This window comes from Schistocerca nitens, chromosome 4, assembly GCF_023898315.1.
Source record: "Schistocerca nitens isolate TAMUIC-IGC-003100 chromosome 4, iqSchNite1.1, whole genome shotgun sequence".
Classification (NCBI taxonomy): Eukaryota; Metazoa; Arthropoda; class Insecta; order Orthoptera; family Acrididae; genus Schistocerca; species Schistocerca nitens.
The window spans coordinates 610,170,588-610,314,766 of NC_064617.1; the positions used below are offsets into that span (position 1 = coordinate 610,170,588).

The window sequence follows — 144,179 nt, forward strand, 5'->3', positions numbered from 1 at the left end:
ACGCTCGGAACCGACGACCACCAGTGTCTCTTCAGGACTATCACCCTTATGTGATGACATGAGAACTGCTCCCACATACAGATATTCCTGCTGGCATGGACATATTAATGATTCGGACCTCACCGTCCATCTCCTGCTGTACGGGTGTCATACTGTTTCAGCATAGTCGGGTCATGGCGATCACCTCCCCTTAGCGTTCCACATTACCAGAGAGGGGAGGAGGGGGCGGCTATGTAGGGACGCCACAACATATTAACCTCACTGACTATCGACTGTGGTCTCACGCGGCTGAAATTGTGGACTGTTGACTGTGCTTTAATTTGTTCTATGACTGTCTCTTGTACGGATGTGTTCTTGTACTGAAGGTTTTCGTGTAATAGAGTGCTTTCTGATATTGGAACATTTTATTTTTAAAACGTGATCCTCTCCCAGGTTGCACTCAACAACTACTAGTAATCAATACTTTGAAACAATAAAAACTATAAAATACGTAGGAGTATCCATCCAGAGGGACCTGAAGTGGATGACAACATTAAACTAATTGTAGTGAAGACATATAGCCGGCCGGAGTGACCGAGCGGCTCTAGGCGCTACAGTCTGGAGCCGCGCGACCGCTACGGTCGCAGGTTCGAATCCTGCTTCGGGCATGGATGTGTGTGATGTCCTTAGGTTAGTTAGGTTTAAGTAGTTCTAAGTTCTACGAGACTGATGACCTCAGAAGTTAAGTCCCATAGTGCTCAGAGCCATTTGAAGACTTATAACAGGCTGATATCCGTTGGAGAAAACCTAAGGATTCTTTCACCCGTGAAAGAAATAATTTGCAAAATCTTCTTTCGACCGCTTCTAGAAAACTGGTCGTCAGTCTTGAAGGGACACAGAGAAACTGCAGTACTTTTAGTCACTGGTTCATTTAGTAACCGTGAGACCGTCAAGGACATGTCCAACCAAATTCAGTGGCGGACCTTACAGAGGAGGCGCTGTGGACCACACAAAGGTTTATTGCTAAAATTCCGTGGCCGAACATTCCAAATAGAATCAGATAATATGTTACTTCCTCTCGCATACACATCACGAAATGGTCATGATAGAAAAAACAAGGAAATTGAAATTCATATTGAGTCTTAGTGACATGTTCTTTCCTCACACCATTCGCGAAGAAACAGGAAAGTAGCAATGCTTGGCTTGCAGAACTTAGTTGCTGTTAAGTCTCTTAGTGTCTGACGTATTTTCTACGACTGTATCTAGTTTAACATGCTTCCCACACATCGTTGAAGAGCGATCTGAGTGGTGATGATGTTGGGGCTGACTTTACTCTTGTGAGAAACGCTTAACCATCTACGTTTAGAGAAATGTAGACGGTCATCCGTAGGGGACTGATTCACTTCGTAGAAGTATTACTCCATTGTCATCCCTGATGAAAATATAACCAAAAAACTGCTCGCCATTCTTCTTCCTTCCAGATGCGGATCCGGGGGTGGAAGCCAAATTTTGTTACTGCAGACCCTCCCCCCCCTCCCCCCTTACTCTCAAATATACTGTCATCCCCATTTACAACTGGTCACAGTTCAATTACAATAAGATATACTAAATGCTTTAAACGCTGTTTAAGTAATGGGATGAGATGAAGTAGGAACACAGATAAGATGGCGCTCTGAAAAATCTGTTGAGTTAACAGTTCAGGCAGCTTTAACACTGATGTTAATTTTCGAGTGTACCACGTGATCTAAATTTGATAATAGTATTACTTATACGACTGTAGTCATAACCTGTGAAAGGCCAGCTTAGAGTACTGTTAGAGTGAAGACTGCAATAGTGTGAAAGGGACCAAGAAGAACCGCCTTAACAAAAGTGAGTGCAGTTTGTGCCTTAACTTATTGTCAACAACTAGTTTATTACTTTTTTTTGTTTCGCTGCAGCATTACTCATATTGCTTCTGGTAAGGGAGAAGTACGAGAGTTCATTTTTTTTTCCTTTTATGCCCACAGTGTTCCTGCACTTCAACATATTCAGAGGGCTTTGTGGAGTAATACATCCATAGTGCCAATCTAACCTTTCGACCGCAATCTGACTGGGCAGCCACAGTGGGCGGACGCACCGCTTTCAGTGAGTGAAGTTGCAGAATTTGGCAACGAGTCCCACTTTTCTCACGCTCACGTGAGGTAGGAGTACGCTTACAAGGACTCATTACTGTCTGTTTGGTGATGATAAGTTACAAATGCGCTCTGCTGGTTTGCTCTGATTTTATGGAAAAAGATTATGATTAGATTATGTCGGTTTGTGTTTGTAATTCTCTTAGTGTGATAGTGCACAGTCTTCGTGAGTTTTGTTTATTCTGAAATTTTACTGGCAATTTTGCGCGTTTTTCACGGAGTTCCCAGAGATGCGCTTTGTTTTGTGAAAATTACTGTTAAATCTGCGGGCTTGTGGCAGTCTTTTTAGTATGAAGATGAGGAAGATCACTTGCAAAGATTTTCCATGTTCTCTTCACCTGTGGGTTGCATCTTACCGATTTATTTTCGTCAAATGCACATGCAACCATGATTGAGCAGGTGCACTGTCGTGATGCAAAAGCCATGAGTTGTTTTTCCACAATTCCGGACATTTTTTGAGTATTGCTTCTCGCAAACGCCGCATAACGTCAAAGTAATACTCCCTTTTGACCGTACGACTTTTTAGGCAAAAATTCATGATGAACTATGCCACCGTAAATGAAAAAAAAAAAAAAAACAGTGAGCCGAACTTTGACATTTGATCGAACATGGGGTGCTTTTTTCGGTCTTGGCTCTCCGGGATATTTCCATTGGGATGATTGGGCTTTGGTTTCGACGTCATAACTGTAAACTCATATTTCGTCACCAGTCATGACCCTTTTGAGCAAATCAGGATCATCACTGACGTCATTCAAGAGCTGCTGAGCGATGCTCATGCGACCGTTCTTCTGATCAGAATTGAGAAGTTTTGGAACAAACTTCGAAACATCCAGAAAAAATTACATGACACGAACCGACTGATATGCCAACATCTTCAGCAACATCTCTTACGGTAATTCGACGATTTTCCAAAACAATTTTCTTCACAGCTTCGACGTTGTCATCTGTTGTTGATGTGCTGGGGTTCGTCATTGGCATCTTCTCGGTCACCTTGGAAGAGCTTGTACCATTTTTTTTTTTTACTTAGAGCAGACTCATCGTATGCCACTGTCAACATTTCAAGTGTTTTAGAGCAGTTGATTCTATTTTTCACACAAAATTTGATGTAAATTCTTTGCTCCATTTTTTATAATGATCGAAAATCGCCGTGCACAGTAAAACACCGCTAATTTTTTATCTGTCAAAAACAAACGAAGTATACTGTACACTTGCCCGCATCTCGTGGTCGTGCGGTAGAGTTCTCGCTTCCCACGCCCGGGTTCCCGGGTTCGATTCCCGGCGGGGTCAGGGATTTTCTCTGCCTCGTGATGGCTAGGTGTTGTGTGATGTCCTTAGGTTAGTTAGGTTTAAGTAGTTCTAAGTTCTAGGGGACTGATGACCATAGATGTTAAGTCCCATAGTGCTCAGAGCCATTCTTTTTATACTGTACACTTGAAACTGTGAACGTATGTTCGGTACATGTGTACCAATGTAACAAAAAAAGAATATCGATAATCGAATGTACGTTGCCCGCGAAATTTGAGAAGTCACCTTACTTTCTGAACAGCTCTCGTATGTTATATAGATTGTTTCAGTTGCCATACGAGGTAGCGAAAATCAGGCGCATAAATGAGACCTAGCTGCGAGAGCAAGGCCTAGCATGTCTGAACAAAACTCGAAACTAAGTGAGATTACCTTATATTGCAATAGATTTCCAAGAAAAAGACTGCTTTCAAGGGTTAAACGACTCTCATATTCCAAAGCACCAAAACGGACTTTGGTCAGAGTATTTATCGCTACTGAAGTTCAATCAAGTGAACTTGAAACTGGTATCGTTTTATTGGACACAAGAACGAATGAAAAATGAGGGTGACTGATACTGTTTAATTTTGTTCACTTTATAGTATAAGCTGTTTCAGGTTAGCTCGTATTTTTGAATCTCTTAGGATGACAGACGCCATCCGAATCTGACATGCGTCATCCTCATTTCCTAAATCATATGTCAAATACTCGGAACATTAATCTATTTATAATGCCTCCAGTGCACAAGAGTCCCCACTAAGGAACAGTTGTTTCACTAACGCCCTTCATGTCGAGGTGTAGCATACTTGTCCCTGACTGCTATGTTTATTGGACTGAGGGCGATCTTCCAGCAAGGACTGAAAAAGAGTACAGGGAGTGATTACTCACCTTTAAGCGCTCTAATGTTGAGCAGTCAGGCAAATAACTGTCAAATTGAGAAGAAAGACTATATTTTTATAGCGGCCTCGACCGAGGTGTGGAGGAGGCTTTGCTGGCAGCTTCTGGATGCTCTGGGTGCAACCGGTCGCAATTGTGCTTCATTTCTGCACCAATGACGCCAGAGGCCGTTGTCTGCTCTTTTCAACAAATGACTATTGTAGATGGCTACCTCCGCTGGAGACTTTTGTATGTGCGACATGCCTCTGAGTGTCTTCCTAGATTACAAAAACTCATCTGCAAGGCCAATAAGCTGTGAGGTGTTGTTCACTACAGAGCGAAGGGCGGGCTACCAGCATTTGTTATAAACAGCAGCACAGCTGCTTATAGCTCAGAAAAGGAAAAGGTAAATCCAGTATTAGTTCCAATAACGTTCTTGTCAAGGACCCAGAGTTACTGTGGATTTTAAAATGAAAGAAACGTTCAAGCACTACTTAAAACAAAAATTGGCCGAAAGCACAAATAAAGAGCAGTGAAATATTGAATTATGATTTGAATATAAGCCGAAAGTTATTCTAGAGACAATCAGTATTCCATGAAGAACACTGTTATATCTAAAGAGCAAAATGCAGAGTCAGGATGTAACAATCCATGTGAAGATAAGCGTCAAAGTTAGGCCAAACATAGAAATTGGTTGTGTCCGTGGAAATATGGTTGCGTTTTTGAACGTAAAGAATGAATATGAATTGAGTACTGGCCTAACCATGTCGATAGTTAAGGAAATGTTTTGAAACGTTGTTTTCGCACCGTGGAGCCAAGGATCACGTTCATACTTGCCCTTATCACATTTTTTTCTGAAGAATGAGGTACCTTTCCGCAGAAAATCTTTCGACACCGGATCACAATTTTTCTAGCGAGATAAACGCCGTCTAGCTAACGTGGGATTACCCGAATCAGTTGCTATGAAATAGGGATGCACCAAGCAGGGTGTTTGAGAGCTATTCCAGAAGTGTCCAACTTTTTAAATATCAGTGCACAAAGGGTATCAGAAAAAGAATTACAGTATAGCAAAGTGACAGTTCAGATGGCCAAATCATAAGCTGCTATTATACTTGTTCTCGTCATGCCAAATAAGCACTGTAACGAAGAGCCCGACCTCCAGCTCTCAGTTTCCCGTTGTAGGGTTTTCAGTTTTTACGAAGTCAGGCGCGGATGCAGGGGCCAGGAGGGGGAGCGGGGGAGGCGGTGGAAAGGAAGAAACGAAGGAAGATTTGAGTTTAACGTCCCGCCGACATCGAGGTCATTAGAGAAGGAGCACAAGCTCGGATTGTGGCAAATATGCGGAAGGAAATCGGCCGTGCCCTTTTAAAGGAACAGTCCCAGCATTTGCCTGGAGTGATTTAGGGAAATTGCGGAAAACCTAAATCCGCATTTCCTCCTGTATCCGAGTCCCGTGTGCCGACCAGTGCGCCACCTCGCTCTATAGGGGAGGCGGGCGGGAGGGTGGAGGACACAGGATCGTGACACAATCACCCCCAAACAACATTTCACTCAAAGAGTTTACTACAAACTGTCCCATTAATGTTGAACACTCCAAATAACTTTTTGTTCAGAAGCAGAATAAGAAATGTATCAAGCAAATTTTGTTTAGCTGCCAGGGGGCGTTAACCAGCGTAATTGACTTTCTTGTAATTTTATTCGTTAAGAAGATATGAACAACAGTATGTCCTTTTCATTGAGTAAACCACTTCCTCTCGTCAAGATCTCCTCCACTAAGTGTCACAGTATATCATTCACAACATGACGCAATTAAAAACGCAAAACAAAAGTGACCTCGTCCCTCCTGTATTAGCATACAGTGCAAGTAATTGGGGTAACGTAACTCGCCCACTTGCTAGAGTTGACAGTAAACAAAAGGAAATAGATGAAAAATGCACCTCGATCATTAGGCAACCGTCTTGAGTTGAAGGTTTGCGCGAGTACCATGTACACCAACGAAGAGAAAGTTTAAATGCTACTCACCTATGGAGAATTTAAGTTCCCAGAACGGTAATTTAAATAAAGTTTTCTTGTTTACAATACGGTTACGTGTAGTACACTAAAGTTAAGCCATATTTGTAACATTTCTACTTTCTCTTCGTTGATGTTCCTTAAAAGCCCTATCGAGAAGCCAAAACAAAATGGCGCAGCCCACTGATTATTTTTTGTCGTCTGAAGCTCGCCAAAGCAATGTTGGCACCTCGCAAAGAAACCACAGAAAGGTATAGGTGCTGCATGCCGCACCGACGAATGAGCAACACTGGAGTAACCACGCCTTCTACAGTTTCGGCACACCGTCGCAATCAATGTACTACTTACGCTTGAGCAGAGGAACAATCGGGCCAGTACGCAGGCAACAGTGAAGACGACAGAATCGTCTTAGGTAGGTCACCTGTGTATCAGATGTCTTAGACAGACATTATGTGCATATTATGTCCGTTATTTTTTAAGTGAAGAGTCGGGTAAATTTGTCTGTTATCAAGTGATACTTTAATATTCAGAGAGTATGGTAAATAGTCTGAACTTTCGTGTCGAATGGATTATGCAAAGTTAAGTAAATCTTCATAATTATGTATACTATAATAAAGTGAACTACTGCACTCTGTCTTCTTCCAGTGCAAACCAAAGAACCCACCGTCGCGCTGGAAACTGTACTTTCGTACGGCGTAACAGATGAAGTGGAGGATCATGAGGTAATTCTTTTTTTGCAAAAAAATGGTTCAAATGGCTCTGAGCACTATGGGACTTAACATCTGTGATCATCAGTCCCCTAGAACTTAGAACTACTTAAACCTAACTAACCTAAGGACGTCACACACATCCATGCCCGAGGCAGGATTCGAACCTGCGACCGTAGCAGTCGCGCGGTTCCGGACTGAGCGCCTAGAACCGCTAGACCACCGCGGCCGGCCCTTTTTCTGCATTTTAGGGGTAACGTCGCTGCAGAAATCCATGCTGAGTTGGTGAAATATTCAGCAACAATGCACCCTAATTATTACACAGTGTTTAGGTGGAGGAGCCGCTTCGCGTGGGATCAAACAAGTCTGGATGACGAATAACGAAGTGGCAGGCCAGGAATCGTAAGAATAATGGAGGGTCTGATGATTGAAGATCGGAGTGTCAAAATTGAGGCAGTAGTGGACAAAGTGTAAATCAGTCATAAAGCAGTATTCAGCATCTTTCTCGACATTTTTAACATGACATGAGTCGCTGGTTGTTTGGTTCCACGGCTGGTCACATAACCGATTCAAATAGCCCGCAAACATGGGCAGCAGCGAATACGTCGCAGCCGTATCGTCCCAACACAGATAACAGCTTTAGCCACCTAATCACTCTAGAAGAGTGCTAGGTGTACCACTGTGACACCGAGACTAAGGAGCAAAGCGAGCAGCGGGCACATGGACATTCACCACCGCAGAAAAAGTCGAACGCCCAACCATCTTCGGGCGAGGTGACACAGTGTGTTGTTTGGGACTGACATAGTGACGTCCTAACAGACTGTATTCGTTAGGGACAAACCATCACAGGAGGCTACTAACAAAATCTTGTGACGAAGTTACAGGATCTGCCAGACAGGTGGGCATTTAGAGTTCGCCTCTGTATGAGGGTCACAGTTTGTTACTTCTCCCCTCCCGCCAAAAATAACTTACCATCACCATCACATTTAACGAGCGACAGATGCCAAAGATTTTGAAACTAATTACAGTGAATTATCATTACACAAAATATTTTATATAATTTGTATTGTAACCAGACGAAACCACTTTCGTCCGGCCATAACTGTGGGTTCTTTGATTGTTCTGGAAGAAGGTTCTTCAAACCAGAACACACGAAATATTAGTTCACTTTCTTAGATAAATAAATAAAGATTCGCTTAACTTTGATACAGTTCTTTGCCACAGGATTACTTGATAATTTATAGCTGTCATTGACTATAAAAAAATCACTTGATAGACTGATTAACAAACTGTTCTCTTGAGGTACAATGTTCGACATTTTGCAACAGAACATGAAAGGAATAAAGTCGATGCTGAACGTAAGTGTTACAACATCTCTCAGTACTATGATTTCTACGAGGGGTGGTCATCTACATCTACATCTACGTGATTACTCTGCTATTCACAATAAAGTGCCTGGTAGAGGGTTCAATGAACCACGTTCAAGCTGTCTCTCTACCGTTCCACTCTCGAATGGCACGCGGGAAAAACGAGCACTTAAATTTTTCTGTGCGAGCCCTGATTTCTCTTATTTTATCGTGATGATCATTTCTCCCTACGTAGGTGGGTGCTAACAGAATGTTTTCGCAATCGGAGGAGAAAAGGCTTTAATTATCACCTCGAAAAATTAAAGTTATATCACTTCTTTGCTTGTTTCCAGATACACGTCTACAGTCCCGGTATACACTGTAATCCGTGAATCCCAGTATCGCAGCACGCCGCTAGAGTAGTCAAAAGCAAAAGGCTTTCTCCATTGATTAAGTGCTGATGAGTTGCGCTATTTTGTTACAAGCGGCGTGCTACAATGGAACCTCTGTTCCGTACCAAACTTGCTTTGATCTCCCAACGAGTACTGGCAAGGTAGGCGTAAAGACTTAAAACTATTCTTTAATATAGTGGTGTCATTACGTGTTTAAATTATGTGATCATGAAAATACAGCCTTACTAAACATCCCTTTAATCATTTTGTATTTTTCCCATAGACGACTACTTTCGATGATTAACCGAGTATTTCAACACAGGTTTCAACAACGTTTGCAAACGACCTGTGGATGTCGTTCATCTGAAGAGCAGACAATGCAGAGGACGTCGGCGGAGGGGCGGTGAGGGTGATGAGCACAGAGTTCCCCTTCTCGCGAAGTATGTAGGTTAGGAGCGCGAGCAGACAGCCGGCGATGATTGCACGACAGAAAGGGAGCGCACCAGAAGACGGGCAGCCCTCTCAAGGCCGCGAGGCTCGGTTTACGAGCCCTGACCCATCGCGGGCTCTCATTCACCAATCGTTCAGCTATCGAGCGCGCCGCCGTCGGAGAGAATGGACCGGGCCCGCCGTCGCTTCCGGTGCATTGTGGCCGCCTGCGGGGGGCGGGACGCCCGCCTTGTTCGCAGGCTTTTCCCTCTCATCGGCCGTTTTTCGCCGCCGGTTGACAATCTGCAGCTCTTCAACCTGACGCCCATTATGGTCGGTGCGGCACGAAATGAAGTAGTGGGCCAGCGGACCTGTAGGTCGATGGAGTAGCGTCACCTCACAAAGACTTTCTTTCCTCTGAACTTCTTCGTCGGATGGTGTTTCATTCAACAATTATTTTAAATACTGTACAGGCTGTCCACTTTATCTTGACTACACAATATACATAAATGACCTTGTGGATAACATCGGAAGTTTACTAAGGCTTTTTGCGGATGATGCTGTAGTATATCGAGAGGTTGTAAAAATAGAAAATTGTACTGAAATGCAGGAGTATCTGCAACGAATTGACACATGGTGCAGGGAATGGCAATTGAATCTCAATGTAGACAACTGCAATGTGCTGCGAATACACAGAAAGATCCTTTATCATTTAGCTACAATATAGCAGGTCAGCAACTGGAAGCAGTTAATTCCATAAATTATCTGGGAGTAGGCATTAGGAGTGATTTAAAATGGAATGACCATATAAAATTAATCGTCGGTAAAGCAGATGACAGACTGAGATTCATTGGAAGAATCCTAAGGAAATGCAATCCGAAAACAAAGGAAGTAGGTTACAGTAGACTTGTTCGCCCGCCCACTGCTTGAATACTGCTCACTGGTGTAGGATCCGTACCAGATAGTGTTGATAGAAGAGATAGAGAAGATCCAACGGAGAGCAGCGCGCTTCGTTACAGGATCATTTAGTAATCGCGAAAGCGTTACGGAGATGATAGATAAACTCCAGTGGAAGACTCTGCAGGAGAGACGCTCAGTAGCTCGATACGGGCTTCTGTTGAAGTTTCGAGAACATACCTTCACCGAGGAGTCAAGCAGTATATTGCTCCCTCCTTCGTATGTCTCGCGAAGAGACCATGAGGATAAAATCAGAGAGATTAGAGCCCACACACCGACAATCTTTCTTTCCACGAACAATACGAGACTCGAATAGAAGGGAGAACCGATAGAGGTACTCAAAGTACCCTCCGTCACACACCGTCAGGTAGCTTGCGGAACATGGACGTAGATGTAGACTACCCCAAATAACTGTTGTCCAAAATTAAAATCAGGAAAAGTATCAAGCAAATGTTCAACTACAAGGAGGAAATCGACCACCATGATTGCCTTGCTTCTAATTCTGTTCGTTATGAAGAGGACGACGTTTTTAAATAGCGCCCTCTACTTTTTATCGGATAATCCACTTCCTCTCTCAAGACCTGTAAAAGGACAAATCACAGTGTACCATTTTCTTTAACGCGACGTTATTAAAAAGTAACATACAACTGGCTTTGACTTTCCTGTAGTAGTACACACTGCAGGAATCAGGGTTAACGTAAAGCTGGGTTTACAAAGGCATGAATTTCTTAACGTGTATTCCCCTCCACCACTCGCATAAGTCAGCTTACATGTGGAAACATCCTACTTGCACACTGCAATGCCAACTTACGCTTAAGTTACGAAAGTTAAAAGCCGTTTAAGTTCCTTACTCGATGTCGCTTCACCTACCTTCGCCTACGAGCTTAAACAGTTGCCACTAGGCACGGTTGCTCTCGTTCGTTGGACTGTACAAGTCTTCATTCGCTTGTTTATGTGCCTGAATAATTAGTGTCTTGACAAAATAATGCACTTAGCCTTTAATTAAATAAATACTTTACAAAATGGCACAATTTTCTTAAGCCGTGCAATAGGAGTGTCAGTTTAGCATTCAGCAATTCATTATAATCGCTTGTTTGCAACAGAGTGACACAGCATCGTTAAAAAGTGTCATTCAAATTCGAAAAATAGTGTCATCGAGAGTGTGGACTTGCTGAGGTTCAGAATAGTCAATATTATAAAGGTATTTTTTATTTCACTATTATAATAATATTTTTGCTTTAGTCACTGAGCGTAAATATTAAGGAAAAATGGAAATTTATCTGTGACTTTAGAGATTTACAACTATCTTGATCCTCAGCAAAAAATGGCTCTAAGCATTATAGGACTTCACATCTGAGGTCATCAGTCCTCTAGACTTAGAACTACTTAAACCTAACTAACCTAAGGACATCAGACACATCCATGCCCGAGGCAGGATTCGAACCTGCGACCGTAGCAGCAGCGCGGTTCCGGACTGAAGCTCCTAGAACCGCTCGGCCAGAGCGGCCGGCTGCAGCCTATCAGAACCTTGTCTAACTCTAAAAATAAAAACAAAGCTTAACTGTTAAGACAAATACCTTACTTTCCACTGTACCTTCAGTGTATTGTAGAGTCGTCCGAGTGGCCGAGCGGTTCTAGGCGCTACAGTCTGGAACCACGAGACCGCTACGGTCGCAGGTTCGAATCCTGCCTCGGGCATGGTTTTGTGTACTGTCCTTAAGTTAGTTAGGTTTAAGTAGTTCTAAGTTCTAGGAGACTGATGACCTCAGTAGTTAAGTCCCATAGTGCTCAGAGCCATTTGAACCATTTTTTTTGTATTGCAGATAACATGAAAATTATAAATACTCCTCTTCGGAATGATACATGTGTATTGCAGTGTCTCAAAAGAATTTGAGACTATGTTTTACTCATTCGAAAACGATTTTCGATCAAAATATCGTCAGCTGATAACTCCCTTATTAGCGTATTGGATGGTTCCAAACGAGTGCTGTGAGATGCCCATTCCCATACGGAACATTTGTGGGTCAGTTTTTCCTTCGTTAACGTCACTATGAGCTATACAGCTACAAGTTGCGCAACTCCTGTACGAATAATTTCACTTGCCGCCATCTTGAAAGTCGCGTATGCTGCGTTTCCAACTTCGTCTTATTAAAATGGTCACTTGCTCTAAGTGCAGTGGTGGGCAGATGCACGTGTAAGAAATTCAAGCCTATGAAAACTCGGTTTAACTTGTCCACTTGCTGCAGTTAACAGTAAACGAATGGAAACAAGGAAAATGCGCAACGGTTATTCAGTCAATCGTCAGTCAAATGCCTACCTTCAACCACAATACAAGCATCAATGATGCGGTTTTTAATGAAGGACTGCTTTTGCAAATACACACGTATTGTTTAATAGCAATACAGTCCTGTACTAGATGTATCCGTATCGTACTTAAGTAAACTTTATTGCGATTACTGTTCTGCTAACTTACGTTCTCTAGAGACGAATACCATTTTCACTTTCTCTTTGTTGGTGTACATTGAACTAAGAAAAACCTTCAAATGAAAACCGTGGACTGATTAGTGTGCGTTTTTCTCCTGTCTCCATTTGTTTACTCTCAGATCTATCAAGTGGGCTAGATGGCTATCTCGAGTACCTGCATTTTGTCCAAATATACGAGAGTCGAAGTCAGTTTTGTGTTGCGTTTTTAATTGCGTCATGTTTACGTGAACGATACTCTGGGATACGTTTTTAAACAGATGTTGAGAAGAGAAAGTGGATTACTAAATAAAATAGTGTAGGGCGCTGTTATAAAAGACGTAGTGATGTTCATGTCTTCGTAGCGATCAAAATCATGAGTAAGGCAATCAGGCTGGTTGATCCCCTCTGAAGTGTTCTGTCTTTGGGCACCTTCACAGTAAGTCAGTTGATTACACTCAAAAATCAATTTATTGCCACAATCAGTTTAGGTTCACAAATATACGTTCCGTTGAAAACAAATAAGAAGTCATTCTTGAAAATAAAGGAATGACTTCTTTGGCAACTTAAAGTTCTAGGAAAACAACACAAGTAAATCTCTGTGTGAGACTATCTTCTGAAAATTTCTCTTGCAAACAAAACAGGCTACCATCTTAAACATCAGGAGCAGGCAGAAAATTAAAGTTCCATCTCACGAGCAATACAAGGAGTTCCAGTATCAGAGTCCACGGCCGAAGCAGCGGGCCGCGATGCACGGTCGTCTCGGGTGGCAAGGGTGACGTCGAGTCCGGACGGCTGCGTGGTGCTGGCTGCCTTCTAATTCTTGCACTCTGCTTAATATAAACATACATTTAATATAGGGTGGAGCCCCTCCACGCCGACACCGGCATGGTGGCCAACACAGAAGATCTACTGCCATCTCTGCATAGTGGTTAGTCTTTACGAAGTGAGGTCTTCGCAGGATGTGGGTACTGCGATGTTCGCGTACGTCTAGTTATGATTAACCATTAATACGCGCTGATCCGGAGACAGACCGTGTCGAAAGTTGAACGAAGGGTAGCGGTTTGAAGGGAAAAGGAAAAAAAAATGCGCCTACGGTAGAGCCAAGGGAAAAAATCCTGTGCGATAGACGTGTCGGGTAAAAGGAGCAATAGCGGACTGCTTCTTATCTGCAACAGATCAGGTAACAGTTAGGTATGTTAGTGGTGAGTATCATGCAGGTGGATACCTCTGACGTTGCGAGGCGTTGTAACTCGGCGGCTTCAACTGGATACCGGCATTCACTTCTCGACAGTATCAGCCTACCTGTAACAGTTGGCAGGATCAGATGTGCGGGGGCTCGCCGGTGTTGTCGCTTGTCAGTGTGTGTTACCTCGCCATTGGTGGTTATGCTCTAGCTAGCAGTGTCTTTAGTCGCTTATGCTTCCACCTATGGTTGTGATGATAGTTCCCCAGAGTAAGGATGAAAGGACTGTTCGAGTGTCTCGAGTTCCTGTATAGTCGTGTGGCGAGTTTTTTGAATACTACCTTGAGGGTTTAAAGGCGATATTCATCGTGAAGATCCGCCGTGCGAGCGTAGTGTGGAGTGTTGCTAATGATACGTAGCACTTTGTTCTGTACGATGTGCACGCGACGCAGGCTTGTAGGAGCTGCATATTCCCAGACAGAAGCTGCGTACGTCATCAAAGGTCTGACCAGTGTCATGTATATGGACCTAGATACCCTTTCCCTGTTGAGCATTGAATAGTGTTGTCTGAGCCCCGTGTGCGTTCTGTTGGCGACATATTCTGTGTGGTCCCCCTGTATAAGTTTCCGGTACAGCCAGACTGCGAGGTATCTGATTTTCTCTCGGAAACGTATTGGGCGTGCATGTACAGCCTACAGTGTTGATGTTTGCGCAGTGGTTTCGGTCTGCATGGGAACAGAACTGCTTCGCACTTGTCGACGTTTGCTTTTATGCGCCATCGCTCCAACCAAGGCTCGGCAGTTCCGAGTGCTGTCTGTAATCGTGATTTTATGGTCGACGGTTTCCACTCTTGTCATCAGCGTAGATAGCCAACGTCGTTTTTGTGTTGCTAGGAGATCATTAATGAAGAGGTTGAACAAGATGAGCCCCAGTACGCTTCCCTGGGGTACTCCAGCTTGACTACCGTTTTGTGTCGATTGTTTCCCCTGCACGCCAGTGTAGAAACATCTGTTGGCGAGATATGAGTGTATGAGGTGTAGGAACCAGCCGGGGAAACCAGCATCGCCTAGTTTGCCTTTGAGGCTGTTGTGCCAGAGACGGTCGAAGGCTTTTTAGTTGTCCAGAACACAGCCCTGTAGCTTTGTTCGTGTTGTAGCAGTGTGTTGTATGTTCATGTACGCGGAGGAGTTGATGTGTTGATGAATGGTGATTCCTAAAGCCGAACTGCTCCGGCCTTAGGATGTTATTGGCGATGCAGCGCCTAGTGATGCGTTTTAGTATTACCTTCTCGACAATCTTGCTGAGTGAGCACAGCAGACTGATGAGTCGGTAATTTTGTGGGAGGGAGTGGTCTTTCCCTAGCTTCCTGAGCATCAGGACATTGGCACCTACCAAAAGTCAGGGAAGTGTTGGTGTTGCAAGATGGCTTTCGATATTTGTGTAAGGTATTGTATGGCTCTATCCGTGGACCCCTGGAGGACACGGTGTTTGATGCCATCTGGGCCAGGGGCTTTCCTAGCATCGGAACGCTTGACAGCCCATGTGATTTCGTTCGTGCTAGTACGTCTGATTTAGTTGCGCGTGGGCTGGACTACAAGCAGTGCAACCTCCTGGTCCGTTTCAAGTGTGAATACATGTCTGAAGGAACAATATTTGGCATGAAGGACGGTACAAGTGTTTTGGCCATCAGCTCTGCCTTCTCCTTCGCGGAGTATGCTGGACCGTTCGGGCCTCGTAGAGAAGGAATGTAGTGTTTCTCCCTGGTGAAGTGTATGGCTAGTTTCCACACGCCAGGACATGTGGCATTTAGTCCAGCGAGTTTCTGCCCCAACTGTTCCTTTCTAAATGTTTGTATTTTCTCCCGTGTTAGGCCATTGAGATCCCGCAAACACGCCACCCCTTGGTACCCGAACAACATTTGCTTGATACGCTTTTTATTTTGCTTCTGGACAAGAAATCATTTGAGGTGGTCAAGATAAAGGCACACCATGTATAGCTTTATTGAAAGGACACAAAACATCATCAAGCAATTATTGATATTTAGACCAAAATTCTGTGAAGCAGTGAACTATAAGGGCTTGGCGCAGAGACGAAGATCAGGCTATGTATTTATTGTCATGATGTGTCTTCTGCATGTTATTTTAATACAGCTGGCTGCCGATTACCCTGTTGTGCATTATCTGGCTTGCAATTACTCTACACACTGTTCGGCAATTTTTGAAAAATAAAAATAAAAAGGATGTCTGATGTGGGATGTTATATTTAGAAACAATATTTCGTTCCGAATACAAATTTATGGTTGTGAAGAAGTATTCATGGAAAACACCCGTGAGTAGTTAAACAGCGGTGGCTATGAACAGTTATTTGAGGAGCTAAGGGAGTTGGCTGTAAGGAAAAAGTGTATTCGGTAGAGGAAGGGAGTGAAAACGAGGCGATCGAGGAAGCCGTTTTCGAGGCACTGGGAACAGTTGATCTGTTATTGGAGTAACCTGGAGAAAATCCAACTGTAGCGACGTTTAGACCTTCCGGAAAAAGAGAACCATCCTCAGGAAATAAGTGAGTGAAAAAAAGAAGCAGGAAAAGATGGAGCATTACATCCCGAAAGATAAATGAAAGGAAATGATAAGAAATATAGAAAGTTGTAAGTGTAATTTCGTAAGTAAGTTCTCAGTTTCCGGCGAGTTAGGCTAAGAAGTGAAGTGGACTTAAATGTGACATATATTGTAAATCCTGTAAATAGAAGGTTGCGGAAAAATTGTGAATAGTGATTACCCGCATTTTTCGGTGAACTGTGAAATCTCGAGACCTCATTAACCCCTATAATCGAGAGCTTCCTATACGGGGTTTCTTCATGGACAATAATACATGCGTGAATGGTATTTGCCAAAGAGGACTGCGCCAGCTTTGAACAGATCTGTGGATCATGAAATCTAGTGCCAACGTGGTATACGAACTATCTCATCAGCATAGTCGTGACGAGCTGTGCGCTTATTTCCAATGGTTGGTCAGCTTCGCCGTACTGCTACAGAAATCGCATTGTCTGCTTTCTGGGGTCAGATGCGCCGTGGTATTGCTAACATTTTGTGTTATTTCTGGTGGTGGTGGTTAGTGATTAACGTCCCGTCGACAACGAGGTCATTAGAGACGGAGCGCAAGCTCGGGTTAGGGAAGGATTGGGAAGGAAATCGGCCGTGCCCTTTCAAAGGAACCATCCCGGCATTTGCCTGAAACGATTTAGGGAAATCACGGAAAACCTAAATCAGGATGGCCGGAGACGGGATTGAACCGTCGTCCTCCCGAATGCGAGTCCAGTGTGCTAACCACTGCGCCACCTCGCTCGGTGTTATTTCTGTACAGTTAATATTTTTTGCCTCCTATCTCTGTCCAGTCCGAGGAGCATGCTACGTTCAAGAGAGCACTGCCTTGTGTCATGACAGATCATCGCCTGGCGTAATGGTAGGGGGCACCGAATTCATTCGAACAGTGTCAGTTGACAGGTGTGTGGAAGTGCACGCCTGTAAGTGGTGCCTGAAATAAGAGTGCTACCAACTAATGCCGGCATCCTTAACTTCATTTGGTTTTCACTAGCATATTTCATCAAAGCAATGACGTAGGAGAGCTGAATCGTCAAAAAGTCGTTGCTGCAACTACAGTAAAACCTCTCGCTTGGGTGAGCATGTTTCAATCGTCATCATTGTTTAATGGATGATTCATTATCTACACAACTTAACGTTCTTCAGTCCATAAAACAGGAAGATAATTCATAGTTTCACTCCTTGTTCTTGTATAGTATACAATAGTTAGTCATTAATTGTAGACTCTGCAAAGTAACGACTTACGCCAGAAGCAGAGTATCACGGTTTCGGAGGCTAATGGAAGGCAAGTGTTTAACTGATAAGGATGCTAAAAGAAAAGAAATAGTAGTAGTATCGTATGCTCCTTGGGAAAGGCCTAAACGCGAAGTATTGTTGAGAGATAATTTATAGTAATGACGACTTAGAAATCTTTGTTGTTCCTTACATTTTCACTTGTTTAGGATCTTACCTTCAGTCCTTTTTTTTCTGTCTTGCGTGCAGAGTCGTCTCTGCGCAGGATAACTTTACACTTAGAGCGGCGGCTGCTGGGAGCGGAGGAACTGATAGATGTCGACCGGTACTGACTTTATTTTCACTCTGAACGGAAGAATACAACCAACGCGTCACCGATACGGCTCATGTTTTGCATGGTTATACTACAGTTTGCTAGTAATAAATGCTGCTCTAGTACGATGCGCTTCTGAAACGTTTTTGAGAAATGGAAGTTTTCAGTTTTACGAGCGTGTTGAGTAATATAAGAGTGCACCAGTGGTCGAGTCGTGGCGTTATCGCAGCCGGCAAAGGCACCAGACTAGAAGTCTGCACGTACTGCGTTCGACTCACATCATTTCCTTTTCCTGCCTAATCTTCCATCAAACACGCGTTTCGCTGTTGAGAATCATGTTGCTTTAGAAAGCAACAAATGATAATGGCAATCACTTCGGTATACTCGTGGTTTAGTCAAGATATAATAAGGAATCGTGATGAAATGGTCAATAATTTATCGTTACCATTCATGCGCATATCGTAGTGAAATCATAACGAGGTGTATCTGCTTTGAACAATCTACACTATATCTGCGATTCGTGCACGATTGGGTCGATAAATAAATGTTTATTATTCCTTATAATACCTCTTCCAAGCCTTGCCATGAATGTACTGTAATGATTTTCATCATTATTACTGTTCTTTTCCGAACAAATGCGATTATTTGTAGCGATACAACTGTTTTATGGGAGCTTAAACAAACACGCATATGATCAAACTGGAATGCATTACGCATAGAGGCTTTAGCCGTTAGCGCTAATGCCGCTGATCGATGGCTGGAGCTGTCGTATGGTAAAGAAAAGGCTCGTAAAACTCAGAACCCCTCTTTTTCTTGAGAAGGGTTGAGAAGCGCATCGTACTAGAGTGAAATTTGTTACATTTAAATACGAGGGTTGGAATTTTCATAGTGGCAGCTTTGCTGTTCGTACAAAATAGATACGTGTTTCAAAGTTTTTACTGACCTTCAAAGTAGTCACCAGCATTGTGTATAGCCCATTGCCAGCGATGTGGAAGTCGTAGGATACTCTTAGCAGTGCCAGTTGTGTTGACAGTTCGAGAGGCGCAGTCTGTTGCCCGACGAATTTGTAGCAGTTCTGAAGCGAATGCTGTGAAGTATTTCCTTCAGTTTAGAAATCACGAGGTCTTACGTCAGGAGAGTGCAGTAGGTGGTATAGCATTTAGCAGCCCCATCAATCAAACAAATCAGTAACAGCTTGCACCGTACGCGCTTGAGTATTGTCCTGCCAAATGATGGACAGGTCCTGCAGAAAGCATCATCGCTTCTGTCTCTAAGCTGGTAGTAGGTTGTGTCCCAAAAATGAACAGCATAGAGACAGAAGTGATGACACTTTCTGCAGGATATGACCATCATTTTGCAGGACAATGCTCAAGCACGTACAGTGAAAGCTGTTACTGATTTGTTTGACTGATGGGGCTGCTAAGTGCTATACCACATACTGCACTCCCCTGACGTAAGCCCTCGTGAGTTCAACTCGATTTCTAGACTGAAGGAAACACTTTACGGCATTCACTACAGAGATGCTACAAATTCGTCGGGCAACAGACCGCGCCGCTCGAACTGTCAACACAACTGGTACTGCTAAGAGTATCCTACGACTTACACATCGCTGGCAACGGGTTATATACAATGCTGGTGACTACTTTGAAGGTCAGGGAAACTTTGAAAAACGTATCTATTTTGTACGAGCTGTAAATAAATAGTTGCCACTAAAGTTCCAACCCTCATGTGTACTAAAATCGTGCGAAAGATAAGCGAAATTAGTGAACATTAACTGTGTTCTTCCGTTGTCAGTGTGATCTTTACTCAGCAAACAAATTATTTGCGGTAGCATTGAGTAGTAATTTTTCGTAATTCGTACCAAAAAGATTTCCATTTTAATTACATGAAGTTAATTTAGCTATCGTTAGCTCTGTGTGTCGTCTACTTTTGCAGCAACATAGGTATACTTAGTGATACGTGGTGCCGTTGGCGCCAGTTGCTTCTCTGTATTAATTTAGGACCTCTGCGATCGACTGTATCGCGTGGCCGCGGTTTTCCTCTTTGGTCGTTTTTCGGCTATTTAAGTGTACGTAGCTGTGAGGAGAGGGCTGGTTTTGGTCGGTTGGTTGGCACTCCGGTGTACAGTCTGGTTGTCAGCGGTCGGTCTTAGTCCATGATGTGCTTCTTGTTGTCCTTGGGCAGTGGGGCTGCGGACGGAGACGTGCGTGCTGTCGGCGTGTGTGCACTGCGTCTAGTGAGAGGGCGGTCTCGTCTGTGCTGCTAAACTACGTGAACATGTGAAAGCAGCTTTGGAAAGTATCAGCCTGCAACCCGATACGCTACAGAATCAAACGATGGGAATTATTCAGGTTCTTAAAGTCCTGCTGTATGTATGTATACTGAATTTCGTGCTCTCCCAATGTTTGGACGCCCATGTTATCTGTTTCGTATTGACCACTGGTGCACGACTTATTGAACAGTGGTTTCCTGTGTGAATGAGGTTTGCCTGCTTTGGACGCAATTGAGATGCTGGCAAGGACTGTATATCTAAGTGCGTGTCTGTGCACTCTGAAATAACCACAGGTCCGATTATCTGGCTGTCTACTGGTATTTAAGAAATGTGTTGAGAGGTAAACAAGCAGGGGCTTAATGATGAAGAATTTATTGTGTGCTAGAGTCTTGACGTATTGTAACTATTGAGAGTGCATTTATGAAATTTCCTGCTCTGGTAGTAATAAGCTTGTCTGCACACATTATTAATAACAAAGTAGTGTATATATTAAAGTGGTTAATCCTTGAGGGTTCCTTGTGGCCGTATTCCTGTTCTGAAATTTTTCTAGTGTTTTAAGGATTGTGTTACAGTGGATACTGCCCAGTTGCTGTGCAATTTTACGTTGTTGTTTCAGTGGTATAATCAACGGTGCGCGTCATCCGTTGTAGCTGGACGTTTAATTGGGGGACGGCGCCTTGCCGGTGGCCAGTTTCAATTGTAAACGATACGCGGTCGCTGTGTTTATCAGCAGACTCCAGTTCTTCTGCGAATTTGAGTATTTTATTATTTGTTCCTGGTGAAGCCAAGGCGTCAGTCTTTCCTTCTTTACCGTTCCTTTCAGCTATCATTCAGGCTCGATCTAAGTTGTGGTTTCCGCACACCTCTGATGTGCCATTAGTTGTCACTGAAATTTTGTAATACCTGAAAGATGCCTTTCATTGTACTGGGTTTTTAATATCTTATTCAGAAAGAGAAATTGTGAGTTGTTTCTGATGTTATATCATAAAAGGTGTCCTTCTTCTGTGGAAGTTTTTCTCAGTAAATCATTTATTGTTTGTATGGTTCTTAAGATTTATGTAAAATGGATTTTAAAATTATTTATTGTTTGGGGTGGTATTTGACGCCTGTAGGCTATTTGTCTGTTTAGTAACATTTGAAATTCTAAGGCAGTTGTGTATATTATTCTGAGGTAACAGCAGTTTGCTATTGTCATGCAATTGTTAAATAAAATCTGTTGGAAATTACAAGCCAGAGTTTGCGTTTGATTGGTAATTATTGCCTTGTCTTTATTGAGTTGAAGTGTCCTTCAGCGTGTGTCCCACGTCTCACTTAAATTGATTTTAAATGCTACCAGCCCTGCGAGAATAGTTTTTGAGCAGGTATCGTTTTCATTCGCAAGAAACAACCCTTACGCGGAAAGCCAATTTACATTGCTCCTTATAGCATTCACAGATACAGGGTGGATAGTGAAAAACCGGCCCCGAGTACTAGAGTGCTCATTGTCGCCTACCAATTGTCATCTATTGTTTCGAAGCTGTTGCGACTACGGTTTTCGTAGTCACTAAGAAAGCCGTTGTGGCGTGTGAAGTAAATTTCTCATCGAGGTGTATCCTCCTCAAGAAACAATCGCAGTACCAGATGTGTACGTGTGTACTAGTTCATTTAAGGAACACGAGCCATTTTTGCGAAGACATTTGCTGACGCTTCCATACCAGTGAAGAGCAGTATACAGGATTTGGTGACAAAATGGCGTACTACAGGGTCAGTTGCAAACGCAAAAGAAAGAATCAAGCCCCGTCCGTTCGTACTGTTGCTGTCATCGCGCATATTCGAGCATGAATTATCACGAGTCCAAATAAGTCGGCACGTAAATTTTTGCACTAAGTAAACGTTTCGTGTAGGTCTTAACAACCTGTTTTACACTAAATAAGAATGAAGCTCTACAAAATGACGTGTATCCAAGAACTGAAGGAGGAACACCTGAATTACTTACCGTACGTGGCCTGTTAGACAGTTGAGAGTGGTACGTTGGAACCGCTATTGTATTTCATGAGTGATGAAGCTTCATTTCATCCGATGTGAAATCCCATAACACCAGATACTGGTCAACAAACAGTTCCTATTCGGTTCATGAGGAACTTCTCCACAGTGAAAAAATCGGAGCGTGGTGTGCCGTGTCAGCAAGTTGGATTGTGGGTCCCATATTTTTTTGAAACAACAGTAAAAACTGCTGTGAATATCTTCGAGGAGTTTAACGCACAGCTGACGACGCCCTCCTCCCATCCACTCACCCCGTGAACATACTTATTCTGTCTTTCAACAGGATGGGACGACCTGTCACACTTCACCCGAGTCAGTTTCACGAAATCATGAAAGATTCACAGAAAAAAGGACAGTTAGGAAAGGATTGTGGCCGCCGCGTTTGCCGGACTTACCCACTTTGACTTTTATCTGTGAAGAGTCTAGAGGGAAAAGTGTGCGCAAATAGTCTGGTAACATTAGAAGACCTGAACGACAATATTCGTAATGAAATTTTGAGAATCGATGCGATAGAGTTGCGCAAAGTGGTGTATTAACATGTTAGGGCGCGCGGAAGTGCATTAAAACACAATGAGGTCATCTTCAGCACCTAATGTAATGTAAAAGACAAGAGCGATTCAGTAAACATAGACCTTTGCATTAGCGTATTTGCTACATGTTTATTTGTTAGAAGGAAGGTTTATTTTTTGTTGCATCTGCTTGTGGCGGGCAACAGTTCGTGTGTAACGGGCGAGCTGTCTGAAGGCAGGACGATTTTTCGTATGCCAACACTTGATATGGTCAACAAACAATTCCCATACGCATACCATAATGCCATTCATTGTTATTTTCGTGGAATGTTGTAAAACTCATTGCAATGGCGGACGGTAGTGCAAATGTGTGTCTAACAATAAAACAGAAAAAATAGTGTCAAATGTGACTGGGTATGATAGACGATCTTCAGCGTTACCGGTTGCGTATTTTGTCATTCAATAGGGATCTCTCTATTAAAGACAGAATTGATAACCCGCCTTTAATCCTTACCTGGAGCGGTGGGGCCGGACCGCTCTGTCAAAATCCGAATTCGTTGCCTGCATTTAATCTATTATTGGGAGCTATAGGGACCGCTTCATCAAAGTCCGAACTGGTACTCTGGCATTAAAGCAGAAATTTTGTGTTAAATGTTAACAGCTTTGTTACTATTTGCTGCTAGAAATCAAATTAATGATCGGATTTCATATTTGGTGGGATTTAAAATCGCAATGTTAATTTTAAACGGCCACTGTAGGTCAACGAAAAGCAAAGAGGCTTTGTCGTTATTTCATCTCTTAGGATACGCTCTTTGTGAATCAGTATTGAAACTGCCAACGTTCCTCCCTCCCTGAACCTCCACCCTCCCCCACCCCATCTCCTTCTCTCCACTATTCCACTATTTACCACGCTACATGCAAAGAGTGTTTGCTTTCCGGATAACCCCCGTATCAAACTTAGTTGGACGCAGAATACAGTGATAAACTCAACATGAATACAATAAGTCGCTCCTCTGGGGAAACTTATGTAATCGCAATGATAGCTTTGTTTTGCACTTGTGCAAATGGCGTAAAATCTTCCTTCTTATGATTAGTGATTTATTTGTTTTTGTAGCATATATTCTTTATGTCTTGGGTACAATACCTGTTAGAGAGTGTACGAGGATGAGTAACACTTGGTAATAAAGTTAGTGCAGGGTACGAGACATCGAATCGTACAAAATTTTCCACTTAACATTAGATTGGACATGCACGGTTTGAAACTACCGTCATGAAACGACAGAAAATAACCGACGATTGCCTGGATGTGTTTGAGAGCGTCTAGCGTCGTGGTTTCGTAGCAGGGCAGGAATTTCCGAGAGGGCACCGCAACGACTCCTCCGACCTTGCAGTATATTTCTGCTATCTTACAGGAGTGCTGTTTCTGAAAAACAGCAAATTAATGGAAATGCGAAAGTTTTAACGGGGTTGGTTCAACAATCAAACTTTATCTAGTAAACATCACAGGATATTCGCATCTAACATCCATCAGCCATAAATAGGACTTTCCAGCTTAAACCATTATCAGCAGCTAGTCTGATAAATAAATACACTCTCTGGCATCACAGCTGTTAGTTGCGGCAAGTTATTTCAAATATACTCTCTTCCGCGCGCTTGACGCCGATTGACAGGGACCCACAAGGCAGTAGGTATGGGTGCCCAGGTTGATGCCGAGTTTCTAGACTTCCTGAAGGCGATCCATACAGTTCCGCATTTTTCCATGACGGAATACAGACCAGGTTGATTGGATTTAAGAGTTTCATGGAAGTAGAACACAGCATGTCATTCGTAACGGAGAGGTCTTCAGACGTGAAAGTAACTTCGAACGTATGAAGCAGCATTATCGTCCACAATATATATAAATGAGCGAGTGGATAGCGTCGGAAACTCCACGATGCTGTTCGTGATGAAGCTATTTTACATAGAAAAGTCGCAACGCTAGGAAATTGTAACGAAATACTGGAAGACCTGCCGTGGATTGACACTTGGCATAGGGAGTAGTAATTGACCTTCAGCATCAGCAAATATAAAGAAGTGTTCACACTTAGACGAAAATATCAGTTATTGTATGATTATACAATTGCCGAACAGTCACTGGAAGCAGTCACATGTATCAAATATCTGAAAGTATGACTACGAAGGGATTTAAAGTGGAACAACCACATAAAAGTAATAGCAAGTAAGGCAGATGCCAGATTGCTCCACTAGAACAATTTTCAGGAAATGTAGTCTCCCACCCCCCACAAAGAAGGGGCTTACAAAACCATAGTCTAACCAACACTTCAGTATTGCTCGTCAGGCTAGGAGCCTTACCAGATGTGATTGACAGAAAAAATGAAGAGTATCCAGAGTAGAGCAGCGCATTTCATCACGGATTCGTTTAGTAAGCGTGAAAGGGCCACCACAATCGAATGGCGGCCGCTACATGAGTTGTGAACGCGATGAAAATCATACCAGTTTCGGTACCTTATTGGCACCGTCTTCAGGCCCGTATACATATAGCTAGATAAGTCACCTAAACGACTGTGCTGTTATAGGGGTCATTAACTTCAAGTGGCCTCTTTAGAATTCTAACACTTCTCTGCAGACGTGGACTTTCCACACCTCTAACGACGACAGAGGTGTCGAGAGTCCACGCCTACAGAGAAGTTTTAGAAGTCTACCGAAGCCAGTTGAAATTAGTGATCCCTAGAACAGCAGAGACGTTTGGATGACTTATCTAGCTATACGTATACGGGCCTGAAGATGGCGCCAATAAGGCACCGAAACTGGTACTCAAATAAAATAATTAATATAATTACGCCTGTCGTATTTATTTTCTTCAAGTTTTTGACCATACTTAAAGTCTTTGACCAGCCTGAGTCCTGTTCCATTTACACAAGATGGAACTACAAAAGCTTCAGAAGATGCGTTGTGCACCACGATATGTTTTATTGTTGAAAGTCTGACAGCATACGATTGTGGAAAAGTTAATCAATACACTGGTCCTTCCTACTTACATTTAGCAAAAAATCCATCAGTCAAGACAGAGAGACTAAAGCTCGCGCGGAGGCTTATCAGCAGTCGTTCTTCTCGCACACCATTCGTAAATGAAACAAGAAAGGAATGAAGTGACATTAGTCAGTTAAGTACCATTCGCCATGCACAACGAGTTGGCTTTCGCATTATGGATGTAAATGACCATAGATCCATAAAGTGCTTCCTGACTTAAGTTTATTTGCTCTGACCTTATCATGAAATTGTTTTTCTCCACTCCGTATAACAATAATGATAGATTGTACGTGTGAGAGTGAGCGCCTTGCAGAAGCGACTGTGCTTCCCACGCCCAGAGAAAGCCCGGCCTCGTGGGGCGGCAGATGCTGCGCCCGGAGCCGGTCTGTCCTGGGGTCTGCTCGCCTTCACAAAGCGCCGCGGGCGGCAGCACCTTGCGCAACGGCCCGCGGCTCAGGTTGCCGGATGTGGGCGGGGCGCGCAGGTGCTGCCCGCTATGCAGATCTGCAACGGCCCGCCACGCCCACTGCGTCAGACGACCGTTCGCTCTGGCACCGCTTCTCAGTAGTCCCCGTGTAACGTTACTCGTCGGCCACAGTCGGACCGAAGCAGTAACGCCACAAAGGAGGATGTGCGCAAGCGTAACGCTGGCCGTAAGTCTGCAATTCGTGTTTGAATAATCCTGAAGCACATTGGCGTCAATACTGACAAAAGTTACCCTCATCCACTTCAGGAAATGTGACTATCTGCTGATCACTAGCTTTACATTTGGAATTATACGGTCTCAATAACAGTCTGCCCGTGTCTCGAAATCTGAAAAAAAATTCAAGTTTGAGTTTGCTAATATCTGTTGTGTTTTGTTTAAAGTCTCATTGGTGATTACACGATATATATCAGATTTTTTCAATGTACATGTTTCGCCATGAATTATGAAAGAATCAGGAAAACAGCAATACCTCTCCTTACTATACAGCATCTCTTGCGAAAGGTGTGAAAATATTATCACAGCGCAGCTGCATGTAACTTTACGGGCTGAATCTCTTAAAAGGTGTACCCATTTTACTTTTTGAAGCGTTCAAGACTCCAACGTATGATATTAGACCAATGCATAAATGCACTTTATTTTGTTCCATAGTAAATCCTCTTAACTCCTGTAGTAACCCAGTTACTGAAGCTAGTATGGCTTCTTTTTAAATAATGGAACGATATCCTTTTTAAAACTGCTGATGATACGAGTAGGCTACTGTAAGTAAAGACGTGTAGATTAGCTGGCTGGGGGACTCTGAATGGCACTTCAGCCGGCTAATTGGAGAGGTTTTTCTGACCTGCCTCTACGAGGGCACATTTGCTCCACGAAGTATAAGAGTTGTGTATTTAACTGTATTTGGTAAATGTAGGTGACTATAATGTATGAGGGGCGTTCAATAAGTAATGGAACACATTTCTGTTTCCGTTGAAAAACAGTGGTATTTGTTGTGGGACGTTGTGGAATATTCCCGCTTCAGGCTTTACAGTTTAATGAACTTCCGGTAGGTGGCGGTGCTATACGTAGCCTTCAAAATGGCGTCTGTAACGGAGTTGCCTTCCAAGCAGAGAGCTGTCATTGGGTTTCTTTTGGTGGAAAACCGCATCGCAGATAGTCATAGGCGCTTGCGGAATGTCTACGGAGACCTAGCAGTCAACAAAAGCACGGTGAGTCGCTGGGCGAGGTGTCTTGTCATCATCGCAACAAACCTGAACGATATCCCAGCCGGCCGCACATAGCCGTGACTCCTAGAATGTTGAAAGGGGCGACACTCTCATTCCAGATGATCGACGGATCACAAACACCTCGCTGCTGAATTAGACGTCTCCGTTGGTAGTGTTGACACACTCGTCCACCAGTTGGGGTACTCAAAAGATGTGCGCCCGCTGAGTTTCTCACCACCTAATAGAAGACCATGAAGAGCAACGAAGAACCATCTATGGTGGATTGCTTGCGCGTTAGGAGACTGATCGTGACAATTTTTTTTCGCACATAGTCACCGGAAACGAAGCATGGGTTCATCACTTTTAACCGGGAACAAAACGGCAATCCACGGAGTGTCGCCACGCCATCTCTCCTCCGAAGGAAAAGTTCAAAGCTGCACCATCAACTAGTAAAGTCATGGCGACGGTCTTCTGGGACTCTGAAGGAGTTATTTTGTTTGATGTCATCCCTCATGGTGCAGGGATCAACTCTGAAGTGTACTGTGCTACCCTTAGGAAACTGAAGAAACAACTTCAGCATGTTCGTCGCCACAAAAATACAAACGAGCTTCTCTTTCTCCATGACAGAGCAAGGCCTCACACAAGTCAGCGCACCCGAAAGGAGCTCACAAAACTTCATTGGACTGTTCTTCCTCATACACCCTACAGCCCGGAAGCTCTACATGGATCACGAGCACGCTACGGATGCGGCAAGATGTTGGTTCGAGTAGTAGAGTGGTACCATGCGGGAATGCAGCCCCACACAGTACGGTGGTGTAAGGCCGTCGCATTGAACGGAGATTATTTTGAAAAACAGGATTTTGTAGTCAAATTAATGGGGAATAATGTGGTGTATTGGAATCCTGAATAACACCAACCTGCTTTAAGAAAAAGCAAATGTGTAGCATTACTTATTGAATCGCCTTCTTTGTATAAGTGTGGCGCCGCATTTGTTCTGTATGATGATCATGATAGATGTGTGAGAGTGAAACCCAGTGCCGGCACGTAGCCTGCTCCTCTCGAATAGCACCAAGTGGGCCACGAGTTTAAAAGTTCCCATCCGACGGATCATCATCGACGGCGTCACATGTCCTCTCTTCATGGAACACTGCGGATAGGTTTGGAATTTATTTCGGGACACTGGCGAAACGTTTGGTGATCACAAGCTCTACGCCGCCACCCCTCCTCCACCTCTTTGCCGCAAAGGAAAAGGGAAAACCACCGACAGCATGTGGCGTATCCAGGCGGTTATCCATCGAAGTACTGGTCACGCCCGACGTTGTTTCACATGACGATCTGACGAGAACTGGTGTATTCAACGAGGCAAGACCGTTGGCGCGAATCCAGCCTTATAACGCTTGTTGTTGACGTTGAAATTTTTCGTAAAAATATAAGAGGCATGTATAACTGTCTTGAAATCCTTTACAGCGCGATGCGTTTCCCTTGGTCACCACAGTAATTGTTTACTGTAAAGTAACTGTTTGTTTCCAATAATGGCCACGTGATGAAATGCGCAGTAATATCGTGGTCGGCTAGTACAAGGTCAACTATGACCTGCACGCTAACGTTAGCATATTAGAAGGGGCTCATGGAAAATATGACAAATGTTTGTACGTGTTCGTGTTAAACTGAACAGCTTTTGCAGAAGCAAGCAGACAGTCGAAAGCGCTTATACAATGACGGAGACTGGCACGTAGCTCCACTTGGCTGGGTTTACACCAAAATAAACGTTCGTGGCCCAAGTACGTAGCCAAAGGAGGGTCCGAGGGCGGGGGATCTAAACCCCCCCCCCCATACCACCTAAATGAAATTACAGACGACCTAGTTCCTGTCTAGTCGAACTGAAACATATTTTGATTTTCAATCATACGACGTAAAAGGGATATGCGCTATCGATACTCAACAAGACCATCGACAGATTTGTACTACTGATATATCGTTAGTACTATCGGTTATCGCCCATTTGTACTTTACCAAGTCCAACTACTGTAAATTGTTGGCCTTACTTGAGCTCAGTTCTTTTTTTATAAATCAGTTCAGTTCTTACTTGCAGGTGAATTTAATGTAAGGGCTGCCGTTTACTGTTTTCTGCCGTGTGGTGTTGTGATATCTTCTAACTGTGGATAAGTTTGTAACAAGAAAGATGACGAGAACCGAGTCTGATTCGTCCATTAGCGTTATGGTAAGTTAAGAACATGTATTCCCTTTTGTAATAGCCTAATTACCTAATCACAGCAGTTTAATATTAGCCAGGAGCACTTATTTGGTGAGCGATAGAATTTCGGGGTTGCAGTATTTGATTATCTGACAAGACATGAAGCGGTAAACATAATTACAAATACCGTTAAATTAAAATCAGTGCATAAAAATACACTTGCATGTGCCTGTATCGCCCAAAAATGGCATTGACCAACAAAAATATCGCCAAAAAGGTGACGGTAGCACTACTTTAAAAAATCTGCTACAAGTTCTATAATTACTAGGCCAAATATCGCCCAATCTGGTCACCTGGGAAGTATTCAACCACGAAAATCAGTTGCGATATGGAACGATGGGGCGCTGTTTGTGGAGAGCGGAAGTGGTATGTGATGACATCATATTCCATGGTTCGTTTGTGAAAGACTTTCTCAGCAGACTGCTTCAATTTGTCCGAGCCGACTGCGTCCTGTATCACCTCCCCCCCCCCCCCCCCTTACTTCCGTCCAAAATCAATTTACGCTCTTCTCATACTACAGTAACTGAAATTCTTGATCACTTAAGGAAATTGAAGAATTTTAGTGAAAGGAAAGATGCTTTAATACATTTTGAGACCGAATTGAGGAACTTGGGATGCTTTGATCTGCTGAAGGGCTTCTCCCTTGGTTTCATATAAGCCGTAAATTTAAATACAAGATTTTAGTAGAGGACAGTTATTATCAAAAGAGATTTGAATCCATTTAACTTTATAAGTAATTCAGCGTAACGTTAAGATTTTTCTGCTCTACCATAGTGAATCTTACATAAGAAGACTGAGCTGTGTTTTGTGAGCAAAGAGTTATTGCTTTATATTAGAATTTTATTTCTTTTGGCAATAGAGCGAAGGTATCATATTGCCAAAAAAAATGTTTAATTTGCATTTGGATATTTTTCATATCCTCATTAACGAATCAAACCCTCCCTTTGACAAAATCCTGGCTACAAGTTCCTGGCCACCTTTCATTTCAATACTAGCTCATTTCTTAGGTTACGTTGCTGTACTCCCTTTTCAGGAGCTTTCGACTGTCGTCAAGTAAGTATATCATACTGTTAAAGAAATACATACTTGTTCAATATCTTGTTTGGTACTGAAGTTAAATGGATTAAAAATACAACTAAATGACCTGCCGAAAACCTCGTTTCGATATTTTGAAATGAAAAACATGAAAATTTTAGGATATCCATCTTGTACGTCCTGATAAAAATCGCTGCAACCTACTTGCGCGTTCTGAACGTAACAGGTAACAACGAGGAAGGCAACTGAGACAACCACCTTCGGCGGACGGTGTAGAATTATAATTTAATCAGACTATTTGTCACAGAGCACCACTGACGAACTGAAGGGGGACTAGTTTCAAAGTGGCTAGTGGTTAAATGTTCATCCTTCTGTTGCTCAGCCGCGTGGGGTAGCTGTGCGGTCTTAGGCGCCTTGCCACAGTTCGCGCGGCTCCCCCCCCCCCCCCCCCTCCCGTCTGACGTTCGAGTCCTCCCTTGGGCATGGGTGTGTGTGTTGCCCGTAGTGTAAGTTAAAGTTAGATTAAGTAGTGTGTAAACCTAGGAACCGATGACGTCAGCAGTTTGGTCCTATAAAACTTACCAAAAATTTCCAATTTTTTTTCTGTTGCTCATCGACAGTGACAATAATTTATAGCTATTTGTTCGGCAGTCAAATGCTACAGCACGGGAATGCCAACGGCTACAACTCACGTCGATGACTTATATTTCATGTTATTCACTCAAAGAAATAGGACAGTTACTCAACTTCGACTGCGGTCTCCTCTTTCTGCAGCCACCGCCATCAGTGAATCCTCATTAAATTTTCAAACTGATCATCAAATGTTGACGAAAGGTTGCCTTCGGATGAGGCAACGTCCCTGTATGGAGTGGTGTATCTTCCGACAGATGCACAGACTGCAAAGGTCGTGTACACTTGCACGTAATATTCCTATGTAATATTATTTATTTTTGTGGTATCTATTCTTTAGTTTTCTTTCACATAACGTTTGTCTCGCTATCTCTGATAGGTACGCGACATCAAGTCAACTAATATACACTCCTGGAAATGGAAAAAAGAACACATTGACACCGGTGTGTCAGACCCACCATACTTGCTCCGGACACTGCGAGAGGGCTGTACAAGCAATGATCACACGCACGGCACAGCGGACACACCAGGAACCGCGGTGTTGGCCGTCGAATGGCGCTAGCTGCGCAGCATTTGTGCACCGCCGCCGTCAGTGTCAGCCAGTTTGCCGTGGCATACGGAGCTCCATCGCAGTCTTTAACAATGGTAGCATGCCGCGACAGCGTGGACGTGAACCGTATGTGCAGTTGACGGACTTTGAGCGAGGGCGTATAGTGGGCATGCGGGAGGCCGGGTGGACGTACCGCCGAATTGCTCAACACGTGGGGCGTGAGGTCCCCACAGTACATCGATGTTGTCGCCAGTGGTCGGCGGAAGGTGCACGTGCCCGTCGACCTGGGACCGGACCGCAGCGACGCACGGATGCACGCCAAGACCGTAGGATCCTACGCAGTGCCGTAGGGGACCGCACCGCCACTTCCCAGCAAATTAGGGACACTGTTGCTCCTGGGGTATCGGCGAGGACCATTCGCAACCGTCTCCATGAAGCTGGGCTACGGTCCCGCACACCGTTAGGCCGTCTTCCGCTCACGCCCCAACATCGTGCAGCCCGCCTCCAGTGGTGTCGCGACAGGCGTGAATGGAGGGACGAATGGAGACGTGTCGTCTTCAGCGATGAGAGTCGCTTCTGCCTTGGTGCCAATGATGGTCGTATGCGTGTTTGGCGCCGTGCAGGTGAGCGCCACAATCAGGACTGCATACGACCGAGGCACACAGGGCCAACACCCGGCATCATGGTGTGGGGAGCGATCTCCTACACTGGCCGTACACCACTGGTGATCGTCGAGGGGACACTGAATAGTGCACGGTACATCCAAACCGTCATCGAACCCATCGTTCTACCATTCGTAGACCGGCAAGGGAACTTGCTGTTCCAACAGGACAATGCACGTCCGCATGTATCCCGTGCCACCCAACGTGCTCTAGAAGGTGTAAGTCAACTACCCTGGCCAGCAAGATCTCCGGATCTGTCCCCCATTGAGCATGTTTGGGACTGGATGAAGCGTCGTCTCACGCGGTCTGCACGTCCAGCACGAACGCTGGTCCAACTGAGGCGCCAGGTGGAAATGGCATGGCAAGCCGTTCCACAGGACTACATCCAGCATCTCTACGATCGTCTCCATGGGAGAATAGCAGCCTGCATTGCTGCGAAAGGTGGATATACACTGTACTAGTGCCGACATTGTGCATGCTCTGTTGCCTGTGTCTATGTGCCTGTGGTTCTGTCAGTGTGATCATGTGATGTATCTGACCCCAGGAATGTGTCAATAAAGTTTCCCCTTCCTGGGACAATGAATTCACGGTGTTCTTATTTCAATTTCCAGGAGTGTACAACTGTTGAAAGAACAATGACAATAAATCGTTGCCGCCCACCATTGGGTCATACAGGAGCATTGCTAAGGCTCTGCTCTTTACTTACCTCATTATGGTAACATGGATACGTGATGATCCGATTCATATCTGAACCTAACGAGAGAGGACCGGATTGCAAAATGAAATCACGGTGGTGCACTAGATGATAAATGAACTAATAAAATAAACTTCGTGACCCTAAATGTTAAGAATTCTTATATTCGAATCTACACTATCCTAATCAACATGCACAGTCATCGACTTATCGTGAGATAATAGGAGGATGAATAGTATGTTACAAAAAGGACGTCGTAAGACTTTCGCGTTTACCGTGGACGTGTGTTGGTGCAGATGTATAGAGGGGACGTCATTTTACCTGTACAACAAGTGACGAGTTCATCTTAAAAAAGCAACCCCCGATCATCCAGGGATCGTTGGTGGACGGAAACATTCCACAGTAATGACCCAACTTACGGAATTTCCCGATTAGTGTTCGATATGAATCCCAAGAAGCATGAGTGAGAGGATTTCAGGAGCGCTGTTCTTGATCTCAGTCCTCTTTCCCGCACGCCACTGAAAGCAACATTCCAAGAGAAATATCATTCACTTTGCACAGAGCACACGTATGCCATAAATGAAAGCATTTACACCATTCAGTATGCTGCACTTATGCTCTTGATAATCATACTGCTTAATGGTATTATTTGCACTACACCAAATTTCATGCAGGTATCCAGGATCAGTGAAAATGTCTTTTAATTCTTTCACTTCCATTTTGTACATTTCGATGATTTATGTTCGGACTGTAGCGTTAATCTTTTTTATGTCTTCTTATTCGCATTAAATTTGCCACACACTTTTGAGTTATCGTTATTTTGGTGACTGTACTGATTCTGTACTTGTGAAAATCGAAGGGCATAAACAGGATGCAGTAGATGAGAAAGTAGACAGGTAGTATCCAACCTTTACATTAAGCAAACAGTAAAGGAAACCAAGGAGAAATGAGGAAAGGAATATTAAGGTTCAGGGATGAGAAATAAAAATTTTGCGCTTTTCAGAATACATTGTAATTCTGTTAGAGAGGGATACGCCTTGGAAAACTAGTTGAACAGAATGGATAGTGTCTTGAAAAGAGGTTATATGATGATTATCAACAACAATAAAACTGGGGTAATGGAGTAGTCGAATTAAATCAGGTAATGTCGTGGGAATTACATTACGAAATGAGGTACTAAAAGCAGTAGAAAATGGCAGAAAAATAATTGACAATCGCCAAAGTAAATGGCAATAGCAAGAAAAGCGTTTCTGAGAAAGAGAATTTTATTAACGTTTAGAATAAATTTTAGTGTGAGGAAATTCTTTATGAAGATCATTTTCTGGACTGTAACCTTGTAAGAACATGAAATGTGGGTGCTAAACAGTTCAGACAACACGATAATAGAATCTTTTGAAATATTCTGTTACAGAAGAATGCACACTAATCGTTCAATAGTTTTCACGTTTGTCTGCACGACTTCTTTGGTGACCTGTTGACAAGGCTTTTCTGGAAATGGTAGCTCATGTGTTTCATGGAATATTTGCACGCCATGTCACTTCAAATAAAGTAGTTGAGCTTTCGATAGCTGTCTCCGCCATCATCATCAGGAGTTAAAATCACTGACGGCCGGAGCTGGCATACTGTTCCGCTTACAGAAGTGCGATAGCAGCGTCCGAAACCTTCCATATAGGGCCGGAGTGAAGCATGTGCGTAAGGCAGGTTGGGCAGCTCATAGCTGACCAACTGATGTCAGGGCCGGCGCAACATCTGAAACTTTTACTCCAGCCTCCCTAGAAGCATCAAGCATTCGTCTTTGCTTTCGCTCGATATCCAAAGCCCGATCCCATTCCCTACGAAGTGTGTAACCTCTGGTCTCTGTTAAGATTGTTGCAATATATTCTAATTTCGACCATCTTTTTTACAACAGACTCCCAACACGAAGTAAAGAGTGCTGTCGGGAGGGGATCTCTCATCGATTTCATATTTATAGATTTCCAGAAGGCTTTTGACACCGTTCCTCACAAGCAGCTTCAAACCAAATTGCGAGCCTGTGGTGTATCATTTCAGTTGGGCGACTTCGCAGTATCTGACGGACAGTCATCGAGTAAAACAGAACTGATATTTGGCGATCGCCAAGCGAGTGTTACAGGCCGTTCGTTGTTCCTGCTCTATATAAACTATTTAGAAGATAGTGTGAGCAGCCCTCTTGGATCGTTAGCAGATGGTTCTGTCTTTTATCGTCTAGTAAAATCATCAGAAAATCAAAACGAATTGTAAAATGATTTAGAAAAGACATCTGTATTTTCAAAAATTGACTGTTGACCATAAACAATGAGTGTAATGCCCTCTACATGAGTAATAAAAATATCCATTAAATTTCTGTTATACGATAAATTACATAATATTAAAGGTTGTTGATAAAACTAAATACCTGTGGATTACAATTTCGAACAAGATAAATTTGAACAATCGCACAGAAAATGTTTGGGAAGGCGAAGTGAAGTCTGCGTTTTACTAGCAGAACACGGAGTAGACGCAACTGATCTGCTGACGGAGAATATAGAAAAAGTTCAGCGAAGGGCAACTCGTTTTATATTGTCAGTAAACAGGGGGAAGAGTGTCACGGGGGTGATACGCAAGTTGGAGCGGCAATCATTAAAACAAAAGTCTTCTACGTTGTGGCGAGATCTTTTCACGAAATTTCGATCACCAACTTTGTCCTCCAAACGCGGATATGTTTTGTTGACGCCAAACTACATATGGAGAAATGATTGCCATTATAAAATTAGAGAAATCAAAACTTTCACGCAAAGTTTTAAACGTTCGTGTTTCCTGTGAGATGTTAAAGAGAGCGGAACGGTAGAGAAATGGTCTGAAGGTGGTTCGATGAACCTTCTGCCAGGCACTTACGGGTGAATTGCAGGGTAGTCATGTAGAGTAGACACCATACATGCCAGAAACTCCCAGACCTACGATGTATTCAACCATGTATAACGTACTTCGTGTCTTGAAAGCAAGCCGGAACACTGGTCGCAGTCCAAGCCAGCTTGGCATCTTCCGATTCACGAGGCGTATTTCGTGTGTGGCACTTGAAAGCTTTTGCACTCCCTCCTTTGCTGTAAACGTTTTCCCTGAACACACGTCTTAACTGCTGAAATAGGCGTCATCAGAAATAATCTTTCCTCTGTATGCTATCATATTTAGAACCGCTCTTTTGTGTCCAGGGTGGTGGAAACTATTGGCGTTCAGGTGTCGGCTATATTTCCTGTACACACGCCGACCTCCTGTCTTACACTCAACTAAAGCATCAATAAGGTAGGTTTGGCATCCCTCCCTATTTCAACAGCAAATTTAATGTTGGGTTGGGCATCGTTTACGAAGTCAATGGACTGATGCAGTGCAGATTCTTCATAACGCCACCTAAATCCAATATTAGCAGGGAGCAACTATGTGGCTTACGCTTATTATGTCAGAACGAGGACTTGATAGTCTTGGCAGCCGATAATGGAAACGCTACTGTGGCCTGAACACTGAAGACTATCACGTGAAAGTGCTTGATGATGATACGTACCGGAAGATTATTCGTGACCCAATACAGACCGTCGTCAGAAAGTAGGAAAGTTGTTAAAGGACTCAGGTACTGTAGGTCGTACCATCGATAACTCGTCACGCGATACAGTAAGCAACTATAAGGTCCGTAATCTTAATAAAAATGAAAGATTTCGAATATTTTGTATGAATATATTATGCTGTAAAAATATGTATAATTTTTTTATGTTTCATGTTGCGATCGTGGTGTTCAGCTTTGGGCACCTTTAGTTGGAAGCTACTGATGCATTTCATTACTTTTTGAGACGTGGCGATATTATCCGCGCGTTCGTGTAAAAGTCATGTGATAATGATTCAAAAAGTGAACAAAAGTGTTTGGAAATATTGTAATCCAACATGAGTCAGTGGCTTAGCTGAAAATTTTTTTTCCAGATCTAGTGAAGCTATGTAAGCTGAAGGGCCATTTGAAATATATCTCGCAAGATCTGATACTGAATAGTAACGTCTATAAATTATTGAGATTACGCTACAGAGCTTGAGGTGACTTTATTTCACAATATTGGAGTGCACTGTCTATTTAAGTTTTGGAAAGAGGAAGGCCAAGTTTAACTGTGAAAAAGAATTTAAGCGACAGTTTCGAAATAGCAATACAGAGATTATCTTTCGGAGTAAAGCGAACATGGGGGTATAATAAGGGGAGGTGACGCTACAGACTTACGCTGTACAATGTTCTAAAGACGGCGCCGGCATGTTACTAGCCAATAAACATTAGCAGACTACCATTACGGTTTCGCTTCTTGTTATTAGTGTGCGTCGTGTCCACGCAACAGTTTTTTAAATACTAAATACTGGGCTGTTGCATAAGTTCCTAGCGTTTTTTTGTTTTGCATATTGGTTTTCCGGTTGCTGTGGGTTTATTTATAGATTGTCATTTTGTATTTGTAGTTCACTATTTGAGTTTACAAATAGTCATTTTGTCAGTTTGCGATAGTGAGTGGAGCGAGGGATGCTAGAATATGGAGTGCCAAGTGGAAAAATCGGAACATTTCCGATGTATTCTTCTGTTTTGAGTCCGATGAGTGACAGCCAGAAACACTTGCGCAGTGTATGGGGATCATGCTATTGGGCAAAGCACGGTAAGAAAATGGTCTCCTCGTTTTAAGGAGAATCGTTTTGATATTAGTGACACTCCACGTTCAGGAAGACCTTCATGGTTTGATGAGTTTTTTAAATTCAGTGATCCACAATGATCGACGTGCATACTCTAGAACTATAAAATGTGATGAACTGTGATCATTCCACTATCGTGCGACATTTGCATGCAATGGGGAAGATCAAAAAACGCGTGTATGGGTACCGGTACCGCATGCCCTAAGCCAAAGTCACAAAAATCAGCAGTGGCCACATGTGCATCTCTGGTTGCTCGTATCAATTGGCTCGTGAACAAGACCGACCATTCCTATCCGTATCGTTACTGCTGACGAGAAATGGTGTCTTTATGCTACCATAGGGAAGGGAAAGGAATGGTTCAGTCCAAAGAAAGCAGCAACTCGCGTCCACAAAAGATAATGTTATGCAATCTGGTGGAACAGCGACGATGTGATGTTCTACGAACTGCTTCCCCGAGGTGTAGATATCGCAGTTGATATTTTTTGCCAACAACTGAGACGTCTTGCACAAGCGGTCGAAGAACAACGGCCAGGAAGACTGCGAGAACTGATGCTACTCCATGATAACGTCCGCACGCATTCTGCTAGCTGACAAAATACACTGTACAGGAGTTGTATTGGGAAGTCATTCCGCACCCACTTCATTCATCTGATGTTGCACCTTCAGATTTTCATCTTTTCAGCTCATCTCAAGGAACTACCTTTTCGGATGAAAATACACTCCGAACTTGGCTCGACGTGAGAACTTGTTTCGTGATTAAGATGCTGGACTTCCATTCGGGAGAAGAAATGTTCAGATATCTGTGCGGTGAACTGATTTTGCTTTTCCACGTTTCTTAAATCAATTACGGCGAATGCAGAATGGACACTTTTAAACAAATATCGCTAACTTCTCTCCCCATCGTTCTGCACTGTGAACTTGTTTTCCGTCTGCAGTGACCTCGTCGTCGACCGGGAGCTCGTCCCAAATATTACTCAATTGTCTCCATTTACTTCTTTTATTTTATTATGTTCTTTGGGACCATGCAAGCCAAGCTACTTGGTCACAGAACGAGTCAGTACGTAGTTTACAGAATGCTTATTAGAAAACTTATGTACACAGAATTAAACAGCTAATAACACATTACAGTCACGTAATTCTCTCGGTGATTCTACACTGGGGCGAAATAATGGGAGCTGTAAATACCACATTAGCACTGGTACCCCAGAAATCTTCATCAGTAATAACACACAATCTTGATCGTAATGTTGCATCTGTGGCCCCCAAATGTAGCTACCCTAAAAACATTTTTTAAAATAACATGAACAACGATTTGTCAAAATTGACCGTTGTGTTCTGTTGGTCATCTGTGCATGACATGTAAGTGTGTCTTATACTTTCCTCCTGTTGACATTCATTTGGCTCATCCGCGGCTTAGTATTTGTTGTTCGTTACGACTGTTCTGTTTATGCAGTTTTCTCCCCATGATCGTAGGGCGTGAAAACGTAAATTTAGGTTGTGTATAACTAGTGGCTATCCTGACAATGGTTCGGAATTGATAAACATATATGGGAATTGGATAAACCTCCTAGCTCTTCCCCCCTCTCTCTTTCCATCGCGTTCTTCCCCCCCTCTCTGACCATTTCCTCCCTCCCCCTTTCTATGTCCATTTCCTCCCTCCTCTCTCTCCACATCCTCTTCCCCGTCTCTCTGATCGTGAGCCTTGTTTGTCGTCACTGCAAACAAAATCTTGATGACAGCTAAAGTCACTTAAAATGTGTGAGTAGCTCGGATTGGGTCATTGATATAGGAGGTATGACAGAGATCCCTCTAGCTGCTGGAACTGTGAGGAAAGTAGCTTCAATGATAGTATTTTGCGTAGTTTAAATCTGCGAGTAGGTAAGATTACAAAGTTTAGGACGATTGAGATTCCTTAATAGTATTCTAATGATAAGCCGTAAATACATCTTACACATTTTCTGTTAAAACCCACTGAAAGAAAAAAAAACGACAACAGTACATGGTTGTTTGTACAGTTTATGTTTAAAACGATATATAATGAGAAAAATATATACGGGAGAACCATTTTGTCTAATGGTTTAAATGTCCTACGATCGTAGGTAAAACTGACTGTGAGAAATAAAAGTAAGCAACACATTTTCACAGCAGAGCACAGCACAGCACAACATTTTCTTTCTTGCAGTCGGTTTTCGAAGGAAATATGTTCATTGTTGCTTAAAAAACATTAAAGCCTATATCCATCTGAATGTTTACTAGGCTATCATGTAAATACTTGAAGTAAACCGGTCAACATCTTTTCGAGACTTTTGCTAAAAACATTCGAATATTATATGTCTCTTCTACGAGTCGTCAGGCGAATTTGCTCTGCTGTTTAGGCAGATACGTGCAATTTCGATTTTGAAATGTATAGCTGGTTGGAGTCAACACAAACGATTACTGCTCGTCACGTCTTTCATGAGGCACTCAGCGTCAACAGAAAGCGTCGGTTTGTTTTCCATTATGAAACAAATTATTTTTAAATCGGAATTTTCCGTTCCCATTCGATACAGTACTCCTAAATAGTCTAAGTCCGATATTTGTTTTATCGACATGTATCAACAGCGACAATAAAACACTAAGAATGAACAGCAGACCAACAGCGACTCAGTAGCGCTGCAGGGCTTGTGGTAGCACTCAGGGCGGGCCAGGGCAGTGCTGTCGCCGCAGGAATACTGGTTAATTTTAGTGTTTACCGTCCCTGTTAATACACATCGATAATTATTATGAATATCAGCCAGCTACACTGGTCTTTAAATGGTTTTTATTTTATACACTACTGGCCATTAAAATTGCTACACCATGAATATGACGTGCTACAGACGCCAAATTTAACCGACAGGAAGAAGATGCTGTGATATGCAAATGATTAGCTTTTCAGAGCATTCACACAAGGATGGCGCCGGAGACGACACCTATAACGTGCTGACATGAGGAAAGTTTCCAACCGATTTCTCATACACAAACAGCAGTTGACCGGCGTTGCCTGGTGAAACGTTGCTGTGATGCTTCGTGAAAAGAGGAGAAATGCATACCATCACGTTTCCGACTTAGATAAAGGTCGGATTGTAGCCTATCGCGATTGCGGTTTATGGTACCGCGACATTGCTGCTCGCGTTGGTCGAGATCCAATGACTGTTAGCAGAATATAGAATCGGTGGGTTCAGGATGGTAATACGGAACGCCGTGCTGCATCCCAACGGCCTCGTATTGAGAGGCACCCACTTGCCTTTCTCATACTGTGGCATCAAGCAGTCAGGCCTGCAAGATGAGTGGTTTGCCAAGCGAGTGGATTCTTCCTTAATTTATCGAGCAACATGAATTCTCGTATCTTACTATTTAGTTACAAATTATCCTCCTGCATGAATAATACGCAACGGAAACACGCATCTGACTATCAGTGATTTATACACTCCTGGAAATTGAAATAAGAACACCGTGAATTCATTGTCCCAGGAAGGGGAAACTTTATTGACACATTCCTGGGGTCAGATACATCACATGATCACACTGACAGAACCACAGGCACATAGACACAGGCAACAGAGCATGCACAATGTCGGCACTAGTACAGTGTATATCCACCTTTCGCAGCAATGCAGGCTGCTATTCTCCCATGGAGACGATCGTAGAGATGCTGGATGTAGTCCTGTGGAACGGCTTGTCATGCCATTTCCACCTGGCGCCTCAGTTGGACCAGCGTTCGTGCTGGACGTGCAGACCGTGTGAGACGACGCTTCATCCAGTCCCAAACATGCTCAATGGGGGACAGATCCGGAGATCTTGCTGGCCAGGGTAGTTGACTTACACCTTCTAGAGCACGTTGGGTGGCACGGGATACATGCGGACGTGCATTGTCCTGTTGGAACAGCAAGTTCCCTTGCCGGTCTAGGAATGGTAGAACGATGGGTTCGATGACGGTTTGGATGTACCGTGCACTATTCAGTGTCCCCTCGACGATCACCAGTGGTGTACGGCCAGTGTAGGAGATCGCTCCCCACACCATGATGCCGGGTATTGGCCCTGTGTGCCTCGGTCGTATACAGTCCTGATTGTGGCGCTCACCTGCACGGCGCCAAACACGCATACGACCATCATTGGCACCAAGGTAGAAGCGACTCTCATCGCTGAAGACGACACGTCTCCATTCGTCCCTCCATTCACGCCTGTCGCGACACCACTGGAGGCGGGCTGCACGATGTTGGGGCGTGAGTGGAAGACGGCCTAACGGTGTGCGGGACCGTAGCCCAGCTTCATGGAGACGGTTGCGAATGGTCCTCGCCGATACCCCAGAAGCAACAGTGTCCCTAATTTGCTGGGAAGTGGCGGTGCGGTCCCCTACGGCACTGCGTAGGATCCTACGGTCTTGGCGTGCATCCGTGCGTCGCTGCGGTCCGGTCCCAGGTCGACGGGCACGTGCACCTTCCGCCGACCACTGGCGACAAAATCGATGTACTGTGGAGACCTCACGTCCCACGTGTTGAGCAATTCGGCGGTACGTCCACCCGTCCTCCCGCATGCCCACTATACGCCCTCGCTCAAAGTCCGTCAACTGCACATACGGTTCACGTCCACGCTGTCGCGGCATGCTACCATTGTTAAAGACTGCGATGGAGCTCCGTATGCCACGGCAAACTGGCTGACACTGACGGCGGCGGTGCACAAATGCTGCGCAGCTAGCGCCATTCGACGGCCAACACCGCGGGTCCTGGTGTGTCCGCTGTGCCGTGCGTGTGATCATTGCTTGTACAGCCCTCTCGCAGTGTCCGGAGCAAGTATGGTGGGTCTGACACACCGGTGTCAATGTGTTCTTTTTTCCATTTCCAGGAGTGTAGAACTCTGACTGCACACTACGCACTGGCAATACCACATTTACTTTTTGTCTTTGATTTAACGGCTTTTATATAAAATTCGGGACATTATGACAACATACAATTTAATGAAAAAGGCCACCAATCTCTTTCTATTCACTATCTGATTTATTCCTAAACACACAAATTCTACAACCTACAACAAAATCACATGAGAAATTCCGCCCAGTGGGCATGGCTTTACGTTAGTGAATCTCTATACTATGGTCTCGTAATCTATTTACCGCAACAGTGCACTCCCTGGATCGGATGGTGGATCTTTTATTATACCTCACACTTCGCCTCTCACAATCATCCTCACGAAACTTTCCTCCAGATCGAGCGATACAGAAGGAACAGGCATACCCACAAATCTTTCGAAACTACCTTGCTACCCCCATGCAAAACACACATACCCAAATTACATGACATATACCACACAACAATATGAAATACAACACAAAGAACTGTTACAACATCATCACTTTCCGCTTTCCCACTTCAATCAATATCTATCCCAGTTTCACACGACACTGCCCCACTTTGTAATTCTACTTTCCTACTGTGAACTCTGGAGATAAACGCACGTCTTCCTGTGCAATGCAAGCCAAGTGGCGTTGCTGGAAAAACGGCCGACTCACCTTGATTCTCTCTCAGAGTTTAAATTTAGCGTCACACGGAATGATATTTCTTAAATACTTCAACTTATGATACACACGCTATTTCTTAAATATTTCAGCTTATTGTACACACGCTATTAATTCTTAAATATTTCAGCTTATTGTACACACGCTAGTATCTCAACTTATAACTACACGTGGGCTCATTGTGACCGTTGGTTTACTACAATCCCCTTAAAATTACCTGCCTCACTTTGTAATTTTCCCCACAAAAGTTCCTGGGAAAGAGAAATGATTAGTTCTAACTACTCTTAAATATTCCACATCCATACCATGCCTCCACACTTTCATTACGGAGCACAACAAAAAAAACAGGTCTTTACAGCAGAAGGTTCAGCGCCAGAGTGCCGAAACATGGCCGTATTCCGGTTCTCTCGCACCTCTGTCGAAGTGGGAGAAGCACCTTGCTACCTTATTGGTCAGCCACCTTTCAGACGCTCCAAAGCTCTGGTAACTTCCATCTCTTTGATCTCACCAAAGGTAGCCAAAGGATCGACTCAAAGATGATCATATATTCCCATTCACTATCTGTGGTTAGCAGACGACCATACATTCATTCATTTCCCAGATCTCACCAAACTGGATGTAGGGATTTATTTTGAGGGAGTGCACATGTGATCAATTAAATAAATAAATTGTCATTCTTTCCCACACTGGTATCCGGCTTCGCTGTATTAATTGAAATTGAGTTACTTTTACACAAAAAATGTGTTGTTCTGACAAGAATTTCGTACCTATTTTCAATGTTGGGCGGTACTGTACCCTTTCACCACCGGCTACCCATGCAGAAAAAAATGGCACGGTACTATCCTTGCAATGCGAGGGTAGTTCCGAACATTTTTTTTTTAAGAAAACTGTATTAAAACAAACGTAGCAATTCATCAAAATAACCAGGAGGAGACCTTAGCCCCTGGTGACCTCAAATAGACGACCAAATTATTGACAGTTGTTGCATTATTGTACTCTCCACAATCCGGAGTAACGTACACATACAAATATATAACAATCCACATGACAAATAAAACATCACATCATAGAAATGAAAAAATAATATTGAGATAAAAATTTGCTTTAGTTACTGGGATCTTCGTTATTTTTATGAGTAATCCAAATTTCAATAATTCTAAAACAAATAAAAAAAATACTAATTGTACTCATGAAATTTTAAATAGCTCACCGTCCAAACACAGAGCAAGTAATCTGACATTCATAAATTGCGCTGTAAAAACCCTTACACAGCAAAGTCTAAATACAAAACAAAATCAACAAAAGAAAAAAAATTCGTACACTAGTTACACGTAGAATGTCAGGCTCCATACCATTACTCTAAAATATACCTCAAACCTACAGAGAAATAAAAACTGAGAAGAAAAACAATGAAATATACCACAAGTTACATACTGGTTACGTAATATAGTTCGTCTAAGACATCATGTCATACCTCATTAACTATCATCACCTAAACAATTGCCACAGCTACTCGACAGTGAGTTTAACCTTATCCTATATCCATCAGTACAAATACCTGCTGCTGAGCTAGTCAGTCCATCAACTTTGATCAATACTCGCAATAAATAGTTAGCAATAAGTGCTTGAATCTACCAGTAGCTCTCTTATCTTACTCTACTGTTCATTTCTCTGTTGTCACACATATAGACGACAAGAACTTGCATTTCGACTAGCCTTCGTTACACTTTAATGTGAAATATCACCACTGTGATAATAAAAATAAGTGGCTTCAGTCAAAACACCAACAAGATTATTACTATGCACGACATCAAAATACATCAGTTAATTCCGATATTTGTTGTGCAATGCAAACTCTTGTCCCCTGTGACAATCTTACTGATCAATGCTACATGAACCGCTACGTTAGTATTACGCCACTGGCTTATAATTAAAGCATCATTGTACCAAATATTCTAATAAACATGCTACGTGAACTTGATAACCCAGAACAAACAAAAAAAACACTAACTATTCTAAACACAAATATTAATAAAATACAATTACGCTTGCTGTCCCTTCAGGAATGAAACATATAAAAAAAAAAACATTTACACAATTACAAATACATTATTCCCTATCTTGCGAGTCACACGGAAACATTTCATTCTGTGATTTTCTTGGGGTCAAAAGGTTGCTGATAGTTTTCCTAGAACCACTGTCTCGGTGTCAAAGCTCTCCCATGGTTACCCGGACGAAAGTCTTTGAGTCACTCAATTCGGCATTTTGAACACGCACTGAACAGTAAACTGTATCTCTCATTAAACACAAATGTCATAGTCACTCTCAGAGTACCATCCACACGAATCTGTTCGTCCAAAAAATGGCCCTACAACTACTATTACCCACGGTTCTGTCCTTTCAGTTCATGGTGTAATTAAAAGTCGTAAGTTTCAACAAACAGAACTTATTCCCGCGCCAATTCCAGAAATGTCTCCTACTACAGACGCAAATGTCAATGTCCCACTCTAGTTTCTTGCCTTCATACAATAATTGTTCACCAAACGACAACTGTCCTCTAAGTATACCAAGTGTCCCACATGCAATTCACAAAGCACACTTAACAAGTCACTGCCAAAAGTTTATGGATCCCACCGTTCAGTGGTCAAGACAAAACAAAACAATCGTCCTGTCTGCTAAAGGCAAAATCTTTTCCACCACTCACAACGTGGAATCACCAGTCCTTCACTTTCCACATTATAGAAAGTCGCAGTCATTTTGTTTCACTGCTCCACAGTCCAGTACAAGTTAATAGCTGCTGGTAAAAAATGCTCGCCGGGCTCTGCCGCGCCTCGTCCATTCTGCAGTAGCGCCGCTGCGCGCGCCGTTGAGCAGAAGAAACCACCCGCTGTTGCCTCCGCGGGATACCTTCCCCAGTCGTAAGGGTGGTGGAACTCATGAATGGCCAGTGATACGTGCGTGTCGCCCCAGGCCGTTGACCTGCTGTAGCGGGCGCGTGGAGTGTACCTCGTCCGACAGTGGAGTGGGGAGTGCCGCGGCTGTGTCGCCTGTCGCCATGGCGACGTCAGCTCGGCCCGTTAGCGGTATGGGCGTTACGACACCCAATTAGCCAGATCTTCCGTGCATCTCGCAACATTACAGACAAAAGGAAATTCTTACATTAAAATTATACACCCTAGTTTTCTACACATACAACATCAACATTTATCTCTTTTCTATAGACAGCCCACACTCGTGCTATTCATTGTACCTGTCGTCCCTCATACAAAACATGAAAGTGTAAAATAAAAAACAAAAGGAATAAGAAACAATCTATACTGCTCATAATTACAATACTCTAACATCCTATCACAGTGAAAATATTAGAAACTGTATTCTAATACTACAATATACAATGAACTTTTGTGCTTGTGACAGACTGAAATTAATACCCCTTGAAAGTTCTCTAACAAAAAATAAGAATAATCCACAAGGCTCACAATTACCTACCACATGTTATTAAATAGTAAACTACTTTAACATCCTAACACAACAAACATTTTAGAAACTGATGACTCTAAATCTACAACATACAATGCACCTTTGTGCTTGTGACTGACTGAAATTAGTATCTTTCTATATATTTTACCTTTTTTTTTATTTTATTATATATAACAACATTTCTAGGACATGTATGAACCATCCACATGATGTCAGATCCTGACCTGCCATCGAAGTTCGTCCCAATCAAACAATACATAATAATGTTTTAGTTACAGATCGGTAGCATCCCCTTTACAGGAGTGTGCGCATTGATCACACTACTCTACGACTCTCACTCACCAGACATCACATTTTCCCTCTCATTCAATCCATTAATACACTAACAGAATAGGTCTAGAAGTCAGCTAACCTTAACACCACCACACTCACTACAACATACCATACCTTTGCTCCCTTATACTCAACCACATAACACATGAAGCTGCTTCGGAGATAGCTTTCCAGTCTCCGAATTCGTCCTTTCACTCTGGCACCTCTCTCCATCGGCTTACCTCTGCATTCACTTTATGCTAAATATCAACTTAGAATCGCGACATTTCATCTAAGAACAAAAATACACAAATTAATCAACTTGCAAAAATAACTGTACACATTCTTGGTACCGTTTTAATTAGTTATACTGGTACCCGGCTTCAACAACAACAAAAAATATTATTTTTGCAAAATAGCATATTTTATGATAAGAATTAGATCTACACTTATATTACATCTTACGTCAGTGTTCCACAACGTTCACCATCTGGGTCTCATACTCCCTTTACGTCCTTTCACATTGTGCAGTTGTCCTCATCTCTTCATTCGTATTTCGGCTCTCCGTCCGTCCATTACTCCATCATTTCCTGGTCTTCCTTCGCCATTGGCATCAATCTCTATTGCAGCATACACAGGCCTCTCTGTAACATACATCTAAGACATCTCCACATTATTAATTCTACTCACCTTTATTTACCACTGTATCATCACGTCGAATCTCTCTTTATTAATCACCTTGCTTCACGTCGCTTCTCCTCATATACCACCTTTATCCACTACTATTTATCACGTCGCTTCTCTATCTACCATCTTTATTCACTCATTAATCATCACGTCGTTTCTGCTTGATCCTTATTCATACGACAAAAATACGTACATACACCACTCTGTCGATTCCTGTTCATGACTCATTTGACCAGTCTATTCCGTCACACTTCCTGACATCCCGCCTGAAAATTCTTATGTTCGATCTGACCCTGCACAACGTTACACACCACAAATAAATACACTGACTATCTACCATAAATCGCCTACTTTAGATCTATCCTTAATTTTTCCATAATTTGATATTAGAAATGTGATGAAGCCCTCGAGATTGTTTTCCTTTGATCGTCTCAATCAGTACAGCATTTTCATGGACAATCCGCCTCACTCTGAATGGTCCACTGTACACCGTAAAGAATTTGCTAGTTAGAAATCTGTGCTTCTTTGATAATCGATGAGTTTTTATTAGAACCTTGTCTCCTACTGCCAATTCGATCTTACGGATCTTTCCTTTCTGCTTCTCCTGCCTATCCTTAGCTGCTTTCTTAATTCGCTCTATCGCAACCTTAACAATTTCTGTGTGCCTCTGCTTTCCTGATCGCGGAAAATCTACCAGCTCCCTGACTCGATCTGGTGGTGGTTCATTCTTTAGTACCGTAATTGGTGATAAACCAGTTGCTCCATGTGGTAGCTCATTGAGGATGTCCTGAAAATCCTTGAGAAAAATACTCCAACTTCTATGTTGCCTATGGCAATAGATCTTACACAATTTTCCCAGTTCTTTTACTACTCTTTCACTGGGGTTACTTGCAGCATGGTATCGGGATATGAACACCGGTTTTATCCTTCTTCTCTTCAGTGTGGTTAGCCATTGTCTGGATCTATATTGCGGTCCATTGTCAGCAATGAACTTTTCTACAGTCCCTACTTCTCGCAAAAAGTTTTTAACGATCGCTGCTGCTACTGTCCTTCCCGTCACACGTTTCAATGCGGTAAAAGTCACATACTTTGACACCAATTCCACTGCTACTAAAACATATCTATATCCCTGCACTGACCTAGGTAGCGGGCCAAACAAATCTGTTGCTCCGAATTCCCTCAATCTACCTGGCACTATCGGAAAAAGCGGTGCTTTGCATGAGATAGTTAACGATTTTGCCTTCTGGCACAATTTGCAACTACCAAGCACGTTCTTGATCCTCCTCTCCATACTAATGAAATAAACTGATTCCCTTAACTTCTTACAGCATTTCCTTGCCCCGTAATGCCCGTAACTTAGGTGCGTGTACCAGATCAACTTGTTGACTATTTCATTTGGTATACACAACACCCAGTCTTGTGTGTTCGGATTTCTACGGAAGAAAAGGACCCCGTTCTGAATTGTATAAAAACGTGCTATATTGGCATCTAAGTTCGCTCTAACTCTGTCCTTCACCATTCTCCATGACGCGTCTTTATCCTGCTCTTTCGCGATATTTGTGAGTACCGTCCCTATGTATTTCTCGAACGGCACGCCCTGCATATACAATATATCATATCTGTTCTCGTTTACCTCCTCATCAAAGCATTGACCATGACCTACTGGGTTCCTTGACAACGCATCTGCCACTATATTCTGTGGCCCAAGAATATACGTGACCGAAAACTGAAACTCCTGTAAATAGAGTGCCCACCTAGCGAGTCGTCTATGGTTAAGTTTGGCCGACATCAGAAACTGTAGTGACTTGTGGTCAGTATAGATTTTAGTATGCCTTCCATACAAATAGTATCTAAACTTACTAAAACCCCATACTATTGCCAAAGCTTCAAGCTCAGTTACCGTGTAATTTCTCTCAGCTTTGCTAAGCACTCGGCTCGCAAATGCAATAGGTTGTTGTATTACTTCTCCTCCTTGCTCTTGCTCTTGGAACAATGTTACCCCAAGTCCACTACGGGAACTGTCCGTGGCCATACAAAACTCTTTCCCTAGGTCTGGATGCCCGAGAAGAGGTGCCGATAGCAGTGCCTTCTTTAACGCCTCATACTCTTCCTGCGCGACAGGGTCCCAATTCCATACCGTTTTCTTTCCAGTCAGCTGACATAGTCTGGGTGTCGCTGCACCCCCAATCTTAATGAACCTCCTGTAAAAATTGATTAATCCTAAATAACCCCGTAGCTGACGTTTTGTTCTTGGCACCGGAAAATCTCTGATTGCTTCGAGTTTGTCTGGATTTGGTCTTATTCCCTCTGGTGTCACAATGTGACCTAGAAACTCGATTTCTTTTCGTCCAAATTCTGACTTTCCCAAATTCACGGTCACCCCATGTCTCTCCAGTGCACCGAGCAATATGCCTAACGTTCTATTGTGGTCTTCCCAGTTTCTTTCGGCTATCAGGACATCATCCACGTACTGTGTTACCTTGTCTTTTATTTCATTAGGAATGACAGTATTTAGCGCTCTGATAAATGCCGCGGATGATACATTTAACCCAAATGGTAGTTTCCGGAACTGATACGATTTCCCGTAGCACAAGAAAGCAGTGTATTTTCTACACCCCCTGTCTAACTCCACCTGCCAGAAACTCATTCTCAAATCAACTGAGCTGAGAACTCTGATCCCGTGGAACTTTTGTAGCAATTCGTCAAGTGTCAGCGGCCGATCTGTCTCTGGCTCTATTATCTTATTAATCCTTCTTGCGTCCAAAACTAATCTAATTGACCCATCCTTTTTTTCAACACAAACTAAAGGACTGTTGTACGGACTGGATGCTGGTTCGATAATCCCTTGTTGTAGCATGCTTTCGATCTCAGCTTCCACTCTTTCATTGTACACAACAGGTATCGGGTACACTTGGGCCCTAAACTGTTTATGTGGCTTGACCTTGAATCTATACACAAAATTTCTTATTGTACCCGCAGCATGTTTAAATACCTTTCTATTCTCGTATAAAATTTTCTGCAATTCCCCGTAGACCGTGGTCCCTCGTAAATGCCAGATTTTCTCCCTGATCTCCTCCTCCAAACATTTATGAATTTCCTTCTTCTCTTGTTCGAACCCCGTATTCTGTGCCTGTTTACCGGACTTTACCGCCAGACATAATGCTAAGTGTGCGTTATCTTTACCATGTAAGCAATCGTCGAATCTTAATGTAATTTCCCCCGAATCTCGTTTCAACTCCATCGAACCATTTCTCATGTTAACGACTGCTTTATATTGGTTCAAAAAATTAACGCCTAATATCCCTTCAACAGTTAGAGATGACACAATCATGAACACTGTACTAAACCTCTTCGCCTGGCACACGAAGTCTACCTGCGCTTGTAACTTCACCTCAATTCCCTTTCCTGTAATTGCCCCTCTCACTGTTGTCCTTTGCAATGGCAACGTTGGCCATGGTTTTGTAAGACTACAACACTTGAACACATCTTCCCTCAAAACACTCATTACACTGCCTGTGTCGATGACACAAGGTACGATTATATTATTTATTTCTACGCTAATTATTGGGTGGACTTCACTCCCCACATCTCCTACCTCCTCTAACAGATTCTCCCTTAGTTTTCCGTAATCGATATACCTAATATTTACATCATTAATAGTCCTGGTTAGTACCCGTCTATCAAGTAGTCACCTTCTTGTCCCTCCGTCATTGTGACAATGATTGTCCTGTCGTGAACCCAATAACTGCCTATCCTCTCTTCGCCCATCATTTTCATTTTCCCTTCTTCTTCCATCTCTGTCCCATCTTCTATTTTCCCGGTTTGCCGGTCGATATCCCCATGAATTCTGCCCCCTATTTCCTCGCCATCTTCCATTTCCGTCATTACTCTGATTCCATGCTCTCCTGTCATTCTGATAGTTTCTACTGTTCCTATCCTCAACTCTGTCTGACCTATGAGTCATGTCGCCGTTCACAATGTTGCTCTCATTACCCAGTTCCTGTAAGAAGTGCTGAAATGACGCAGAATCGTTCAAGCCTCTGCCTGCTATCACTATATCTCTGCGCAATCTCACTGGCAACTTCGTTATACAGATCCTAATGAGCTCCCCAGTTTCGTATGGCACATCCAAATACCTGTTTCGTCTCAGCATTTCCTGATAGCACGACACTGGATCTCTTATACCACCTTCGTTACAATTTGGCATCATCAATATGCTTTGCTTAACCTGGTCCTGCTTACTTTTCGACCAGAATTCATTTAAAAATTTGTCACAAAACATCTTGTAGCTACTACAGTCTTTAATAACTTCCTGCATTTTCGCTCTAGCCTCGTCCCTCAAATGGTTACACACAAACTTCATTTTGAGGAGCGGTCCCCACGATGAAGGTAATGAATCTTGAAATTGAGACAGCCACAGGCATGGATGTTGGTAATTATCAGGATCCGGAAAACAAGTGTACGTTTGTACCGACACGAAGTGCCTCCTACATTCTTCTTCCGCACTTATGTTTTCCGACCTTGGACTATACCCAGTTGGGTTTGCCACCTGTTTTATCCGACACAATCGTTCTTCTAGCTCTCTGAGTTCGTCTTCCTCTTTCTGCCTATTTTCGTCTTTTGAATTTATCTCACTCTCCCTCCGCAGTCTACCTGGTGGTGTTTCACCTTCGCTTCTGCACGCTAATTGCAACTGTGCCAGTTCTTCCCTATGTTTCCTATTTGTTTCTAATTAGGCCTCTTTAAACTGTAATAGTGATTGTATCTCCTCCTGGTCGGCATAAACCTCTCGCTGCGTACTGTCAGAGCCCGTTTCGCCTCTTATACTGATCTTTTCTACATCTGCGCTTATCGTATTCATTCTGACCACTACCTCCGCAACTTCATTCCTGTGTTTATTTAGCGCCATTTCCTGCCGTGTGACTTGAGCTTCCATGCTGTCTAATGCCCCTTGTTTATCTGCAAGTAAGTCCTCCACTATCTCTTTGATTCGCTCATCCGGCCACACGCCCCTATGTTCTGTAATATCGCTCTCTATTGCACTTATTCGTACCTCCAAATTATTGACTTTTCCTTTCACAGCATCACATTCTTGCTGCACCGCATCCAGATTCTTCTCCCCCTCATCTAACCGATTATTAACTGCGGACAGACGCTCATCGATAACTGTGTGTAGCTTCCTCATTGCCTCTTTATTTCCCCTATCCATTGTTTCCAATCTCTCCTTAGTCTCCCTATCTCTCTCCTTATTATCTCTATTGATTGCTTCTAATCTTTCGTTATTTGCTTCCAATCCTTTCTTAGTCTCCCTATTCATCGCTTCTAACCTTTCGTTATTTGCTTCCAATCCTTTCTTAGTCTCCCTATTCATCGCTTCTAACCTTTCGTTATTTGCTTCCAATCTTTTCTTAGTCTCCCTATTCATCGCTTCTAACCTTTCGTTATTTGCTTCCAATCTTTCGTCCATCCTCTGTAAAAACTGCAGTATCACATCGTTATTTGCTACTGTCGACGCGCTCACCTCGTGCGCCTGAGAAACCGTAGCTTCGCTAAGGGTAGCTGCACTTTCACTGCATACCTGTCCTAATCTCGGCTCGCCCGCGTCGTCCAGAAAGGCCCGCGTTTGTGGACAAAGCCCGCCGCATAAAGGATCACCCAGGAGCGGTCCAGTGAACAATTCAACCCCTTCCGAGTGTTTGTCTTTCTCGCTCGTTAACACATGGTCAACAGCTACTTCCTGCTGCACTGCTACGTTCACGCCAGAATCGCTATTCTCCATGGTGACTACACTTTTAGACTGCGACCTAGTTACTACGGACATTACGCAAAAAAAATTATACCACAATCTTCCAGCCTTGTACGATATAGCAATTAAAAAAAATAAAAGATCCTCACCAATCCAGAAAGAAATTGCAAACAAAAAAAATTTTACTTCTTAGCGCTATCACAATATATTCCATCAAAAAATAAAAAAATCTTAACAGCAATAATCCTGGCAGGGTCGAAATTATGAGAGGCACCCACTTGCCTTTCTCATACTGTGGCATCAAGCAGTCAGGCCTGCAAGATGAGTGGTTTGCCAAGCGAGTGGATTCTTCCTTAATTTATCGAGCAACATGAATTCTCGTATCTTACTATTTAGTTACAAATTATCCTCCTGCATGAATAATACGCAACGGAAACATGCATCTGACTATCAGTGATTTATAGAACTCTGACTGCACACTACGCACTGGCAATACCACATTTACTTTTTGTCTTTGATTTAACGGCTTTTATATAAAATTCGGGACATTATGACAACATACAATTTAATGAAAAAGGCCACCAATCTCTTTCTATTCACTATCTGATTTATTCCTAAACACACAAATTCTACAACCTACAACAAAATCACATGAGAAATTCCGCCCAGTGGGCATGGATTTACGTTAGTGAATCTCTATACTATGGTCTCGTAATCTATTTACCGCAACAGTGCACTCCCTGGATCGGATGGTGGATCTTTTATTATACCTCACACTTCGCCTCTCACAATCATCCTCACGAAACTTTCCTCCAGATCGAGCGATACAGAAGGAACAGGCATACCCACAAATCTTTCGAAACTACCTTGCTACCCCCATGCAAAACACACATACCCAAATTACATGACATATACCACACAACAATATGAAATACAACACAAAGAACTGTTACAACATCATCACTTTCCGCTTTCCCACTTCAATCAATATCTATCCCAGTTTCACACGACACTGCCCCACTTTGTAATTCTACTTTCCTACTGTGAACTCTGGAGATAAACGCACGTCTTCCTGTGCAATGCAAGCCAAGTGGCGTTGCTGGAAAAACGGCCGACTCACCTTGATTCTCTCTCAGAGTTTAAATTTAGCGTCACACGGAATGATATTTCTTAAATACTTCAACTTATGATACACACGCTATTTCTTAAATATTTCAGCTTATTGTACACACGCTATTAATTCTTAAATATTTCAGCTTATTGTACACACGCTAGTATCTCAACTTATAACTACACGTGGGCTCATTGTGACCGTTGGTTTACTACAATCCCCTTAAAATTACCTGCCTCACTTTGTAATTTTCCCCACAAAAGTTCCTGGGAAAGAGAAATGATTAGTTCTAACTACTCTTAAATATTCCACATCCATACCATGCCTCCACACTTTCATTACGGAGCACAACAAAAAAAACAGGTCTTTACAGCAGAAGGTTCAGCGCCAGAGTGCCGAAACATGGCCGTATTCCGGTTCTCTCGCACCTCTGTCGAAGTGGGAGAAGCACCTTGCTACCTTATTGGTCAGCCACCTTTCAGACGCTCCAAAGCTCTGGTAACTTCCATCTCTTTGATCTCACCAAAGGTAGCCAAAGGATCGACTCAAAGATGATCATATATTCCCATTCACTATCTGTGGTTAGCAGACGACCATACATTCATTCATTTCCCAGATCTCACCAAACTGGATGTAGGGATTTATTTTGAGGGAGTGCAAATGTGATCAATTAAATAAATAAATTGTCATTCTTTCCCACACTGGTATCCGGCTTCGCTGTATTAATTGAAATTGAGTTACTTTTACACAAAAAATGTGTTGTTCTGACAAGAATTTCGTACCTATTTTCAATGTTGGGCGGTACTGTACCCTTTCAGTATCACTAGCAGTCGAGATGACAGGCATCTGATCCGCAAGGCTGTAACGGATCGTGCAACCACATCTAGATCCCTGAGTCAACAGATGGGGACGTTTTCAAGACAACAACCATTTGCACGAACAGTTCGACGACGTTTGCAGCAGCATGGACTATCAGCTCGGAGACCATGGCTGCCGTTACCCTTGACGCTGCATCACAGACAGGAGCGCCTGTTCTGTTTACAGCATCATGATGGTCGCATCCGTGTTTGGCGACATCGCGTGTATTCGTCATCGCCATACTGGCGTATCACCCGGCGTGATGGTATGGGGTGCCATCGGTTACACGTCTCGGTCACCTCTTGTTCACATTGACGGCACTTTGAACAGTGGACGTTACATTTCAGATGTGTTACGACCCGTGGCTCTATCCTTCATTGGATCCCTGTGAAACCCTACATTTCAGCAGGTCCTGTACGGGCCTTTCTGGATACAGAAAATGTTCGACTGCTGCTCTGGCCAGCACATTCTCCAGATCTCTCACCAATTGAAAACGTCTGGTCAATGGTGGCCGAGCAACTGGCTCGTCACAATACGCCAGTCACTAGTCTTGATGAACTGTGGTATCGTGTTGAAGCTGCATGGGCAGCTGTACTTGTACACGCCATCCAAGCTCTGTTTGACTCAATGCCCAGGCGTATCAAGGCCGCTATTACGGCCAGAGGTGGTTGTTCTGGGTAGTGATTTCTCAGGATCTATACACCCAAATTGCGTGGAAATGTAATCACATGTCAGTTTTAGTATAATATATTTGTCGAATGAATACCCGTTTATCATCTGCATTTCTTCTTGGTGTAGCAATTTTAATGGCCAGTAGTGTAAATCATTCACGATGAGCCCATTTCGGCGTACTGCCATCATAACGTGCTATGTAATGTTGCTGCCATGTCCTGTATTTTTTTATAATTATTAGTTTCTCCTTAGATGTACGCTGGAGATGTATATCTGACTTTAGTTGGTTTTTATGTATGCTGTCAAGAGAAAAATAGCATACATAAAAACCAAAGTCTCCAGCAGATATCTAAGAAGAAACTACTAGTTCTGAAAAGAGACAGAACAAGGCAGCAACGATATTACATAGCACTTGATGATGGCAATTTGTTGAAATGGGCTCGTCGTGAATGATTTATTAAATAAAAACCATTTAAAGAGCATTGTAGTTAGCTGATATTCGTAATCATCATGCCCTTTGATGACATATTTTGCACAGTGGGCTCCAAAGAAGAAAAACATGTCGATAAAACAAATATCGGACTAGACTAATTTCGGAGCGCAGTATGGAATCACAGCGTAAAATTCCGCATTAAAAAAAAAAGTTTGTAACGGGAAACAAAACCAACGCTGTCCGTCGACACTGGGCGACGCATGAAAGACGTGAACAGCACTATTTGTCTGGGCTGACTCCAGTTACACAATGCAAAAACGAAGTTGCAGGTATCTGCTGAAACACCAGAGGAAATGTACCTGACGACTCTTCATAGGGAAACCATTTTCCTATTACATGTTATTGAATTATATACTGCATATTAAAAAGATAGATATAGCCTACGTCTGTCCAAATGTGTAGTAGAGTATCATGTAAAAATCTGAAGAACGCTGGTCATGAACTTTTCCAGACTTTTGATAACAACTTTTCGTCTTTTTGAAGTATACTTATGTTTATACACCACATATATGAAAAAGAAATGTGGACTATGTCCGTCCGAACGTTTATTAGAGTATCATATAAAAATTTGCTAATTGGTCAAGAGTTTTTTGAGATTTTTGCTGACAACGTTTGTCCTTGGTTCAAATGGCTCTGAGCACTATGGGACTCAACTGCTGAGGTCATTAGTCCCCTAGAACTTAGAACTAGTTAAACCTAACTAACCTAAGGACATCACAAACATCCATGCCCGAGGCAGGATTCGAACCTGCGACCGTAGCGGTCCTGCGGTTCCAGACTGCAGCGCCTTTAACCGCACGGCCACTTCGGCCGGCCAACGTTTGTCCTTTTTTGCGTACAATATACTCATGTAAAATTCTGTAGTAAACCAGTCAGCAAGTTTGTTTAGATTTTGGCAACAACATTAAAAAACGACTTGTCTTTATATAGTAATATAGAGATAGATTTAAGAACTTTTTTCTTATTTTTTGTCAGAATTCCTAAGTATTCCGTTTCTGCCTTTCAGGTCATACTATCTATCTCGGCAGTGTTGACGTATCGTTCATGTCCAAAGCCGTGGATACAAAACTTGTGATACTTATAATGAACTTATGGTGACGTCATAAGCGAGTGACTGCGTGTGAGATCGCTCTCTAAGTTTTCATATATTTTTAGGTTCCAGATACATATTTTAACGGTTTTTGTGATAATATTTACTATATAAGTGACGTATTAGTGGTTTCTTCATTCAGCTCTGCCTTTCTTCTGTTGTGACGTGATATTTGTGAGTGTTTCGTATCGAGCAACTTAACCTCTTGCCTGTGTTTACATTCCGCGCTGACCAGTTGCAGCTGTAGCGGCGCATCGAAAGCTAAGTACTAATTAATTGTTTGTGCATAGTGATTTATTTAGGAACTTTAGTAGTCTTCAACCGGTGTTCGTGGTGTTTTCTGGTGAAATAATTTCAGAAGAACCTTTTGGGAACTGTTTACAGCTCGTTACTGTGTGATTAGACGTTTGATTCTCTTTCTGTATTAGTCTTTTGTTATATTCACATTTGTTGTTTATTAATACTGTTAATAATAGTAGTTACTTCCCTTGTAGAGTAAGTTTGTGATTATTGTAGTCAGGTTTTTAGCATCTTCTTATTGTAGTAGCGGAACTTAGAAAAAGTAAAATTTTACCATGAGTGAGAAGTGTGGGCTTTGCCGTAGGTTCGTGAGTAGTGGATTGCGGTGTGACACTTGTTCGAAGTATTTTCACTGGGGGGAATGCAGTGGGGAAGCCAGTGGGCATTCTGGTGAGATCCTCTCCTGGAACTGCAGGTTATGTAGCAAGAGTAAACTGATAGAGGAGCAGGAGCGTAAGATCTGTGCCCTTCAGGTGCAGTTGAAAAACGCACAGGAGGAGCTAGATAGGATGAGGAGGGAGAAGGGGGTTGGGGAATGGGAGCTGGCTGTTGGCAAGAGATCTGCTAGGAGAAGAAGATTTTCAGATAGTTTTACTATTGGTGTTTACAATAGATATGACCAACTGTCAGAGTCTAGTGGAGAGGAATCTCTAGTAGCTGTAGATGTAGGAAGTATGCAGCAGACCTCAGTAGTTACTGTGCCTAGAACAGTTGCAAAGTCGAAGAGGAAGAAGAAGGTTCTGCTGTTAGGTAGTTCACATGGCAGAGGTGTAGGCCAGCAGTTGCAGGAAGTGCTGGGAAGTGAGTACCAGGTCACCAGCATTGTGAAGCCTAATGCAGGGTTGGCTCAGGTGACTGTTAACATAGGGGGGTTATGTAGGGATTTTACTAAAGAGGATCAGGTAGTGATTGTGGGTGGGGCTGGTAATAGTATTGGTAGGGATGGGGAGTATAACATAGATGGTGACCTGGAAAAGATAGCCACTCAGACTGGCAACACGAATGTGCATTTCGTGGAACTGTTTCAGCGTCACGATCGGCCTCATCTTAATACAGCCGTCAGGCGTAATAACATGAGACTTGGGGGTGCGCTGATGACAGAAAGCATGGGTCACATTTCAGTGGTGTCGGTGGAGTCTATCAGCAGGACGGGTTTCACTAGACACGGCCTGCACCTCAACAGGTATGGGAAGGGGAGGTTGGCAAAGCTTATAGGTGACAGCATAGGTGGGGTTGGTGGGATCACTCATGGGAAAATTCCTGCAGTAGTGTGTGTTAGAGCTGCACCTTTTTTAGATTGAAGTCAGCTGATAGGTATTCCTGCTTAAGGGAAGTCTCTCTAACAAGGGAATCACTTTTGACAAAGTTTAGGTATCCGAGTAATGAGGGAATTAGTATATTTCATCAAAATATACAAGGTATTAGGGATAAAGTTAGTGAACTGCTTATAGATGTTGACTCTGAAATTATTGGTATATCTGAACACTTCTTAAATAAGGAGATAATTCAGAGGCTTCCTTTACCAGGATACAGGTTGGCTGGCTGCTTTTCGAGGAGCTCTTTGCGGTGTGGGGGAGTAGCCATGTATGTGAAAAACGGCATCGCATTTGAGTCAATTGATGTTTCAAAGTACTGCACTGAAAAGGTGTTTGAATGTTGTGCAGGTGTGGTTAAATTTAACGGAGTTAAACTTGTAACTGTTGTTATTTATAGATCCCCAGACTCCGATTTCACAGCATTTTTGCTAAAGCTAGAGGAGGTTCTTGGTTCACTTTATAGGAAATACAAAAAGTTAGTTATATGTGGTGACTTCAATATTAATTGTATAAGTGATTGTGCAAGGAAGAGGATGCTGGTAGACCTCTTCAATTCATATAATCTTATGCAAACCGTATTCTTTCCAACGAGAGTGCAAGGGAACAGTAGAACAACCATAGACAACATTTTTGTTCATTCCTCATTACTAGAAGGGCATTCTGTTAGAAAAAAGGTGAATGGCCTTTCAGATCATGATGCGCAAATTTTAACTTTAAGAGATTTTTATGCTGCAACTCGTGTTAAATATAGTCATCAGCTGTTCAGGAAAGCTGATCCGGTTGCTGTAGAGACCTTTGTAAACCTTATAAAGGAACAAGAGTGGCAAGATGTTTATAGCGCTGAGACAGTAAACGATAAATATAATGCTTTTCTAAAGACCTTTCTCATGCTCTTTGAAAGTTGCTTTCCGTTACAACGTTTAAAACAGGGTACTAGCACAAACAGGCAGCCTGGGTGGCTGACTAGAGGGATAAGAATATCTTGTAGAACAAAGTGGCAATTATATCAAAACGTTAGAAACAGTCAAAATCTAAATGCAGCAGCCCATTACAAACAGTATTGTAAGGTGCTTAAAAATGTTATTAGGAAGGCAAAAAGTATGTGGTATGCAGATAGAATAGCTAAGTCTCAGGATAAAATTAAAACCATATGGTCAGTCGTAAAGGAAGTTGCTGGTCTGCAGAGACAGGTCGAGGATATAGAATCAGTGCGTAGTGGGAATGTCAGTGTTACTGATAAGTCGCATATATGTACAGTATTTAATAATCACTTTCTGAATATAGCAGGTGAACTAAATAGAAACCTAATTCCAACAGGGAATCATATAGCGCTCTTAGAAAAAAGTGTTCCGAGACTGTTACCTGAAATGCTCCTCCATGATACTGACAAGAGGGAGATTGAGTTAATAATTAAATCACTAAAGACCAAGAACTCTCATGGATATGACGGGGTATCTAGCAGAATACTGAAGTATTGTTCTATGTATGTTAGCCCAGTACTTAGCCATATCTGTAACTTTTCCTTTAGGAGTGGTCGGTTTCCTGATCGATTAAAATACTCGGTAGTGAAGCCACTTTATAAAAAGGGAGACATTGATAATGTTGACAATTTTAGACCTATTTCTATGCCATCGGTGTTTGCTAAAGTTATCGAGAAGGTTGTATATACAAGGTTACTGGAGCATTTAAATTCACATAATTTGCTGTCAAATGTTCAGTTTGGTTTTAGAAATGGTTTAACAACTGAAAATGCTATATTCTCTTTTCTCTGTGAGGTTTTCGACGGATTAAATAAAAGGTTGCGAACGCTAGGTGTTTTCTTTGATTTAACGAAGGCTTTTGACTGTGTTGACCACAAAATATTACTGCAGAAGTTGGACCATTATGGAGTAAGGGGAGTAGCTTACAATTGGTTCGCCTCTTACTTTAAGAACAGAAAGCAGAGGGTAATTCTCCGCAATATTGAGAGTGGTAGTGATGTTCAGTCCCAATGGGGCACTGTTAAGTGGGGCGTTCCCCAAGGGTCGGTGCTGGGGCCACTGCTGTTTCTTATTTATATAAATGATATGCCTTCTAGTATTACAGGTGATTCAAAAATATTTCTGTTTGCTGATGACACCAGCTTGATAGTGAAGGATCTTGTGTGTAATATTGAAACAGTAACAAATAATTTAGTTTATGAAATAAGTTCGTGGCTTGTGGAAAATAATTTGATGCTAAATCACAGTAAGACTCAGTTTTTACAGTTTCTAACTCACAATTCAACAAGAACTGACATTTTAATCAGACAGAATGGGCATGTTATAAGCGAGACGGAACAGTTCAAGTTCCTAGGCGTACGGATAGATAGTAAGCTGTTGTGGAAAGCCCATGTTCAGGATCTTGTTCAGAAACTAAATGCTGCTTTATTTACCATTAGAACAGTATCTGAAATAAGTGACACTTCAACACGAAAAGTAGTCTACTTCGCTTATTTTCATACGCTTATGTCGTATGGTATTATTTTTTGGGGTAATTCTTCTGATTCAAAAAGGGTATTTTTGGCTCAAAAACGGGCTGTTCGAGCTATATGTGGTGTAAGTTCGAGAACCTCTTGTCGACCCCTATTCAAAAATCTGGGAATTCTGACATTGCCCTCACAGTATATATTTTCTTTAATGTCGTTTGTTGTTAGCAATATTAGCCTATTCCCAAGAGTTAGCAGCTTTCACTCAGTTAATACTAGGCAGAAATCAAATCTGCATGTAGAATGCAGTTCCTTGACTCTTGTGCAGAAAGGAGTGCAGTATTCTGCTGCATCCATTTTCAATAAGCTACCACAAGAACTCAAAAATATTAGCAGTAGCCCAAACTCTTTTAAGTCTAAACTGAAGAGTTTCCTCATGGCTCACTCCTTCTATTCTGTCGAGGAGCTCCTGGAAGAGCTAAAAAATTAAGCAAATTCCAGTGTTACATTGTTGATTGTCTTCATTTAAACTTATGACTTGTCACCTGAATATGTTTTTTTTTTCTATATTTCATTTTATCTGTTTCTAATATCGTGTTATAATTTCATGTATTGACTCGTTCCATGACCATGGAGATTTCTCCTTAATTTGGTCCCACGGAACAATAAATAAATAAATAAAATAAATAAAAGAGATCATTGAAGCGACACCTAGTTTGGCGCCAAAAGCCGGCCTTAGTGGCCGTGCGGTTCTAGGCGCTACAGTCGGGAACCGAGCGACCGCTACGGTCGCAGGTTTGAATCCTGCCTCGGGCATGGATGTGTGTGATGTCCTTAGGTTAGTTAGGTTTAATTAGTTCTAAGTTCTAGGCGACTGATGACCTCAGAAGTTAAGTCGCATAGTGCTCAGAGCCATTTGAACCATTTGGCTCCAAAGTAGCCTTTGTTCCAACTAGGTTGGTTCGGATATAATTCAGTTCCAGCTACTCAGGACATCATCTGCAAACCGGTATAAGCACATCGGACAAAAAAATATTAACCTTCAGCCTTGATAATGGCCTCAGTTCGATGAGGAAGAGATTCCACAAGCTTCTTCACATCTGCCATGTCCAGCTGACGCCACTCATTGGTATTACATACCGTTGACTGTTACATTGCACTCGCTAATCGAAATAGACCCAGGCATTGAAGGTGGAACAGCTGAGGTTGGATAGGATGTTTTCGAACCGGGAGAGTGAAGACGGCTGTTGTGATCTTGGAAGACGCGAATGTCCACATCATACTAATCCCTAAAATGTAGAAGAAAGGGCAACGCTTGGTCACCGTGAAAGCTGAAATGAATATTCTGATTGATGTTGTCTGTAGCTGAACGAGTGTGCCCAAGTCATGGTACGAAAAACGCCACAAGAACATCACAGAACCACGCACTAAGGATCAAAAACATCACTGGTCCGTCGGTGCACTCACTGCCTTGCATCATTTCAAAAGAGGCAAAACAGTGACTCCTGGGACCAGTCAGCACCATTTTCTGTGTTCTTTGGCCTACTGGAGATCTGCAGCGTTTTGTGCCACTGTCCGCAGAACCCTTTTCAAGCTTTACTGCGTTCACTGATAGCAGCAATTCCTATGTGGTCTGAAACCGATTCTGATTGACAAGGTGTGACATTCTGGTTGAGAGGAGGACAGCATTTCTTATATACGCGTTCAAGAGACCCTATTCATACACCAACAAATCGGGCAATTTCGATCACCATCTAGTTATGGATACGTCGAAATACGGTAGATAAATATATAAAAAAAACCAGTCCCGGGTTGCACAATATTCATTATTGGTTCAAAAATGACGCTATCACCCGCGTAGGGTATCATCAGGTGATCTGGGAGTACAGTGAAAAATGATCATAATACAGGTAAGTAACAGGGGTGGTCCTATACCGAACTACCATACTCAAAAGTGAAAACCAAAAACGTAAATATATATCTATTTTCCGCTGTACTTCCAGATAACGTGATGATGTCCTACCCGAGTGGCACGTGTCGTTTTTGAACCAATACAGAATATTGTGTAATATAGGACTGTTTTTTTTATGTTAATCGCAATATAAGGTTATTGTACCACCGCGCCACAATGGACTGTAATAAGTTTTACAAACACGATTGCTCCCTTCTATCATGCGTCCGCCTCTACCCACCTTACTGTACTAATTCTAGACAATCGACTGGTGTAAACACACAACTTCACTGCCATGACGTACGATGGCGTTGTTGGGTCACATGACCATCTAGTAACACCATCTACAGCGCTACAAAGAGACCAGTCCGATGTTTTGAATGGGTGGATAATATTTTGCTTACATTACGCACTCTTTTTCTCGGGCATTCCATTCGCACACAGTGGCTATCCGATATAAAACAAAGAGATATCTGACTCAAAAGAGTGGAAAATATTTTTTCAGAGCCAAGGACGATGGTATGCAACAACATACTCTTCGACCCTGATGCTCCTTTGGTATGACGATAAACCAGGCTCGCATCGGATAAGGACGATGATCGCACGACTTGTCTATAGTCATGAGTATCAGTAACCTGTCGGATCGTTCTCAGTGCAAGTGTAGAGAACAAGTGAATACCACCCACATCTTTGCTGGTTGCCAATTTCGCTTCGCTACGCAACCTTACTTCCAGTAAGAATTTATTATGGTCGGTAACATTATCATTTAACTTAATTCCTACCGTAAATGGAAATGTCGTGTGGCTAGGGCCTCCCGTCGGGTAGACTGTTCGCCTGGTGCAAGTCTTTCGAGCTGACGCCACTTCGGCGACTTGCGTGTCGATGGGGATGAAATTATGCTGATGAGGACAACACAACACCCAGTCACTGAGCGGAGAAAATCTCCGACCCAGTCGGGAATCGAACCCGGGCCGTCAGGTATGAATTGTGTCGCGCTGACCACTCAGCTACCAGAGGCGGACATTCCTACCGTAAGACTCGTAAACGGCCAATCATAATATCTTTATCGAAAGGTCTAATGAACAAAATTATATTAAAAATAGTCGCTGGTCCCTCAGACCATGATATCACTTTATTTTATTAAATCTTAATACAGAACAGCATATAAAATCTACTAAATCTGAATTCAAGAGGGCAGTTAGTAAGCCAAAAATGGATTATTTCAGGACATTCCCCAAAGACATGAACTGGAGTGATGTATATAGTGGTCATGGTATGAATGAAAACAATTTTTTTTATTAAGAGTGTCCTTTCCTTACTTCAATACTGTTTTCTCCCAAAACTAACCCAGATTAGGTCAAAGTCTACAAAGAAGCCATAGAATACTAAAGGAATAAAGGAACCTTGTAAAACAATAAGGAACCTTATCTGTCTGTCAGAAACAGCTTTGATGTTAATGTTATAGTTCTTTACAAGACACACTGCCAAATATTAAGGATAGCCATACAGACACAAAGCAAATGCATTACGAGAAAACGATAATCACATCAGGTAACACAGTAAAGACAATGTGGGATACAGTAAAGGAGCAAGGGTAACAGAACCACAATATAGAAAAGCGGACAGCATTAAGAGTAAACTATACATGGGTAACAGATGTGTGCAGTGCTGCAAACTTTTTAACATGCATTTCGTAAGTGTTGCTGAAAAGGTGGGGTTGTCAGGTTCAGTAGATGCTGTCATGGAATATCTTAGACCAGTCATTGCAAACATATTCAGCGATGTGAATATTTACACTGGAGTAGTGGAGCTCATAATTTCTACCATAAAACCTATAAAATCAAAAAATTCTAGCGGTTATGATAAAATATCAGCCAAGTTAATCAAAGAGTGTGCCTCTGAGCTTAGTAGCATATCAAGTTATACATGTAACCAGTCATTTCCTGAACGGTTGAAATACACTAAAGTTAACCTTTGTTTAACAAAAGAAATAGAGAAATACCGGCAAATTTCCGCCCAATTTCACTTTTGACAAAATTCTCGAAAATTTTAGAAGAGGTCAAAGCCACAGTTTGGATTTGTAAAGGGTTGTGATATTGAGAAGGCTCTGTAAACATACAGTAAGTATATATTTAATTCATTAGGCTTTAAATTACAGGCTACTGGTATATTTTGTGACCCGTCAAAGGCATTTGACTGTCTAAATCAAAATATTCTTTTAAGTAAATTAGAATATTATGGTGTAACAGGAAGTGTTGCCAAATGGTTCAAATCCTGTATGTCTGCCAGGAAACAAAGGGTGTCATTAGGAAAAAGACATATATTAAGCTATCAGCCATCATCCAACTGGGAATTAATTACATATGATGTCGCATAAAGTTCCATTTTAGGGCCTTTACTTTTTCGTCTGTACACATTAACAGACGCCAAGTTTGTTTTGCTCGTAGATGGCACAAATATTGAAATAAATAGCAAATCAAGTATAATCTTAGAAAGATCTGTTAATGAAATTTTAATGGACATTAACAAGTGCTTCACAGCCAATTCTTTATCATAAAACTTTGAAAAAAAACACACTACACGCAGTTTAGAACTTGTAAGAAGCTTCCTGACATTATGTCTAAAATATGATGACAGAGAAGAAGTTGACAGTGTTGAATTCTTGGGATAACAGGTTGATAATAAATTAGGCTGGAGCGCAGCATACCATAGAACTGCTGAAGCGCCTAAACAAATCTCTATTTATAATGTGAATGTTGTCAGACACAGATAGGCCTAGGAAAAAAATACTATGCTTAGTTTCATTCCATAATGGCAAATGGGATTACTTTTTGGGGTAGCTCATCAAGCCAAGATAAAGTTTTCTGTGTTCAAAACGCGTAATAAGCATTATTTATGGTGTGAACTCAGGAACGTCCTGCAGAAGCCTGTTCCAGGAACTACGTATTCTAATAGGAATAATCCACTACACTTCAAATGAAACAATGATGTGCATAATTACAATACCAGAAGGAAAAATGACGTTCATTACTTCACATTAATGTTGTCTTTAGCACAAAACAGGATGCACAATGCTGCAACTAAAAATTTTGATCACTTGCCCAGTGATATGAGTGTGTCACAGACAACAAAGTAAAATTTAAAAGCAAGCTTATAAAGTTTCTACTTGGCATCACCTTCTACTACATAGAGGAATTTCTATTGATTGTAATGTGTAAAAAGTAGTGGGTAGGAATTAGTGAAACACACACACACACACACACACACACACACAGAGAGAGACACATGCGCGAGTGTGCGCAAGCGCACACACATATAAACAAGGAAACTTTTTTCAGCATATACCCATCTTAACAAATTATTTTGCTATGTGAATATTAAGTGACTCATTCCACATCATTACGATGTATCGTGCAAAATGATCTATGGAACACTAAACGAACTACTGATTCCGAACATATTTGTTCCTTAGTGAAATTTGTCATTCAAATATCTATATTTGTTTCAAATCAACAGCTCAGCTCATGGAATCAATATTAGAAATAAGAATAATGTTCACAAAGATTTAAAATAACGTACTTTTTCTCAGAAAGTTGTCCATTGTGCAGAGACACGCATAAGTTGCCACCAGCCATAAAAAGTTCAGTATAAGAAAAGCTTAAAGGGTTCTTTGGTGGTCAACTTCTTCTACTCCACTGACGGATTTTTAAGTAAAACTAGCTGATGTGTATATGTTGCTAATAACGCTGAATAAATGTTAGTGCAATATGACTTCCGTACTAATTCAGTGAGTAATGCGATCATTGTCAGTAAGTGATTTAAAGTGGTGTATCTATTTGATGATACATGACTACGTATAACCTAATAATTATCGTATGCACCTCAATTTATCTGACATCCAAACCGGCATAATATCTGGCTTCCGGGCTAAGGGTGGAAGCATTTCCGAAAGAGCTACGTTCGTAAACTGTTCGCGTGACGCGGTGGTTAAATTATTCCGTGCATGGTAAAATGGCCCTATCCAAACCCGGTGCCGAGGCAACCATGGTGCGTTACGGGCCATTAATGAGTAGGGCGAAAATGGGCAGCCGCGCGGAGTGGCCGTGCGGTTTGAGGCGCCACGTCACGGATTGCGCGGCCCCTCCCGCCGGAGGTTCCAGTCCTCCCTAGGGCATGGGTGTGTGTGTGTTGTTCTTAGCATAAGTTAGTTTAAGTAGTGTGTAAGTCTAGGGACCGATGACGTTAGCAGTTTGGTCCCTTCGGAATTCACATACATTTGAACATGTTTTTGAAGATGAACATTGGTGAATAGAGAGAGACTTTTGAGCAATTGCCCAGCCTAAAGAACCAAGTGGATATCAAGTGTCTTCACAACGATCGTTACTGCGTATGGGCCTCTGCAGTTGGCGCCCGGTTCATGCATACATGCTGACTGCTGTTCATCAGTTGGAATTAAAAAGCCAACACTGCAACTGGACGTACAATGAGTAGGGACAGATGGCCTTTTCAGATGAATTATGTTTTATACTCCATCGACGTGGAAATCTGAAAGCAAACACTCTGCAACAATTGTCGTTAGGGTCCAGGCCGGAGGAGGGAGCGTAATGGTCTGGCGAATATTTTCGTCCCACTCCCTGGGTCATCTGGCCACCTGGTCTCTCCTTGTGGACCATGTCCACTCATATATGCAGTTTGTTTTTCGTCGGCGTAATGGCGTCTACCAGGAGCATAATGTAACTCGCCACACAACTTGCAGTGCACGTGCATGGTTTGAAGAGCACCAGGATGGGTTCACTGTACTCCCCTCGCTACCAGACTCCCCGGATTTAAACCCAGTTGAGGGTTCATCACCTTGCTCGGACTGTTGGCGCCTCAAACGAGAAACCTAGTGCACCTGGCCATCCCTGTCAGTACCTTCCAGAACCGCACTGACTCCCTCCTGCGCGACCCACAGCGGTCCGTTCTGCAAAATGTGGTTATTCAAGCTTTTGACACGTGGGACTTCAGTGTGGTTGGACAGAGCATATGTACCACTAGGAGCGCGAGACATAGGAGCAAAGCAAGCGTTGGAAATATTTAGATTCACCGCCATCGGAAATGGCGAAGACACAACCACTACAGGGTAAGGTGATCCAGAGCGGTTTTTAGAAATGCCATAGAGTGGTGCTGGTTATACCCGTTGTGGTGTGCGTACTATAAGACCTTCGGTACACACACCATCAGATTATTTGACTTGTCGCTCTAACGAAGTAGGCGAGTGTCAGCAATATGTCTCGTGGTCTTATCGTGGCGTGTTTATCTTCTGCCGTTAGGTCAGACGATAGAAATGCCACTTGCACGCTTAGAGTAGCAGATTGACGGTGACCAACTTTAAACAGAACATGATTGATTTTCACACACATTTATTAAAATAATAACAACATAAAATTACTTAACTTGATTCTGGATGCTATTTACAATTGACAATCTGAAGTTCCTTTGGTATTGGTACGTTAATCTTATTCTCACATATCTCTGATACTTGACAAAAGTGTCTATACATTTATCTTCATGGCTATGTACAGGAATATGGTAATCTTATTAGGCACAGACTGAAACTTGACTACAGACTAATGCAGACTCATGCAGACTGGTACAGACAAATGCAGACTAATGCAGACTGACTAACCGGAGGTCTGTACACTCGTTATAATACCTCGCGCGTTAATGTGTCACTCCGGGAGTGTGATCCGCGAGGAGAAAAGATTCTACGTTAGCAGCAATCTCATTGGCTGCGAGACATATTAAAACGCGGATCGGCGGAAGCAGAATTTGGTCCGTCTCTAAGATAGCACCGTCTCGTAGTGCAGAGACGGACGAGCGCTGCGCCTGCGCTGTTGTGCTTAGCGGGGCGCGCTCTATTGGGAAAGATGTGTACGCGCTGACTACGCGGAACTATGTACACAACACCCGTAATGGCCAAATTGTCACAAAAGCATACTACCGAACTCTACTGACAAGATTAAAGGGGACTGTGAAGACGAAGCATAATGCACAGCTGTCCAGGGGTTTGGTTTTTCTCGATGACAATTCCCCAGCTCGTTCTGCACAGGACACAGTCACGCACGCTGTCAGATTATGCCACTTCCTCTGTGTTCTCCTGAGATGGCATGGTAACTTCTTCTTCGGTTAAATAAACATTTGTGTGGCACGACTTTGTAGAAATACGACGAGCTGATCTTAGACGTGAAACGTTTCCTGAACAGCCAAAACCCAGATTCTACAACTAAATACTTTAAACGTATTCGCAGTTGCAAAAATGGACAACCATCAGTTGTATGATGGAATGACGACAATGAAAATTTGTGCCGGACCAGGACTAGAATTGGGATTTCCCGCTTATTGCGAGCTGTCGCCTTACCATTAGGCTATCGGAGCACAACTCACAGCCAGATCCGAAATTCCATATGTCGTCAACCATGTATGTTGGTTTTGTTTGAGAGTTGTCCTCGGATAGCCTAATGGTAAGGTGACAGCTCGCGATAAGCGGGAAGTCCAGGTTCGACTCCCAGTCCGGTACAAATTCTCCTTGCCGGCATTCCATTACACAGTTAATGGTTGTCCACATTCGAAACTGTAAATACACTGCATGTATTTCATAACGGCTAGAGTCGCCGCAGTGACCGTTCGTTCTGACATGCATGCATGTCAGAAGGAACATTGCTTCATACTTCTGAACAACACAGGCTCTGCTGTATCATATCTGTGAACCAAGGTCTCCACCAAGAATTTAATTAGCCGTAACTTAATTTTTTCGAGGTTATAACCGAAACTTTATTATTACTTCTCATAAATACAACATGAAGTTAAGACATAAGAAAACATTATTTGGCTGGCACCAATTACGAGAATATAGGAATGAAGACGACAAGACGTTTTAGTTTGACAGACAAGTACAGGTACAGTTGTGTCGGACTCATGGGCCTGGTCCCTTAGGCAGCGGCAGTGCAGACAGCATGCGCCCAGCCTGCGTCAGCCAGTTGACGTCCGTAGTCTCCGCCTGCGCCACAGTCGCTCCGGCCGCCTCTGTTACAGCTGGTGCTGTATAAACGACGACCCTGCGATCTTCTTCCTGCTTACTGTCCTGTGAGCATCAAAAAGACACGTTTCATCGGGAAAGATAAAACATGGAGAATTCTATGTCACACCAGTCATATCTACACCGAAGCGCCAAAGAAACTGGTGTAGGCATGCGTATTCAAATACAGAGATAAGTAAACAAGCAGAAGACGGCGCTGCGTTCGGCGACTCCTGTATAAGACAAGTGTCTGGCGCAGTTGTTAGATCGGTTACTGCTGATACAATGGCAGGTTATCTACATCTACATGACTACTCTGCAATTCACATTTAAGTGCTTGGCAGAGGGTTCATCGAACCACAATCATACTATCTCTCTACCATTCCACTCCCGAACAGCGCGCGGGAAAAACGAACACCTAAACCTTTCTGTTCGAGCTCTGATTTCTCTTATTTTATTTTGATGATCATTCCTACCTATGTAGGTTGGGCTCAACAAAATATTTACGCATTCGGAAGAGAAAGTTGGTGACTGAAATTTCGTAAATAGATCTCGCCGCGACGAAAAACGTCTTTGCTGTAATGACTTCCATCCCAATTCGCGTATCATATCTGCCACACTCTCTCCCCTACTACGTGATAATACAAAACGAGCTGCCCTTTTTTGCACCCTTTCGATGTCCTCCGTCAATCCCACCTGGTAAGGATCCCACACCGTGCAGCAATATTCTAACAGAGGACGAACGAGTGTAGTGTAAGCTGTCTCTTTAGTGGACTTGTTGCATCTTCTAAGTGTCCTGCCAATGAAACGCAACCTTTGGCTCGCCTTCCCCACAATATTATCTATGTGGACTTTCCAACTGAAGTTGTTCGTAATTTTAACACCCAGGTACTTAGTTGAATTGACAGCCTTGAGAATTGTACTATTTATCGAGTAATCGAATTCCAACGGATTTCTTTTGGAACTCATGTGGATCACCTCACACTTTTCGTTATTTAGCGTCAACTGCCACCTGCCACACCATACAGCAATCTTTTCTAAATCGCTTTGCAACTGATACTGGTCTTCGGATGACCTTACTAGACGGTAAATTACAGCATCATCTGCGAACAACCTAAGAGAACTGCTCAGACTGTCACCCAGGTCATTTATATAGATCAGGAACAGCAGAGGTCCCAGGACGCTTCCTTGGGGAACACCTGATATCACTTCAGTTTTACTCGATGATTTGCCGTCTATTACTACGAACTGCGACCTTCCTGATAGGAAATCACGAATCCAATCGCACAACTGAGACGATACCCCATAGGCCCGCAGCTTGATTAGAAGTCGCTTGTGAGGAACGGTATCAAAAGCTTTCCGGAAATCTAGAAATACGGAATCAACCTGAGATCCCCTGTCGATAGCGGCCATTACTTCGTGCGAATAAAGAGCTAGCTGCGTTACACAAGAACGATGTTTTCTGAAACCATGCTGATTACGTATCAATAGATCGTTCCCTTCGAGGTGATTCATAATGTTTGAATACAGTATATGCTCCAAAACCCTACTGCAAACCGACGTCAGTGATATAGGTCTGTAGTTAGATGGATTACTCCTATTACCCTTCTTAGACACTGGTGCGACCTGCGCAATTTTCCAGTCTGTAGGTACAGATCTATCGGTGAGCGAGCGGTTGTATATGAGTGCTAAGTAGGGAGCTATTGTATCAGCGTAATCTGAAAGGAACCTAATCGGTATACAATCTGGACCTGAAGACTTGCCCGTATCAAGCGATTTGAGTTGCTTCGAAACCCCTAAGGTATCTACTTCTAAAAAACTCATGCTAGCAGCTGTTAGTGTTTAAAATTCTGGAATATTACATTCATCTTCCCTGGTGAAGGAATTTCGGAAAACTGCGTTCAATAACTCCGCTTTAGCGGCACAGTCGTCGGTAACAGTACCATCGGCACTGCGCAGCGAAGGTATTTACTGCGTCTTGCCGCTTGTGTACTTTACATACGACCAGAATTTCTTCGGATTTTCTACCAAATTTCGAGACACTGTTCCGTTGTGGAACCTAATTAAAGGCATCTCGCATTGAAGGTTGCGCCAAATTTCGCGCGTCTGTAAATTTTAGCCAATCTTCGGGATTTCGCGTTCTTCTGAACTTCGCATGCTTTTTCCGTTGCCTCTGCAACAGAGTTCGGACCTGTTTTGTGTACCACGGGGGATCAGTTCCATCTCTTACCAATTTTTGAGGTATGAATCTCTCAATTGCTGTTGCTACTATATCTTTGAATTTGAGCCACATCTCGTCTACATTTGCATAGTCAGTTGGGAAGGAATGGAGATTGTCTCTCAGGAAGGCTTCTAGTGACACTTTATCCGCTTTTTTAAATAAAATTATTTTGCGTTTGTTTCTGGTGGATTTGGAAGAAACGGTTGACAGGTTCTTAGTTCAATGCATATACATGTGTTTCTGTCAGAGAAACTTTGACTCGTGTGTTTTGCAGGGGTTCGATTTATTGGTGTTTATTAGACTGACTCTTGTATTTTGCAGGTGTTCTATTTATTGTTTTTTTTTTTAGACTTTGACTCTTGTATTTTGCAGGTGTTTTATTTATTGGTGTTTTTTTATTAGATGTGACTATTGAACTTTCAGAGCTGTTTTATTTATCAATGTTTGTTTTTGTGTGATGTATTAGATTTGTGATATTTTGTTTCGTAAATTCATTCCTGTGGCATTGCTTCGTTTATCAGTCAGATAGCTAATCATGCTCATTGGACTGTGATCGATTAGCCTTTGCATGGGGCATATTTATAGTGAGGAACCCCTTAAGGGTAACAATCACATAATTAATTGTAGTTTCGGTATAATGACACAGTGATCATTGTTTGCTAACTAACTGAAATATAGTAGAGTGATTAAATTAGTGCCACAAAGTTATTTTAATTCTGCAAATTATTAGTTTTGTAACATATAGAATTTTTTTGCGATAACCTTTTTTTTGCTTTTGTGGATTGTGCAATGTAATGTTCTGCTTTATAATACTGATCTTATTTTCATGTTTTTTTTAATTGCTGTGGCACCTTTGCTATTTTCATAAATTTTACTTGTTAATAATCAGTCATAAATTTTCCTGTGATGAGTTGGCTCTTGCAATGAGCAAATACTGGTGAACTCCATAAGGGTAACAACCAGAAATTGTTTTCATATTAATGACACAGGAACCATTGTTTTTCTTGCTGACCGAATTAGGTCTACACTATGTTTTAAACAGGTGTCACAGATTGTTTTTTTTTTTTCTCTTTGAAATTGGTAGATTCTAAAGATGTGTTGAAATTATTGTGTTTTAGCAAGTAGCTGGTGACCTTTTACCTTTTCTTTACATTTTTGGTTTAAGTTGGGTGTGAGAAGCCTGCCTGGGAATGTCCTAGCATGGCCAGAAAATTCCCTGCACAGGCTTTTCCCGGAGCGTTGGTGTTATTCTCTCTGTTGGATTCCTTTCATGTTAATTTCTTAAATCTGTTGTCATTTACGGCATAAATTCCTCTTCTAAATTTACTGTGGCGTTTCTGACTATCTGGGGAGGAGACTGAGTAGTGGAACGTGTTACTTTTACACATAAACAAGAACGATCTGTCACACTACTACACTTTAAAACACAGTTTATATGTAATTCATGTCACACAGTCTCATACGGAACCTACATCCGCTTTCTTTTATATACTGTATATGATAAGATACTGTCATCCCCTTCCCTTCTGTGTGAAAGAATGAATGAGCAAATGTATGTCTAGTTGCATGCTGGATGGTAGCAGACAAGCCTGTCTGCTAGAGAACAGTAGGACCAACGTCGGAACAGTTAGCTACGCTTTCTAAAAGCAAGGAGGTTCCTATCCTTAGTATGGTCCTGTCCGTCCCTTGTCATGTTGCTATAGGAAGCTGCCACTATGGTCACTTCCGTTTGTATTTGTGAGGTTCCCCTCAGATAGGAGCCCAGGGCAGTCGGTCCGCGGCAAGCGTCTGAAGTGGTAAGATCTCCGGCTAAGTGCGTGTCTGCTAAGTCTGTAGGACAATGGATTTCTTAAGTTCAGCCTAACTGAAAATTTAATCACCTATATTTCAGGTTTAGCTCTAAAATATCTAATGTTATCTTAAATGGCAACACAGTGTAATTCGAGTGTGAAGATCAGAATATATTCCGGTAGTTGCTTTGTCACTACTTTGTGAGTAAAGTGGAATCACGTATTGGTCAGTAACTCTAACTAGCAGCATCAATCTTCAATGCGAATGTGTGTGAGATTATAAAGTCTCGTCTTGACAATATTTTTCAATATAGCAACTTGTTCACTTGTTCATATAGCACATGTTCAACCCACGTGGGGTGTACTTTGTGAGACCAGTAACACGTGCTCATACAATTGTTTGACCCATCAGGTTAATAGTAAGACGATAGTAACCAGTTCGAGGTTTTTCTTTTGTAAATTGCTTTTCGATCTAATTTATTTTAATTATCAGAATTATTGTGGAGTTACGCTCTTTGTGTAAACCAAGTTCACCACGTGAAGCATGTGGTGTAATCATCAAAGTAGCCCTCAGCTATTCTTTTCGGGAAGATTTCACAGAGAGTTAGTATGAATTTAGTATACCAGTGTGTGGTAATTACATGACGGACAGGATTGTGCTACGAGCGTAACTTCTTTGGGTGAAAATTGAATCGGTTGGTTGTGGTTAATTTCCTCTTGCATATGTTTCAACGTTATTCGTGTGTTATTTTATGGATGCAGTGTTGTATGCAGTCTCCCAATCTTGGCTCCATATTTGATGTGTTTCGTAAGGTTACAATCTCACATTTTCACAATCCTAAATAAGGCACCAGTTTAGTTATGAATCAAGTGTAATATGCTGAAATTTCAATGATCAATGTTAAAATAAATTTCCAAATATAAACTGATTTATTTCTTTTTATTTATATTCTCTTTTATATATATATATATATATATATATATATATATATATATATATATATATATATATATATATATATCACTGGTTGTCATATGACTTTTAAAAGATTATAATTGATGTTAGTCTGGTTGGGAATTTGGTAAGCTAGACTGGATACCTGGTGAAACAGTTGCGCAGTAATGCAATGTTAACTTCCCCACATAGCTCACAGCTTTTAAACTGCTTTTATTGTTTATCAGTACCGCTTTCATAGCAAATTAAAGCAACAACATTACACGGTATTGAGCCTAGCTACAACGACCTTGTGATCACTAATCCCTGTATCAGTCATGATGCTCTCTATCAGCTCTGGATTGTTTGTGGCTAAGAGGTCAAGTGTGTTTTCGCAACCATTTACAATTCTCGTGGGTTCGTGGACTAGCTGCTCGAAATAATTTTCGAAGAAAGCATTTAGGACAATCTCGGAAGATGTTTTCTGCCTACCACCGGTTTTGAACAAGTATTTTTGCCAACATATCGAGGGAAGGTTGAAGTCCCCACCAACTATAACCGTATGAGTGGGGTATTTATTTGTTACGAGACTCAAATTTTCTCTGAACTGTTCAGCAACTATATCATCGGAGTCTGGGGGTCGGTAGAGGGAGCCAATTATTAACTTAGTTCAGCTGTTAAGTATAACCTCCACCCATACCAATTCGCACTGATTTAACTGAGTTTGACCGTGGTGTCTTAGCCGGAGCACGAGCGATGAAGTGGGGATTTTCCTGTTCGATCATTTCACGAGTCTGCCGTGAATATCAGAAATCCCGTAAAACGTCAAATCTCCGACATCACTGCGGCCGGAAAAAGATCATGCAAGAACAGGAGCTGAAGGGAATCGATCAACGTGACAGAAGATCAACCCTTCCCCAAATTGCTGCAGTTTTCAATGCTGGGCCATCAGCGTGCGAACCATTTAACGAAACAACATCGATAGGGGCTTTCGGAGCCGGAGGCCCACTCGTGTACCGTTGGTGACTGCACGACACTAAGCGTCGCCTGAGCCCATCAACACCGAGATTGGACTGTTGGTGAACAGAAACATGTTGCCTGGTCGGATGAGTCTCGGTTCAAATTTTATCGAGCGGATGGACGTGGACGAGTATGGAGACAAACTCGTGAATCCATGGACCCTGCATGTCAGCAGGAGACTGTTAAAGCTGGTGGATGTTCTGTAATGGAATGGGGTGTGTTCAGTTGGAGTGACATGGGACCCTTCATACGTCTACATAAGACTCTGACAGGTGACAAGTACGTAAGCACCATGTCTGATCACCTGCATCCATTCATGTCCATTGGGCATTCCAACAGACGTGGGCAATGCCAGCAGGACAATACGGCACCCCACACATCCAGAATTGCTACAGAGTAGCTCCAGGAACACTCTTCTGAGTTTCAACACTTCCGCTAGCCACAAAACTCCCCAGACATGAACAGTATTGAGTATTTGTGGGATGCCTTGCTAAGTGCTGTTCAGAAGAGATCTACACCCTCTGATACTCTTACAGATTTATGGACAGACCTGCAGGATTCATGGTGTCAGTTCCCTCCAACACTACTTCTGACATTAATCGAGTCCATGGCACGTCGTGTTACGGCACTTCTGCATGCTCTCGGGGGCCCTACACGATATTAAGCGGGTGTACCAATTTCTTTGGCTCTTCAGTGTATTTTCAGGTTTCTAATTATAATACTGGCTATTCCGTAACTTGTCGTAGTTTATACGTGGAAACTCGCGCTGAATTCTAATATTTCCTAAGATTTTTAAAGTAATTGTTAGCTTTTATTTTTGGGGAAGAATGACTCATTTAATTATCTCCTCTTTTCAAGATTAAATTCTGTTCTTAATAAAATAAAATTTAATTTATATGTAATGTCTGAATACAGTGAAAAAGTAATTTAGCATCCCCATGACCGAAGTCACGTATGTATGATTGTATTGTATGGAACTGGGGACCTAGAAACGACGGAGAGGCTTCGTCCCCGCCGTAGCCCTCAGTGGTTCACAACCCCACAACAGGCTACAGCAGTCCACTCACCCTACCGCTGCCCCACACCGAACCCAGGGTTATTGTGCAGTTCGGCCCCCCAGTGGACCCCCCCCCCCCCCCCCCCCCGGGGGACCTTTCACACCAGACGAGTGTAGCCAAAATGTTTGCGTGGTAGAGTAATTATGGTGTACGCGTAAGTGGAGAAAGTGTTTGTGCAGGAATCGCCGACATAGAGTAACTGAGGCGGAATAAGGGGAACCAGCCCGCACTCGCTGGGGCAGATGGAAAACCATCCATAGACCACCTTAAAAACCATCCGCCGGGCGGTTCCGTGCCGGGGACCGGCATGCCTTCCCCCCCCCCCCCCCCCTTCCCGCAGTGTACATATGATAGTACGATTGTTTCCACACTAATGGTTATCCGTCTCCAACAACTGAAGGAAGTTGTTGGTCTAAAGTTCCCAAAAGTCAGACTTTACACCAAGGTCATCGTTGTTATTGTTTTCGCTTTAGCGGTCTTAGATCCGAAGACTGGTTTGATGTAGTTCTTCACGCTCCTCTATCCTGTGCAAGCATCTTCATCTCTACATAACTACTGAAACTTACATCCATTTGAACCTGCTTGCTGTTGGGAAATATTGATCTCCTTCTGCAAATTTTTACCGACCTCCCACATCCTCCCCGCCGACGCACCAGCCCACACTTCCCACCACTATAAAACTGACGATTCCTTGAGAAGTCACGGTGTGGCCCATCAAACGATTCCTTATTTTAGTCAAAATGTGCCATAGATTTCTTTTCTCTCCAATTCAATTTAGTACCTCGTCATAATGACTACACAGGTTAGTGTTCACAGTTACTGCTTATTAGTAATAAAAAATATACGCGAGCATTGACTGATAAACTCTGTAGCAGAATTTAGTGTGGTCACTGAGCTCTATGCTAACCGCATGACAAAAGTGAACATCGTCACCAGTAATCCTACCTGCCTACCCATCTTCATACCCATCTTTCAGCATTCTTCTGCAATACCACATGTCTATGCTCTTCTTTTCTCGAATTGTGCATCATAATTCAGTAAAATCTTATGCTCCAGACAAATATCTCTAATAAATAATCCCCATCACCTAGATTTATATTCGACTTTAGTAGCTTCTTCTTTTTCAGAAAAGGTTTTCGTACTCTAGCCAGTCTATATTTTATGTCCTCTCTAAATCGGCTATCATCGGTTATTTTTCTCCCAAATAGTAAAATTATTCTACTGTTAATGTCTGATTACCAAATGAATTACGTCAGTGTCACACGGTTTAATTCGACTATTCCACCGTCCCTCTTTTACCTTTGTTGATAATTATTTTATAAACTCTTTTCAAAACATTTTCTATTCCTTTAAACCGAACTTCCAACTCCTTTGCCGCCTCTGACTGGAATTAGAATGTCATGGCATACCTCAGTTTTTATTTCTTCTCCCTGTACTTTAATCCAACTTCCCAGTCTTCCGTGGTTTATGTCATTGTTTCCTCTATGTACAGATTGCATACCATATGGGATAGGCTACGACTCCGTCTCACTCTCTTTTCAATTTCTGCATCCCTTCCAAGTTCCTCGACTAGTCAAAAGTACTCGATTAAATTTCCAAACGTTCCCTCTGAATGCTACGAAGCAAAGTCCGTTGATGGAGATATTGCAATATTACGTATTTTTACTTTTCTTTATGTCCTTCCACTAACAAGCTATGATACCGCGCACGAGACTACGTTCTGTTACGTGTATTTTTCTTTCTTTTGTGAAACCTACGACCTTTGTTCCGACCAAACAATACGGAAAGGGACGCTCTCGTGGCGCCTTGTGCTGGAAAAAATGGTAGGTTCAAGTGGTAGCTAAGAGGACAATGTTTTGTTAGAGACCGACAGATGACAGCATATTAGCTCAGTGCAAACCAGCGAGAAGAATATTACAATTAAAATTGAACATACAGCGAGACCATGAATAATATTTTAGTCAACACTTATATGTGAAAAGGAAGCTGAACAATTGTAAAAAAATAGAGATACTTTTATTCACTGTTACCGTAGAATGATGTAGTGTAAAAGGTTCTCTCTCTCTCTCTCTGGTGTAATATTGTGAAGCAGGCACATAATTATCGGGCTTTTTAAAGAAAGTATAAAAGAAGTAACTGAATAGAGGTGTTTTAAATACAACATACTCCCTAACAATGTTTGTTATTTTATCGAAGGAGGCTGTGTAGAAAATCGCTTCTGGAATTATTTTCTGTTATGCTCTTGCAGACATTATGTCAAAAAATTGAATAGAAAGGTAAAGTTGACCAGATAAAGACAGTACTATGTTATAGGAGTGCTCAGTTTTCTTTCTTGCAGGAGTAACGTTTTTCAGCTTTATTAGCAAACAAATAAAAGAGTAATCTACATTTCCCCATTACACATTGGTGGTAAAGGATCGATTTAATTACTTTAAATCACTTCATCGACAAATTTTTCGTGTTCCTGATCAATACCGGACACGAAAACCTAATTGAGACAAAGATTACTTTTTTTTATCGAATGTAGCACTCTTCCTTTGAGCCGAGCCACAAACGAGAAACAAGAGACTTTGGTCCTGTGGTAGCATCAAATGTTATTCATTCTTACATTCTTTAACTAGAACTACGTTCTTATGATATTTTTCGGAAGGACTAGCATAAAATTTAAATACATATAAATATTTGTTTTGAAAAAAACGATATTAATTACGGTAATTAGTTAAAGTCATGTTTATACACATATCTCTCGAATAAAGAATATTTTAATAACTAAACGATCATTTTGTTGCTGTGGTCTTCAGTCCGAAGACTGGTCTGATGCAGTTCTCCAGGCTACTCGATCCTGTGCATCACTCTTCATCTCAGAGTAACTACTGCTACCTAAATCTTTCTGAATCTGCTCACTCTACTCATCTCTTTGCCTCCCTCTACGATTTTTACCCTCAACGCTTCGCACCAGTACTCAATTGGTGATCCCTTGATGTCTCAGAATGTGTCCTACCAACCGATACCTTCTTAAAAATTTCTTTTCTCCCCAATTTTATTCAGAACCTCATCATTAGTTACGTGATGTACCCTCAGCATTCTTCTGTAGCACCACATTTCAAAAGCTTCTATTTCCTTCTTGTCTAAATTGTTTGTCGTCCATGTTTCACTTCCATGCATGGCTACATTCCATACAAATACTTCCAGAAAAGTCTTCCTGACACTTAAATCTATACTCGATGTTAGCAAATTTCTCTTCTTCAGAATCGCGTTTCTTGTCATACGTAACACATTATTCCTTCTTTTCTTCGACGTTTGCCCAAATAGCAAAACTCATCTACTACTTTAAGTGTTTCATTTTCTAATCTAATTCCCTCAGCTTGACCTGACTAATTCGATTACATTCCATTATTCTCGTTTTGCTTTTGTTTATGTTCATCCTATATATCCTCCTTTCAAGAAATGTCCATTCCGTTCAGTTGCTCTTCCAAGTCCTATGCTATCTCTGACAGATACACTATGTCCTCGGCAAACCTCAAAGTTTTTATTTTTTCTCCTTGGACTTTAATGCCTACTCCAAATTTTTCTTTTGTTTGCTTTACTACTTGCTCAGTACACAGATTGGACAACATTGGGAATAGGCTACAACCCTCCCTTCTCAACCACTGCTTTCCTTTCATGTCCCTCGACTCTTGTAACTGCCACCTGGTTTCTGTATAAATTGCAAATAGCCTACGCTCCATTTATTTTACCCCTGCCACAATTAGAATTTGAAAGAGAGTATTCCAGTGAACAGTGTCAAAAGTCTTCTGTAAGTCTACAAATGCTAAAATGTAGGTTTAACTTTGCTTAACTCATCATCTAAGATAAGTTGTAGGGTCAGTATTGTCTCGCGTGTTCCTACCATTTCTACAAAATACAAACTGATCTCTCCCGAGGTTGGCTTCTATCGGTTTTTCCAGTCTTCTGTAAAGCATTTCTGTTATTAATTTGCAATCGTGACTAATTAACCTGATAGTTCGCTAATTTTCACCTCTGTCAGCACTTGCTTTCTTTGAAATTGGAGTTATTATATCCCTCTTGAAGTCTGAGGGTATTTCTCTTGTCTCATACATCTTGCTCACTAGATGGAAGAGTTTTGTCACTGGGTGCTCTCCCAGGGCTATCAGTAGATCTAATGGAATGTTGTCTACACCCAGGGCCTTGTTTCGACTTAGGTGTTTCTTTGCTCTGTCAAATTCTTCACGCAGTATCATATCTCCATCTCATATTCATCTACATCCTCTTCCATTTCCCCTAATACATCTCCCTTGTGTAGACCCTCCATATACTTCTTCCATCTTTTTGCTTTTCCTTCATTGCTTTGCACTGGTTTTCCATCTGAGCTCTTGATACTGTAGGGGCACCACAGTTTAAGATAGGAATGTTAGATTCGTTGCAACGTTTCTGAGTGCACAAGCTACAGCCAGATGCGGGCCGGATTGCAGGGAGTTACGCATACTAACGGTTGCGAAGTAGAATGGAGGCCACAGGACTGTCAAACCGTTCAAAAGCGTAAACACATCGGTTTGCATGTCGCAAGCTACAGGCAGAAGGGGCCCACTGGCGCAACCGGGGTGTGGTGCGTACGTGACTCATGACTCGGGAGGGGCGCGTTAGCAAAACAAAGGCACATAGCCGAGTATAAATAGGTGCCGTTTTCTAACGAAATTCATTCAAGTGTGGCAGCTCTCCTGGATGGCGAGGTGTGTCACACCGCTGGCTACACGCTGCAACAGATAGGGCGCCAGCGTCCCAGTCCACGGTGGGTCGCTGGTTCGACCCTCTGACGTAATCAGAACTCTGCTGGTGTACAAGGCTCGACACAGCAATGCGTTGCACTGGGTCGCTGGGGCAGTGGCCTCAGCATTGAGGGAACTATGCAGACCAAGAGGAATGAGGGCACTGTAGCTAAAAGGCAATAAATCACTTCGAAAGTTCTCGCTGAGTTTTAATACGGCACCTCCTGGCACTCACCCACTACATTTGGCGTCTTCTTGCTACATTTGGTCATCCTGATACATTGGGTGGCAGAAGTCGCCATTACAATTGGTAAGGACGGAGTGTGAACGGATCCGAGGTTGGTACAGGCTGTAAGGGATTTTGGGGAACCGAAAACAGTTAAGGAAGTGCAGTCATTCATTGGAATTTTCAATTTCTATCGAAAGTTCGTGAAGGATTTTGCAGATTTAGCACAGCCGTTGACGCGATTGTTACGGAAGTGTGTGAAATCTGAGTGGACAGAAGAGTGTAGAAAAGCGTTTGACAAACTGAAATAAGTGTTAACATCAAGTCCGGTTCTTGTGCTTCCAGATTTTGAAAAGGAGTTTATACTAGCTTGCGGTGCATCGAATCAAGCATTAGGGTGTGTTCTTAAGTCAGGAAATTGATGGGAAAGAACATCCTGTAGCCTATGCGTCTAGGCAGTTGAATGTAGCAGAGAAGAATTACTCAACAACAGAGAGGGAGATGCTTAGCGCAATCTATTGAATCACATATTTTAAATGTGATTTATATGGGAGAAGATTTAGGGTAATGGCAGATCATGCTGCGTTGAAGTGGTTGTTGGGGTTGAAGGATCCATCCACTAGACTCGCTCGATGGCCTATGAGGTCTAGTGAATTCGACTATGAGGTGGTGCACAAGCCTGGGAAGAAGGGCGGTAATGCAGATGCACTAAGTAGGAAGGTGGCGAAAGTAGAAATCATAGGTTATGACCTAGCAGTATGGCAAAAATTACAGGATGTGGACAACGATTTTAAATTGTATCGGACACAGCCACAGTTTAATGTGTACGATGGTCTTCTGTGCAGGGAAACAAAGTTAGGGCCAAGGTTAGTAGTGCCAGCGAAGCTGAGAGATGAGGTTTTAAAGGAAGCACATGATCACGTGTTATCTGGTCATGGAGGGTAGAGCGACGAACAGGAGAGTGGCGGAGAGGTATTGGTGGGGAGGTAGGAAAGGAGATGTGGATCAGTATGTCAAGAATTGTATACCATGTGCACAGAGAGCAGATTTGAGTCAGAAACAGATACAGCTCAACGATTACCGTAAGCAACATGTCCATTCTCTTTGCTAGGGATTGATGTCTTAGGAACACAATTGGGGAACAGATTCGTTCTAACAATAATATACCATTTTCCAAGGTATGTGGAGATGGTGGCTATACCAAATCGACAGGGAGCAACTGGATTTTGAAGTTTGGTGTACCATTACTGACCAAGGGACCAACTCCATGTTGTATTTAATGAAGGAACTGTGTAAACTGTTGAACATAAAGAAGTTGAGGAAGAGCGCATTGCATCCAAAGGCGAACGGAAGGACAGAACGGTTAGACAGAACAATCGGGAAGATGATGATTTATTATGTGGATTCTCATCACTATCAGTGGGACAAGTATTTGAAGCATGTTGTATGCGTTAACAATGCAAAAGTCCATACAAATACAGGTTTCTCTCCATATGAGGTAGTGTAGGGGCGAAAAATGCCGTCACCATTTGATTTAGTGAAGCTACAGAAAGGAAGGACTGGTGAATCTGTACGTCAATTCGCAAGGACAATTTGGGATATTTGGAAATGGGTACAAAAGACGAAAACGAAGGCTTTGGAAAGGCAGGAAGATGCAGTTAAGCGGAAAGGAAGTTCACTGCAGTATAGAGTGGGGCAATGGGTAATGCTGTCCAGCCCCTATACGCAAAAAGGGAAAAGAAGAAGTTCCTCATGAGGTATCCAGGGCCATACCAAGTTGTTGAAACTACATCGCCCGCTAATGTTAAGCTTCAGCTGCCAACTAGAAAAACGATAGTACACATTGGGAGGTTATGGCCATTTAAGGGTTGCCTGGATGTGATTCCAGGTGTGTCACGGGAAGGAAAGGGGAAGGAAGAGAGAGTGAAGAGAGGTGCTAAGTGCAGAGAAAACCAGGAAGATAGAGTACAGCATGAAATACCGTACGCTTTGCGATCCAGAAAGTAGTAGTGTATTTGTAGTTTTTTTGTTTTCTTGTTATGTATTATTGGATTTGCGTAGATTTATCAAGCATTGTATTTTATGTGCGTTTTCGAGTATTGTACGCCTGCTAGGGGCAGCAGTCTTTTTGAAGAGAGAGGAAGGGCGATGGTGATCCCTCTGGTCACTAAAAAGGGAAGTGTAGCGTCTGACGTTTGTGGAGTGTTGTTGGAGGAGAAATCAAACGCAGTTCTGGAGAAATAAATGCGTCAGAGTAAATTTTGCGGCAAAGCCGTAATAAATATGTGCTGAACGATGTCAGAATCTTACGATTTCCTGTTTAAATGTTTAGTTATCGGCAGTGCTGGGTCAGGGAAGTCGTGTTTATTGCACCAGTTCATACAATATAAATTTAAGGATGAAAGAAGTCACACAATCGGTGTAGAGTTTGAATCAAAAATAGCGAATGTTGGCGGAAAATCTGTGAAGCTACAAGTATGGGACACGTGCACGGTGCAGTTATTTTTAGCCAGGGGGAAAGGAATGGACTGTCCAAGGGACATCATGGAACCAAAATTTAGCTTGCAACGGGTCAGGATGCATTGGATCCTACGAGAATTTGGTAGTAGTAGCAAGTTGTTTTGAGCAAGGAGTGTTAACGGAAGCAAAAAGTGTAGAGCTCGAGGGGAGCGGAATTTTAATCAATGGAACTAAGTGTAACATAATAGGACCAACCTTGCACCTGCCAGCGTCAATTTCAGGGGTCACACAATTGAGTGTTACGCAGCCACAGCTGTACTGGCCAGAAGCCACTTTAGAGTTTTGGCCAAGGCAGAATCTGACCTTGTTAAACCAAACTCTGAAGCCAGGTCTGTTGAAATCCATAAACCAGTTCATTTTAGAGCAAGAGTGGCGCATATCAGCCGAACAGCTTGTTCAACATGTTGCTCAGTATAGGGAAAGGCAACGGCAACAAAGATCATTTTGAGCACCTCTGTGCCAAGTGTCATTGCAGCCTTAACTTTGTTATATGTCGTTTTCTTTCTGATCCGGCGGAGAGCTAATTCCAAAAGGGAACCAATGGTAGTCCAAGTCCCAATGGATTGGATACCAAGGGCGTGAGACGAGTAGGTAAGGGGTTGATCGAGCAGTGGTCGTCCAGTAAGTAATTTTTACGTTTTGTTTCATGTCATGGTTTTAAGGGGCACTAGACCACATTTAAGTTTTCTAATAGTAAGGAAATGTGCCATAGCTGCCGACCTAAACAAGGTAAGAGCTAATTAAAGGACAACCCAGGGACTGGGTCATTCCGAAGAGGGGAATAATGTAGCGGCACCACAGTTTAAGATAGGAAAGTTAGACGTGGTGCAACATTTCTGAGTGCACAAGTTACAGCCAGGTGTGGGCCAGATTGCAGTGAGTTATGCATACCAATGGTTGTGAAGTAGAATGGAGGCCACAGGACCGTCGAACCGCTGAAAAGCGTAAATGCAGCGGTTTGCATGATGCAAGCTACAGGCAGAAGGGGCCCACTGGCGCAACAAGGGTGTGGTGCCTACGTGACTCGGAGCGGCGTGTTAGCAAAACAAAGGTGCACAACCAAGTATAAATAGGTGCTGTTTTCTAACGAGATTCATTCAAGTGTGGCAGCTCTCCTGGATGGCGAGGTGTGTCACACTGCTGGCTACACGCAGCAACAGATGGGGCGCCAGTGTCCCAGTCCATGGCAGGTCGTTGGTTCGACCCTCTGAGGCCGACGCGGGATCTGCAGCCAGCCACAGCGGGCCACTCTTTGATTCACTGCTGTGGGCAGTCATCTCGGCTCCTGATACACGCTGGAGTCTTCCCGAGGCGAGGGCCGCAGATTCGGACGCCGGATTGCAGGGGGTCGTTGCCGCCGCATTCTCAGCTACACTAGCGAGGAAGAAGCAGCAGTGGGGTTGGCCTACGGCTCCTGGCGAAGCAGTGCAGAAACAACGAGAACGGTGGCTGCTCAGTCGGCTGCTGGCGCAGCCATCCTGACGTAATATGAACACTGCAGCTGGCATACAGGGACGGCTGAGGCGGTGGCCTCAGCATTGCGGGACCCTGTGACGCGGACCGAGGAGAACGGGGCACTGTAGTTAAAAAACGATAAATCATTTGGAAAGTTCTCGCCAAGTTTTAATACGGCAACTCCTGGCACCCACCCTCAACAATATTCATACAGGTGGTTCTTTTTTTCCAAAGGTCTCTTAAATTTTCCTGTAGATGGCCTCCACCTTTTCCCTAGTTACATGTGTTAAATTCTTACTTTTGTCATTTAGCCATTCTTGCTTCGCCATTTTGCACTTCCTGTCAATCTCATTATTTGGATGTTTCTATTTACTTTCGCCTGCTTGATTTACTGCATTTTTATATTTTCTCTTTTCATGAGTTAAATTCAATATCTCTTGTGTTACCCAAGGATTTCTACTAGCCTTCATCTTTTTATCTACTTCATCCTCTGCTGAATTCACTATTTCATTTCTCAGAGCTACTCATTCTTCTTCGACTGTTCCTTTCCTCTGTTCTTGTCAGTTGTTACCTAATGCTCTCTCTGAATCTCTCTACAACCTCTGGTTCTTTCAGACAACCCAGGTCCCATCTCATTCCTACTTTTTTGCAGTTTCTTCAGTTTTAATCTGTAGTTCATAACCAATAAATTATGGTCAGAGTCCACATCTGATCTCTGAAATGTCTCACAATTTAAAATCTAGTACCGAAATGTCTGTCTTACCATTATACAGCGTGTTCCCATAAGGGCTTGCAAAAATTTAATGGGACATAGAGGATGCTCCACTGAACAATTTTAGGTAGGAAACCCTGGGTTGGAAGAGCCAGCTTAAGGAGACAATAGGAATAATATCGCATTACTGCGTACTTTTTTATTTATAATAGTTAACTGCAAATACTATCACTGACACAATGAACATACCATTTGTGCTCTACCTTACAAAATATGTTGAACCTGACAGCCTTCAGCATGACATTGGCGAACAAGAATCTGATGCACCTTGACAAATATGCCTGGTGTGTTTCAAATCACATCACAGGCAACTACAAATCTGGCAACTAATTCCATCTCCATATCCACTAGCGTCTCATACACAAGTGACTTTAGATATCCCAACAGGAAATAATCAAGGGGATTCAGGACAGGTGCCCTCACAGGCCATGGAATAACACCTCCCCTCCCAATCCAGCGACAGGAAATACTGTACCAGTACTGCTCCATCGTCTTGTACTGTACGTCTCTAAATATAGCATTGAGTAATGAATGGGTCTGTCGTCGATTCATACCACGTTCTGTCATGGGAAATGTAAATACAATACAACAGAGCCACCTTATTGACAAGTGAAGTAAATAAGACCTGCATCATGACTTCCTGGTAATTAGGGTCGTCCTCCTTGTTTCCTTTCAAAAAAATAAAGAATTTACATGTAAATAAACAACACAGTACGTGTAAACTTGTACGCACGTTAGCTGTAAATAAGCTGGGAAGCAGTAATGTTGGAAAGTTGTGGTAAGTTCCTATGGGACCAAACTGCTGAGATCATCGGTACCCTAGGCTTACACACTACTTAATCTAACATAAACTAACTTACACTAAGGACAACATACACAACCATGCCCGAGGGAGGACACGAACCTTTCTCTATGTCCTGTTACATTTTTGCACGCTCTTACGAAGACGCCCTATATAATCAGTCGGAAACTGGTGTCTCCAGGTCTTTTCCAGGTAAACAATCTTCTTTCATGATTCTTAAACCAAGTGTTAGCCATGATTAAATTATACTCTGTGTAAAATTCTACCAGGCGGCTACCTCTTCCATTCCTTTCCATCAGTCTGTATTCACCTACTAGTTTTCCTTCTCTTCCTTTTCCTACTATCGAATTCCATTCTCCCATGGATATGAGATTTTCGTCTCCCTTAACTATCTGAATAATTTTTTTTATTCTCGTCATACATTTCTTCAATCTATTCATCTGCGGAGCTATTTGGCATGCAAACTTGTACTACTGTTGTGGGTGTAGCCTTCACGTGTGTCTTGGCTGCCATAATGCGTTCACTACGCTATTCATAATAGCTTATCGACGATTCTTTTCTTTTATTATTAAACCTACTCTTGCATTACCCTTATTTGATTTTGCATTTATAAGTCTGCATTCATCTGACCAGAAGTCCTGTTCCTCCTGCCACCTAACTTCGCTAACTCCCGCTATATTTAACTTTAACCTATGCAGTTCTCTTTTTAATTTTTCCAACCTACCTACCCGATCAAGGGATCTGACATCCCACGCTCCTGATAACGACATTCTGCCGAGTAGTCACCGTCCGGAGTTGCGAATTGGGGACTATTTTATCTCCGGAATATTTTACCCAAGAGGATGCCACCATCATGTGATCGTACAGCAGAGCTCCATGCACTCGGGAAAAATTGTGGCTGCAGTTCCCCCTTGTTTTCAGCCGTTCGCAGTACCATGACAGCAAGGCCGTTTTGGTTAATGTTGCAAGGCCAGGTCAGTCAATCATCCAGACTGTTGCCCCTGCGCCGGCCATTGTGGCCGAGTGGTTCTAGGCGTTTCAGTCTGGAACCGCGCGACCGCTACGGTCGCAGGTTCGAAGCCTGCCTCGGGCATGGATGTGTGTGATGTCCTTAGATTAGTTAGGTTTAAGTAGTTCCAAGTTCTAGGGACTGATGACCTCAGATGTTAAGTCACATAGTGCTCAGAGCCATTTGTTGCCCCTGCAACTACTGTAAAAGCGCCGCGCGGGGTAGCAGTGCAGTTTAAGGCGTCTTGTCACGGTCCGCGCGGCTACCCCCATCGAAGGTTTGAGTCCTCCCTCTGGCATGGGTGTGTGTGTTGTTCATAGCGTGAGTTAGTTTAAATTAGATTAAGTAGTGTGTAAGCATCGGAACCGTTGACCTAAGCAGTTTGGTCCCATAAGACCTTACCACAAAATTACAAATTTTTACTGTAAAGGCTGTTGCCCCTCCTCAGGAATCAGACGTTTGTTTGGCCTCTCAGCTGATACCCTTCCGTTGTGGTTGCTCCTATGTTACGGCTATCTGTATCACTGAGACACGCAAACCTAAATGATCATATTCGTTATGTTTCTGCTGTTTAAAGAAGTAAAGAACTTTTCTTAGGCAATTTAGTGCTTTCGTGTTACATTTCTCATAATTTAGCATCTCATTTCGTTCCCTGGAAAATGACAAATATCGACCTTTCGTTTGAATTCGCAATACAAACTTCGCCCTTACGCAACGGTGAGTTCCTGTAATCTATTGTTACTGGATGAGCAGGTATAGTTGGAGTCACAAACGATGGCGGACGAGTTTAAGTTTGTTCTTGTTGGGGATATGTGAACAAACAGCGAGCGTAGTGGCGCACAAGATATGTGCAGAGCGCATTAGACTCTATGGAATATACATGTTCCGTGTTTGTTTATGGGGCAACGTAATATAATTTGGTAGTCAAAATGTGTTGTGCGAATAAAGCATAAGTTTATTTTGTCCCTTAAACAGTTGTTACCTGTTATTTAGCTGCGTTAATCTGCATAAACTACAACAGGTTATGGGCCCAGGTACTGGATTAAAGCGAAATAATAAGCTTTAAGGTGACGTGTATTTGCCAAAAGGTGTGCGGAAGTTCGTATAAACTTGGATTGTGTACGCTATACGAAGAAGAAAATAACTGTAAAATGAGTACAGCACAGATACCGCAAAGAGAACGGCTTGTAGGGCGCGAAAATTACGCGACCTGGAAATCTGCCGTTGAGCCGTATTAGCACTTGGATGACTTATGGGACGTCGTAAACGCTAAATTGGCACCTACGGAATCTAGTTTTGCGTAAGGATCGGAAGGCGAAATCAAAACTAATCCTTTTGATTGATCCAGTGAATTATGTTCGGCTACGTCAGCAAAGGAAGTATGGGACAAACTGAAAAACGTATTTGTAGATGGTGGTTTAACCAGAAAAGTAGGATTACTTCGTGAGCTGATAACCACAAGATTGAATAAGTGTAAAAGCGTCGATGAATATGTGAATAAAGTAATTGCAATCGCCAATGTTCTGAGGAATATTAGTTTTGAAATTGCGGATGAATGGATTGGAACATTATTGTTAGCTGGACTACCAGAGAAATATTCGCCAATGATTATGGGTTTGGAAAGTTCGGAAACATCCATTACAGCGGATAGTGTTAAAGTAAAGATTCTACAGGACGTGAAGAATGAACCAGATTCTAATGCTTCAGAAAAAGAAACAGCGTCGGCATTATACTCTAAGTACAAGAAGAAGAAGCTAATAAGATGTTTCAGATGCCAGAAAATTGGACATATTGCTACAAAGTGTAACGAAAAGTTAAGTATAAAAGAAAAGAGGCATGTTAATTCTAGTAGTCGTGAGAGAAAGACTACCGACAAAGGTAAGGCATTTTCTGTTTTTTACTCTTTTAATGAAGCGAGTGACGATCATGCAGAATGGTTTCTAGATTAAGGAGCACATGTGCACATTACCAAAGCTCCGTCAGGTTTGTATGATGTTCAGTCAAGGACTGACATTGGAATTTCTACAGTTGACGGACCTAAGTTAAGGTGTGAACTCGCAGGAAAAGTGGAATGGGCAAAAGGAAATTGTTACTGCTCATGATGTACATTATGTAAAGAATATTGCAACTAATTTGTTGTCAGTAAGCGAAATAGTAAAGAAGGGTAATAAAGTAATCTTCGATATAGAGGGAGCCAAAGTGATAGACTCTTGTGGTGATATTGCAAGTAAAGTAAGAGGTATTTACAAAGTGAATACAGTTCAAAATACTGCTGAAACAGGAAATCACACTGCTTATGCTGCAAAAGGTTTCTTGTGGCATAGGAGACTTGGACATTTGAATAAGAAAAGTATGACTTTACTGATGAATATGGCAACTGGGATGGAAAATTATGGAATGAATAATGTTCAGTGTGAGGTGTGTTTGCAAGGGAAGCAGCTAGATTGCCATTTAAATCGAGTCAGAGCAGATCTACCGAATTCTTGCAACCCATACATTCAGATCTCTGTGGACCCATGGAGAATGAATCCTTACGAGGTAGCGTCTATTTACTGACATTCATAGATGATTTTTCGATACATGCATGTTTATTTTATAAGTACCAAGGATCAAGTGAATGATGTATTTGTTGTTTATTGCAAAATGGTCGAAAGACAGACTGGGAAGAAAATTAAAATTATTTGATCAGACAATGGATCAGAATATGTAAACAGACGGTTTAAGGAACAGTTGAATGGAATGGGTATTAGGCATCAGACTACCATTCGCTACAGTCCTTCGCAGAATGGAGTTGCAGAACGAGTGAACAGAACCATTGTAGAAAAGGCAAGAAGTATGTTAAGCGATGCTAAGCTACCTAAGTGTTTCTGGGCAGAGGCTGTGTCAACAGCAGTGTATTTAATTAACAGATCACCTACGAAAGCTATGAGACACAAGACACCGTATGAAGTATGGACTGGGAAAAAACCGGATCTAAAGCACTTAAAAGCCTTTGGATGTGAAGCCATGGTTCAGATTCCAAAACCATTAACAGGAAAATGGGATGCAAAATCTCAAAAATATATTTTTGTTGGCTACTGTGAGGATTGAAAAGGCTACAGTTTTTATAATCCTGTGAATAAGAAGATAATAAGTAGTAGAGATGTAGTATTTTTGGAGGATTATAGACCTAAAATAAAGGAAAGTAGTCAAAATTGTACAGTAATGAAACCAAGCATAATGTGTGATAGTGCTGAAACAGAGATGGAAACTGAAACAGAGGAAGACGATAATAAAGAGGAAGCTGATGTGCTACCCGAGAGTCAAATTGAGGAAGAAGATTCTACAGAAGAAGTCAGTTTAAGGTGGTCTTCACGTATAGCAAAACCAAAAGAATATCCAGATTATGATATGTATGCTGCCCAAACAATCAACAGTGAACCAATCACAGTTGGTGAACCTTTAACAACTTCAAATTCTCAAGATTGGAAAAAGGCTATTGAAAAGGAGCTACAATCTTTTGTGGATAATGATACATATGAATGGGTTGACATGCCTGAAAATAAAAAGACACTAAGAACAAAATGGGTGTTTAGTATTAAAAATCCTGAGATTGCAATACCAAAATTCAAAGCCAGATTGGTAGTTAAAGGATATTCCCAGAAAGGAGGAACAGAATACAATGAAACTTTCTCACCAGTGGTGAAGTATTCATCATTAAGATACCTTTTAGCTCTGGCAGTAAAGGAAGACTTATTACTTCATCAAATGGATGTGAAAACAGCCTAGCTGAATGGAAGACTGGAAGAGGAAATATCATCTGATGACGTTAAGCGACCTTATCAAGGGAAAAGGAGTATTTGGCGTTTGAAGAAAGGCATATATGGATTAAACCAAAATGGCCATTGCTGGAATAAATGTTTGCATAAAAGTTTGATAAAACTAGGCATGTTACAGTCAAAGGCAGATCCCAGTATACATTATAAAAGGAGTAATGAAGAAATTACAATCGTGGCCATATGGGTAGATGATTTTTTATTTTAACCAATAGTGAAAGCCAGAGGGACTTCTTAAAGAACAGTTATGGTCAGAATTTAATATGCATGATTTAGGGGAAATTAATCAATACTTAGGCACTAAGATTCTAAGAAGTGCCAACAGAAAAGAATTATGGATTGATCAATCTCTATACACAAGGAAGATATTAGAAAATTTCAATATGGAAAATTGTAAACCTGTTTCTACTCCTATGGAAAACAATGCAAAACTGCTAATACCTGATGATAACAAGAAATGTATGGAAAGTGTACCCTATTTGGAAGCTGTAGGAAGTCTACTCTACTTAGCACAGACTTCCAGACCAGAAATTGCATTTGCCACAAATGCAGTAAGCAAGTTTTGCTGTGATCCGAGAGAAAAGCACAGGATGGCAGTCAAGAGAATATTTAAATGGAACTGCTGATTATAAGTTAAAATATTCTAAAAATGGAAACGTAAATTTGGAAGGATACAGTGATGCAGACTGGGGAAATGAGTTGGAAAGCAGACACTCCATCATTGGAAGTTGTTTTTGACTAATGTGAGGATTGATATCGTGGTCTTGTAAGAGACAAAGAACGGTTGCTTTGAGTACTGTAGATGCTGAATATATGGCCTTGTACTCCGCTATCCAAGAAGCTCTTTGGACCCGTACACTTATGAGTGAAATAGAATCTCCTCTAACAATAAAGCTAACTGTGGTATTTTGTGACAATACGGGAGCTATTAAACTTACAAAAAATAATGTCACCAGTGTAACATCCAAACATATTGACATAAGGCATCACTTTATGAGACATCATGTGGAACAGGGGTATATAATCCTCAATTATCCATGCACGGAAGAAATATTATCTGATCTCCTAACCAAGCCTCTCAGTAAGGACAAATTTCAGAAACTGGTGAAACATTATGGTTTAACCTGGGATGTATAATGTTGAGTATCTGAAAAATATTTGTTCATGGTGGAGTGTTGGGGATATGTGAACAAACATTTTCCAGCGTGCATAGTGGCACACAAGATATGATGTGCAGAGTGCATTAGACACTATGGAATATACATGCTACGTGTTTGTTGATGGGGCAACGTAATATAATTTGGTAGTCAAATGTATTAATATGTGTTGTGCGAAAAAAGCATAATTTTATTTTGTCCCTTAAACAGTTGTTACCTGTCATTTAGCTGCGTTAATCTAAACAAACTACAACAGTTCTGCGTATCTACGTCACGGTTTCTCAGAAAACCAATGTGCATTCAGTAGTGTTCTCAGCACTCCGTTGTGAATGTCGTAACCAATGCGGGCATTAAACCTGATCAATCGTAGCGAGCTATTTAGAGAATTTCTATTACATTTGTTGCGAGATGTCACGTCTGATGGTGGTAAGCGACAAATTCTACAAAAGTATGCGAGAGACATAATTTGCAGTATACGCGCTTTCTTCAAGAGCAGAGCACGTGTATGCGCTGACCGCAACCGTCGCTTGGAACCGGCAACAATACAATCCTCGTCCGCGTCTGCCGTCTGTGTGGCCGAGCGGTTCTAGGCGCTTCAGTCTGGAACCGCGCGACAGCTGCGATCGCAGGTTCGAATCCTGCCTCGGGTATGGATGTGTGTGATGTCCTTAGGTTAGTTAGGCTTAAGTAGTTTTAAGTTCTAGGGGACTGATGACCTCAGATGTTAAGACACATAGTGCTCAGAGCCATTTGAACAGTCCGTGTCTCGAGCTGTGCAAACCCCCATAGTTCACCGATCGTACTATCGTTTCTTAAGACATCCTGGACCCTGGACTACAAACAAGTGTCTCATTGTGTTATTCAATCCTGTTGAAGTCGGAAGCGTGTGCAGTACAGTTCGGTAAAAATGCCGAAAGTTCAAGTAAAATTACAACTGTTAGCGTCTCAATAAGGTGAGAAAGTATTTTCGACTGATGGTAAAATGCTGCTGTTAACTGTACTGTGGCGAAGCAAGCGCTGTTCTCATTTGAGAGACACACAGGCGAGCGAGGATACCGGGACTCATCCCAGTTCACTGCTACACGTCGTCATAATGCGCCTGTGCGTAGCATACAAAGTATTGCCCCATAATCTAAGAATAAAATTAAAAACTTAAGTAGCTTTTCCAAACTTTGTCAATGTATGTTTCAGTATATAAATGTTAAAGTTATTAAATCTCAGAGTGATCAGATGAATAATTTTCCCTAAATACTTCGTTTTAAGGAAAAAACAAGCGGCGATAAATAATAAAGCTAGAAAACCAAAAATTGTTCATAATGTGCAAATGTGTGTCACAATCAACTGTTACAAGGTTCAACTTGATCGGAACAATATTTTGGTCAAAACAGGAGTTTTTACGAAAAATTGAAGGCACAATATATTTGACTCAGGAATATGAAAAGTCGTATGAAGCTTCAGTTCGATATACAAAGATTAACTATGTGACCCCTTTAAGCTATGTCTATTCATTTTCGAGTAATTTACTAAAAACTAAATTTGGAACTAAAACATCCTTATTTCTAATAGATTAAGTATCACTTTTATTAATGCTAGAAAGTTCTGATTACAGCACTTGATTACATCCAATAAATAATGAAGATATAACAAGTTTCAAGACTTAGATGTAAGCAACAATCAATGCAAGGTCTCTTAAAGATGTAGTTCAGAGAGCCGGCCGCGGTGGTCTAGCGGTTCTGGCGCTGCAGTCCGGAACCGCGGGACTGCTACGGTCGCAGGTTCGAATCCTGCCTCGGGCATGGGTGTGTGTGATGTCCTTAGGTTAGTTAGGTTTAAGTAGTTCTACGTTCTAGGGGACTTATGACCTAAGATGTTGAGTCCCATAGTGCTCAGAGCCATTTGTAGTTCAGAGGTCATGTTCTACTGTCGGTTTCTTTCTAAAAATTCTAGCCGGCATACTTTAAATGCAGTCGCGGTAAAATGTTTTCTGTAATTAAAGACAACTTAAGTCCATTCATATAAAAATTACGAACATTGTAAATTGATACACAACGGCTTTATCAAATAATATGTGTCCGAGAAAGTGGCCATTTAGATGCTGCTACTGAGGGATACAGTAAATGACGGAAAATGTCCCCTTCGGCCGTCCGCTGTGCTTATATCCAAATACGGCCTGAGAGGCAGTGAAACACTGCACTTCGCACCGAGCTATCATTCTGTCCGCGTCGGTCAAACGCCGTCTTATGCGCTCCCTCGGATGAAGTCACAGCCAGTCTGCTGCTAAACGTATGTTTTGAGTACAAATAGGAAGTGAACTCTCGAGGACTGTACACCGTCCTGGATCGTTTACATTTCATGACAGTAACTGTTTGTGTGCCGCTCGTCACGTTAACAAAACCGGGTGGCAAGTGGTGAGATTATTTTATACTTTTGTGGTGAGCAATTAACTTTGACTATTAGAAATGTTCAAATGTGTGTGAATTCCTAAGCGACCATACTGCTGAGGTCATAGGTCCATAGACTTACACACTACTTAAACTAACTTATGCTAAAAACAACTGACACCCATGCCCGAGGGAGACCCGAACCTCCGGCGAGAGGGGCCGCGCAATCCGTAACGTAGGGCGATCACCACGCGGCTAATTAGAAATCAGGTCACCTCCGAACTGCTTATAGTTCTGTTTATGATAGAGAGACTATTATTATTATTATTATTATTATTATTATTATTATCAGGAATATTACTATGTTGTGCATGTGAAATGTTATCAGATATACACTACTGGCCATTAAAATTGTTACACCAAGAAGAAATGGAGATGATAAACGGGTATTTATTGGACAAATATATTATACTAGAACTGACATGTGATTACATTTTCACGCAATTGGGGTGCAAAGATACCCAGAACAACCATCTCTGACTGGTCCAAATATTTTCCTGAGGACTTTCCTTTCAAATGTTAGCAGTCGCTTAAGGTCTTGTTTTCGAGTGCTCCAGGTTTGAGAACCATAAAGTACTACTGGCATTATTAATGTCTTATACAACCGTAGCTTTAGTTGTTGCGAGACACTTCTACATTTTAATATAGGGTCTAGAGAGTGATAGTATCTGTTTCCCGCCTGCAGTCGTGCTTTTATCTCTGCTTCAGTTGATGTTACTTCTGTAAAAAATGATCCAAAGTATTTGAACTCTTTCACATGTTTATACCTGGTGTTGTTCACAATTAAATCTTGAGAGTTCTGGACCTTTCTTCCTATGGTCATATACTCTGTCTTCTCAGAGCTAATTTGTAGACCGATCCTAGCTGCCAATAACTCCAAGGTCTGGATACTTCTCTTCAGATCTTCTTGTGTGCATGCTAATAGTGCAATGTCGTCTGCATAGGCCAGATATGTAATGTGTTCATTACCAATTTGAATGCCCTTGATGCTTTCTTTGTTGAAATCCTGCATTACCTTCTCAAGTGCCAAGTTGAAGAGGACAGGTGATAGCCCATCTCCTTGGCGTAATCCTGTTACAACTTGGAAGCTTTCTGTCATTTGATTGCCTACCTTAACCTTAAGTTTTGTGTCATTTAGGCATACCTCTACCAGTTTGACCAACTTCTTTGGTATACCAAACTCTGTCATAGTTCTAATCAGGCTAGGTCTATGTATATTGTCGTCAGCCTTCTTGAAGTCTACAAACAGGAGATGTATCTCTCATCCGTATTCGTACATTTTTTCACAGACCTGTTTTAGGACAAAAATCTGGTCCGTGGTTGATCGCCCTGCCTGGAAACCTCCTTGGTATTCTCCAATTATGTCTGTTGCTATAGGTTTTATTCGTTCTAATAGGCAGTTGGAGAAGATCTTATAACAGGTGTTGAGTAGCGCTATGCCCCTGTAGTTGTCACATACGGATTTTTCTTTCTTTTTATATATGGGGCATATCACAGCTACCTTCCATTCTTCTGGTATTTCATGTTTTACCCAAATTTGTTCGTTTAGCTTGTGGATTTTGAAACAGAGGATTCCGTCTCCAGCCTTGAGATGTTCAGCAGGAATACCGTCCTCACCTGGACTTTTACCATTCTTAAGGTTTTTAATCTGGTTCCTTATCTCTTCAATGGTGGGTGGAGGATATTCTGGGTCTACTGTTACTGGTTCATCAAACTCAAGTAGTTCGGTTGGTTCATCAGAGTTTAGTAATTCTCTGAAGTATTCCATCCATCTTCTTCCAATTTTTTGATCTTCTGTTAACATTCTTCCATTGGCATCTTTTATGAATCTGTGTTGATGGTATGTCCCTCCTTTAAAACTTTTCACTTTTCTATAAAGTTCTTTATACCTATTTCCATGAAAGTCTTGTTCAGCTTCCTCCATGATACTTTTAACATATTTTCTCTTTGCTTTCCTCAATGTGGCTTGGGTCTGCCGTCGTGTTTCTTCAAACTTCGATTTTTCTTCTTCTTGCATATTGCTTTGTATCCACAGTAGTTTGGCCCGTTGTCTCTCCCTGATAACTCCTTCACACTCCTCATGGAACCACACTCTTTTTCCCCTAGTTCGCTTTGGGATTACTTCTTGGGCTGTTTCTTTAATGGTCTCTGCAATCGCCTTCCAGTTCTGATCTACCACAGTATCTCCTTCCTCTTCATTCAAAGCCTCAAAACGGTTTGTTAGTGCTATCTTGAAAGTTCTTCTTATATTATCTTCAGTCAGACTCTCATGGTCATATCGAGTGACTCTTTGCATTTTTTTGTGCTTCCTGGCTCTCCATATTGTTTTCATCCTTCCTCTGACAAGGAAGTGGTCTGATCCACATTCCGCACCTCTTACCGTTCTAACATTTTGTATCCACTTCTTTATTCTCTTCTCTACAATTAGGTGGTCAATTTGGTTCACTGTTTTCCCATCTGGAGACACCCAGGTTCCTTTATATATTCTCTTCCTGTCGAAATCAGTACTACTTATAAACAAGCCTTTTGCAGTCGCAAAGCTAACCAGCCTAGTGCCGTTATCACTGCTCACATCATGTAAACTGTGCTTTCCGATGGTCCCCATGAAGGCTGCTTCTTTCCCTATTTTCGCATTAAAATCTCCAAGGATAATTTTGTAATGTTCACTTGGTACATTGTCTAAAACCGTTTCTAATTCCTCGTAGAAAATATCTTTTTTGATGTCATCGCTTTCTTCGGTTGGGGCATGACAATTTATATATGTGGTTTGTGTTTTCCCGTGTCTATGGTTAGGAGTGAGATTCTGGGGTTGATTGATTTAAAATCTATGAGAGTGGTACAGAGTGATTTCTTCACTGCAAAACCAGTTCCTAGTGAGTGGTTTGTTTCTGAGAATCCATGGAATATGACATAGTTTTCCATTTCTGTAGCTCCAGTTTCTGTCCACCTTGTTTCTTGCAGGGCCAATAGATCAATTTGATACTTATCTGCCTCCCTTACTACACATTTTGCTGCCCCAGGTTGGTATAGGCTTCTGACATTCCAGGTCCCTAGTTGTATTTCCTTCCGTAGTCCTTGTTCTTGCTTAGGTCGTTTTACAGAGATCAGTCCTATCCGAGGCTCTTCTGTGATGCTAGTACCGGTGATTATTTTTTTTTTCCAGGACGGGTTGGTAGCCCGTCGCCAACCCCCAACCTGGAGGACCAGGATTTTTCATTCGGGGTTTTCTCCCGTAGAAAGATTGGCTTCTCCACGCCTATAGAGGTCTTTCTGCTCTTTTGTACATATACCAGGGAATGACAGGAAAAGGAAATGGTGAGGACAGGTTTGGGATAGGAAAGGGGAGCGATAGATCGTTGTGGGACACACTTTGTCTGGCTCCTCCCCTTTGGCCTGTCCGGCATGGATGACCCTGCTGGTAGCTACGCTATCGCCGGCATAGCCCTCCGGATCCGGAGCACGCAAACCTCCTCGCCCGCACGGACAGTGCTACGTTAAGGCGGTGTCCCCTGAGGAGGGAAGTATATAAATATCATATAAGATAAAGCACATGTCTAAGTTAAATCTTCAAAAATAATAAAATAACTACCACATTTCAATAGCCCCTTTTACTGAAAAATTACCACAGAAACCTCAAACTTGGACACTAGTATGTGGTAAAAATGAAAAGAAAATCGTTACAGTTTAATATCCTATATCAAAATTACTTCACTTAAATGTGGAGTTTAGTCAGTCCCAAATACATGATACAATATGATTTAACTGATCTTTTCCAAAATATAGCAAACTTAGAGAAATGACTTCCTTCTCAGTTTAATATTTGCAAATTCATTTATCACTTCCTCAGACTCCATACTGACTGTCACGCCTGACTGTCTGGCTAGTACTCCAAGATTGACCAGTCGTTCTTGATTTTCTGTTGTCCATAGGTAGTTCTTAATCCGTTGTAAGACAGAAAAGGACCTTTCAGCTGAGTGGTTCGTTGCTGGTGTACAGTTGCAAATCTTCTTCATCTGGACAGACATCACCAACTGTTTTTGAAACCTACATTCGAGAGAGAAATTGAAGGGAGGACAGCTTGTCACCATTTTCTTAATTCATTGACAATATATAGCTTTTAAAATGTATATATTATCTACCGAAGTTGTTCCCTATGCCAGTATTATATATGGCTCTAGGTTTTCAGTGCAGCATCATAAATTTGAACAGCTTCTACTCTGATTATATTTGAGACAAATGAAAATCTTTATATTCTCTGTAGGCATTAACTCTCTTCTGTAACTCATCCTGAAGCGTTTTTATAATCTGAGAATACGACATTTTCATTTTTCTCCAAATCTCACCATAATCTGATCCTGTTTCTTCATCAGGACATTTGTCTTCATCTTCTGAAAGATGATTCATCAAAGAATCTCTTGCGTTTAATTTGGAGTTTTCTTTCTTGCTTCTTAGCAGCTGAAGGAGGTGGAATTGATTCGTAATTCCTAATATCTCTAAATTTCATTTCACCTGAATCCTTGTGAATTGAAATAGATGTCTGAAAGTCAGCTATAAACATTACAAGAGAGTCACACATTCTGACAGAAGTAGAAATGTATATAACCTCAGCTCGCAGTTTTTTCATTGCTTTGCCAAACTGTTGCAGAATACAACCCCACGCTGATGTCATGAAAGCTACATCAATACTACTTAGTTTTCTACGAACATTTTGAGTTTCAAATTTACCTTTACCACTCTCATTTCCTGAAATTGTTCTGAATGCAGAAAACACAGCTTTCCAATCTGTATTCAAACACTCACAAGCATCCTCAAGTGCACACGGTCGTTTCGTACAAGGAGACTTCAGTGTCATAGTTGCAGAATCAAAAAAAGTTTCAAGATGTTCCATCTGCGTGTAGACTGCAAACATTGTACTAACTCAAAAAACGTGTTGCAGCTATGTGGCATTGTGCAGCTCGTAACCTAACTAGATTCAGCAAGTGAGCTGAACATGGATTGTAGAAAATTGGAGAGTTTTGTTCCTTGGCTCTTGCTTTCAAGCCTGAATATGCACCAAACATGTTGGCTGTGTTATCGTATGACTGACCTCTACAGTTGTCAAATTTCAGTCCATGTATTTCTAAGGAACTCGAAACTTCTTCAGAAAGCTTCTCTCCCGTGTGACCTACATTTTTTTTTATAAAACACAGGAGTATTTCAACTGAGCGCCAGTCTTGATTTACGTATCTAATTATTATACTTAACCGCTCATTATGGGATACGGGGAAGAGTCCTACAGTACCAACCGTCTTAAAGTACTGGCCATCGGTAGTTCTCGTGTCTAGTACTAGGTGGCAGAACATTCAAGGGGTGAGCTGAAAGACGTCACGGCCCCACTCATGATGATACGACGGGCATTGTGTATTGCGTTCAGCTGTCTGTGAGTTGTGAGCGTTTAGTGTTTTTCGTGTGGGAGGAGCGCGCAAGAAGTTAGTTTCAAGACTGGCACAAATTTATGAGGTGAGTACTTGAATTTATTTTCACATTTATTTTAATTGTACTGTTTAAGGATATTGCAGCCGTAAGACTACCAAGACATTGTGTATTAAACAATACACAGTGCGTATCGTTTTTATTTCGTAATCGTTATACAGCACCGATCAGTCAGAATGTTAGGGGGAAAGTAATAATAATTCTTTCTCTAGACTTCTCGGAGCGAAATGACTGAGAATAAAGGGAAAATGAAAGGAAAATGGACTGAAGAGGATAACAGGAAGGCAATAAATGAAGTAATATCGGGGACAATGACAGCAAGGCAGGCGGCTGAGTCTCTTAATGGCCCGAGGAGCGCTTTAAATGATTGAATAAAAGTAATTAGAACAGGTGCATCTATGAATCTGGGCAGGTTTAAGAAGACACTCAACGACGATATGGAAACAGTTAGTGCTGTACATGAAAGATTTATAGAACAGGTTTATGCCATTTGGTAGGAAAGAATTCTTGAGGTTAGCATTTGCGTTGGCTGAACATTTAAAAGTACCTCACCAATTCAATTAAGAAAAGAAAACTGCCGGCAAGCAGTTTTATTATGATTTTATGGCACAGCATGCTGAACTGTCCCTTAGATGTCCTGATTCCACAAGCCTTCAGAGAGCTCTGGGCTTCAACAGATATCAGGCTGAGCTCTTTTTTTACGAAATACCAAGAGCTCATTTCGAAATACAGTGTCCGTGCTAGCAGCATTCAAAACTACGACGAAGCTAGACTTTCAGTAGTTCATGCAAATGATATGAAGGTCATATCACAAAGGGGGAAAAACAAGTAAGCAAAATCACTGCAGGAGGGAGATGAAGGAACACGACCCTCCTCCTAAGCGTAAACGCTGCTGGAGATATTTGTTCCTCCTCTTTTTGTCTTCCCCAATAAACTGAGCAGAGACGAAGTGCTGAAAAAGGATGCTCCTACAGGAAGCATTTTCGCAGCTGTGGAATGTGGTTGGATATATACCAAATCAAGTCTGAAGTGGATAATGGTGTATGTCGAAAGGACAAATCCTACCAAAGATGAACCATACTGGATGGTCACGTAAACCACAAAGATCTCCACGTAATCTCGTACGCAAGACAGCATCACGTACAAGTGATCAGCTTGCCTCCTCACATAACGAACAATCTGCAGCCATTAGATCGTGCAATAATGCGACCATTTAAAGCAGCATACAATCAAGCCTGCAGTAAGTGGATGGGAAAATACTAGCCGTTGAAAATGTCCCAAAAATGGACTGGTGAACTCTGCCTACTCTTCTGTTTGCAGAATTGATCTAGCGCAGTGTGCATATACTTGTACAGGTCTTTGGCTCTTGAAGCCAAGTGTGTTCACTGATTTGGATTTTATTGCTGCTGAACATCAGAACTTCAGCTCTCTTAGCTCATGACCAGGACGTTCATTAGCTATCCTTTCCAAACAGAGACCTTCGTCAGGTACACGTATAAACCAGGATCTTCAGCAATTACTTCAACCAATTTCTGGCCTGAGAATTCCAGATAGAATATTCTGACACCACCCTCCTCTTCCAATCATGTGTCTATCGCTCCTATGATAACTATGAACACTCCTATTCATTCTAATTCAGAAACCTCTCATTTCATGAATGTCGTTGAGAAAATCTTTCCTGTAACAAAACTCTCAGAAGTCAAAGTTCAAAAAGAAAGCAACTCACACAGAGAAGTGAAGTTCTTACTTCTTCAAAAAATGGCTCTGAGCACTATGGGACTCAACTGCTGAGCTCATTAGTCCCCTAGAACTTAGAACTAGTTAAACCTAACTAACCTAAGGACATCACAAACATCCATGCCCGAGGCAGGATTCGAACCTGCGACCGTAGCGGTCTTGCGGTTCCAGACTGCAGCGCCTTTAACCGCACGGCCACTTCGGCCGGCCTTACTTCTTCGCCCTACGAGCAACAGTTGGAAGAAAAAAGAAATTAATCGAAGATAAAAGACCAAGAGCAGAAAGAGACTTGAAGTTAGGCAAGAAGTGACTTGAAGTTAGGTCAAGCGCTCAATAGTAAAACGTCACATTTGAACCGATAATGGTGTTTCACAAGAGTACACGGCACCTTCATGTCCTTCACCGTGATACTCAATATCTGAGGCTGTTGACGCCTCTTACATGCCCTATTAGGCTTTGTAACAACACTAAACATGATCAGTTCTAATGCATTTTGGTGGCTGTTCTACCTGTGGCAGAGAATAGCAACTGTAATCAATTTTATATACATGTTCGTGTGAATGAGTATGAAGTTACATAGACATCCGACCATGTCATCTGGGTGCTTCATCTTTCTGTCAGGCAGTGTATATACAGGGTGCTTTTGCTAAATGGGGACAAACTGCAAGAAACGTTTTATGAGATGATAAGAAGCAAAAAAGGTCGTATGGACATATGGTCGGAAATGTATGGTGTCTGTGCTACAAGGTATTTATTAATTCATTTTGCGTGTAAAGTACAAAGCAGTGCACGACATGCTGTGATGAGACCATCATTAGACAAGGTGTTCGATGTGGCTCCCACAGGCCTCTAACAATGTACAGACACAACAGAGCAATGACTGACACGCACATTCAGTTGTGTCATTGTGCAACTGAATGGCATCACAGGCAGCATGAATGTGTTGTTCCAGTGTCCGCACGTCTGTATAGGGCTCCACGTGCGGAATGTCTCTCAGGTACACTCACAGATAGAAATATAAAGGGTTCATGCGACTGGAGCACCTCTACACAGGCTTTCGTTAACACCAAATCACATGTGGCTATTTTTGGAGTGGTGGTGTGACCTGGAAAAGATGTTGCCGAGATACCGCCGCACAGAAATGTGGAAGTGAGTTGGAGCCACATTACCCCTTGTACCACAAAAGGCACATCTTCCAGCAGGATAGTCACGGTCACCTACAGAAACTGCAGATATGCCACGCATGTGAGGCATTGTGGTGGGCTGACTGATTCCACGAAGTGGTACCCAATTGTCCGTACCTACACACTGAAACTGATAGTTTTCCACCAACAACCCATGGCAATTTTCCGTTGCCCACAGGCGGATTTTAGGAAGTTGATTATACCACCTTCGTAAAGGTGGTCTTATCTGTGAATAGGCTGGATAAGTAAATCCCAGCATCCCAGAGGCCTGTGTGACGAACCAATGACAAAACCGTCACCTTGGAGGCAAGTCTATAGTTAATAAGGCCTGCACACGTTATGAGTGATATGGGTAGTGAAACCTGTCATTGAGAATATTCCACATGGCCTCCAGGCTTACCCAATGTTGGCGAGCCATCTACCTGGAGTTGATAGCGGCATCATGTTCTACACTGTTCTACTCCTGTTCTCCCAAGGTCTATGTACATACTGGGTGCACCCACCTTTCCCTTAAAAGAATCTGTCTCACACGAATGACGAAACACTGCTGCAAACAGTTTACGACGTCGTTGTTATAAGCGGGCATACTTTTCCCAGTACAGTCGTCCTGCCGCCCCTCCATTGCCATTTGCTTGTCTGTATGTATATAAAGACCATGTTGACGTGTTCTTGGTTGTTATAGCGGGTTATCACGCCTCGATACAGTATTTTACGACACAGGTCCAGACCAGTCGGCTAGAGCAGTGAAGCAGGTCAGACTTAGTTGCAGTTTCGGACCTATTATGGGTAGTCCACTCAGTCCAGTGGTGGCCAGTCTCTTCATGGAACATTTCGAAGCACAGGCTCTGCACCTGACACCATGTAAACCTAAATCGTGCATGTACACAGACTACACCTTCTTTGTATAGACCCATGGTGAGTCTTATGTCGGTGAGATCATTAGATATCTGAACACTCTCTATTTACTATGGAGGTAGAAAAGCCAACAGCTACCCGTTCTAAATGTACTGGTCACAACAAGTGTCGAAAACCGACGCACACTAATAGATTCCTGCACAAATTGTCAAGCCATCACCAGAGCCAGAAAAGAGGGATGACTAATATGCTCATAAGACGCAAGATGAATGTGTGAGCCATAGAACTTCAGACACAGGATGCGACACCTGAAACATGTTCTGAGGATCAATGGGTATTCCACCAGTTGCATAAGAATCTGACACTCCGCTAAGTGTCATTTGAAAGGAGAAGTGCTGGGTGCGACTTTTCTGGCATACATCCTCCGCTGACGGACAGAATCGGCCGCATATTGCGCAAACACGGCGTAAAGCCTATTTACATACCGACCAAGGAGATCAAAGAGTGCCGCAGATCGGTAATGGAGAAAAGGGCTCACTTACAATGCTGGGAATATACTGCACACTATGTGTAAGTGGAAAAGGCTATGTTGAAATGGCTGGACGATCCTTTACACAAGGATCACCGAACATAAACTGTATTGCATGTTGGGACAGGTGGAGAAATCGGCCATGGCGGGACATGCGCTGTGTGAGGCACGGAATTTGGTAGTGTGGAGGAGAGCTACTACGCCCTCTTGTTAAGAGAAGCCGTAGAGATCCACAAATATGACAATAGCTCCAACAAGAAAGAGGTAAGCGTCAGGGTGAATGGATTCTGGATTCGCGTGCTGCAATGAACGACCGTTCATGTAGACTGGCCGTTGACGTTTGTCAACATACTAAGTATCATGCGGAATTTAATAGTTAATTGTTTGCCACTCATCGCACATAACATATATTTTTAGCGATGTTATTGATTCTGTAGCAAAGGACACCACCGTCCAATAGTTATTTTGGCGTTGGATTATTAATGAATTGAGCCTATTTCACTTCTGAAGATGACGTTTAAACTGTCGAAACCGGTAAAGTGAACCCAATAAAGGTTTATTGTGTTGCTGACGACTGATGTTTTATCTTCATTGAAATAGTCTGCAGCTGCTGAACTACAGCAATGAACAGAATCATTGGCAACTTGTAAATGTTTAGAAATGTGAAATCATGCTCTTCACAAAACTCGGGAAAGTATTATCCTATGACTATAACGCCACTGAGTCACCAATGCAATCAGGTGTCTCCTGGCTGTAACACTTTATAGGGATATGAAGTGGAATGATCACATAGGGCCGGCCGGTGTCGCCGAGCGGTTCTAAGCGCTTCAGTCTGGAACCGCGCGACCGCTACGGTCGCAGGTTCGAATCCTGCCTCGGGCATGGATGTGTGTGATGTCCTTAGGTTAGTTAGGTTTAAGTAGTTCTAAGTTCTAGGGGACTGATGACCTCAGAAGTTAAGTCCCATAGTGCTCAGAGCCATTTTTGATCACATAGGTTGGATACTGGGAAAATACAATCTGCTTACAAATCACCTGTGCATCGTTTCTTAGAGTGATGCTAAAATGTGTGGGACCCATCCCAAACAGGACTAACAAGATATACTGACGTATACTAAGAAGGGCAGCACGAGTGGTCACAAATCTGTTTGCCACATAGGTAGTGTTACAGAATTTTTGAAAAACCCGAATTGGCAGATGCTTAAACGTAGATGCCTACTTACAAGGTTTCAAGAACTAGTATTAAGTGAAGAATCGAAAAACTTTCTTTACCCGCCTCCTTATCGTTACTATGGGGATCGTGAAGACAATATTACACTAATTACGGCCCGCACAGAAACGTTCACACGGTCATTCTACACGCGCTCCACACTCGATTAGAACTGGAAGAAACCCTAACGCCATGCCAAGTATGCTCTGCCTGCACTTCATAGTGGTTTATATAGTACGTGTCAGTGCAGGTGCAGAATGAAAGATGTTCCATTTGGTAATATTTTATCATCTACTATTTTGTTATTTCGTTGGTAAATTGATGGACGGCATGTTCAGTGAAATTGGCTTTCCAAATTCCAAGTTGCTATGGACTGAGAATATTATTTACGCAGGTCTGCTTATGCACTCATTAGTATATCACTTGATCTGATTTTTGAGACGGTACTGAAAAAGATAAACTGGTAAAAGGTACGCCACTGTATATTTACATCAATACTTTGTCTGAAAAATTACTCTTGAGCGTGAAATGCTACATACATTATAACAGATACGTCCGGAGCGCAAACATTCAACACTTTATTTCAACACAGAATGATTTCATTTAAGAATTTGACAGAGACAATTATTTTTTTCTCTCTACGTCCATCTTGTCAGAAATGATTGTGGGATTCGGCTGTTCGATACAGGATGTCAAATAAAAGACCTTTCGCCGTCTAGTTTCCAAACATATTTTATTTGGCTACCAGTTTCATCGATTTACTACGCCATCTTCTGGTCCCTGACTGACATGTAGGAAGATTCCACCCCGGCGGTTTATTACGCCTTCTTCAGGTCCCTGACTGTCGTGTAGGATGATTATACCTCTGTTCTGGTCAAAATAGGGGCCAGTAATACTGGTGATAGTAGATTTCTGCATGTTATAGCGATCTTCTCTGAGAAAACTGGTATAACTGCAAATTAATGATGGTAACGATAGGGCCTTTATTTAGTGTTCTTCCAATACAGACCAAGACAGGTTACCTAACAAAGACACCACAGACAATAGGACCATTGAAGGTAAAACGACGTGTAAAAAAAGTTCATATTTTTCAGAATTGAGTCATTTACAGTACAAGAATGTAGACTAGTAATACAGGTAAATCGTTTGATTTATAGTTGCAAGAACACTACATGTTCGATTTCCGCTGCATGCTTAAATGCAGTCATCAGCTTTACGTCTGGTTTCCTCCTGAAAAAAGAATGCCACGCGTCCTCCAGTGTGTTACTGTTTGGTGACACTAAGTGCTACTGAGGTACTGCTCTGGGATGACGGTGGTAAGATAAAATCATTGAGTTGACTGCTATTATAAAGACAGCAGTAACCTACAAATTACAAAGCTAAATATAATATAGCCATATTGTAAAATGAAGTTTCCAAATAAATAAGTTTGCGCAGCTGTAAATAAAAATTATTAAAAAATAATTAAGAGCGCAAACTGCAGTAAACCACATATCTTGGCAAAAATCTATTGGACGCTGAGGAATGTTACTCTACTGTCAGGAAAACTGAGTAACATTCTAACATACCATTAGACAAAGATGTACTGCTCGTACGTCAGAGGTTATCAGATTAGATAAATGATTTAAAAACATGATAACGGAAGGAAGGCTGCTGTTGAACAAGATCCCTAACCCAAGCTCTTATACTCTCGGATAGCATTAAAACGGAATATCAATATTCACCACCTATCCTTCTTAGCATTAGGACTCTTTTCTTCCCTCCACATTATCATTCCTGAACCTTACTCGGGATACACACCTAAATTATCCTAACCCCCCTAAACCCAATTCTTCTTAACTATTCAATAAACTATTAACCTCACCTTTCTTTCTTCCAAGCTTACCAAACATGTGATGTAGATTTTCCATGTAAAATAGCAATGACCAATCATCCTTTCTTGAATTACATAATTTTATAGCATTACTACGCAGTAGAACATCAAGGCATATCCTCACACAACATATAAATTATAAAAGCACAAATGTCTTTATTTGAATTCAAAAGTTTCAATATTGTTCAAATGTGTGTGAATTCCTAAGGGACCAAACTGTTGAAGTCATCAGTCCCTAGACTTACACACTATTTAAGCTTACTTAAACTAACTTATGCTAAGAACAACAGACACACCCATGTCCGAGGAAGGACTCGAACTTCCGGCGGGACGGCCCGCGCAATCCATGACATGGTGTCTCTATCCGCAGGGCCACTCTGTGCGCCGTTTCAATATTATTGTAACGTTTCCAGTATCTGTTTCTAATAGTTTTAATACCATTGGATGAAGAACGATTGTAAATGAATTTCCAATAGCATATTGTCCTCTTGTCCACCCACCCCATTCCCCAAATTTGAAAAGAATGAAGGAGTTGAAACATTATTATTATGAAAGGCGTGACTTTATATTGAATCTATGCTAATTTCGTACAGAAAGCATACGTACCTCGTTGTTTGCAGGTCTACAGGGAGAGTCACCAGACACTGTATGGGAAGTGTTGTGGTCCATTGCACAAATGACGGCTACGGGACCAGCAGTCTCACTGGTACTTTCTGGGTGGTCCATAGCCGAAGAATTGACAGTGGTTTTGGCATCAGGAAAGGCAGATGTACCAGAGGAGGTAATGGAGGTTTTACTGGGGGTGGAAGGTGGAAAAGAAACGATAGGGGAGGCTACACAGGCATTGGAAGTGTTGTCCACGCTGGAGGCAGAATTGATGATGGAAATGATGTTGGATGTTCCCGCATTGGTAAGTGTACAGGAGGTGGCAGGAGTGGAGGCAGATGAAGGAAAAGTAATGATGGGCGAAGCAGTGGAGCCTGTGGGGCTCTGCGTCGCAGCCCTGCTATATGCAGAGGTCCCATATTCATTGGTGGGGGAACCAGTGGACATAGTAGAAGAGTAACGTTTGGGTACACTGGAGCCAAAAGACCGAATGGCAATGGAGGGGGAAGTGACTCTAGCGATGGTGGTACAAGTATGTACTGAACCAGAAGCAGGAATTGCACTGGAAACTGAAGAGCCGAATGTTTTGGTGGGGGAAGGAGAACGAGTTGATACAGAACTTGAGGTAGAAGAGGCGAAGGTAATTGTGGGGGATCCTGCATTACTGCTTGGAGTGTAAGCTCCCACTCTGTCGAAGCCGGACCCCACAGTCGCATTTGAGGAAGCAGATTTAATAGTTGGCGACCTGGTCCTGCTACTGGGAGTGTAAGGGCCGTTTGCACTGGAGCCAGATACAGTGGTTGCATTGGAAGCAGATGAGGCAAATATAATGGTTGGAGAAGCGTCCCTACTAGTGGATGCATTAGAGCCTTTTGCACTGGAGGCAGAAGTGGTGGTTGCATTGGAGGCAGATCGGTCAAATTTAATGGTTGGGGAAGCGGCCCTACTAGTGGGGGAATAACGGTCTTTTGCAGTGGCAGCAGAAATGGAGGTTATGTTGGAGGAAGATGGGCCGAATTTACTGGTTGGTGAACTGCCTCTGCCACTGCTGGCATAAGATCGTTTCGCACTGAAGCCAGAAGAAGTCGTTGCCTTGGAGGCAGATCGGCCGAATTTAATGGTTGGAGAAGCGGCTCTACTACTGGGGACATATGAGCGTTTTGCTGTGGATGCAGACGTGGTCGTTGCATTGGAGGCAGATGAGCCAAATTTAATGGTTGGGGAGGCGGTTCTGTTACTGGGGGAGTAAGCATCTTTCACACTGTCAGCTGTTGAAACAGTACTGTAGTCTGAAGGGAGGGAAGTGACGTTGGGTGATATGGCATAGATACTGGTATTGCAGGAACCAGTTTTACTGGTGGTTGTAGCATCAGTCGCAATGGAGGTGGCAGAACCTCTGGTAATGTCTGGTGAAGCAGCTGAGGTGCTGGGGGACTGAGCAGTGGCTACAGTGGTGATAGAAGAGGCAATGGTCAGTGTGGGGGATTTAGCGACGGTACTGGGGTTGGAAGCAGTCGTGGCGCACGGAGCGTAATCGGCGGTCGCACTGGCAACAGAAGCGCTGTTGGAACTGCACCCGGAAGCAGAAGCAGCGGAGCTGCTCCGAGCTGCCATCATAGCGCTCACCACGCCGCTCAGGAGGCTGGCCTTTGAGGGACTCAGAGCCGTCATCTTCGGAACCTGTACGAGAAACAAGAGCTATCTCAACAAATAAGGGTGATCTATTAACTAGAAAAAGTTATGTACAAGGCATTTTAGGAAGAATACAACCAAACTGAAAATTACGATCGGTCGCGAAATGGAAACCACAGTGAAAATCCGACGAAGTTTTGCACAGGCGTGTTGGGCAGTGTCTCTAGTGTGCCCGTCGATCGCGTTACGTCGTTCGTTTTAGTTCTGAGCACACGGGGAGCACAAAAAAATACCTAGAACAATAGTGTCTCCCGCCAAGTACGAGGGCCTGGTGAGAAATTTCGCCTGAAGCTATGCAGCCAACATTACATAACTGTCGTGCGGTTTCTTCTTCAAGACAATTCTCAGCCGCATTCTGCAGGGGCAATGAAGATGATTACCCACAATGTAGCCCGTAATTGTCTCCCTCTGAGTTTCATGTCTGCTCACATGAACCGATGGCTATGAAGACAACATTTTGGCACAGACAACGAGCTGTAGGCCAGCATAGAGAATTGGCGGAAAGCACTGGTGGCTGCCTTCTATAACGAGGGTATTGGAAAGTTGGTACAACGCTACGACAAACGTCTAAGTCGGATCGGCGACTATGGAGATAAGTAGCTGGAAGTAGTAGCTAACTGTTGCAAATAAAACAGTTTTGAGTTTCAATGTGGTTTCCATTTCGCGACCTATCGTTCCTTACTTTCCGAATAACCCTCGTAATATGAGTTCTGCAAAACTGATGAATTGGTGGCTAAATGAAATGCCACTAGTAAAAATACAATGACTTTTTTATGCGTTTCAGGAGATACCTCTCATCAGAAAGTCTGTAAATCAAAATACAAATGACAGAAAATATACATGACAAAAGTACAAGCATTACGAAGTTTCGTCATACTGAGAGCTGCCATGAACACCATGATCATCTAGGTATTACAATGTACAAAGGCACGTTGTAACTGATACAACTGTCATTACAGACTAATTCCAAAACTACAACATGCTTTTATGGTAAACGATTTGTGACACCAGAGGGCTGTGAAGTATAAATGGGGGGTGCCACTAGCGGCAAAAACAGAATAATAAATTTTAATTTATTTACATAAAAATTACTGAATATAAAACACAACAATCAGAAAGCTTTACAAAGCGAGAAAGTTAAACAACACGTCGAAAACAATTTTTACTTTGAAATAAAATGCCATCAATAGAATCGAGATGTAAAATAATATGCATCAGGTATAAAAACAAATTATACAAAATCAAAATCGTACAGAAAAGACGTACTGACAAAAAGTGTGTACGATCCTTCATACTGATATACAAAATATATGAAATTCGAATGTTAACCAGAAAAAATGCGCTCGTGGTTTACAACATGAATACAAGCACTCACAGCATCAGGTAATAGAACTAATACCATTGGAAGATACTAAAATAAATGAAGAGAAATGCGAAATACAAAAATAATATAACAAAGCCGCAGGAATACAAAGCAGATGGGGGGGATGTAATAATAAATATAAAAATAATTATTCCCTTGGGTGTCATTTAGCACGTGAGGGACAACTCATGTTTCCCGTAGACAGTCTTACGACACTTCATGTCGAACCAAAAGGGCGTGAGTTTGATATTTGAGGAGTTAGAAATTTTTTTACACCAATCGCGCGATCCATCTTCAGTACTGAATGACACCAGTGGCTCCTTAAATACAGTATTTGAGGAAACACTATACTTGTAATTGTGTGTGTTTCCCACCAGCTCCATTCTACTCCACATATGTATTCAGTCATGCAGTTGGTCGTTACACCTTTCATTTTCGTCGTATCTTATTACTTATGAAAAATACCAATATTTTTTGTGTGTACTTGCGACACTTTCCTTCATTCTACCTTAGTTTTGCACTATTCTTTTTGCTTTATGTTATTTTAGGCAAATATATTGTTACTGCGCACACTTTTTTGATATATATTTTTCTTGAGTGTTTGAGTCTCTGACGGCTTTGGCAGTCAAAGTTATTTTGCATTTCATTTACTCATTAATAAGTTGTTATTACTTTTTCTATGAAAATGAGCAGATGGCATTGTTGGCCAGGAGGTCCCATGCGGGGAAGTTCGGCCGCTAAGTGCAAGTCTTATTTCATTCGACACCACATTGGGCGACTTGCACGTTGGTGATGAGGATGAAATGATGATGAGGACAACACAACACCCGGTCCTCGAGCAGAGAACATCTCCAACCCGGCCGGGAATAGAATCCAGCCCCGCCCGCATGGAAGGCGAGCATTTTACTATGCAGCCAAGCAGGTGGACCACTTTTACTGTATTATGTGCAGCATTTCATTATTACTTATTTTAATGTTCTTATTTTAATGTCCTTACTTGTTCGATCTCCATCCCCTTTCCTGTGAGTGTGGGAGTTATTGCTCTAATTCTATGTATGTCTCATTTTTATGTTTCGTTATGCGGAAGTAGGCTTTCTGTACATACAGGGTTTGAGTCCCTGACAAAGTTTAAAAAAACTTTTTTTGTTTATTTATTATAACAATTTGATCTGTTAACTTCTATGCATTTCCAAAGCATTATTATGCGCTTCACACTACCTTGTATTCCTGGAGATTCGTTACATTATTTTATGGAATTCATCTTCCTCTTGATTTATTTTAGTATCTTTCAATGGTACTAGTTCCATTACTTGCTCTTGTGTGTCTTGTATTCCACAACTGCTATGTTCTTGTTTTTCTTTTTCTTTTTTGACATTGGAATTTCATATATTTTGTATATCAGTATGTGGAATGGTTCACACTTTTTGTTAATATTTCATTTGTACATTATTTTGATTTTATATAATTGTTTTGTATACCTGATGGATATTATTATATATCTCTATTCTATTGATGGCATTCTATACCAATGTAAAAATTGTTTTACGGCATGTTGTTTAACTTTCTTGCTTTTTATAATTCTTGGAAAGTTGTGCTTTATATTCATTAATTTTATGTAAATAAATTAAAATTTATTATGTTTTCGCCGCTACGCGGCATCACCTATGTATACTTCACAGCCCTCTGGTAGCATAAAATGCTTACCTATAAAGCATGATGTAGTTTCGAAATTAGTCTGTCATGACAGTTGTATCAATTACAACGTGCCGTTTTACATCTTAACGCCTAGGCCCTAGGTGATCATGGTGTGTATGTCAGTTTTCAATATGACGAAACTTTGTAATGCTTGTACTTCTGTCATGTTGCTCTATATACCTTTGTATATTTTTTGACATTTGTGTTTTGGTTTCCAGACTATCTGATGATGGGTATCTTTCGAAGTGCGTCAAATAAAGACATTGGTTTTTAACTAGTGGCATTTCATTTAGTGACCAATTCAGCATGAAACGAGGCAAAGTGCTGTGCGCGAATGACCACATTTCATTTAAACAATAGTTTTAAGAAATTCATGTGATATCCAAAAATATGAGGTGGCTTCAGAAAGAAAACCTTTTTAATTAAGCGAGCGCCGACTAGAATGCAGCAGGATGGCAGACAGACGGACGACCAGAGCGGAGGTAGCGTGCCGAAGAGTTACGAGAAGAGCCGAGTCGGGCGCGGTAGGCCAGAGCCGTGACTTGGAAAAATGTGAAGGCGGAAGGACACAGAAAAGCCAGGGGTAGCTTAGAAATACGACACAGCATTCAGTCGGACGCTCCTTGGGGATGGAGAAGGTGGACTGGTCCAACCAGAGGCTGTCAAAGGGTAAAAAGTAGTTCGTTTGAAAAAACTTTAAATTAGAGCAGAGGGCCAGAGTAAAATTTGCAGAAGTGTAAATCAAAAGCATATTTGCAGAGAAAGCAAAGGCAAAGTGTAAGTTAAAATGTGTCTGTTTTTAGGGCTGCGATGGTGGCTGACGTCCCAAGCAGTTTAATGGGAGAGAAGGAGCGCACAGCTCGCCTTTGTTGAGGACTAGCAGTTAGACCGGGGAGCAGTACAGATGGCCGGCAGTTGCACTCCCACAAGATTACCAGCTAAGATTTGCCTTTTGGCTGAATGTGCTTAAGAACGGGACAAACTAACGTTCGCGTAGGTGGTGAAGTTATTTTGACTGTGAATGGATGTTTATCTTAATATGTGACAGTTACTGAGGTATAGACGCAAATAGTAAATTGAGAAAAGCTTAGTGCAGGCAGCAACTCGACAGTCATTGAACATGGTAAGTCAGCTGCTGTGCTCGCTCCTGCTGTTGAAATTGTTTTTGTTTTCTGCCAATGATCTTTATGACCAATTGGTTATGACCATGCCTATTTTTATGTGGGCTATCAAGTGTAAGTAAAGACTGAGTTCCGTGGCATCCGGTAATACAAGATCCTGGCCTTGTGCACTTAAAGACCCACGTGGCAGCTGAGTGAATTATATTAATATGACCACAATTGGGATTAGCCTGATTGAGACAACAACCAAATACAATCGGTATCCAATAGTGGTCTGAAACCCACTTAGTGGAGCGTATCCGTCTGACAGCTATCTGGCTGGATTCTGGGGTGCAAATTACGATTTTGGAACTTATTTGTAATAAATGGTATCAAAGGATTTTGAGGCCATCGTGTCTCTAGAATATAATTGCTTTTATCAGAGCTGTGTTGCAGTACTTGGTAGCACCGGAATTCCTCTCCAAAACCTTAGTTCTACGTATTTACTAAGTCCAGAACCCACAGAGCACCGAATAACGTATGAGCGGCTGAACTGCAGGTAAGGGCAGGTAAGATTACAGGTCGAGAAAGTGCGGAGGCTGACTACGCTGCCACCGCGCAGGTAAGTCACAAAGATGACCTGCCACGGACGCCTGTAAATCTACCGTTTACCATACCAGACAGTCCAAGGGGTCCAGTACGTTGTAAGTTAGGGTTTGTCATTCTGCAGAGGGGATGTTACAAAGTGGTACATCAGCCTAGGGAATGTTACAAGCACTTTTGCAGCACTCATATTAATTTTATACACAAGTCAGTTCATAAATATCACTGAGGTTCCAGGAGACTGCGCGAAAACTACAAGACATACAGAAAAATGACACATGTCAGTGGATAGAGTATCTCTCCAAGTTGAGATTCATAATACAACTCCAGGTGTAGCTGCTGAGCGCGTCACGAGATGGAGGCGTGTCCGGACATGTAACTCCGTACTATCGCAACCAATTAGTTCGCGCTTGCAGATAAGCAACCCAATTAACAAGTTTCCAAAGCGGCTGTAGCAGCTGCAGCAGCAGCAACTTCAGTAAACTGCGTACACATATTGATGTTTGCCGCATAATAAAGGGTGCCCATACTGAGCACCTGTTTTATGAGTTAAAAACTTGAAGCGATACTCTATCCATATAAAATATGAGTCCAGAAAAATCGAATAACAGTGGTTAAATTAGGTTAAATGCCTGGTGCACAGCGTAAAACAGAACACATTCTCAGTTCCTAGACCTGCCAGGGTCTCTCAGAACACGAGAGTGGTCCGAGCTTAAGGACATGCAAAACGTGGATCTGTATGAAGTTAGATATGCGGTCTTCCAAACACAGTGCTGCATACATACCCATAAAGCCCGTGCCACGCACGCGCCAAAGTTGAAATGTCAGTGGGGTAGGCCATGTAGCATTAACGTGAGTGAGTGCACTGCTCGCAGGGATGAACTGTTTTAATCTAATTCAACCTCTTTTATCCGACTTTTATGGACTCACATTTTACATGCATGTGAACAAGGGACACAGGTCCAGAAACCGGGTTGTGCTGTTCTTTTAGGAAATAAGAATTTTATAAAAAAAAGAGGAAAGTTTTCATATGGACCTATGCCCTGTTTGAAATGGTTTTCGCTGTAGAACAAATTTAACGTACATTTCTTGGGCTAGTTTCGTGCATCTACGTGTTTTACCCTAATCGCTGGACTGGTCGTGGTAATGCAATCTGGTCACAAAGATCGCCCGACTTTACGCCATCAGATTTTTTTTTCGTGGCATTGGATGAAGTCTGAGGTGTATAAATGAAAGGTAAATATGAGAGGTGAGCTGCTTGGTCGCATCATGGTCGTTGCTGCCCTCATTAGGGAGCGTGCAGAGGCACTCACACAAAGAACATAATATTTCTGCCAAGAGTGCACAAATACATTGAAGCTGACCTGGGATATTTCAAAATTTATTGTGAAGTGTGCGGTAGTTGAAATTCTACGTATACCATAATGCTTTGAGATTAAAAATATTTATTTTTAACATTGTCAAACAGATACTTTGTGAAACGCACGTTGCACTATTTCCTAACTCTTGTACATGTGTAAACCTGACAACTGATACTTCGTTAAACGCATGTTGCAATATTTCCTAACTCTTGTACGTGTGGAAACCTGACAACGTATTGATAATACAGATCATTAATAATAATGTACATTAAGTGCGTTCTGTCTCGTTAACCATTCGGGAATTATTTGCTTCAAATGATCGTTCCTGTCATATCCCTGAATATTAACCATTCCTCCTGGCACACGCTGTACATTATACAGTATTTAACCTTAGAGAACATTATAAGCAAAACATTTCATTACATAAAAATACAGTAATTAGACAAACTTCACTTAAAAACAAACATTAGTACTACAGTAGTTCCAAATAAAATACTATACTGCACTAGGGTGTATAAAATACACTACAGAGTAAACGACTATTTGCAAAACTGTCTGCAGTCTACTGAAGGTTAATTTTTCCACTGCTTTAAAGAATTCAGTTGCCTTTTACAGCGGACCATTTCGTGCATTTTCCTTTGTGAATATTGTTTTACGTGCATCACGTGCAGCAACTGAGTATGGTTTGCTTCACATTGTCTCTGTACCCTCACAATCATTTTGTTCCATTAGCCAATACTTCACGTTTACTGGGAACATGTTCTGTGTTTTCCTCTTCTTCTACCAAGCGAGGTGGCGCAGTGGTTAGCACACTGGTGTCGCAGTCGGCAGGACGGCCATCCTGATTTAGGTTTTCCGTGAAGTCCCTAAATCGCTTCAGGCAAATGCCGGGATGGTTCCTTTGAAAGGGCACGGCCGACTTCCTTACGCACTCTTCCCTAATCCGATGGGACTGATGACCTCGCTGGTTGGTCCCCTTCCCCGAACCAACCAACCAACTTCTTCTTCTTCTTCTTCTTCTTCTTATCATTTTCGACCGATTTGCCAATCTCAGTAACATCTTTGTCGTCTATGATCTCTGAAATCTTCAAGATCAATATTGCACCGCAGAATATCACGTGCAGACTGGATATCACTGCTACTGAAACCTATGTCTTTACGCTATTCATCTGTCGCATTGTTCCAGCATTCGTAATACTGGTGAAATTGATGCTTTGCCATCCAACGTCTACTGAATACGCAAGCAAGTCTTCGGATTTACATATTTCAAGACTATTTCCGTTTCTTCATCTAAATTTACTATTGAACCGAACAGCTCACAGCGATAATGACCCTTGGATGGTCGTATGATGCCCTGATACAGTAGCTGAATTAATGCCATTGTTTCTTTAGACAATAACAAAGATTTTACTTTTCCAAATTTTGACTACAACACATGAGCAGATGGATGATCGCAGGGGCTTCCTCATCGACGCATCAAATTCTTCTTGAAAGCACTTTGTAAAGATGTCAGACGTTACCCAAGCATTCCTTCAATGAGTATAAGTGAATTGTAACGATGATACATTTGCATACTTGAAAAACTCTGCTTTTTTACTGTCGCCTATACAAAAAGGTTTCATCTTATGGCTATCCATTATATTTTCGGCAGAGGGAAGGGTAATTCTTTCGTTACTAATTCTGAAATCCATCTTATTTTCAGAATGTCTTACAGCGAGAGTTCTGGTTGGAACAGTCGACAATAATGCGCCGCTTTCATCACAATTAGACTATATACTTAATGATCATTTTATTTTCATCTACTGTGACTTTAGAACTCCAGGAAACTATCGTTCACAATCCGAAGATCTTGTTTCTCCTTCAATGTTCATTTGGATAATTCCATGGTGACGTATCCTCATTGAAAACGATCTATGGGAGGTCGCAAAGACATTGCTGTCATTTAAATCAAAGTGAAATTTGATCTTTAATAATTAACCCGGAAAGAGGTACACTTTCGCTTCACTTGTTAAAACCCACTTATAAAAACATTCCTCAAATTCTACGTCTTTTCTTAATTTCATCTTTTCTATGTCCATTTCTACAGTACTCTCAACTGTGCTTACAGAACTTTTTATCATACGACAAAAATCTCAAAATTACTTATAACTCAACACTGTTCAGGCAAACAGTATACTGAATGAAAACTTTTCTGTTGATATAAATAGCATACTTTATGCTATTTTAAAACTTTCGTTCGAACTGGGACCCCAATCAGGAGCGTTCCCTTAAACCGGAAATGCTTTCAGAAATTGAGTTCCTTACGCACTCATAATGGTCCGCCCCACATCTTTAGCCTGTACGTAGCTCTACTGTTTCAATCTACCAATATTTCTGCTTAGCGTTCCAAGTGTCCCAAAGACTTTCTCGTACTCTTTACTAATCTTATACTTGTGGAAGGGAGATTATTTCAGTAAATGGCTTACCTACATTAGTTTACAATTTCGGTTGGCGGGGAGGACTGCCTGCAGTTGGTAAAAGCTTTCGTCGCCGGAGCCCGCATCTCGTGGTCGTGCGGTAGCGTTCTCGCTTCCCACGCCCGGGTTCCCGGGTTCGATTCCCGGCGGGGTCAGGGATTTTCTTTGCCTCGTGATGGCTGGGTGTTGTGTGCTGTCCTTGGATTAGTTAGGTTTGAGTAGTTCTAAGTTCTAGGGGACTGATGACCATAGATGTTCAGTCCCATAGTGCTCAGAGCCATTTGAACCATTTTTTTCATCGCGAGAGTCAATGGACAGAGTTCGAGTACCAATCAGGCAAGTAGCTTTTATTAGCCAGAAAATTTCGTTATATAATTTACCAAATAATTATTATATCTGTATTAATAAGCTAACTGACACAAAATTTGTAGTGTCAAGGAGAAATAATAAGAAACATATCAAATCTGTAATAACGAGAAGTAACAGCTATAAGGACGAATGATTGAATTTTTAGAAAAGTGAAGAGGCATTAGCTATATTCTTAGATATTACCAATTAAGTAAATTTGGTCAGCGCCATCAGCAGCAGTAGCTGGCCTCGTCGGGTTTCTAGAGTGTCACGAAGAAGGTTTAGAATACTCAGGTGAACTGCGTGTTGCTCGAATATGATACTAATTGTATAACAAAGGGAAGTCACGACGTCAGCCTCTTCATCTACATCTACATTTACATGACGTGATTACTCTGCTATTCACTATTAAGTGTCTGGCAGAGGGCTCAGTGAACCACCTTCAAGTTGTCTCTCTACCGTTCTACTCTCGAACGGCGAGCGGGGAAAAAAAAAAAATGGTTCAAGTGGGTCTGAGCACTATGGGACTTAACATCTATGGTCATCAGTCCCCTAGAACTTAGAACTACTTAAACCTAACTAACCGAAGGACATCACACAGAATCCAGTCATCACGAGGCAGAGAAAATCCCTGACCCCACCGGGAATCGAACCCGGGAACCCAGGCGTGGGAAGCGAGAACGGTACCGCACGACCACGAGCCGCGGACCGCGCGGGAAAAACAAGCACTTACATTTTTCTGTGCGAGCCCTGATTTTTCTTATTTTATCATGATGATCATTTCTCCCTGTGTAGGTGGGTACCAACAGAATATTTTTGCAATCGGAGGAGAAAACTGGTGACTGAAATTTCATGAGAAGATCCCGTCGCAGCGAAAAACGCCTTTGTTTTAATGATTGCCACTCCAATTCACGTATCATGTCTGTGGCACTATCTCCCCTATTTCGCGATAATGCAAAACAAGCCGCTCTTCTTTGAACTTCTTCAATATCATCCGTGATACGGATTCCACTCCGCACAGGAATACTCCAGAATAGGGCGGACAGTAAGCACCTTCTAAGTGTTCTGCCTGTGAATCGCAGTCTTTGGTTTGCTCTATCCAAAACATTATCTATGTGATCGTTCCAATTTAGATTATTTGTAATTGTAATCACTAAGTATTTAGTTGAAAATACAGGCTTCAGATTTGTGTGATTTATCGCGTAATCGAATTTTGCGGATTTCTTTTGGTACTCAAGTGAATAACTTCACACTTTTCTTTATTCAGAGTCAATTGCCACTTTTCGCACCATACATATATCTTACCTAAATCAATTTTGCAATTCATTTTGGTCATCTGATGACTTTACAAGACGGTAAATGACAGCATCCTCTGCAAATAATCTAAGAGGGCTACTCAGATTGTCTCCCATGTCATTAATATAGATTCTGTTTTACTCGATGACTTTCCGTCTATTACTATGAACTGCGACCTTTCTGACAGGAAATGACGATTCCAGTCGCACAACTGAGGCAATATTCCGTAGGCACACAGTTTGCTTAGAAGACGCTTGTGAGGAACGGTGTCGAAAGCCTTCTGAAAATCTAAAAATATGAAGTCAATATGACATCCCTTGTCGATACCACTCATTACTTCATGAGTATAAAGTGCTAGTTGTGTTCCGTTAGAACGATATTTTCTGAACTTGTGCTGACTGTGTGTCAGTAAATCGTTTCCTTCGAGGTGGTTGATAATGTTCGAATACAGTATAAGCTCCAAAACCCTACTGCATATCGACGTTAGTAATATGGGCGTGCAATTCAGCGGATTACTCCTATTCCCCTTTTTGGGTATTGGTGTGACTTGATCAAATTTCCCGCCTTTAGGTACGGAACTTTCTGTGAGCGAGCGGTTGTATATAATTACTAAATATGGAGCTATTACATCTACATACTCTGAAAGGAACCTGACTGGTATACCATCTGGACCGGAAGCCTTGCCTTTATTAAGCGATTTAAGCTGCTTTGCTACACCGAGGATATCTATTTCTATGTTTCACATCTTCGCAGTTGTTCTTGATTGGAATTCAGGAATATTTACTTCGTCTTCTTTGGTGAAGGAGTTTCGGAAAACCGTGTTTAATGACTCTGCTTTGGTGGTACTGTCATCAGTGACTTCACCGTTGTTATCGCGCAGTGAAGGTATTGACTGCGTCTTGCCACTGGTGTGCTTTATATATGACCAGAATCTCTTTGGGTTTTCTGCCAGATTCCGAGACAGTGTTTAGTTGTGGACATTATTAAAAGCAACTCACATTGAAGCATGCGCTATGTTTCGAACTTCTTGCTAAGTACAGTGAGCGCTCCTGGGATTATATTCAACTCCTAACAGTTGATATAGTCTTCGAAAATCGCCATCTACTATTCACTAATATCTGTACTGGAACATGAATCAATTATTTCACAGCTTGGAACATGTTATCAGAAGACCAGTATAACTTTACACGTGGAAGTGCGTTAGGAGAACGACTCTCCGCTGTGATCAATATTAATCCCATAGCGATGACACATGCCAGTGCAGGACACTGTTATGAAGGTCTATGACCATAGTGCCATTTTTTTATCATATGTATCACATAGAACGAGATGTAAGGCAGCCATCGGAGCACTGACAAAGATACCGCGTCAGCTCGTCATGACCGATTTCGTCCAGATGTATGTTATGTGTAGGGGTTGGACAGAAATGAATTTGACAGAAGTGGCAGCTCCAGATGGACAAGCGTTTAGAAAAAAAAGTAGCATTTTTGGCGCTGGTCGGATGAGGTGTAAGTAGGCTGTCTAGGTTTTTATATTATGCCTATCAGTAGTTAGTGCCTTCAGTAGTTTTTATGTAGCTGGCAGTAGTGGCGCTCGCTGTATTGCAGTAGTTCGAGTAATGAAGATTTTTGTGAGGTAAGTGATTTGTGAAAGGTATTGGTTACTGTTAGTCAGGGCCATTCTTTTGTAGGGATTACTGAAAGTCAGATTGCGTTGCGCTAAAAAATATTGTGTGTCAGTTTAAGCACAGTCATGTATAATTTTTCTAAGGGGACGTTCATAGAGGAGGCACTAGCCATATATTTTATTTTATTCAGTTTATTGGCTTTCGAGAGGTGCCCATTCAGCCAGCTCAACAGTGGAATGTCAGTTATGACGATACGAAAGTAAGTACAACACCGAGTTCTCGAACGGAGAAAATCTGCGCCCAGGACGGGAATCTAACCCGGGCGCATGGCTTGGAAATCTGCCGCCTACGGTAATCTGAGGGTCGTGAGATTAAGGCCTTTCCGGGAATGTCTTTTTATTTTCAGTTTTTACGTTATTTACACTGCAAATAAACCGAGATAATGCTCATTATGATGTACCCTATGTGATGAAACTCTACGTGTAGGTAACAACTTTCTTCCTAGATGTTTCAAGATGAAAAAAGATTACTGTCGTACAATATTATAGTAATTTCCACCCCCCTTCCCTTCCATCTCCCCACACCTCCACACGCACTCCGCTAGTGCAATCCTGGGACGTCCAATTTTATCGTCAGCAAAGCAATTCGTTCAGAAAGCTTCAAAACTACTCTTACCTCATCGAGAGAGCAAAAGAAATCACATACCGAGAAGACGCCATCAAAATACGTTCCACTATACATTACGAGGGAAATGATGCGTTATGTGTGATTTTCTGTCAAACTGTGTGATGAGAGAGAATCTCTTATGAATGCAATCCAAGTATGTTTTTGTATAGAAACTTTAAATCAACCAAGTAATTATATAAATGCGGCGTTTGTAACGTATGAAAGATGCCGAGGAAATTACTGCTTCCGCTGCTTTTACGATGAATATCATCCCAGCATGTGTAAATCAACAACTGTAAAATAATAAAAGTATCCAATTTTATATACGAACTTCTCGTATACGCCTTACAAACTCTTCCTGGAAATATATTTGCAATCCCAGGTTTTCCTTTACTTTTCCTTCTACGAAAATATTAAGAAATACAATATACTGAGAATTATTTCGGTTTATTTGCAGTGTAAATAACGCAAAAACTGAAAATGCAAAATGTATTTCCGCTTAGTGACTTGATCTCATAACCCACTGATAAACGCTCTGTACTCATTCCGCCGCGCCAACCACTACCTTGAAACTATGCCTCATCGACTCCAAAAGTGCTATTTTTTTTCTAACTACTTGACGATCTGAAGTCCCACTTCTGTCACTTTCATTTCTGGTCAAGTGCTATGTATATCACAAATTTGGATGAAATCGGTGATGACGAACGGGCGCTGTCTTCTTGTGAGACCTAATAAGTGGTGTAGCAAGAGGTGAGTAAGTATTGTAAGAGCTAAATTTAAATGTTCCACATTGCAATATTGGTAAAAACAGTGAGAAGGGAATCTACGCCTACATCTACATAGATATTGTGGAAACCATCGTATGGTGCGTGGCTGAGTGTACCCTATACCACTAATAGTCATTTCCTTTTCTGTTCCACTCGAAAATAGAGCGAGGGAAAATCGTCTGTCTTTATGTGTCTGTATGAGCCCTAATTTCTCGTATCTTATCTTCGTGGTCCTTACGCGCAATGTACGTTGACGGCAGTAGAAACGTTCGGTAATCACCTTCAAATAGCGGTTCTCTAAATTTTATCAACAAAGTTTCTCGGAAAGAACGTCGCTTTCCCACCAGAGATTTCCTTTTGAGTTCCAGAAGCATCTCCGTAACACTTACGTGTTGCTCGAACCTACTGGTAACAAATGTAGCAGCCCGCCTCTGAATTACTTCGATGTCTTCCTCCAATCCGACGTCGTACGGATCCCAAACACTAGAGCAGTATTCAAGAACGGGTCGCACCAGCGTCCTATATGCAGTCCCCTTTACAGGTGAACGAATCTTTCCTAAAATTCTCCCAATAAACCGAAGTCGATCATTCGCCTTCCGTGTCACAGTTCTCACATGCATGATGTAAGATAAATATTTCTGACCGTACTGAAATCTGCAAACCACTAAAAATCTTATCCTTCAACAGTTTTTAAAATTACTTCCAACAAAAATTAGTCTTCAGAATGTACCTCCAGCGCAATATGCTTTGTCTTGAAACCTCGTAGGACTCAAACTTGGAACTTCAGCCTCTCACGGGCAATGCTCTGTATTAGGCATCCAGGAACGTCTCGCGAACCGCCCTCGCTGGTTTGCTTCTACTAGTACCGGGTGCTTATAATTAAAGTGCGGCTACTCACAGAGAGCTACTCACAGAGATCCAGTGTGGGCTGTAATCATCATAAGGCAGCGAAAATTTGTAGATATTCGAATGCGTTAATGCGGAACCGATTTACGCTGAAAAAAAAATAGTTCCAATTTTGGCCACCAGATGAAAATCTGGCGCTGTGAATGCAAGAAACACGTTTTGAAATGTTTCCATATGTAATGGATCAGGAACGGGGTTGCGCAGAAAAGGTCAAACAAGTGGGAAGGGTATGATGTGGATTTTTTATTATTAACTGCCACTTGCACTATTTGTTCAAATATGAGCGCCGGAGACGTCGATGAGATACAGAGCCAGATTTGCATCTGGTGGCCAAAATTGCAACTAATTTTTTTATAGCGTAAACCGGTTCAAATGGTTCAAATGGCTCTGAGCACTATGGGACTCAACTGCTGAGGTCATTAGTCCCCTAGAACTTAGAACTAGTTAAACCTAACTAACCTAAGGACATCACAAACATCCATGCCCGAGGCAGGATTCGAACCTGCGACCGTAGCGGTCTTGCGGTTCCAGACTGCAGCGCCTTTAACCGCACGGCCACTTCGGCCGGCGCGTAAACCGGTTTCGTTTAATGCATTACGATAATAACAGCCCACAATCGATCTCCCTGAGTGGGTACACTTTGATTACAACCACCTGGTACCTCGACTTTGATTATTTCATTTCCCTGGAATAACCTTTCCTCCAGGAGTGCATGTCCTGTAGGCTATGTAAGAGAACTTATGTGACCTTTGGGAAGTAACAGAAAGGTACTAACAGTAGTAAATGAGTGAGGGCAGTTCATGTGTCGTGCCTGGATTACTCAGTCGGTAAGAGCGCCCCGTGGTACCCGCGAAACACAAGCTTCTGGGATCGAGTCCAGATATGGCATGCAGTCTTAATCTATTGGGAAATTTCAAAAGCTTGGGTGTACAAGTCGAGTTCACTGACCTTTGCTAACCATCCGGCTTCATGCCTAAGGCAACTCACAGCGGTAGCTACATACTGACACACGGTTTTACCCACCAGCAATATCATAACACTGCAAGTTAGCCTCACTGCTAGATATTGTGTGTACATATTTGAAGGCTAGATGTATTCCATGTTCGAAACTCTGTTTTACTCAGAAGATGCCTTTACCGTGGTGATCGTTCCGCTCACAGTACAACTGCTGTTGTCCAGTTGTGGTCTGCTGGACATTCAGACGACATATCTCCCAGGTCTCCACAGTCCACAGACCTCATAATATAAACCCTTGTTCGTTGTTTCTGAGAAAAGTGCTTACATTGTTATAAAATTCGATTGAATACGTCCAGGTCTTGTACCCGTTAATTTTTGGACTAATATTGTTGTATTGGTATACACTATATTACACGACAAGATCTTGCTTCTTAAAGGTGCTTCTGTATGTTGCCTATCTACATCTGTATGTGTAAAATATGCAGTAGGTACTCGACAAATAATTTTTAAAAGAATAGCTGACAACTACGCACCTGTAGCTTGGGTCTACACTGTTCAAGTGATTCGTTTTTAAGGCGCAACTCCTGGAGCTGTTGGGCCAGTAGCTCTTGATTTTCCAACCACGACATATACGTCTCCGTCCAGCTAGAGCGCTTCCCCTCCAATGTGCCACCTCCATAGCTGTAGAAAAACCAGTATAATTGTCGGAGGATTGTTGCAATGACTATGTGAAGAATGTGTTTTTCATTGACTAGTTAAATTAGAGATAGGTGTTATCTAGAAATAAAAGATCTCCTTTCTCCTTAACTAATGCAATAGTTCGGCGTGTCACACGTTCCAACAACGCACAGACCTTTTACTGGCCGTCTGTGTGGCAGTCGTTCACATGACGGGCAAGACAAGAGATTTCAGCACAAATGAGAGTATTTAGTTCATCGAGAACAGAGGCTTGGGGAAGTCACTCTCTGCATTGTGTGGTCGTTAGAGTTTTGGCAGGATACTGTTAAAGGGTCTATGAGAATCTACATTTTGGTAAGACTTGAGCTACCTGCATCAAATGCCACTGTCAACAACAAGTGGATTTGAGGGTAGTAATCAGCTTGTAACAGCTGATAAATTAGTCATAGCGCATCTTAACACCCATCAATTGGAAGTGGGACTACAGCCATACTATTCAGAACCAACTCTTCCCTATCAGTTACAGATGTCACTGTCGTATCAAAACATTATTGGTAACAACGCATTGCAAGGAACATAGATTATCACGTTGGTCGTGAAGTTACTATTTGATGCCCGAAGGATGCAAAAACTTGTGCTAATGAACACCAACCTCGTTGTAAGAGCGTACTGAACAATACATCATTCGAAGGACGATTTTGACAAAAGAGGAGAGTTTGGGCATGCTATGAATTCTATTTATGGTAAATATTTACATGGGATGGTACTGGACACTCGTTACATCCGTAATCTTCTTCACATTTGGACGATGCAGCTGATAGTGGAGCATCAACTTCTATTTGGTCCTCTAGGAGTACATCAATGGTCACTTCGTCAACAGAACGCTGTCATGAAGGTTGTACTAGCCTTGGATTCTGATTCTGCTGTGTTCAGGGATTTAGTTACAAGTGGTACTCGAAAGATTATAGACCAGTGGGCAATCGACTCGAAGACCAGGTTGTGCCCTCACATCGCTGTACCACATTTTCCCCCACACCTGCCCATCACCAACAATGTCTTCAGTAATATCAGAAACATTTGCATTGTACATAGTTTAGTCTTTCCTTATCCACTGCATGATGTTCACCATTGTCACTTAAATTAAATATAAATGTGACTTTAATGGACCTTTATTTCTGAGAGTAACAGAGTAGTTGGAAGCAAAAAAAGTAATTCAGTAAACATTTCAAGGTGTAAAAAAGGGGAGCAACGAGCTCTCTGGATCGATGTTGACCTTAAATCTTTGGTGACATAAATACGTGACTTGAAGTGAGAGCAGTGGTATTGTCTCCTCTCACTCCTCTGATGTGAAACGTCTGAATTTTTCGAGTAGAGAGGGGATGGGGTAAGAAGCGCGTGGTCAGTTGGTCCAAAACCGCGATGGCACTTCTGATTGAAGACAAATTTTAAAAAGGGTTAATATTTCACAATTTTAAACTGTACTGCAGATGGAATCTCTGCTGAATAATGCCACACTCCTCTCCCCAAGATTCTAATGTGATTCAACTCTACTTAATCAGTATGCACATCTATGAAAGGCCGTCTTGTTTGTGTTGCCACTTCCAACTGTATTGTAAAGAATTCTAAATACATTTTATCAGAACTCTGCTGATTGGTGTGGTGGTTTTTGGTCAATCAATATAGTAATTCATACACACACTGGTGTAGTGATGAGTTTCACTTATGGTCTGAATGTGGTATGAGTAGTAGTAGTAGTAGTAGTAGTAGTAGTGATGTGGTCACCATGACACAATTCTCACAAGTTTTTCGGGCTAAGAAAAACCATAATCATAGTTAGAACTTATTATATCTTTTCCCTCCAACATATGTTTTCTCGAATGCACAGTCTCGCGCCGGTAACATTGAATACGAGGGTAATCCCAAAAGTAAGATCTCCTATTTTTTTATAAGTACACAGACCTGTTTATTTCTACAACGGTTTACATCAGTTTACAGCTTGAACATTTAGCTATTTTTTGACATAATCACCATTTCTGTCGATGCATTTTTATAGACGCTATGGCAGTTTTTGTATGCCCATGTCATACCAGCTCGCCGCCATGCTGCGAAGGAGGATGCCGCCACTGGCGTGATTGTTGCTTGGTCTCCGGTGTAAAGTGATATGCCCAGGTTTCGTCACCGTGACAATTGAGTCCAGAAAGTTGTCCTGTTCGGCTGCAAGGCGGTGAAGAAATGCGCGAGTATGCATCAACTCGTTGCCACATGTGGTCCTCAGACAGCATGCGTGGCACACATCTTGCGCACACCTTCATGTAGTTCAATGTTTCCGTTAAAATTCTGTGAGCGGTGCTTCGGGAAACCTCAGGAACCAACGTGCAGAGATCATCCAGGATGATCCGCCGATCTTCACGCATGCTTTGCTCACCCTCCAACACAGTCTCCTCAGAAATTGACAGTCTCCCGCTCCTTTGTTCGTCGTGAATTTCGATCCGACAAGCTGCAAACTCTCTACACCACTTACGAACATTTTTGACATCCATGCACGACTCACCATGCAATTCCGTCAATTGGCGATGGATTTCAAACGGCGCAGTGCCCTTTGCGTTCGAAAACGGAAAAACTGCGGGCAATTCGCACTTGGCGGTAACATCCAACGGGAGCTCCATTCTCAATGGATGCCAAGCCAAGACTGAGCGCCTCAGCCCGGCGTGCGCATATTTACACAAAGCGCGTGAAGCACTCTTCATAACAGTGTGACCAACTGCCACACAAACAGAGTTCTGTACTTATAAAAATTAGGAGACCTAACTTTTGGGATTACCCTCGTAAAAAGTTCTCAGATTTACAGCCACGTCGAATGAGTAAAATTACACGAGCGTTCCGCCAAGCACTTCGTGGCGATTGTTAAGTGCTATGACAGGCAGTGGCTGCTAGTATGCCCCATATACAAAGTGCTACAAAAAGGTACGGCAAAACTTTCAGGAAACGTTCCTCACACACAAAGAAAGAAAATACACTCCTGGAAATTGAAATAAGAACACCGTGAATTCATTGTCCCAGGAAGGGGAAACTTTATTGACACATTCCTGGGGTCAGATACATCACATGATCACACTGACAGAACCACAGGCACATAGACACAGGCAACAGAGCATGCACAATGTCGGCACTAGTACAGTGTATATCCACCTTTCGCAGCAATGCAGGCTGCTATTCTCCCATGGAGACGATCGTAGAGATGCTGGATGTAGTCCTGTGGAACGGCTTGCCATGCCATTTCCACCTGGCGCCTCAGTTGGACCAGCGTTCGTGCTGGACGTGCAGACCGCGTGAGACGACGCTTCATCCAGTCCCAAACATGCTCAATGGGGGACAGATCCGGAGATCTTGCTGGCCAGGGTAGTTGACTTACACCTTCTAGAGCACGTTGGGTGGCACGGGATACGTGCGGACGTGCATTGTCCTGTTGGAACAGCAAGTTCCCTTGCCGGTCTAGGAATGGTAGAACGATGGGTTCGATGACGGTTTGGATGTACCGTGCACTATTCAGTGTCCCCTCGACGATCACCAGTGGTGTACGGCCAGTGTAGGAGATCGCTCCCCACACCATGATGCCGGGTGTTGGCCCTGTGTGCCTCGGTCGTATGCAGTCCTGATTGTGGCGCTCACCTGCACGGCGCCAAAGACGCATACGACCATTATTGGCACCAAGGCAGAAGCGACTCTCATCGCTGAAGACGACACGTCTCCATTCGTCCCTCCATTCACGCCTGTCGCGACACCACTGGAGGCGGGCTGCACGATGTTGGGGCGTGAGCGGAAGACGGCCTAACGGTGTGCGGGACCGTAGCCCAGCTTCATAGAGACGGTTGCGAATGGTCCTCGCCGATACCCCAGGAGCAACAGTGTCCCTAATTTGCTGGGAAGTGGCGGTGCGGTCCCCTACGGCACTGCGTAGGATCCTACGGTCTTGGCGTGCATCCGTGCGTCGCTGCGGTCCGGTCCCAGGTCGACGGGCACGTGCACCTTCCGCCGACCACTGGCGACAACATCGATGTACTGTGGAGACCTCACGCCCCACGTGTTGAGCAATTCGGCGGTACGTCCACCCGGCCTCCCGCATGCCCACTATACGCCCTCGCTCAAAGTCCGTCAACTGCACATACGGTTCACGTCCACGCTGTCGCGGCATGCTACCAGTGTTAAAGACTGCGATGGAGCTCCGTGTGCCACGGCAAACTGGCTGACACTGACGGCGGCGGTGCACAAATGCTGCGCAGCTAGCGCCATTCGACGGCCAACACCGCGGTTCCTGGTGTGTCCGCTGTGCCGTGCGTGTGATCATTGCTTGTACAGCCCTCTCGCAGTGTCCGGAGCAAGTATGGTGGGTCTGACACACCGGTGTCAATGTGTTCTTTTTTCCATTTCCAGGAGTGTATTAGGCATCCAGGAACGTCTCGCGAACCGCCCTCGCTGGTTTGCAACGCTTACTTTCCATGTTAGAGCTCATTTTATTACTTCTCTTCAAATCACATTAATCATGGAATGGAAACACACAGCAACAGAACGTACCAGCGTGACTTCAAACACTTTGTTACAGGAAATGTTCAAAATGTCCTCCGTTGGCGAGGATACATGCATCCACCCTCCGTCGCATGGAATCCCTGATGCGCTGATGCAGCCCTGGAGAATGGCGTATCGTATCACAGCCGTCCACAATACGAGCACGAAGAGTCTCTACATTTGGTACCGGGGTTGCGTAGATAAGAGCTTTCAAATGCCCCCATAAATGAAAGTCAAGAGGGTTGAGGTCAGGAGAGCGTGGAGGCCAAGGAATTGGTCCGCATTTACCAATCCATCGGTCACCGAATCTGTTGTTGAGAAGCGTACGAACACTTCGACTGAAATGTGCATGAGATCCATCGTGCATGAACCACATGTTGTGTCGTACTTGTAAAGGCACATGTTCTAGCAGCACAGGTAGAGTATCCCGTATGAAATCATGATAACGTGCTCCATTGAGCGTACGTGGAAGAACATGGGGCCCAATCAATACATCACCAACAATGCCTGCCCAAACGTTCACAGAAAATCTGTGTTGATGACGTGATTGCACAATTGCGTACGGATTCTCATCAGCCCACACATGTTGATTGTGAAAATTTACAATTTGATCACGTTGGAATGAAGCCTCATCCGTAAAGAGAACATTTGCACTGAAATGAGGATTGACACATTGTTGGATGAACCATTCGCAGAAGTGTACTCGTGGAGGCCAATCAGCTGCTGATAGTGCCTGTACACGCTCTACATGGTACGGAAACAACTGGTTCTCCCGTAGCACTCTCCATACAGTGACGTGGTCAATGTTACCTTGGACAGCAGCAACTTCTCTGACGCTGACATTAGGGTTATCGTCAACTGCATGAAGAATTGCCTCGTCCATTGCAGGTGTCCTCGTCGTTCTAGATCTTCCCCAGTCGCGAGTCATAGGCTGGAATGTTCCGTGCTCCCTAAGACGCCAATAAATTGCTTCGAACGTCTTCCTGTCGGGACACCTTCGTTCTGGAAATCTGTCTCGATACAAACGTATCGCGCCACGGCTATTGCCCCGTGCTAATCCATACATCAAATGGGCATCTGCCAACTCTGCATTTGTAAACATTGCACTGAGTGCAAAACCACGTTCGTGATGAACACTAACCTGTTGATGCTACGTACTGATGTGCTTGATGCTAGTACTGTAGAGCAATGAGTCGCATGTCAACACAAGCACAGCCGGCCGCGGTGGTCTCGCGGTTCTAGGCGCGCTGTCCGGAACCGTGCGACTGCTACGGTCGCAGGTTCGAATCCTGCCTCGGGCATGGATGTGTGTGATGTCCTTAGGTTAGTTAGGTTTAAGTAGTTCTAAGTTCTAGGGGACTTATGACTACAGCAGTTGAGTCCCATTGTGCTCAGAGCCATTTGAACCAACACAAGCACCGAAGTCAACATTACCTTCCTTCAATTGGGCCAACTGGCGGTGAATCGAGGAAGTACACTACATACTGACGAAACTAAAAGGAGCTCTAACATGGAAATTGTCCACATAACATAACATATTTTCTTTATTTGTGAGTGAGGAATGTTTCCTGAAAGTTTGGCCGTACCTTTTTGTAACACCCTGTATAACATTAGCTGCTGTTGCTCGCGGCAACGCGCTGTGTGGGCATACTTTGACTCGGCGTTGAATGTGCCCGCTTCAACCATGTGGTCGCTGGTGGGCTGGAGCTCAGCAAAGGGTGGGATCCAGTGATTGCGCCACTTCCAAGTATCCCGACACATGGCGATGCCACCAGCACCAGCAGCTAATGTATATAAGGGGCATATTAGCAGCCACTGCCTGTCATACCACTTGACTGTGAGCAAGGAGTGCTTGGCCAAAAGATCGTGTAATTTTAATCACTTAATGCAACCGGAAACCCGACAACTTTTTATTCATTTCTTTTCTCGTTTTCATTGTTTTACTTGAATGTGTCTGTCATTAGGAACTTCTTTATTAAGAAAATGATACGAAAAAAGAGCGAGAGAGGTGAGAGGAGGGGGGAGAGAGAAGCAATGTGTGTTTCACATATTTTTTATTATTCGTTTTCAAAACAGAAAGTTGTCAACTGTTTGCTTACAGATGTGAAATATCGTCCTCTGATAGGCTATGCATAATTAATTTCATAAAAACAGTAGAAATTTAGATAATATAGTACTTGCATATATATATATATATATATATATATATATATATATATATATATATTATTTTCAGGATTCACTCTCTACTCATACGTGTACAAGGTTTCTTTTCTCTTGTTCTTCACAATGTTTTTGTGTCTTCAAATAATGAATGCTACTTAATCATTTTTGTGTGCACTTTATAATGTTTAGTATAATTAAACAGTTGGCCAGCGTGTGAACAAAACGTCAAAAATATAGTATTTCTTAGCTATCAGTGATATTAATGTTGTAAAAACTTGCGTGTACAGCTACTGATGAAAAAGTGAAGTTATTCAATGAGGACAAGAAGGGGGATGATGAATATAGGGACATGATGGAAACTTAGGTTAGTATTTCACTTCATTTCGAATAATAAAATGCAATAGCGAGCGAGGTGGCGCAGTGGTTAGACACTGGACTCGCATTCGGGAGGACGACGGTTCAATCCCGCGTCCGGCCATCCTGATTTAGGTTTTCCGTGATTTCCCTAAATCGCTCCAGGCAAATGCCGGGATGGTTCCTTTCAAAGGGCACGGCCGAATTCCTTCCCCGTCCTTCCCTAACCCGATGAGACCGATGACCTCGCTGTCTGGTCTCCTTCCCCAAAACAACCCCCCCCCCCCCCAATAAAATGCAATAGCAATCTTCGTGAATGTTTTTTGCAATATTTTCTAATTAATGACTCTAGGAGTCAAAATCGATGAACCCTGCATATGCGATGAGGCCAAGGAAATCTGTCTACAACGTCATCGCCATTAGGATGTATCCTTATCGTTTTTGCAAACACTCACTTTATTTCTTATGCAAACTTAAATCATTCCTCTGTCCATGTACCGGCACTTGCCTACTACTTTCGTCTTTAAATATAAATTATGAATCAGGTATTGTTTATAAGACGATCCTTCATATTGTTTCTCTACCAAAGGAGATCTCAACCATACCTGTTTACCTATGACATTTTGTTTTAGTGGAGTTTGGCCTACTGTTTATTTAAAATCGAAGTACAGTTACATGTTTTGCGAAATTAATTGCTTCAAATGGTTCAAATGGCTCTGAGCACTATGGGACTTAACATCTGTGGTCATCAGTCCCCTAGAACTTAGAACTACTTAAACCTAACTAAGCTAAGGACATCACACACATCCATGCCCGAGGCAGGATTCGAACCTGCGAACGTAGCAGTCGCGCGGTTCCGGACGCGAAATTAATTAACTGCAATTCAGTAATGATGGTAACCGCAATTATGTGATTATTCCTGATATTGGTCTTAAGTCAATATTTTCAAAGCAACTTAATTGCGCAAGAGTTCAGAAAGATTTCTGTCGTCCGAAATTTACGAAATCATTATTATTCCAAGTTTTGTGAGGAGTTATTAACTTATCCAACTAATATGACATAACGGCGATTTTGCAACATACTTATTGTTATTTTTACTTCTCTGCACTAACATTCACACCCACAATGTAGATATTTAAAACGATTCATAAGTGTTGCATTTGAAAAACATGTTACATTCCAAAATTATGGGAAACAATCTACTTACTTATATTATTAAACATCGATTTAGAATGCGAAAAGTATCGAACACCTAAGCTGTCGACTATCTACATCGACTATCTACACTGAATATTAAAGAAAAGCCAACAGTACCATATGTGACAATTAAAAAAATCTTCTCTATAAAACAAGGAAATATAAGACAGATACGTAAGTCTCACGATCGATAGTCGAATGCAGTTACTACATTTAGCTAATCTCTAATACTTACTCTCGACCAATTCGTTTCACATGCAGTCTTAGATTCTACCTCAGTGGATTTAAGTTTCCTGTTTGTTCCTCCACCTGGTTCAAATGGCTCTGAGCACTACGCGACTTAACTTCTCAGGTCATCAGTCGCCTAGAACTTAGAACTAATTAAAACTAACTAACCTAAGGACATCACAGACATCCATGCCCGAGGCAGGATTCGAACCTGCGACCGTAGCGGTCGCTCGGTTCCAGACTGTAGCGCCTAGAACCGGACGGCCACTCCGGCCGGCTGTTCCTCCACCTTCAACATCATTCAGTCACTCCTTTAAGTAAACACTTCAGTTTATCGCAAGTTTCACTGTTGTCAGTTTTCAGATTTAGCAACTTCTTGTCGCTGAGTTTTGTGTGAGACCCACTACCCTCTGGATGTGCTTTAAATTCTGGCCTTTATTTATGCATGGTTTTGCGGTTGACTATTGTTGGAGGTGTGAACTATGGCGGGTCGAGTTGAGGCTTGTTCTGCGCAACCTACGTCACGTATTCTCCGACAGCCAATGAGCGTTCAGTAGTATTATGAGCGCTCTGCTGTGAATGCTGTATCTAATGTGAGCATTAAACGTGATCGTAGCGAGTTGTTCAGTTACTTTAGATTCCACTTGTTGCGATTTGTCATCACTGATTGTGGAAGTAAGTGATAAATTGTGCATAAGCAAGCGAGAAACATATTTTGCAGGATATATGCATTCTTCAAGCGGAAAGCACGCGCATACGCGTACCTTAATTGTCGCTTGGAATCGTCAACAATGCAATCCCCGTCTGTGCCTCGACATGCGCAAACCGCAATGGTTCGTGGACCGGACTCTATAGTCCGATCACGAACGATGGCGGTTCGCGCAGGTCGATACAAGGACGGGAATTGCGTTGTTGCCGGTTCAAAGCGGCACTTACGGTACGTACATACACGTGCTTTGTGCTTGATGAAAGCATCTATCCCGCAAATTATGTCTCTCGCTTGCTTGTGCAGAATTTGTGGCTCACCATCATCAACCATGACAGCTCACAACAAATGGGATAAAAATTAACTAAGTAACTCGCTACGATCGCGTATAATGCTCGAATTGCATACAACATTCACAGCAAAGCACTCAGAACACTGACGCTCATTGGCTGTCGGAGAACGCTTGCTGTACCAATAGTCACTGCAAAAGCACCACAGAATGTCACTTAATATAATAAGCAAAAAAGGATTCTCACGTATGAGCGTTCCAAATAGTGAGCTGCGCTCGTGCCCAAATGTAGCACAGATACCAATGATTTTAATGATAATATCATACTTATTTTCTTGTGATTCCCAGTTCTACTTGTGGAGTCTGAAACTGTGTTGGGTTTTTGTTGACAGTAGGTAGGATTAGTGTCACAATGGGCGCTTTTATGTGGATTAAATGTTTTTCGCCAGCCGAACAGATCGCAAGCTAACCAACGCAACGCGGGCTAGCCGGCCGACAGAAACTGGAAAGTGTTCTGTGTTAAACAGAGTTTGTTAATTTTGCAGGATTTTTGCCATTTGAGGACCCTTATAATCCCCAACTCCCCACACCTATCCTAATTACGTTAACAGTCACTGGCCAACGACCTTGCCGCGGTGATAAGACCGGTTCCCGTCAGATCACCAAAGTTAAGCGCTGTCGGGCACTTGGATGGGTGACCATCCGGTCTGCCGAGCACTGTTGGCAAGCGGGGTGCACTCAGCCCTTGTGAGACAAACTGAGGAGCTATTTGATTGAGAAGTAGCGGCTCCGGTCTCGGAAACTGACATACGGCCGGGAAAGCGGTGTGCTGACCACATGCCCCTCCATATCCGCATCCAGTGACGCCTATGAGCTGAGTATGACACGGCGGCCGGGCAGTACCGTTGGGCCTTCATGGCCTATTCGGGAGGAGTTTAGTTTTTTAATAGCCACTGCTGGTGGACAAGGCACGTTAGACCCATTTGAGGGTACGACTGGTGTTTTTAAATCTCAAAAATGTAGCACCACCGTTCTGGCGTCAGACACGTCAATCGGGACCGACCGACCACCTAGTCATCGTTTCCCAATGGTGTCATTTGCATGCAGTCTGGAGGGCCTGGTGTCTGCAAACCGCTCTCCCGGTCGTTGTCGGCTTTGCAGATCTTGGAGTCGCTACTTAGCAAGCAAGTAGCTCCTCAGCCGGCATCAGTGACAGACTGGACCTGCTCCAGTCCTTCCGTGAATAAAAAATCTCTGGCAGTACGGATAACTGAACCGAGGTCCTGTGCACGGCAATCAGCCATGCTGACTACTCAGATACGGAGGCAGATGTTTTCAAACGTACAGTGCGCATATAAGCAGTTACAACTTAGATTTTCACAGGACTTCCAATTTCTTTGGGTGCATTCTCACACTCAGCTAAAAGGTAGCGAAATAGGGGTCTCGCTGAAGACTTCTGTTTCTGTGTTCCTGGTTTCAAACTTTATGTTACTGAAGTATTGAAGGACAAAGTTATAAAATAGTAGGTTTTGAAGTGTTGGCTAACAAGACATGTAAGCTTTCAAGCAGATGCCGGGAGACATACGCAGGAGTCGATCGAAATCTTCCTTGAAATGTGGATTGCATTTTTCCCGTATGTTACGAACGATGTAAGTTGAGCAATCCAGAGCGCTTAGCAACCTTTCTTTCCACCAATCCTTCCTGTGTGATACGTAAAAACTGTAAGACAACTAGTAAAGAAGCTAAATGCGAATAAAATAATGAAAGAGGTGTATTCCATGAAACTTTCTAATCAATTAATATTGCGTGTCTGATGGCTCCACGCATCTGGACCTTGGCAACTCAGTCATCCGACCACATCTTACACCCACGCTTAAAGCTTCAATAATCAACGAAAAGCCATATTCTAAATCCCAGTAGTGTTAAAATTAAGAATAGAGGCAAGTGAAGCAATGTGATCTGTGGAGAATTTTGCACACTTCTAGGTGATAACGCTGTCACCTGAGTCAGATAACGGATGTGAGAAAGTCTGAACAAAATACCAATTAAAACTGAGGCCTTCCAGATATCGACATATTAATAAATGGTAGTAGTTTAAAACAATTATTTCGCACATTATAACTAGGATATCGTTTGTACCTCCCGCTCTGCATGCTGGTGTACGATGGGACGATTGGTGGCAGCGTGTCAATGGGTGGTGCACCGTCATCTGACAGGAGCTCGTCATCCAAGTCCTCCAGAGATGGCTGCCACTCCTGCAGAGTGCTGGTCCTCGATGGCGATCTGCTTGCTTCCACCTGCTCAGTCTACCAAAAGAACATTGACATTAATAGCTCATAATTACGAAAATGCTACTTTCTGATATTTAAGAGTTTTTTCATCCTCAGATTACTTTTTTCTTCATGGTAAAAGCTCCTTTCTTCATCTGCAGCTCTTTTGCAATTCCAAGCAGTTCGATATTTTGTGTTTATTTTTTTAAAAATATATATTTATTTTACAATACAATACAAAATCAAATAGGGGTAATGCAGGAGTAGGTTTAATAATGAATAAAAAAAATAGGAGTGCGGGTTAGCTACTACAAACAGCATAGTGAACGCATTATTGTGGCCAAGATAGACACAAAGCCCATGCCTACTACAGTAGTACAAGTTTATATGCCAACTAGCTCTGCAGATGATGAAGAAATTGATGAAATGTATGACGAGATAAAAGAAATTATTCAGGTAGTGAAGGGAGACGAAAATTTAATAGTCATGGGTGACTGGAATTCGTCAGTAGGAAAAGGGAGAGAAGGAAACATAGTAGGTGAATATGGATTAGGGGGAAGAAATGAAAGAGGAAGCCACCTTGTAGAATTTTGCACAGAGCATAACTTAATCATAGCTAACACTTGGTTCAAGAATCATAAAAGAAGGTTGTATACATGGAAGAATCCTGGAGATACTAGAAGGTACCAGACAGATTATATAATGTTAAGACAGAGATTTAGGAACCAGGTTTTAAATTGTAGGACATTTCCAGGGGCAGATGTGGACTCTGACCACAATCTATTGCTTATGAATTGTAGATTAAAACTGAAGAAACTGCGAAAAGGTGGGAATTTAAGGAGATGGGACCTGGATAAACTGACTAAACCAGAGGTAGTACAGAGTTTCAGGGAGAGCATAAGGGAACAATTGACAGGAATGAGGGAAAGAAATACAGTAGAAGACGAATGGGTAGCTCTGGGGGATGAAGTAGTGAAGGCAGCAGAGGATCAAGTAGGTAAAAAGACGAGGGCTTGTAGAAACCCTTGGGTAACAGAAGAAATATTGAATTTAATTGATGAAAGGAGAAGATATAAAAATGCAGTAAATGAAGCAGGCAAAAAGGAATTCAAACGTCTCAAAAATGAGATCGACAGGAAGTGCAAAATGGCTAAGCAGGGATGGCTAGAGGACAAATGTAAGGATGTAGAGGCTTGTCTCACTAGGGGTAAGATAGATATTGCCTACTGGAAAATATCAAGAGCTCAGATGGCAACCCAGTTCTAAGCAAAGAAGGGAAGGCAGAAAGGTGGAAGGAGTATATAGAGTGTCTATACAAGGGCGATGTACTTGAAGACAATATTATGGAAGTGGAAGAGGATGTAGATGAAGATGAAATGGGAGATAAGATACTGCGTGAAGAGTTTGACAGAGCACTGAAAGACCTGAGTCGAAACAAGGCCCCAGGAGTAGACAACATTCCATTAGAACTACTGATGGCCTTGGGAGAGCCAGTCATGACAAAACTCCACCATCTGGTGAGCAAGATGTATGAGACAGGCGAAATACCCTCAGACTTCAAGAAGAATATAATAATTCCAATCCCAAAGAAAGCAGGTGTTGACAGATGTGAAAATTACCGAACTATCAGTTTAATAAGTCACAGCTGCAAAATACTAACGCGAATTCTTTACAGACGAATGGAAAAACTGGTAGAAGCCGACCTCGGGGAAGATCAGTTTGGATTCCGTAGAAATGTTGGAACACGTGAGGCAATACTAACCTTACGACTTATCTTAGAAGAAAGATTAAGAAAAGGCAAACCTACGTTTCTAGCATTTGTAGACTTAGAGAAAGCATTTGGCAACGTTAACTGGAATACTCCCTTTCAAATTCTGAAGTTGACAGGGGTAAAATACAGGGAGCGCAAGGCTATTTACAATTTGTACAGAAACCAGATGGCAGTTATAATAGTCGAGGGGCATGAAAGGGAAGCAGTGGTTGGGAAAGGAGTGAGACAGGGTTGCAGTCTCTCCCCGATTTTATTCAATCTGTATATTGAGCAAGCAGAGAAGGAAACAAATGAAAAATTCGGAGTAGGTATTAAAATCCATAGAGAAGAAATAAAAACTTTGAGGTTCGCCGATGACATTGTAATTCTGTCAGAGACAGCAAAGGACTTGGAAGAGCAGTTGAACGGAATGGACAGTGTCTTGAAAGGAAGATATAAGATGAACATCAACAAAAGCAAAACGAGGATAATGGAATGTAGTCAAATTAAATCGGGTGATGCTGAGGGAATTAGATTAGGAAATGAGACACTTAAAGTAGTAAAGGAGTTTTGCTATTTAGGGAGTAAAATAACTGATGATGGTCGAAGGAGAGAGGATATAAAATGTAGACTGGCAATGGCAAGGAAATCGTTTCTGAAGAAGAGAAATTTGTTAACATCGAGTATAGATTTAAGTGTCAGGAAGGCGTTTCTGAAAGTATTTGTATGGAGTGTAGCCATGTATGGAAGTGAAACATGGACGATAACCAGTTTGGACAAGAAGAGAATAGAAGCTTTCGAAATGTGGTGCTACAGAAGAATGCTGAAGATAAGGTGGGTAGATCACGTAACTAATGAGGAAGTATTGAATAGGATTGGGGAGAAGAGAAGTTTGTGGCACAACTTGACTAGAAGAAGGGATCGGTTGGTAGGACATGTTTTGAGGCATCAAGAGATCACAAATTTAGCATTGGAGGGCAGCGTGGAGGGTAAAAATCGTAGAGGGAGACCAAGAGATGAATACACTAAGCAGATTCAGAAGGATGTAGGTTGCAGTAGGTACTGGGAGATGAAGAAGCTTGCACAGGATAGAGTAGCATGGAGAGCTGCAACAAACCAGTCTCAGGACTGAAGACCACAACAACAACAACAACAACAACATATTTGTTTTTACAAATTGCTCTATACAGCGAGATGGATGAGGACTGGAATAAGTATGTAAGATTTTACAAATTGAATAAACCTGTGTGATAGATTTTATTTCAGTGTTAACAGAGCTGTTTCGGTTGTCGGTCCTGGGTTAATATCTTATGAGGTAAAAATTCACAATTTTGCACGGTTTATGTCACAAAATAGGGGCCACGCACACGTGAATAATATAGCGAAATGTTTAAGCACTTTTAGCATGTATCAGGTAAAACGAACAGTTCTAAAGTATCAATTATGTAATCGACAATAATGAATATGTAGCCTAATTAGACAAAGGATGGTTACTGAATATGTTCGATTATCCTGTCTCTTTCCATCTAGTCCTCCCCCTCTCTTGTCCATCACTTCCTCGTACTTCTCTTTCTGTCCATCACCTCCTCCCCCTCTTTCCCCACTTCCTCTTGCCCCTCTCTCTGTCCATCTCTTTCTTTTCGCTTTCTGCATTCACTTCCTCCCACTCCTCTGCCCACCTCCTTTTTCCTCTCTCCCCACTTCCTTTGACCTTAAGCCTCATCAATTGTTATTGCAAATTCAGATTCCGTAGTAGTATTCAAGTCATAGAGTGATAAACCATAAATACAACATTTTGGAAACGTATACGAATGTACGGTTGTGTCAAAATTTTGAAGGAATTGGCGAAGAACTTTCGTAGAGCTAAGATTTTGAACAAACGAACATTTACATCTTTTTATATAGATTTCCTAAATGTTTTACTTGTTCTCAACTGGCCGGCCGGGTGGCTGAGCGGTTCTAGGCGCTTCAGTCCGGAACCGCGCGACTGCTACGGTCGCAGGTTCGAATCCTGCCTCGCGAATGGATGTGTGTGATGTCCTTAGGTTAGTTAGGTTTAAGTAGTTCTAAGTTCTAGGGGACTGATGACCTCAGATGTTAAGTCCCATAGCGCTCAGAGCCATTTTTTTGTTCTCAACCCCTTTTACCTACCAGGGAATCACTACACTGGTAAAGTGGATGCTGGGTCTCATATATTTTAAGTAACACTCCTAATTAATCACCCCAAACATTTTCTCAGACATGTTTAGAAAATTAATAGACCATGGACCTGTCAGACGCATGGTCATAAAAATAAGATACGCTTAACTACCTTTGACGTTCAGAGCTAGATTCTTCGTGTACCATCAAGTTTCGAGTCAAGAACTAATTTCACTTTTGGTAACGATTGTTTCAGATACCTACATGTTCAATAGGTGAAATAACTTAATTATATTAGAACAGAAACTAGATTTGAAAAATAACAATCAAATCAGTCAAAAATATATGTAGACAACTCCAGCAGTTTTATGGTGAGTTAGATTTCTTTTACTAATCCTTCTGACATTGAGCGGACAACTTTACATTAATTGCAACAGCGGTTACGCATATAGCTCACTGCAAGAGTAGAGATTTGTTCTTCACTGTACGATTAAGACTCCCACTACAAAATATTGTT

At 42.3% G+C, this 144,179-nt stretch overlaps 1 protein-coding gene across 1 annotated transcript; it reads left to right on the plus strand.

The window, feature by feature from the left end:
• The first annotated feature begins 9,377 nt into the window (after window positions 1-9,377).
• Window positions 9,378-115,493, plus strand: LOC126252468 (uncharacterized). The gene is made up of 5 exons (XM_049953363.1): window positions 9,378-9,524; window positions 26,106-26,234; window positions 26,336-26,420; window positions 114,234-114,462; window positions 115,454-115,493. The coding sequence occupies exons 1-5, from the start codon at window positions 9,378-9,380 to the stop codon at window positions 115,491-115,493; spliced, it is 630 nt and encodes a 209-aa protein (XP_049809320.1).
• Window positions 115,494-144,179: the final 28,686 nt, after the last annotated feature.

Excerpts from the sequence above, each read along its gene's own strand:
- LOC126252468 (XM_049953363.1), top strand. The coding sequence starts at position 9,378 with ATGGACCGGGCCCGCCGTCGCTTCCGGTGCATTGTGGCCGCCTGCGGG. Across the intron at positions 26,235-26,335 it reads CGCGGCTCAGGTTGCCGGAT|TCCCCGTGTAACGTTACTCG; the intron begins GTGGGCGGGGCG and ends GCTTCTCAGTAG. Across the intron at positions 114,463-115,453 it reads TTTACTATGCAGCCAAGCAG|ACTATCTGATGATGGGTATC; the intron begins GTGGACCACTTT and ends TTTGGTTTCCAG.